The 135,305-nt window shown below is 54.3% G+C and overlaps 7 protein-coding genes across 14 annotated transcripts; 4 read left to right on the top strand and 3 right to left on the bottom strand.

Moving 5' to 3' along the window:
• Positions 1 to 2,264: 2,264 nt before the first annotated feature.
• On the bottom strand, positions 2,265 to 8,902 carry LOC104341581 (sestrin-3). 2 transcript variants are annotated; one of them, XM_086470611.1, is made up of 9 exons: positions 8,803 to 8,902; positions 5,609 to 5,812; positions 5,211 to 5,393; positions 4,836 to 5,072; positions 4,639 to 4,750; positions 4,258 to 4,394; positions 3,636 to 3,826; positions 3,177 to 3,321; positions 2,265 to 2,628 (listed from the first exon to the last, which is right to left on the bottom strand). In XM_086470611.1, exons 1-9 carry the CDS (start codon positions 8,866 to 8,868, stop codon positions 2,539 to 2,541), a joined length of 1,365 nt encoding a protein of 454 aa, XP_086326737.1. In that variant the 5' UTR covers positions 8,869 to 8,902; the 3' UTR covers positions 2,265 to 2,538. The 2 variants fall into 2 exon arrangements, with proteins under 2 accessions (XP_086326737.1, XP_086326738.1); XM_086470612.1 differs by having other exon boundaries at positions 4,258 to 4,376.
• A 2,246-nt stretch (positions 8,903 to 11,148) lies between these two features.
• On the bottom strand, positions 11,149 to 13,993 carry IL2RG (interleukin 2 receptor subunit gamma). Its single transcript, XM_009947054.2, has 7 exons — positions 13,903 to 13,993; positions 13,492 to 13,676; positions 13,191 to 13,333; positions 12,930 to 13,080; positions 12,373 to 12,481; positions 12,217 to 12,301; positions 11,149 to 12,112 (listed from the first exon to the last, which is right to left on the bottom strand). The coding sequence occupies exons 1-7, from the start codon at positions 13,959 to 13,961 to the stop codon at positions 11,915 to 11,917; spliced, it is 930 nt and encodes a 309-aa protein (XP_009945356.2). The 5' UTR covers positions 13,962 to 13,993; the 3' UTR covers positions 11,149 to 11,914.
• Positions 13,994 to 17,036: 3,043 nt separating this feature from the next.
• On the top strand, positions 17,037 to 53,907 carry MED12 (mediator complex subunit 12). 4 transcript variants are annotated; one of them, XM_086470245.1, is made up of 44 exons: positions 17,037 to 17,135; positions 17,509 to 17,613; positions 18,453 to 18,644; positions 20,379 to 20,538; positions 21,865 to 22,040; positions 22,318 to 22,428; positions 22,995 to 23,249; positions 25,466 to 25,612; positions 25,905 to 26,004; positions 26,457 to 26,593; positions 27,439 to 27,570; positions 27,953 to 28,079; positions 28,717 to 28,946; positions 29,381 to 29,461; positions 30,366 to 30,539; positions 30,815 to 30,959; positions 31,886 to 32,004; positions 32,156 to 32,299; positions 33,084 to 33,247; positions 33,500 to 33,631; positions 35,866 to 36,093; positions 36,287 to 36,431; positions 36,716 to 36,836; positions 37,523 to 37,624; positions 38,343 to 38,456; positions 38,739 to 38,902; positions 41,681 to 41,860; positions 42,048 to 42,119; positions 42,419 to 42,579; positions 42,660 to 42,821; positions 42,904 to 43,015; positions 43,267 to 43,356; positions 43,802 to 43,911; positions 44,395 to 44,530; positions 44,794 to 44,955; positions 45,492 to 45,869; positions 46,195 to 46,345; positions 46,550 to 46,755; positions 47,216 to 47,296; positions 47,536 to 47,753; positions 48,373 to 48,520; positions 51,233 to 51,409; positions 51,576 to 51,657; positions 53,468 to 53,907. In XM_086470245.1, exons 1-44 carry the CDS (start codon positions 17,037 to 17,039, stop codon positions 53,509 to 53,511), a joined length of 6,474 nt encoding a protein of 2,157 aa, XP_086326371.1. In that variant the 3' UTR covers positions 53,512 to 53,907. The 4 variants fall into 4 exon arrangements, with proteins under 4 accessions (XP_086326371.1, XP_086326370.1, XP_086326369.1 ...); XM_086470244.1 differs by having other exon boundaries at positions 51,227 to 51,409; XM_086470243.1 differs by having other exon boundaries at positions 51,224 to 51,409.
• A 23,834-nt stretch (positions 53,908 to 77,741) lies between these two features.
• NLGN3 (neuroligin 3) lies at positions 77,742 to 98,398 on the top strand. Of its 4 annotated transcripts, none has more exons than XM_086469669.1 (7): positions 77,742 to 78,219; positions 79,330 to 79,389; positions 86,458 to 86,517; positions 88,909 to 89,058; positions 90,777 to 90,962; positions 96,345 to 97,134; positions 97,561 to 98,398. In XM_086469669.1, the coding sequence occupies exons 1-7, from the start codon at positions 77,742 to 77,744 to the stop codon at positions 98,396 to 98,398; spliced, it is 2,562 nt and encodes an 853-aa protein (XP_086325795.1). The 4 variants fall into 4 exon arrangements, with proteins under 4 accessions (XP_086325795.1, XP_086325796.1, XP_086325797.1 ...); XM_086469672.1 differs by lacking the exons at positions 79,330 to 79,389; positions 86,458 to 86,517 and adding exons at positions 85,916 to 85,925; positions 87,604 to 87,641 and having other exon boundaries at positions 77,898 to 78,219; XM_086469670.1 differs by lacking the exon at positions 79,330 to 79,389.
• An 8,261-nt stretch (positions 98,399 to 106,659) lies between these two features.
• GJB1 (gap junction protein beta 1) lies at positions 106,660 to 107,499 on the top strand. Its single transcript, XM_009945957.2, has one exon. The coding sequence runs from the start codon at positions 106,660 to 106,662 to the stop codon at positions 107,497 to 107,499; it is 840 nt and encodes a 279-aa protein (XP_009944259.1).
• Positions 107,500 to 108,425: 926 nt separating this feature from the next.
• On the top strand, positions 108,426 to 109,322 carry LOC104342365 (gap junction alpha-3 protein). Its single transcript, XM_009945959.2, has one exon. It carries the CDS (start codon positions 108,426 to 108,428, stop codon positions 109,320 to 109,322), a length of 897 nt encoding a protein of 298 aa, XP_009944261.2.
• A 549-nt stretch (positions 109,323 to 109,871) lies between these two features.
• ZMYM3 (zinc finger MYM-type containing 3) lies at positions 109,872 to 133,846 on the bottom strand. Its single transcript, XM_086470364.1, has 24 exons — positions 132,964 to 133,846; positions 132,220 to 132,263; positions 131,748 to 131,820; positions 130,638 to 130,929; positions 130,025 to 130,202; positions 129,389 to 129,601; positions 128,649 to 128,799; positions 127,961 to 128,076; positions 124,316 to 124,402; positions 123,835 to 123,985; positions 123,080 to 123,252; positions 122,491 to 122,656; positions 118,650 to 118,708; positions 117,905 to 118,073; positions 117,214 to 117,329; positions 116,887 to 117,061; positions 116,174 to 116,320; positions 115,282 to 115,385; positions 113,782 to 113,950; positions 113,508 to 113,659; positions 112,936 to 113,050; positions 111,808 to 112,062; positions 111,603 to 111,720; positions 109,872 to 111,207 (listed from the first exon to the last, which is right to left on the bottom strand). The coding sequence occupies exons 1-24, from the start codon at positions 133,844 to 133,846 to the stop codon at positions 111,009 to 111,011; spliced, it is 4,305 nt and encodes a 1,434-aa protein (XP_086326490.1). The 3' UTR covers positions 109,872 to 111,008.
• Between the last annotated feature and the right edge of the window lie 1,459 nt (positions 133,847 to 135,305).

The following is a 135,305-nucleotide window of genomic DNA, read 5'->3' as shown; positions in this document are numbered from 1 at the left end:
CTGTGACCAGTGCTTGTTCTGCAAGCTGGAGCAAGCAGCAGCTGCCTCAGTTCTTGCAAGGCCAGTTCTTTCTGCACAAAAGGAGAGACGAGAAGCAAAAGGGAACCTGCTTTGTGTCTCCTGGGGACAGGCAGTCCCTTTGCCCCCAGCTGGCACTGTGCTGTCACTGCCTTCTCCCTTCTTTCTCCCCAGCAGCATGGGGTGATGGTGGGTGGTGAGGATACTGCTGCTGTCAGCATGCTGGGAGCCAGCCCCAGGCTGTATGGAGCTGCAGATGCACTGGTTGCTTCGGGAGTGGTGAGCCCTGCGGAGGACTGACTGCTGCTGCTCGTCCCAGCCCTGCAGAGTCAGGGCTACTTTTGCAGTGGCAGGGGAAAGGCTGGCAAGTAGCTAGTCAATCAGGGTGCTATGCCTGGTGCTGAGCAGGACACCCAGATGCCCCAGTCTGTGCCCAGCACTTGCTGGGGCTAAGTGATGGTACAGCAGTGCCTGTCCAGGTACTGTTGAGCCAAGCCTGGTGGCAGCTGTCCCAGCACCAGTCATGCTGGCCCTGGTGATGCTTTCCTGACAGCAACACTGACTCAGCCAGTACTGTCCAGTACCAGTTTGTCCTGCCATTTTACTGCCCAGGCACCAGCTTGGCCCAGTACAAGCTGGCCCAGCCCCAGCACAGGTTCCTCCAGACCATGCTACAGGGAGGGCACCTACAGCATGGCTAGGGAAAGAACTAGTCCTGGTTTCTGGCCTTGCTCACCAAGCACCAGCTTGTGAGTGTGATCAAAATGCTTCTTCCCCAGCTGCAGAAATCATCCACATCTCGCCCACCCGTGTCCAGGTACCTGGCAGGGAATAAGCCAGCTCCTTCCTCTGGCACCCTCCTCCTTGCCGGAACACTGCAGCCCTGGAAAACCTTCCCTCTTTTCCTGTTGAATGTGCAATGCTGTGAGAGTTGCTCATCTGATCATGGGAAGAGGACATAGCTGAGTTGAACAGGATGGGTCCAACCTCAGTGACAAGCTGCTGGCCCTAGACCAGAGCTGTAGGCACAGGATCCCACTGCAGCTGGGAACATTGGGTTTCCTGGAGCTATCTTGGGCCCATAGTCAGCCAGGCACTGCTGTCCTGCTTTCAGAGCAGCTGTGTAAGTTTGGATCCCCTTCCCAACATCTGGCAGAAATACAGCATGCATCCATGTCAAACATAATATATTTATAGCAAAAATAGGCTTTTTCTGTAGCTTCCACACACAAGGTTTTCTCTCCGTAAATTTACGCAGTAAACAGGTCGACTGAAGCAGCGTGCACTGGGCTGACTCAACAGCTGCCCTTGCTTCAGGCTCCCAGTTATCATGGGTGGCCTCATTCCCTTTCGTGGCTGCTCTCTGGAGCCTGTGCCGGATTCCTCGTACCTCCTCAGCCAGGGGTTGCTGCACAGACAGGGAGCAGCCCTGGGGCAGGGGACAGTGGTGGTGCATACTCCTGCCTGCTGGGCAGAGGGCAAGACTGGTGCACAGGCCACCTCTGTTCAAACAGGGACAGCCCAGGTTCCGAGAGAAGCTTCCTGTAGCTCACCTGTGTCAACTGCAGGCTCCTCCACCATGCTTTTAAGCAGCAAGCGACTGGGCACAGGACCTCAGCCCTCTCATGGTGCCAAGAAGACACATGCTATGTTAACTTAGGAAGTCTCCCTTGTTCCTCCTGTCCCTCTGTGGATGGGAGGCAGAGGAGGGGACTTTAGGGCAAGCTCCCTGAGGAGTCCCCTGCAGAAACCTCCGGAGCCTGAACACTGTCAGAGACCACCTCACCCCGCTGTCAGACAAGGCAGAGCACTAGGGCACCCTGCCAGCAAGAGCTTCACAGTTTGGAGTTCACCTGGGTCATTGCTTGTCCATCCCAGAGGGGTTTGGCACATAGACCGAAAGGGCAGGTCATGTAGGCAGCAAGCACACCCCTTCCCATCCCAGGCTGGGGAAGGGCCCTTGCTCAGAGCCAGCACTCCTCCCTGCCTGACCACGCAACTCAGGACATTGCAATGCACCTGCGAGCTGCCCGTGCTGTTCCCAAGCAAGATGCATCACCACAACGATGCCGGGCGCTAAAGGGTGGCTTTGCAAGCAGGGCAGCCGCTGCAGCACAGAGAAGGAAGACAGCTCTCCCCTCTGTCCTCCCTGCGGCAGCCAAGGGTCCTGTAGCACCCAGGCGAGGAGCTTTCTGCTCGTGGGGGAAGCATCCCTCTAAACTGGCCCCACTCCCCTCCTCCCTCCCTCTCCCCCCACATCTCTGGCAGTCCTCCTTGGACATGTTCAAGTCTTCAGCATCACACCGACATCTCAGCAGCATGGACTTGCCTCACAGTTTGGTAATTGCACGTAATGGGGCCACTCAGTGAGCCCCACAAGGGGGGGGTCAGGGGGAAAAGAACAAGACAGTCAAACTAAATTGAGTAATCCCTCGCCATCCATCCCAGTATGATGGGTCACGCATGAGTCCGGGAAGAGAGGATGCTGCCTGGCCCTGCCGCAGCACAGCTCCCCGCTGTCTAGGAGATCATGTACTGAGTGATGGCCTGCAATGCATACAGCAGCTCTGCCTGCATTCGGGCTTCCAGGATGAGCAGGTTCACATGGACCTAAGGGAGAAGCAAGAGAGGTTCAGGCAGCCACAGTGTGCTGCGGACAGTGGTGCAAGCAATCGCCCACCTGTGCTAGTGAGTCTTTTTGGCATGGGACAAAATGCCACCAATTTCTCCAGCACAGGCAGCTGCCCCTTCCCCCTCCTCCCAGTCCTGCAGGCTGTGGCTGCCTCCCAGAGGTGCGTGCTGGGGAGTCCCTGGCACATTTGGCACCAGTATGCTGGGCTGGCACCAGCATGGTCCCTGCCACCTACAGCAGCCACTCCTGCAAGTTATTGCTGGACCAAGGGCTTGCCTGGAGGCACTCACTGGTGGGTAATGGCCTTGAAGATCCCTGCACTGCCAGTGGCCCCTGTGCTCATCACACTTCAGGCAGCCCCATGCCACACTAAGCCCAACTCCTTACAAACAGCCAGTTGCCATTCCCTGCCCCCCACCCCACCTGCCTCAGACTGGTTTGGTGGCTCAAAGGTTTCCCGTACACCCCCTGAAGCACCCCAGCCTGCAGCCCCTGCCCACTCCCAGCCCCACTGCAGCTGTCCCACCTTTTCACTGTGCTTGAACTGCTTCCAGAACCTGTCAAATGTTTCTGAGTTTGTCTTCTCTGGGTAGCAGGTTACAGTTTTAATGTAAACTTTGAGCATTCGCTCCAGGAGCTGATTCACTTCTGCGTAGTCATAATCATCGTACCTGTGGGGAGCACAGGTGCGAGTCATGGCCAGCGCCATGTCCTTACAGAGCACCTAGCCTGTGGTCTGTGCAGAGCACGGCACAGCTGCAATGCAGGGGGACACACAGCAGCGGCCAACAACACTGAAGCCCTGTCCCCAAAACACCCTGCCCTAGCCAGAGAAGCTGAGCGTCTCTTCCCTGCCTGGCCTAACACCCAGGCAGGCGATTCACCTCTGTCTCTTTTCTAAGCCCATCTGCAAAACCGCCCGCGCGCCCTCCCCACCTGCCCGGGTCAGCTCAGTTTTCTCCCCTGGACCACGAGGTTTCCCTACCTAATGCCAAACATGCAGTGGATGTAGTTCCAGATGCCCCGCTTGAAGACTGAGGGTTCACAGCCCTGACGCTTGGCTATGGCACTGCTTTGCAGACCATCTACCATCCGAAACTTCTCATCCAGGAGATGCCCAATGTCAGAGTAGAGCCGGTTGACCAGTGAGAAGCCATGGTCTTCCCAGGAGTAATCCTGTTGAGCGTAGCAAAAGGCTTTTGCAACTGCAAAAAGCAGCCCAGAGCATGTTCCCAGCAAGAAGGGCTGGCGACCTCAGGATGCACCAGAATTCAATAGGTTTACTCTGTGGGCACCTCTGTCACAAACCGTAACATCCCTCATCAGGCAGCTTTTGAATGATTTAGACCCATGCCTCTGTGAGGGCACTGTGAAGAAATCAGCAGCCCTTGGGGACAGAAGTCAGTAGTCACCTCCCTCTCCCCAACCCTAGTGGGCCAGGTCCCCTTTCAGAGCTGAGCTTCCCTGCTTGGGCATTTTTCAAAAGCAGCTGCACCAGATCTGGGCTGCATGGGCACCCCCACGACCATCCACTCCCCACCAGGAGCGGGGAGGGGAGGAGAGGCGGCATCCCAGGGTGCTGCCTGCCAAGAGAGCAGGAACCTCACCTGGACTCTGAATACCTGCGTCTGAGCCTCGTCACGCCGGGCAAAGTCCTGGTATCCAAAGTCAGGGTCCTGCATGTAGCATGCGAGATTGGTGGCACCGGTGACTTCCCCATCAGTATCTGAGAGAGGGGAGAGCCCTGCGGACAGGTGAGAGTGATGCTCAGCTGCCCTGTTCCCAGCTGCAGCAGGCATTGAAAGCCAGGCCTTGCTGTGCCTCCTTGGGAGGCAACACTGCCTTCTCCCCTTCTCGACAGCATCCCAAGAGCCCCTTCTCAAACTGCACATCACGGAAAAATCTAAGTATAGACATGGGGGAGCAACACCCAGGTGTGCCATACAAACTCCCATCCTGCACACCCACCTCCATTCCCTGCCCCTCACCTTCCTCTCGGTCTTGCTGCAGCAGCCTCATCTCCTCCCTGCCCTCGGTCTCCATGTGGATCCGCTGCATGCGTTCCCGTAGGGAATCCAGCTCCATGCAGGAGTCCAGGGACTGCACAGATGTACGCTTGGTGGTGAGAGCAATGGTCCCAGCTGTGCCCCCCCGTCCCCCCATGGACCCATCCTCAGGGGCTCACCCGCTTGCGGTTGATGCGCAGCAGCTCCTGGCTGTAGCCATTGCCGGCAGCGGCTTCGCAGAAGCACTGGTTCCCGGGCGACAAGGGCTTCAGTGAGCCTCGGCCCCCTGGCCCCTCGTCCTGCTCGCAGCCACAGCCAAAGACAAAGCTGGCGAGCGCATGGCAGTGTGCCAGGAGGACAACAGCATGCACCAGCTCTGCCAGAGACCAGCTCCACTCACTGATTTTCAGCAGCTTCTGCAGGACACGGACAGACCAGCGATGCAACGTAGTCAGGTGGCTAAGGGGCTGGCACCCCCTGGGAATGCTGCTGTCCCCACTGCCGCCCTGGTCACTGGCTGATAGCACACCCCCCACACACCCACCCCCCCATACCTCAATGTGCTTCTTGGTGATGAGCCATGGTCGGTGTGCCAGGATCTTGTTGATCTCATTGAGCTTGCGGAGTTTGGGCGGGATGAAGTCGAGGCCACGCAGCCACTGGGGATCACCACCTGCCCGCAGGAACTGCAGCACGTGCAGGTTCACCAGGTACCGGCACTGGTGCCGGGCAGCTGCCTGCAAGAGCAGCACGTCAACATCCCTGTGCCATGCCTGCAGGGCAGGCATCCCAGGACCCTGCACCCACCCCTCACCCAACCTCCAGGACATCATGATTTTGGCCTCTGCAGAGAAGCCTGAAGCACAGGCTGTCTGGTGGAGGGAGAACCAGGAGCCTCGCAGGGCTGAGCAGAGCCCCCCCACCCCCTCCAGGAGCTCCCAGCGGGGCTTACCATGATGGCGATGTAGTGCCGACAGTCAAAGGGCAGCGGACCATCCATGTGCATCAGGTAGTGCTGCGTCTTAAGAAAGCTGTCGAGATACTGCGGGTGGTAGCCCATCTGCTGGGTCACTGCCTCCAGCCGCCCCCAGCTTGCCAGCACCTTCACAAAGAGGAACTGGGGACGCTCGGGGTCACTGCTGGACATCTTCACTACCTGCAGGAAACACGCTCTGCTTAGCTCTCCCTGGAGCAACCCACCCCAGCCAAGCCCAGGCTCTGCAAGGGGCTGGGATTGCCTCTCCCGGCTTGGAGCTCCCAGAGGGACACCATCAGGTCAGAAGCCACTGCAGAGAGCTCAGGCTGGGGAGCTGGGCAGAGCATTGCTCGGTGGGGTCACCGCTAGCAAAAGGACAGGCTGCAAGAAACACAGGCTGGTCTCTGCCTGGGAGAGGGTATGCCTGGCGAGCAAAGGGCAAACTAGGAGTGATGCTTCCTTGCAGCCTTAGAGGCAAATGCAAGGCTGAAGCAGGAGAAACATGACAGGTGAAAGACCTCCCAGAACAGAGCAGCCCATCAGCCCTACTTGCCATGCCCCTGCACTGCCAGTACTGAGCCCACCCTCCCAGCACTGGGACAGCAGAGAGAACTGTGGAGCCAGCTGAGCTGATGAGGTGCTCCCGGGCTCCTGCTCCAGCAAGCCGAGGAGCAAGCGATGTCCTGGCACCCACCACATGGCTGGGAGCACACAGAGGGGCTCAGAGGTCACCCCACACGCTGCCCAAGGAGACGGCATGGGAGCAGCTCGCACAGCGCATGGGTGCGTGGCACAGCAGGCACTGGGCACACCCACCAGTGAAAACATACACACGCAACTCAGTGAGGGGGGTCTGTACATCCCCAGAAGTGCCTGCCCCACCTGCGCGCCAGTGCCCCAGCTGAGCACAGCCCTGCACCACACCACCCCAGCCCCTCCCGAGAGCGTGGTGGGAGCTGAAGGCAGGGATGTGCAAAAGGCACCCGGGCAGCTGCTGTGCCTCAACGGCTCCGCTGCCACACCTCCCACCTGCCAACAGGGTCTGCACCCACCTCCCACCTGCACCAAGGCACAGGCGCAGCAGGTGCTAGTCCTGGTCATGGCTCCTCCTTGCACACAGGAGCCCAGGCAGCACCTTCAGATGCAGAGGGTGCACCTCCCATCCCCGGCTCGAACCAAAATCACCCCTGGGAACAATTGGCCCCACTGACACCGCAATCATCTTCCTCCCACTTGCCTCTCCGGTGAAGTCACACGAAGGCTGGTGACTGGGCCACGGCAACCATGATGGCATGGCAGCATACCAGAAGTATGTCTGCAAACCAGCCCTGCCCGACCATGTCTCTGGGTTGTCACTGCCAGCCAGGACATGCACACAGCCCTCAGAACCCCAACCAAGAGCCCTGATGCCATGTGCACCTTGCCTTGCCAGGAGCTATCTTGCCAGAGTGATACATCAGGCCTTAATTTCTGTGGCAGTTAGACTTGCTGCCACAAGGCGACCCAGAGGGTCAGGGCAGCAGTGGCGGGGACGGCAAAGCTGCAGGGCACAGAGCGGAGCACCCTGGGGTGAGGGGGAGGCAGAGTGGGGCCAAGCTGTGCAGCAGCACGGAGCAGTTGCATCAGCACAGGCAGCGCAAGAAGCAGCTCTGGCCATTTGCTACTGTCCTGCACTTCTGACAACACACCATTGCTCAGGTGTCAAGAGAGTTACTGGATGCCGCTTGAGAGCTTCCTCTTCACTTTTGGCCAAACAGGTCCAAAAAATTCCAAACCCCAAATTAAAATGGGGAGGGATGTAGAGCACCAGCTTCTCTGTCCCAAGGGAGAAGGCAAACCAGAAGTGACCTGCAAAAGTCCCCAGCAAGGTCCCTTTGCTCAGGGAAATGAGCTGCCCTGAGGAAACCCATGGGGCTACAGCCACCGGTCTTCTCCTGGTGGGCAGAGGTGGAGGAGCCGGGGTTCCTTCTGCTCCCCCCAGGGGGAAGGTGGTCCTCAGCGAGAAGCCGTATGACCAGCCCACAGCTCAGCCTCCGGGGCCTCTAGCTCTCCTCCCTCTGCTTGTCCAAGTGATGATGGAGCATGGGACCAGGCAGACATGGGTTGGGAGGGCAGGAGGAAAGTGCAGCGCAGCCCCCCACCTCGGCCCTTATCCTCCGGCTGGACTCTCCTGCCTGCTCCCCATGGCACCGGCTCAGCCCGGGGTCGCTCCTGCCGCCACCACCAGCTACGTCCCCCCGGCCTTGCCTCCTCAGCCTCCCGCACTGCCCCCGGTGGCATCTTCTTCACCCTCCCCGGCCATAACCCTCCTCCTCCCCTGCACTCACTCGCAGCCCTGGGCGGTGGGAGCAGCACTGCCTCCCCCACCGGGCGGGGATTCGTGTGTCCAAGCCCGCTGAACCCCAACAGGCACCCCAACCTTGTACCCACCGGCACCCCCAGCCCCTCCCTGGCCGGGCAGGTGCTGTCGGGGAACGATGCCCCGGCACTGCCCGGCCAGCCGTTCACATGTAAAGCAGACGGGCGGATGGAGGGGCCCAGCCGGTCCCGCGCCCCAGAGCAAGCCCAGGCAGCGCCGCCAGCCGGGCAAGACCCCGCGGCGTGACACTCCCCCCGCCCCGCCGGGGCTCTATCCCTCCGCGAGGCAAGACCGCGGCTCCGCCTGTCCCGGTGGCTCCGCCGGTGATGCTCGCTGGGGGTGCGGCCGCGGCGGACATCTATCGCTTGGCCCCCCGCCGCAGTTCCCGAGGGGAGGGGGCAAGTGCTAGTGCCCGCGGCAGGGTTTCCCACGGCGCTGCCGGGCCCGGCGCCGCGACCGGTAACCGGGGCCCCATTGTGCGAGCGGCGGCGGCAGCAGCGCCCCCGGTGCGCGGCGCGGGCAGTGCAGGCGGAGAGAGAAAAACAAGTTTGATTGGCAGTGATGGAGGCACGGCGCCTCCCGCATCCCGCACAAAGGGGATGGGGACAGCGCCGCCGCACCGGGACCGGTATCGGGCCGCCGGCCACCGCATCGGGAGAGCGCGGCCCCGCCGCCTCGCGCACGGCCGGCGGGCGGCAGGACTGCCCTGGCCTGCTGGTGCCGCAGCCGGGCCGCGCCGGTGGCGGCGAGCAGAGCAGGGCCGAGCTCGGTGCTCCGGTACGGGATACGGTGGCGGCGGGACGGGTCCTACCTGCCCGGGTAGCCGCTGGCACCGGCTTCCTCGGGGGTGCTCCACGCTCTGGGGACACACGATCATGGTGAGCCCGTGCCGTGCGCAGTACCGGTGACCAGCGCCGGTCCTGCCCGCCCCCTCCTGCCCCGTCCCGGCCGCCGGGCACAGCGGCAGCCCAAACCGCGGGGGGCGTACCCGCCTCTCCGCCTTCGCCAATCCCCGCCGCGAGTGGGTGGGGCCGCCGGCGCCGCGCCCCCAATCAGCCGCGAGGGAGCGGAAGGCCGGCGCACCACGTGGGCAGTGGTGGAAATTTACCCGTCCGTCAAGGGTGGAGGCCCCGCCCACTAGGCCAGGGGGCGGCCCGGGATGTGCCCGCCACTGGGGGGCGCTGCGGGAGCGGGGGAGGCCTGTCCCCTTGTCCCCCTGTCCTCATCCCCCATCTCGACTGCTGCCCGCCCGCCTGTCCCGGCCGGGCCCTGCCTGCCCCAGCGATGGCCACAACCGCGGGCAGTGGCGTGGTGGGAATGGCCCCAGCCTTTGTTGGGCCTCAGCTCTGCCCGTCCCGCTGGCCCTGCCCCACTCTGGAGGGTGAAGCTGCCTTGTGCCAGGTCGCCTCCGTCCCTGCTCTGCCTGGGCCTCACCCTGACGCCTTCCCCTGCGCAGAGAAGCTGTGGTGAGGAGGTGGAGGGGTGTGGGGACAACAGGATACGAGGATGTGGTCACAGGGACAGCAGGGAAGGGGGACAGGGCAGCAGGGCATGAGGCTGCCAGGGCGTGGGGACAGCAGGCATGAGGACTGGGACATGGACCATAAGAGTGATGAGGTGCGGCTAGGAGGCATGGGGACCAGACAGCAGGGCACAAAGGTGATGGACACGGGACAGCAGGCGTGGGACTGGGGCAGTGGTGCACGACGGTGATAGGCGCAGTGACAGAAGACGTGGGGACAGGACAGTGGGGCACAAGGGAGCAGGGCATGGGGACAGCAGGCATGGTGACAGGGCAGCTCCAGCTGTGAGCCACGTGCCCATGAGCTGTTGGAGGCTGCAGGGGTGGGAAGGTACCCTGGGCAGGGCTGGCCTGTGGCTGACAGTGTCCCCGCTGTCCCCAGGGCAGAGGTGGCCTTGGTGAAGGTGGACAAGGCCACACCAGTCACCCTGGGGGCCACTAGCAGCCCCTTACTGCTCCTTGGCCTTGCACCATGGAGGGCAGTGTCTCCGTGTCAGCCATTCTCTCCTCCAGCATTTTTGGGGTACCCCAGTCACTCCTGCCCACTGTGCCTCACCACCTGGTGCACTGCTGGGACCCCCAGGAACCAGGGGACTCCACTTGCCTGAACACCTACCAAGCGCTCCAAACTCCACCCTGCACACACAGTAGGTGCCACACACTTGGAGGAACTCGATGGCCCTCTCATTCAGGCTGGTCAACTGGAAGAGCAGCTTGGGGGCACCCAGCTCATCACACAGGTTGATGACATCTAGAAAAGCTGGAGGGGGGGTGTGGGCTGCTGACATGTCATCACGAGCCCACTGAGTCCTGTCTCGAGCGGGATGCCACGCAGGCTCCCCGTGGTAAGGGCACAGCGGTGAGCCAGGGACCCCGCACCTCACCGCTGTGCCCACACCACGGGGAGCCTGCGCGGCATCCCGCTCGAGACAGGACGAAGCACTGGTGCTGCTGCCGAGGCTTGGTGGTAGCTGCAGCCCTCAGCCAGGGCTCACCGCTGTTGGGGACCCCCAGGACCCTCCTCACGTAGGACAGCAGCCTCAGGGCAGAGCGTCTGGCATTGGCCAGAGAGCTTTGGTCATCTGCAGGGAGAGCGGCAGGGGCTGAGGGCAGCAGGCATTCCTGGCAGCAGCCACAGAGTCCAGAGGCTGGGCGCAGCGCCCAGCGAGGCCACGGTGTGTTCCCATATGCCCGGGGAGCTGGCACCTGTGGGATGGCCGGGAGCAGCCTCACCCCTGTGCTTGAGGTCAGTGAACATGCTGCCGCTGTGAGTGCGGGATGGTGGGCCCTGGTCCGTGGGGCTGGGGCGGTGGGACTGGACCTCGCCCTGTGGCGTTTGTGAGGCCAGAGGCAGGAGGGGCGCGGGGGTCCGCTGGCGCTTTCCCCAGACCCTGTGAAACAAGCCCAGCCAAGCCTCCAGCGCAGCGGAGCTTCATTGCAGTGGGAAACCCGGGGCGCAGGCGAAGGAGTGGCAAGGCCCTGGGGGGCTCAGACAGTGCCCCGGGGGCAGCAGCCCTTGGGGCTAGGGGTGACACAGTGGCTTGGGGTGTAAGCCGGCACAGGCAGGACACAGGAACAACCACAAAACCACGGTTGAAATGCAAAGAGTAAATTTATTTTTGCTACCTCCCCAACTAGAGGGTCCCCCAAGCAGCACCCAGGCAGAGGCACACAAGTGGGGCTGCAGGCACTGCTGAGCTCCATGCTCAAGGATCATGGAACCTGCTGGTTTTGCCTCTTTATCAGGGATTCATGCAGGTGTAGTTTACCACTGTGCTTTGATCTTTCCCACAGTAGGACAGCTTGGCCCCTCTGGCCCTTGGCATCCCTCAGCCCCATGTCCCTGTCCCAGCCGGTGGCTCCTGCCTGTTTGGCCGCAGCTCCCCCCTCACTGTGACATGTCCCTCGCTGCAGGGAGCAGGGGGCATGGCAACTCTGTGAGGGATCCTGTGTGCAGCAGGGCTCATGGTGGGATGTCACTCTGCCCTCCTGGGCACCCCAAGGACAGGACAGGTGCTGGCACACCATGCAGCATGCCCAGTCTGCTGCAACACATCCAGGGCAGCACCCAGTGCATGCGATGCATCACAGAGAGCACCCAGTGCAACAAGTAGTGCACCCAGGTGCTACATACTGCACCCCGTGCACCATTTAGGTGCACCCAGTGCGCTGTTTAGTGCACCCAGCACACCACGCTCACCTAGCACCCTGCAGTGCACCCAGCAGCCTGAGGTGCAGTACAGCCACTGTGTTGGGGGAGGACGAGTGAGGCCATGGCAGGAAGCAGGGCTGGGGGTCCCGGGCATTTGGCAGAGGCAGGGTGGGGGTGAGGAGCGAAGCCTGTGGGGCGGCAAGGCTTTGGGCAGTAGGGATGCAGAGGAGGCAGGAGTGCAGGAGTGTGTCACACTCCCATGTAGCTGTTCTTGTAGGGGCTGTGCTCGTGCGGGGCAGCCGGGGCAATCACCGACTGCAGGTGGTTGCTGCTTTCCCAGAGATGCTCGTAGCTGTCCTTGGGGGGCAGCTCACTCACATAGCAGATGCTCTCGCTGTAGTTGGGCTTGAAGCTCTCCACGACATCTTTGGGGACTCCAGCCCATTCCTCCAGGGAGAAAAGTGGGGTGAGAGGAGCCACCACCCAGCCCAGCGTGACCTTCATGGGGCAGGGGGGTGATCCTGGGGCAGGGCTGCCCACAGCCGCCTTACCTGGAAGTTGCCGTTGTGGGTGATGAAAAGCTCGTCGAAGTTCTTGCTGGGGTTGGGGATTCGGGGCATGAGGATGACCCACACCCTGTGCAGGAGAGATGTGTCACAGCGGAAGGGCCCCGGCAACGCTGCCCACCACCAGCCCCCCATGCTCACCTTTCCATGCGCACCAGCAGGACGACAAGGACCAGTAAGAGCAGGCAAGAGGCAATGGGGATCAAGACCGTGTGGATCCAGAACCAGTGCAGCTGTTCCTCCACCGTGCCTGGAAAGAGCCAGGGTGACATGGACACCCGGCCAGCACACCCTCATGGCAGTGGGGTGGGCATGCCAGTGGCCCTTTGTGGGTGGCCATGGCATCATCCACAGCAGGGCTTAGCTGCGAGCAGAGGATGGAGAAGGGGCCCATCCCCAAGCCTTGCCACACTGTCACCACAACTGGCTGGTGACCCTGTCCTGGACTGGCTGTGCCAGAGCAGCCCTGCAAAGCTAAGAAAGCCCTGGCAAAAGCCATCAGGTCCTACTGGTGGGGTGCGTTTGGCTTCCAGAAGTGCAAAGGACACAGGGGCCGATGCTGATGCCTGCACTGCAGGTGCCCAGGTGTGTCTTGCCCTACAGCTCAGGCCAGTTTTCCACTTGCTTGGCCACCCCTTGCCTGCTGAGCCCCACCATGCCCCAGACCATTCCATCCCGCCGCAGCCCCCAGGACCTACCCTTGCTGCCCCAGACCACAGGGACGCTCCACTCGCTCCAGAGCTGGGTGCTGCCACAGTACCTGTTGATCTTGCTGCGCACGTAGAAGGTGTAGTACTTCTCATAGTCTACGCTGGGTAAGGAGAAAATGTCTCCATTCACCCGGTGTTCCTGCAGAGAGATGTGGGCCATGCGATGAGAGCTGGTGCTGCTATGGAGGCTGGTGCATGGCTAGTCCCCAGGCACAACCATGGGGGTGCTGTGTCCGGGGGGGCTCTCACCGTCCAGCTGGTGTCCTTGTTGCTCTTGTACTTGACGGTGTGCTCCAGGCACTGGGTTTTGGGGTACGGGGAGGTCCAGGTCAGCTGCAGCTGGTTGCTGCTCATGTTGCGGATGGTCAGGTTGACAGGTGCCTCCGGTTTCACTGCAAGGCACAGGTGATGCCCAGTGAGTGCCCATCCCATACCCTGGTGGCCCTGCCACCAGCTGGGATGTGATGGGGCAGCCCTGGGGACCCACAGTTCTGCTCTTGCCCCACAGCAGCCCCACAGGGGAGAGTAGGTGCCCCTCACCGCTCCGTACCCAGGTCCTGCAGCTCCATGCGCTTGCTGGGGATCTCCAGGGTTCTGCCGCCAACGCTGGCGTTGACGCGGACACGGAAAGGCTGGAACTGGATGATCTCGCTCTGGTTGAAGTGGCAGCCGATGCTGATGCCCTGGTCCTGCAGGTAGTGCTTGCACTCCATCACGGGGGACCTGTTCTCATACCTGTGCCGCAGTGGGTTACCAGGGCTCCCCGAGACCCCACATGCCCCAGCCCTCCCTGGGACACCTCTCCCCAGCACATTCTGTCCCACTTGGCCCAGAGACAGAGCCTCCCCCACCCTGGGCTCGGGGAAGAGAAGCAGCCTGATGCTGGGACCAGTGATGCTGGCAGGAGCCTCCCGTGCTGGACACCCTGCTGTGGGGTGGGCCATGGGGCAGAGGCACCTACCAGTAGTAGAGGGAGTAGTTGGCCGTGAGCGTCTCTCTGCTGCCCCACGTGCAGGTCATGTACTCCTCGTTGAAGAGGACACACTCCACCCCTGCAAGGGACAGACGCGGCTGGGGACTGCTTTAATAAGCAGCTGTGCCAAGGCCCAGAGGTGCACCGGGGAGACACAGCACATGCTAGGGGCATGCACATCCTGCACACCCCTGACAGCCTTCCTCCGTGTGAGCCAAACAGGCCCTGCTCTTCCCAGCAGAGCTGTGGTGCAGTCTGCCTGCAATGCCGGGCCCTCACCACCTTGTTCGCACATGCTGTGCCAGTGATGCCCAGGCTGCTGGCAGACCGACATCTTCCTCCAAAGGACTGCTGGGCAAGCAGCTGTGCCGCCCGCATCTGCGCTGTTGGGTCCTCATGCTGTGGATGTGGTGTTTCACCCTGATTCCTCCATATGCTCCACTTAGTCACCCCATGGCTGCTGTTTGCAGCCCCTGGCACTGTGGGACAGGACAGAAACCCCTCCCTGCCAACCCATTTTCCTTGTCCCATGAGAAAATCCAGGATTTGTGCCCAATGTCTGTGTCCTGGCTAAATTAATCTTGCTGTTACCCTTTTGGGCACTTGCAGGTGCCCATGTGTCCCTGTGTCTGGGTGATGGGGGCTGTGCTTCTCACCACAGCCCCCTGCCACAGGGCGGGGGGCCGAAGACCGGTGGTTTGACCTCTGCAGGCAACACCGCCGAGCCCCGGGAGGCTGAGCAGCCACTCCAGGTGCCCACACCAGCTCCTCTGCCCCCTCCTTCCGCCACGCTGTGCCAGCCCTGGTCCTGCCCACACAGTCAGAGGCCACATCCTGGGCTGGCTGGGGGTTGCAGGGCCACCAGGGTGATGCTGCTCCTTGCACCTTGCACCGTGCCACAGTCCACTCTGGCAGCCACTGGCACAGCTCGTTGCGGGACAAACATTTCCGATGGACTGAGGCTCCTTGCAGAGCCCTTGCAAGTGCCAAACCAGCTGCTGGTGGCCGAGACCTGCCCTGGAGGCTCCCAGAAAATGTTTTTTTTTCCCCCTACAAATCAGGCAGTGGGACACCTGATCCCTTTCAAGGGCCAAACCCATCAGCCAGCACCGCGGGGGCAGGAGAAAGCCAGAGCCGGGCTTTCTTGGGTAGGAATATAACGTGATGGAGGAAATATGTGTTGTACTTTGGCTGTTTCTGCATGTGGAGATGGAGGGCACCTTCCTGGAAGCCCGGGAGGTCCAGGGATTCCAGAGGGGCTGTGTTTCCACATAAAGCTGGTGTTTTATTGACCGCCAGCCATGAAGTGGATTTTTTCTCGGAAAACAACAGCTGGGGTGAGGGTGCTGGGTGGAAAGCGGAGCCACTGTCTCCCATCCCCTGTCCCCTGCCTCTGTGTGTCACCGCTGACATGATCGGGACGGAAAGGGCGTCTGGCACATATCTGCTGGCTGCCGCCCTGCCCGGCTGATGCACAGGGCTGATAGGATCTGCACATCACATCCTGCTGCTGACCCCTGCCTCGGCCCGCCATGGGGACTCCCATGGCCAGGATCCCTCCTGGCAGTGCTGTGGGGCCAGTAGAGCCATGGGGCCAGGAGCTGTAGGGCCAGGAGTGCTGCAGGGCTGGTAGCCATGGGGCCAGTGGCGCCAGTGATGCTCCAGCGCCGGGGCAGGAGCAAGGACACCCAAAAGGGCTCCCTGGCACAGCCCGACTCTACCGGCAGCCCCGTTGCAAGGGGCCATGTACATGCCCAGGGGCTCTGGCACATCAGGGGATGGTGGGGGCTCTGGCACATGCCCCAACGGCTCGCCAGTCCACACAGCCCCACGTCCTGTCCTCCTCACCTGCCATCACCGAGGAGCCATATCCCCCAGCCTCACCACCCATAGGGCACCGCAGCCTCCCACCCCCCACACCATGTGCGCCCTTACCTGGGGAGCTCTGCGCAGCAGCAAGGTAGGGGCCCAGCCCACAGAGGAGGAGGAGGATGGGCATGAGGAAGGTGCTGGGCACTGCCATGGCGGCGTGAGCCGTGGAATGTGTGCGAGCAGCCCCCGCACACAGCCCTCCGTGCAGGGCAGCCAGCTTCCGCACCCGCGCTGCTTCCTGCCCCACAGCACCGCCCGCCGCCAAGGGGCCCACGCCACGTCACACCCCACGGGTCACACCGATGGGGACCGTGGCTCACTACCCCAGGGCCCCATGGTTCAGTCCAACGGGGTCCCACACCTCATCCCCCTGGGCCCCCCATGCTGCCTGCCCAGGCCTCACGGCTCACCCCCCCGGACCCCACCGCCTGCCTCCCCGGGACTCCCCTGGTTCATCCCGCCGTGTTCCCACAGCTCACCCCGCCGTGCCGCAGTGCCCACCCGCACAGGGCTGCCCCCCAGGAGCAGGGCCAGTGTGGGGTTCCCAACCACGGGTGCCCTGGGCTGGGTCCCTGAGAGCTGGGCAGAACTGGGAGTCACTGGGACAGTCCCGGGGGGCAGCTACGGGGAGCCGATCACAAAGAGGCTCACGGGGGTGGCTGCAGGGAGTTGGGGGCAGTTATGGGAGGTGGTGGCAGGGGATAGTGGTGGTGCCAGAGATGGGGGCAGCGATGGGGGGACAGCCACGGGCGCGGCGTTGGGGCAGTGACGAGGGGACGGCCACGGGCGCGGCGTTGGGGCTGTGGTCTCACTGACGGTGCCCGTGGGTCGGCCTCAGGGAGAGATGGGCCGGGCAGCGGGGGCAGCCGGGCGCGGTGGGCTGCGGGGCGTTCCTGGGGCAACGTTGGAGGCAGCCGGGGGGGGAGCAACGGGGGAAAACACGACGCCGGTCACGTGACCTGAGCCTGGCACACCGCCGGCGCAGCCCTTCCGCCAGGGGGCGCCGCCCCGTTCACCTTCGACGCTTTCCGCCTCCTTCGTCACGGGCTCGGGCTCCTCCCCGGCGGCGCTCGGGACTCTTCGTGCTTCCTTGTCCCGGCTTCGGGAAGCCCCGGCGCCCCTCGGCGGCGCCCGGGACAGCAGCGCCTCGCTCGGGCCTCTCCGGCGGCGCTCGGGCAGCCCCGGTGCAGTGCGCAGGCGCGGGCGGTCCTTGTTGTGGCTCGGCGCCCCTGCCCGCCGGCCGGTCCGGGATGGCGGCCTTCGGCGTCCTCAGCTACGAGCACCGCCCGCTCAAGCGTCCGCGCCTCGGCCCGCCCGACGTCTACCCGCAGGACCCCAAGCAGAAGGAGGTGCGGGGACACATGGGGTGCGGGTCCGCCGTACCGGGGCTGGCTATGAGGAGGCCCCGGGGGTGCGCTGGGAGTTCCCGGGGTGGAGGCAGGGAGCCCTGCGTCCCCATGGTGTCTGGGCGTGAGGGCTCCGTCTCGCCGGGCCTCCGGGTTGTGGGTGCGGGGCCTGGCCGAGCGTGCCGTGGTTCCTGTGTGTTAGCACTCGCCTGGGGTGCTGCCTTGCAGCGTGGGGCTGGGGGAGGCCGGGACCCGCTGGGCCCTCGCTTTGCTCCGTCCCAGCGCTGACTGAGCCGCCGTGGTGGGGACGGAGGCTGCGGGTGTTTGGCGTGGGGAGGGGCTTTGCCGGTCCCTGCTGATCGTCCTTCCACTGCAGGATGAGCTGACCGCTCTGAACGTCAAGCAAGGCTTCAATAACCAGCCGGCAGTCTCTGGGGACGAGCACGGCAGTGCCAAAAATGTTAATTTCAACCCAGCGAAGGTGAGAGCCGTTGGGACTGGCGGGGGAGGGGGGAGATTTGGCAGGGACTAGTGCCTGTACGGGCAGGCTGCTTGGTTCTGTACTGTCCTGGGTTGTAGTCCTTCCCTGTGTCCAGAGTCAGGTGACCCTTCCCTTTAGGATGGGTGTTTTAGGACCTAATCCTCTGCCCTGGTAGAATTGAAGTTCTGCATTCTTTTGGAACCGTGTCCCACCTCTAAGAAAGCAGGTTCTTGTCTTGCTCTGTATGTCTTATGGGCAGGTTTTTATCTGCAGTCTCTGTTAAACCAACATCTAGAATTCCTTATATTCTGCAATTAAAGCAGAAGACTAGGATACCAGAACTTGGAAACTTCTTCTTATTTGTTTGGTTACGTTATGGCCATAGTAGGACAGAAGTAAGATTCCTTGGAACATCTGGCAATTTAAACATGGGAGTTATACAATACGCTTTAACTCAATTTTTCCAGTCTTTAAAATCAAGACGTTAACTTCCTGTCCTCCCTGACAAGATGACTAGTAATGATATGGGATGGAAGGCAATCAATAAGCACGGTACATTTTTTTTTTTTTTCCCCTTGGCTGACGTTTGTCTGAGAAGCCTTCTGTCTGGTTTGACGAGTATTTATAGAGAGTTGTGTCCGTCTCAGCTTGAGTCCCTGCTTGGTTATTGTATGAGTTGTCTGGAAGCATTCCTCTTTGCAAGTATAACAAGGGCAGGTTTGGTTTCAAAAGTTGATACTGGTGAGACTTCTGGTAGGAATGATAAATGAGACTTTAAGCAGATAGAATAGATCTTTGACTTGTGAAATGGAACTTGTCCTTTTCTTCTTTTTTTCCAGATCAGTTCAAATTTTAGCAGTATTATTGCAGAAAAGCTGCGGTGCAATACACTGCCTGACACAGGAAGACGGAAACCCCAGGTGAATCAGAAGGATAACTTTTGGCTGGTGACAGCACGTTCTCAGAGTGCCATAAACAACTGGTTCACAGATCTGGCTGGAACTAAGCCCCTCACTCATCTTGCTAAGAAGGTATGTTACATGAGAGGCTGCCTGGCAGGGCAGAGCATTTGATCTATGCTTGTTTCTGAAGGGTTTGTATAGTAGAAGGTTTTTACTATTTGGAGAAGTTTCTTCTTTATGTCTCTTGAAGGCTTCAGCTTGAAAAGCGTATCCAGGCTTTATAGTGCGCTGACTATAGTCATCCCCACTCAAAAGAACCGGTCTCTTGTCTGTTCTTTGGAGGTTGTGTTCAGCTTTGCCTTTCAGCTTGTATGATATGACTGATTTATGTTAAGGTTCAGATGTTTTTCAGAAGAGCTGCCCCTATTGCCTTTGGTCTGTTGTTTAGATTAGGACTGTTCCTATTGTGGATGGTTTTTCAACTTCTCAAAAGTCATAGTGAGAATTACTGGAAATAATCAGCTGACTTCCCAGACTTCTGTTGAAGTGACACATGTTTCTGATTTTAAGCTGAGAAGAGTGTGTGTATTATAACTTGGTCTCTGCAAGGCTAGAGTGCCATGGTGTCCAGGGCTACATAGTATTGAATTCTGTACAGTATGAAAGAAGAAAGAAGGGGTTTGCTCTGCCATTTCATTGGGCCCAATAGCAAGGGGAGCTAACTCTCTGTCAGGGTGGACCTATAAACAAGGAACTCAGGAATCTAGTGTTCATTGTGGAAAAACGTATCTCCCAGTTGCGAAACGGTAGCAGAGCATGTAGTTTCAAAGCTGGAGTTTGTCTGGTCCTTGGTGTTTTGAGTCACTCTTGGAGGAAAATAAAGTAATCAGATTTTCCCAGAGTCTGTCTCTTTGTGAACTTAGTCCTTGTGTCCTTCTTTGCATGTTGGCTGTCAGTTTCCTGAGGTCATTGTGAAAGCTTGAACCGTTCAGGGGCTTCCCCAGTTTCCTGCAATGGTCTCTGTCAGTTTTCATGGACTTAGACATGAAAGCAGTGACTGTCAGTAGCCAAGTAGTCTCTGTGTCTTTGGAGCATTAGAGAATAATTGTGAAGAATGTAAGGAACATAGCAAGTAAGCGATTGAACTGTTGATAGTCCAGGAACTTTGAGATACCTGCCAAATGGACCTGTCCTCTGTGAATTTGTCTCGTTCCTCTGTGAACACACGCGTACTTTTGCTCTCTGTAGTATCCTGTGGAAATGAACCCCACAGCTGTACTTTTACCTGTAATGTGTTACTGCTTCCTGGTTTATAGATCTGCAGTCTGATGGTTTCACTGGTATCCTTCCATGTTGTATCTTGAATTTTTAGTCTTGGATTAATGAATTCCTTTCTACTATGGTATTCAGTTCCCTGTTTTTCACAGTCTTCTGTTGGCTATTCATGATATTACAAGACTTTTGTAACCACTCTGTTTTGTTTACAGAATCAAGAGTCCTATCTTCAGTCTGTATAGTAGGTACTCTGTGTTTCTGACTCAGTCCTTAGTCAGTACCTTTTGTGGTTGTTTGTATTCTCAAAGCTGTTTGAAGGATTCAGGGTGTGGATTTACAGTGATATAATTACGTTTTCTGTCTTTCAGTTTGTTTTGTTTCTGTTTATAATGAAATGCAGGTCTGGTACTGTTGCTTTCTGACCAGAGGTGAATTCTTGCAGTAGGGTTTTTGAGGTGCAGAGCAGCGCAGTACCTTTTAGCTTTTTACCTTTTTCACAACTTGCAGCACCTACAGCATGTGCAGTTACTTTGGAATTGTTCCTGTCTAAGTCCTTGGTTGCAGTTCTCCCTCTCAATTCTGCTGCAGGTGCCCATCTTTAGCAAGAAGGAAGAGGTCTTTGGTTATTTGGCGAAATACACTGTTCCAGTAATGAGAGCAGCCTGGCTTATCAAAATGACTTGTGCCTATTATGCTGCCATCACGGAAACAAAGGTGAAAAAGCGTCATGTCATTGATCCTTTCATTGGTAAGCACTTTGTGTGGAGCACTGGTTTTGTCCATCCCAGATGTTTCCTTCTCAGCCTGCTCATGAGCAGTAAGAGGTAGCCTGGAAATTCCTATAAACTTGTTTCCTGCCGATAAGTCCTACCGTTCTGATGTGCATAACTGTCTAAAACAACAGGGCCCACCTGTGAGGGTACACTGTTGAAAAACAAGTCTTAGCAGCCACAAATACTTCCTGAGAGCTTAACCTCTTCTTTCTCTGTGTTAAGTTCTACGTGTGCTCCTCTGCTGTGGGGTTTTTTTCTTACCCTACCAAGACTGTATAGTTTAGCAATGACTGATTAGCTTCTTCTCAAGTGGGTGAGTACATTTTCCAGAGAATTCTGGTATGTTACTTCCTGTTTACGTTTCCAATTTCATTAAGCCTTACTGGATCCCATATCTAGCATCCTTTTCGTTGTGGCCTGCTCCAGATTGCTGCAGTCTAGGAGAGCTCCCCTGACTGTTTTCTGGTTTGTATGGCTGTGACTACAGGACCTGACCACATTCCTTTGAAAAGCAGCATTAGCAGCAGAAGTACATGGATTTTTTTTTTTTCTTGTTTATCTTTGGTGTAAAAAAAAAAAAAAAAAATTAAATAAAATTTAAAAAATTACACAGGCTTCTTAGCTCTGTTTCTGGAGGTTGATTGGTTTGTTAGATATATTTATTCTGTTTACTTGCCTCTTCCTTTGTGTTTGTCCTGCTGCTGACCCTGTAAGTGTTGTTTGTTTCACATTTTTGCATGTTTTGCCATCTGCATTGTCCCAGAGGAGTGTAATTGAGCTGTCACTTTGTGTATTGAGTTTGTCTCCTATACAGTTAGGTTCTAGTAAAAACAATTGTTTTAATAATTCCTTGATCACAGCTTTACTCTGATACTGAAAGAAATTAAGAACAAGTTCAGAGTTGAAATGTTTCCAATGCTTTTGCTGTCTGCCAGATTATTAAGGATGTTGAACCAGGCTGGTCTAACGCTGCTTCCCGCTGGAAAGCCTCTTTCCTCCACCTGCTGATTCTAAACAACTGCAGTTGAGGAATCTTTCCCAGCTTGTCTTGTACAAAGTAACACTGCCCCCAAGTACAGAAGTTTTTCCTTGTGTTCCCTATTTCTGTGGATGCCTCTTCCTTCCTGCCACCCCTAGGCCACAGGCAAAGCTGATACTGTGGCATTTACTTTTCTTTCTTTGTCTTTCTGTCCTTTTCAAATGACAGGAACTTTTTTGTGTTTCCACCTGCGCACCAGCCTTGTTCTTTCCTGCTTCTGTTTACTACTGCACTTGTCGCTAACCTGTTTCCTTTTCTCCAGAATGGACGCAGATCATCACCAAGTACCTGTCAGAGCAGCTGCAGAAAATTGCGGAGTTCTATAGACAGCTCCCAGGGCAAGGCTGTGGTTCACCGTCTGGGCCAATGCCCCAAGAGGTGGAACAAGCTTTGAAGCAGTGGGACTACAATGAGAAACTAGCTATGTTCATGTTCCAGGTGAGGGACTGGAGGGGGCTGCTGGCTGGGTGCGTAGCAGAGGAGGGCTGGGGGAAGTGTATGCAAAGTGATTCACTTTTGCAGAATACTTGCTTTTTGTGAATAGACTGTTAGGGCTAGATGCAGTTTTGAGCTCCGTAGTAGAACAGGGGTGGTACAGAACTGTGCAAACTTCTAGAGTTATTTCCACTGTTAGAAAGCAGGCAGCTGCTCTGCCTTTCCTTAGTGGATGTTGCTTCAGCTTCTGTCCATTCGCTCTGCCTTTATCTGTGTGCAGGATGGCATGCTGGACCGGCATGAGTTCCTGACGTGGGTCCTTGAGTGTTTTGAGAAGATACGGTCAGGAGAAGATGAATTTCTGAAAATGCTCCTACCCCTGCTACTGCGGGTGAGAATTATGTACCCGTCTTTCTTCGGGAGAGTGCTGACTTTGGCTGTTGTCAGTCCCCTTCCTATTGCCTAAGGGATGATGAGCTATTTTGCACCGAGAACACTCAAGAATGTCCCTCTGAGTATCCTTCTTAGCTCATGCAAGGATACCTTTTTAGTCCTGCTCTCTTCTGTTTCTTTTTCCTTTACCATGTTTCCCTGCACTGGAGTTGGTAATCTCAACCAACGTCGTAGCTGTGATAGTTGGACTCATTTTGCACCACTACATGGAAACTACTTTTCTTTCTTTCTGTAGCAACAGGTTGAAGGCAGACCTTTGAAGCCCTGGGAAGTCTGGGTGTGGGTGCATTTTGATACATGAAGTCACTGCCACAGAGCATTTAAAGGGTTTTTCTGATGCTTAGTAGCTAGTGGGTGATAGATGATGCGAAGGAGCTCTCTGTAAAAAGGAACTGTCTCTACAAGGCAATGCCGCGCAGCATACTACTTTGGGAGGGTCAAGGGTTTCTTTTGTGTTGCTTGTAATGAGGACGTTTTTCCCCCCTCCCTCCCTCTTCCCTACAGTACTCTGGAGAGTTTGTGCAGTCAGCGTACTTGTCCAGACGTCTGGCCTACTTCTGCACCCGCAGGCTCACTATGCAGCTGGATGGTGCTGGTGGGCACCCACCCCACATCCTGTCTACTCAGACAGGGAATGCTCTTCCTTCAACTCCCACCCCTCAGCCAGCTGCAGGGAATCCTCCTCCCAGCCCTTTCAGCGACTTACTGCTGTGCCCCCAGCACCGGCCAGTGGTGTATGGGCTCAGCTGCATCCTCCAGGTAGGTTTGAGTAGTGGGGTCAACAGGGGCAGTTTATACTGTATGCCGTCACAGAAAAATCATTATAGTCTGAGTTAGCAACTTCCCAAGTACAGAAATATCAAAATGCCATATTCTGAAAAATGAAAATATCAAAATGACCGTCAAAATATGATTGTCAAAGGGTAGGTTTTTGCTGATGTGTTACAGGGCTTTTGTACCAGACGTCAGTGCTATAGCAGTGCCCTTGACTGACTTGCATTAAAAAAATTGGTTGGAATAGAGCCTTTTGCTCTGTTCACAGGTGCTTCAGATGGCTGCAAAAGCTTTGCAGAGAAAGAGGGTTATTTCATCTTGTGTACATCAGTAACAGATTGTCATTTAGGAAAGGAAATTATGTGAGAAATGAAAGAGTGGTTTGTAATTTTGTGAGCTCTTAAAAACAAACGCTTCATCAGAAAAACCCATACCCACAGAAACAAAAAAACCTGACAAACCAAACAACCAGTGCACACAAAACCCAACCCCTCCCACTTCTTTATGGAAGGATTTTAATGGTTTAGGCAACCGCTCTCCTCAGGAGTGGCAGCAAGCTATGAAAATGAATGACTTTAAACTCATAATCTTTATACTTGAAATTGGTTAAACCTTACTTTGTGGTAAAAGGGCAAGGTTGCTGACGCATTACTGATAGGTGTTTCAAGGGTAAATGCTGTTGTGTCACTGTAGGACTCGGTCCATGCTGGCCTTGTGTCAGAGGGAGACAGGTGAGTTCCGTTCAGTGTGTGTTCATGGTTGTGTTTTTCTCCTTCAAGAGGAGAGTGACTAGGTCAGGTAGGTCCCTGCAGGAGTGGAGATTGTCCCTTCCAGGAGAGGAAAGCACAGGATATTCCAGAGAATGCAGAATGGAGCAGGAGGTGGAGAGGAAGAGAGGACAGAGCTTGGGAACCTGCAGCTCAATGAGCCCTGACAGGATCAAGAAGCAGCCAGCCAGCTCTCAGGGTAGAAAGAAAATTCCTGGAGTATGGTTGACTAGGAGTAAGGATCTGTTCACAAGGGGTAAAGAGCAGTGTGGCAGTTGTAAATAACCCCATTGTATTCTTATTAAGTCTTTCTATGTCACTTGCAGTTAAAAAAGTTTAGGTTTTTTTTTTTTTTTCCAGTTTCTGTGTGATAAAACATGCCTTTTTAAATATAAAATCCTTTGTTTGGGGAGTTTACTTTAGGGAAAATACATGAACGCCTCAAAGATTTGGCTGATTTGGGATTTGAACACAACCTGCTTAAAAAGTTCAAATGAATTAATGATCATCTGATCTTTTTTAGTATGTCTCAGGATTCTTCTGATATAAAATCTACAGATCTTCTGATCTGCAGAGAGTAGATAAGGCTAAGGCAGAATAAGATCTAGTGGTTGGAAGTTGGAGCTGGGTAAAGTCATGCTGGTAATAAAAGCATTTTTAACAGTGTACATAATTAACCTTTGCACAAATGTTCTTGAGATATGATGGGTTCTTTGGTTTGAGTGTTTAAAACAGACGCCTTTGTCCATCTTAATGTCTGGCTCCTTCTGAGCCAGGAGCTGCAGCGTGTATCCTAGGATCATTCAGTTAAGTTTTGTTCATGTGGGTGTCTGCACAAGATCATAAAATCATCAAAATGTATATATATTAGTATTGTTATTATAATCATTATTATAATCATTACTATAATCATTCTTCTTATTATTAAATAATACAATATAAGCATAAGAGTTTGAGTCTGTTGATTGATGTTTCTTCTCACACTTTACAGTTGATGAGGGCTGTAAGTCACTAATGTAAATGCTGCTCCTGGACCACAAGGGGTGGATTGTGCATTGACAGTGAGAGTTGTAGAAAATAAGTTCTTTTTAGAAGCAGCAGGGAGCTCTGCAGCAACATGTTGCTGATTTTGGATAATGTGGAACTCTGGTGTCGGCTTCCTAAGCATACCTAGGGCAAGAAACTCAGTGCAGCAAAAATACTAGTTTACTCCTTTCTACTCTAGTATGGTCTTTAGCTCAAAGACTCTTTCAGAGCTTAGAACAAAAAAAACCCCATGTAGTAAATATGTATATATGTATTTACATAAATGTGTATACAGGAGGAGTGCCTGTGCAGTAGGACAAAGGAGTGGTTATTTCTGTAGAAAGTGATCTAACTTAATTGTTTTGACCTTGCTTTGCTCAATGATACTGACTTTTCTGTCTGTGGCAGAGTATAATTTTGTGTTGCCCGAGTGCCCTTGTGTGGCATTACTCATTGACTGACAGCAGGATAAAGACCGGCTCTCCACTAGACCACCTGCCTATAGCCCCATCCAACTTGCCCATGCCAGGAGGGAATTCAGCCTTTACACAGCAGGTGAGCAGCCTTCGAAGAAAGGGAGCTCTTGTGGTCAAGGATAATAGCTGTATCTTAGCTCTTTAAGGATTTTATTTTCGTGTTGTGTGATAAGCAGAGATGGAGGTGCTCTCTCACTCCCAAGGAATTAACTGCTCCCATTCTGCAATAAGCAAGACAGTGATATCCTTGGAAGATGGGCAAAATTTAACCTTGAGTAGAATTACTGTCATGCTCTTTGTTTTCTGATAATTTTGTACACAGGACTTCTAAGGCATCCTTTTATATATTTACATAAGTCCATTGCTTTTAGGTTCGGGCAAAGCTGCGTGAAATTGAGCAGCAGATAAAGGAACGTGGTCAGGCTGTGGAGGTTCGCTGGTCATTTGACAAGTGCCAGGAAACCACAGCAGGTAACTTGCTGTAGGGTAAAGTTTTTCTCCCCCTGTTCTATGTGTTACTCTGAGAAACTTCCTGTCTGGCTATTTTCTTTGATTTTTTTCTTATTTGCTCCATGGTGTTTACGGTCAGCAGTGAAGAAAACCCAAATGGTTCTCTTTCTTTCTAGTGCAAAATCTTGCATGGGTCTGTTTCTCCAGTTATAGGGGGAGTTTCTGTTACTGGAAGCTGGAAATGTGTACCAGAGAACTATGCTCTTGTATATGTACCATGTTCTGGTGCTTTCCCCTAACGTCTGCTGTTAGCTGCTGTGAGAGTCAAGGATACAAAGCTAGGTGGACCCTTGCCTGACTGGTACAGCTTTCCTTAGGCAGCCTTCCTGAGCAATGAGCTCACAGAAACTTTTCCTCCAGAGTCAGTTGTGCCAGTTTCCAGATACACATTTCTTTTTTCTGTTCTCTTCTAGGTTTCACTATTGGCCGTGTCTTGCACACTTTAGAAGTTCTGGACAGTCACAGCTTTGAAAGATCTGACTTCAGCAACTCTTTGGATTCCTTGTATAACAGGATATTTGGGCTGGGTCCAACCAAAGACAGTCATGAGGTGCCTTGAGACATTGCTGCTGGGCCCTGGTCTTGGACATGGCTATATTCTTGTTTATATTCCACAGTTACTGTTCTGTGTCTGCAGAGAGCTGACTAGGTAGTGGCCTTTAGCCAAGAGATGCGATCTCCGTTGAAAAGGATTTCGTGCAGCCTTAAGTTAGGGAGGTACTAAAGTGAGAATGGAAGGTCTGTGCTCTGGAAAGTCTACACGATCAAATGTGTATAAGCTTGAAAGACTCCACACAGCTAACTGAGGAGAGTGTCCTGATGGAAGATAGGAGTTTGGATAGCAGATTGATGATAAAGACATTTTATGTGTATGAGAGAAGTAAATGCTAGTTTTGTCAAATTCTGGGCTGGCAGCTGCTTCCTGGGAGTCTGGGAGCTCACAGTTCAAGTTCCTCTTAGCCTGGGAGGTGACATATTTATGATGTGTAGGACCACAGTGCAAGCAATACTGCATTGGTTCCTGGAAGTGAGCTGCAGGACTGGTGGTTTGCATACTTTGTATAATGCTGTCGAGAGGCTGTCTTTCACTCTGTGCTAAGATTAGCAGTCCGTAGATGTGCTGCTGGAAGAGAGATATTTTTCTGAAGCAAAGCCAGCCTGGAGATTTGTCAAAGGCTATGGATCACCTCATATTGCAAGGTGGAGTCAAAGCAGAGACAAAACGGGAGGGCTCTAGCTTGACATCTGTCCTCCATGTTAGGAAGAGGGGAATGTAGCAGTCCACAGGCTGTGCGCTACTAGAAGTATACTCACTGTTATACCCAACCTGAGGCCTTAGGACTGCTCAGCTCTTCTGTTTGGTTCAGGTTCTCACTGTAGTGCTTATCTCAACAGATCTCCCCAGACGACGATGCGGTGGTGGCCTTGCTGTGTGAGTGGGCTGTCAGCTATAAACGCTCTGGACGCCACAGAGCTATGGTTGTGGCCAAACTCCTGGAGAAGCGTCAAGCAGAGATAGAGGCTGAGGTACGGCCTTATTCCTGGAAGGCTAGGAGTGGTAAAGGAGAGCAGAGGTTGCCTAACTGTGGTTTACTGACTATTACACTGAAAGGCAAAGACTGATCAGTACAATGCCTCTTAACACTGATGCTGTTAATTATGGCATTTGCTCCATCTAACCCGAAGTAGGTCGTAAGTGAGCCTGTGGGATGGTGTGTATCCCATTGCTTGCATACGTTTGAAAACGGGTGATTGCAGTGCAAAAGAACTGGCATGCTTGGAGACTATGAAGTAGCTTACAGAAACCTGTGTGGTGGCTTTCCATAAGTGCAAGATAAGAAAATTCTCTCAAAGACTTCTTTTTTGGGGTTTATGGATAGTGAGTTGGTACTTTTTTCTGTTTCTGTAGAGATGTGGGGACTCTGAAGTCGTGGATGAGAAGGGTTCCATCTCCTCAGGCTCTCTCTCAGCAGCCAGTGCTCCTATCTTTCAGGATGTCCTTATGCAGTTCCTTGACACTCAAGCTCCTATGCTAAGTATGGAATAAAAGATTTTGCTCTCCCAGTTTCTAGCTTTCCCTCTCCTGCAAACTTTGAATTTGTGTGCTATTCTCTTGTGTGTAGGTCTTGGATGTACCTAAATTCTCTCTCTGGCTTCCTTGTGATCCAGAGCATACCTTGGAGGGGGAGGGAAAGCAGCCTGGAGGGCCGGATGACAGAAAGATAATGCAGAAGCGCTTCTGTTAACAGAGCATTGGCCACGAATAAATGAGTATAGCCTAATTGGGAATTAATTCAGGCTGAGAACTAGAGGGAGGTTTCTAACTAGTAAGTGACAAAGCTCTGGAATAGTCTCTCAGTGGAAGTACTGCAGACAGATTAAGGGGGACAGGCTACAGCTCTGGGTGATGCAGGAAACTGTAAACTCAGGAATAGCACTTCCAGGCTAAAGCCCAATGCCTTTGGTCTGTGATACTAACTGGAGAGCTTTTGACTTAGTTGACGCCTGTTGAAACTGGGCTTTCTGCTTTTAGTCCCTGCTATAATCTCAGAACTGTCACTTACTATGTTGAGATCTCTGGGAACACTTTCTCTAGCCCTAGCTTAGGTGGCTGGAGTTGCTCAGAATGTTACAGAATTCTGATAGCCGTGACTGTGTGTGCTGTCCTTTCAGCTGATCCTGGGAAGGAAAATGAGAAGGTGGAGTTCTTTAACCTGGTGCTGCTGTTCTGTGAGTTAATCCGACATGATGTCTTCTCTCACAACATCTACATGTGCACACTCATCTCCCGGGGTGATCTTGCCATGGATTCTCATGGGCCTCGCCCACCCTCACCCTTCGATGACCCTGCTGAGGAGCACGACAGGAAGGAGACAGAGGGAAACAGTGGCATCAAGCTAGAGGTGAGGGCGCAAGCGCCATGTCCCTCCTGTACGTGTCTCTGTGTTGTGTTTGTCCATTTTTACCAGCTTTGCAGCCTCTTTGTATTACCTGCTGGAGGATGTACCAGTGACTCAGGCTTCTCCCTCCTCCAACCTATTTCCTTAGCATTTCAGTTTCAAAAGTAGAAGGCTATGTTCAAAGTGGCTGGAAAGGGCCTGCAGAATGTAAAGGGGTAGATAGGAAAATTTTGCGCTGCTCAGAGCAGAGCAGTGTACCATGAGGTGCTGTTGAGGCCTGTCCATGATGATTGCAATGTATTAGGCTCCAACTTGCCAGGCACCATGGGTGTATTGCTGTCACTGTCCAACATGGACATTGAGTGTCCATGTAGTAAACAAATACTCTTGTTCCCTGGTGCATCACTGAGATGTAAAGCTGCTCTGTCTATTCCCAGGACACAGGTCTCTCTGAGCCCATGGACATCGACCATAACTCCAGTATGCTCTTCGATGACATGGAGAAGACAGACTTTTCGGTATGTTCCTGCATTTTCTATGTGCTACTCAGTAAGCAGGTCAGTATGTTGTAGTGGGACCTGGGACAGCACATGCCTCACTTTTGTGTGAGTACTCTCTCTCTACTCTAGCACCAGTATGCTGGAAGTGGCTGTGTTGTAAGGCAGCTGACACTGTAAAAAGGTCGATATAACCTGTTTATGCAGGTCGGGATCCATCAGAGTAGGGTGAGTCCTGGTGATTCCTGGGATCTCTTACACTCTGACTGATGCCAGCCTGGTGTTTGGGCAGGGCAGGAAGTGGGCTGCTTGGAGGTGGATGGGAAACGGATGACCATGATAGCATCAGGAGACTGGGAGTGACTTGTTACTGTTGGCAGCAGTTTTCTTGATCATCTGGGAGAAGACACAGGTCTGCTGTCATTGTACTTTGTGGCCTTCGGGACTTCAGTTTTACAGTTCTTCATGATTTTTGCGGGCATAGTTCATGGTTGCAGAACGCTTTGAAGCAGTAATAAAAATAATTTGTGGTGGTTGAAAAATCCTTGAGTACATATGTTCCTTCAGCCACTTCAGACCTTTCAAGGTACATGTTAGGCAAGTGTGATGTGCAGAGCTATGTGGCTTTCCCACGGCTTTCCCAGGATCCTTGCTTGTTCATGGAGGTGGTTCTTCCCAAAATTCTAAGTCATGGTTATTTATTTCCTATTGATTTTAACTCAGTACGCAGCATGGACTAGAAGCAAAAATGGGAATAGTGTCTTAGCACATTCGCTTGGTCGTTGCCCTGAGATCTGGATGTTACTCCAACGCTCCCTCTTCCTGATTCTTTTTAGGCCTGAGCGGATGTACCTACCTTCAGCAGTCTTCACTGTTGCATGACCATGTTCCCTAACTACCTTTTCTTGTTCTTATGTCTCCCTAGATGTTTTCTCCTCCGATGCATTGCGAATCTAAAGCCAGCCCTTCCCCTGAGAAACCGGATCCTGAAAAGGAAGCAAAGCCTCTGCTGAAGGATAAGTCTGTGGAAGGAATGCTAGCATCCCTGTATGACCAGCCTCGGCACATCCAGTATGCAACACACTTTCCTATTCCTCAGGTATGAGATCTGCTCATAACCGCTCCCCTGTTGCTGCCTTGTGCTCTGGTCATGAGGCCGCTGTATTTCCCTGTGGTACTGCTGTGGGTGGGTAAGGAGCAGTTGTGCTTTCCCGTACTGCTGCAGGAGGTGGTCTACTTAAGATGTTACCTTTCTCTCCCAGAGCAGCTTCTGAGATGAAGCTTTCCTTTACCTTTAAGAGATCCAGATGTGAAGCAAGATTAAAGCATTCGGCCTCATAGTTGCTAATGCAGTGGTCTCTTTTGGTTCCCTAGGAGGAGTCATGCAGTCACGAGTGTAACCAACGATTGGTAGTTCTTTTTGGGGTTGGAAAACAACGGGACGATGCTCGGCATACGATCAAGAAAATAACCAAAGACATTCTAAAAGTCTTAAACAGAAAGAGCACTGCAGAGACTGGTTAGTAAAGCTTGAGCCACTCCTTTCTGAATTAGGAGTGACTTTCCAGTTGGCTGGCTCCTTTGTCTGGAGTCTCACAGTGAGAGGATTTTATATAATCTGCAGTGCCTGGTAAGCTCTGTGGAATGGTGCTCTGTTCCTGAATATACTAACCAGCAAGTAACATGATTCGTTTCCTGCTGGCAGTATCTGTTTAACTGAACTTTTCTTTAGAAGAGGATTAAGTCATATCAGGTTCAGAGTGAGACCCTGGCCAAAACTTTGGCTTTTCAAATTTTATTTTCTTTAGTTCTTGCATTTAGATCCTTGCACAAGAAGCAAAGAGGACTTTGCTTACGTGTATTTGGCCAAGACCTTGATTAAATGTAGCATGCCATTATGCTTGTGGCACATGCTTAATGCATAGGATGGGAAATTTGGACAGCTGTGTCAAAATCAACAGAAAGCCTCTGACTTCCATCAGCTGAGAATCTGGCTACAATTTTTTTTCTCTTAGTCTGATTCCTGAAAGGCAACTTTAAATGTGATAGAAAGATGATTCATTAAAAGATGGGGTGCTCTGACGAAGAAATTTTGAGGCTGAATGTCTCCAATCCGGAACATCTGTTTCTCATCAGGGAATCAGTGTACCTCTAAACCAAGAGAGAAAGTATTTTCCCCCTCCAAGGAGTACCTTCCCTTGGGATAAACTAGATGTTAACCCTACTGTCGTTCTCAGGTTAGGAATTCCTTCCTCAGCAGTTTATTGTTTTGAATTTGAGATGGTCCCTGTGAGCTTAAGGTCTGGGACTCAGGCTTTTTGGCTATGCTGCATAGCAGGGGCTGGTCATGCTGAGGGACTGGAAGGTGCTGATGGCTGATGTCTAGTCCTCCTCTGATGAGGAAGGTAGCCTAATACTGTTTTGTGTTCCTCCCAACTTTGGTAGGTGGAGAGGAAGGCCAGAAGAGGAAAAAGAGCAAGCCGGAAGCGTTCCCAACAGCTGAAGATATCTTTGCAAAGTTCCAGCACCTTTCTCATTTTGATCAGCACCAAGTCACATCTCAGGTATGAAACTTCCAAGACTGCTGCTGTTCTTGGGACCCTGACTGTGTCCCTTTGCATTACTGAGAGCAGCTTCCTGGAGGGAAAGGGAGGTGGGCCTGCTGAGGGACTTCGGGAAGGGCAGCTAGTACTGTGTGTCGTCTTGCACTCGCAGGTATCTCGCAATGTCTTGGAACAGATCACCAGCTTTGCCTTGGGAATGTCGTACCACTTGCCTTTGGTACAGCACGTGCAGTTCATATTTGACTTGATGGAGTATTCACTCAATATCAGTGGTCTTATTGACTTTGCCATCCAGGTAAGCACAGTGCTCAAACACTTCCTGGGGAGGGGCTCATCAGCCTGAAAGGCAGAAGATCTGTGCTGCAATAGTTGGGCTGTTCCTGGGATCATCGGTGACCCACTGACCTGTGTCATGAAAGTGGTCAGATTAGGTGGTCATTGTGGTGCTCCTGGCCTGCAGCTGTTAGGAATAGGTTGTTTGTGGCAGGTAGTCTTACATGTTCTGTTCTGAGGATTATTCTTCCAGAGGCTTCAGGGTGTCTCCGGAGGACTTACATTGCATCTCTGTTCCTGGCTGCAGCAAGGCCTTGTTCTGAGTGAGAAGGGGATCATCTGTCTCTGGCAGCTCTCCCACCTCACTCCTCTGGAAGGATCCTTGGCACATGTCAGCACAGGCTGCCTTCTGGATCCTGATAAAATCCTGTTGCTGTTTCTGCAGCCTGTGCTGGGTGTCTCTTGAAGCCTTGCTATGGTTGCTGATGGAATTGCGCCTGTTAGCCTTAAAAAGGAAGCCGAGTGAGATTTATGCAGGACAGAATTACCAAAAAAGCTGCCTGCTACTGTCTATGGTCATACCCAATTACCCTCTGATACCCAAGCACTGACAGCCCCTGCCTGAGTGAGACATCGTGCATAAGTATGGGGTGCCAGCTGTTCTAGGGGTACATTTCTAGGCAGAAAGTGCCTGCCAGTTGCTTTGCTGGCAGGTCCTGTAGGCTGTGAGTGTGGTGTGCCTGCTCCACTTCTGACCATACCTTACCCCCATGGCTGTTGAAGGGTTTTTCTGTCATTGAGTGCAGTTGCTGAATGAACTGAGTGTGGTGGAGGCAGAACTGCTGTTGAAATCCTCCGACCTTGTTGGCAGCTACACCACCAGTTTGTGCCTGTGCATCGTGGCTGTGCTGCGGCACTACCACTCCTGCCTCATATTGAACCAGGACCAGATGGCTCAGGTCTTCGAAGGGTAAGGGAATCTTCCCTTCACTGTGTGGAAGGAAGCAACGTATCTTCTTGGGGCTTGTAAGGGATATTTTTGTGTCCTTCCTAAAAGGCAGCAACTTTGTGCCTGAGGGTTCAGATTGCAGAATTTGCAGGGGACGGGATGTATTACCCAGAGAGCGCTGTTGCTGTAAGCTCAGGAAGAGATCTATGTAATGAGCTTATTCCTTCAGATTTCCTTTTCATGTTGCTGCAGCATTTTTTTGTCTCTATACAGTCTGTGTGGGGTGGTGAAACATGGCATGAACCGCTCGGATGGCTCCTCAGCAGAGCGCTGTATCCTGGCCTATCTCTACGACCTGTATACCTCCTGCAGTCACCTCAAAAGTAAATTTGGGGAGCTTTTTAGGTGAGTCTGAGGCAGGTGGGATGCAGTTGATATTGACCAGTGTAGTACCTTAGCTTAAGCTTTGCTTGCAATCTTGTTCGGTGGAATTGTCCCTGAGATCCTCTCAAATGAAGTCTTGAGTGTAGTGTCTGTTTTACAGGCAGTAATGACCCAGTGTATAATCTTGACTCTTATATCCTCAAGTTTACTTTTGGTAAACTGCCTTCAGTAGTCCTCTGTACTTTCGCAGGTCTGCTCTTACCCAAGTCCTAGAGGATAGGTCCGTTCTTGCCAAACTGTGATGACTGAGCAGTTCATCCTAAAGGTTGTTCTCTGCTTGTGCTCAGCTCCTTAATAATCCTTGGACTGCTGCTGAACCTGCTCTGCCTGGTTCTGAGTTTGTTCTTGTGCTACTTTGCACACCTTATCCTTGTTCTGCCAGCTCTAGCTCTTCGGGTTCTGCTCTGCTGATGTTGCCCCCAGGTTTTGTCCCATGGGCTTAGTTTGTGGCCTTCTGCCCTTTGCAGTTCTTCTTTTGGGAACTGTCCCCCCACCAGCTTCCTGTGGAGCTCCTTACTTAACAACCCAGAGATGGCGTCCACAGATCTCCGTGGCTTTTTGCTTATGTGATCCTGTGAAGGGCTAATGCTCCTGACAGCCCTGTTGCCCAGTACAGTGCTTCGCTTTGTCTTCTTTTGCAGCCACTGCTCCCTATTAGTGTTTCCAGTGCAGGCGTGCCATAGGGATGTCTAACCCTCAGTGTTACCCCCCTTTGATGGACTGTTAAAGAGTGGCTTGTGTCTTGGTGTCCTGGCTGCTGAGAGCCTTTTAAGTCTCTCTCTGGACTGAATTCAGAGCAAGAGTGAGCGCTGTGGTCACAGGTATATTGGAGTTCTTTGAAGGAGACATCACATATACAGAAATGAGAAACCTGGTATTAGTCTGTTGAATATGAATATGAATTCCCATAAGCTGTTCAGCAAGGCTTTAAAGTAAATGGCCACAGATAAAAGGGAAACCTCTGGCAGGCAAACAATATGTTAGAGATGGAGACAAGGAGTGGGAAGGAGTTTGTATTTCGAGGGTGGTCCCTCAGTAGGACTCTGCTAGTGCTTGTGCTGTTCTACGCATTGGATGTTGTATGAGTGGTGATACCAAAACTTTTCATCTAACTATTATTCAGTGTATAACAGCAGAAGTTGGCTGCCGATTGTTGTAGTATGGTGCAGTGATGGTGACAAACTGGCAGGTGAAGTTTAGTATTGTTAAACATAAAACAATACACATAGGATTGCCCTTGTTCCCTTCTAAACTCTGTGTAGTGATGGATATATACTACAGGTTGGATAAAGGATCTTTGAGCTGTAGCAGATACATAATTGAAAATGTCATCATAGCATTCAGTAACAGTCAAAAAGCAAATGGAATGTTTGTAGAGGAGTGGAGAACAGACCAGAGAGCATCCTTAGGCCACAATTTAAGTCACGATACAACTGTGCCTTGTGGTTTGGAGCAAGCATCCAAAAAGCATGTAGTGGAGTTAGGCCCAAAGGATGGTGTGTGGAGGTTTGGAATGACTGACTTACGAGGAACTGAATCTCTTCCCCACAGAGGAGACTGAGGAGGAACGGTAGAAGTTTGTGAAGTTCTGGTTGATACGGAAAATAAACTGAATGTTCATTATGTCTTACAATACAAGCACAAGAAGGAATTAATAGAAAATAGCAAATGGCAGATTCAGAATGAAAGAATAAATTTCATAATTCTCATCATTAACATGGAACTCATTCCATGTTGTGAACATCAAAGATCTACTGGATTCAAAAAGTAGGTGGACAAATTTGTGGGAGGAAAATCTCTTGAGGAGAACATTATCTTTAGCTCTGTAAATCTGTGAGCCCTAGGTGCAGCAGAGTGGGGAAGGATGCTGGAGCAGTTTGCCATGTGCCTGCTGTGCTCTTAAACTCCTCTCTGGGCCTCAACTGTTCTGACACCAAAGGCTGAGATAGGTGTTACCCCGATCTGACGTGGAATAGCTATTCCCATGCTGCATTCACTGAGCCCATGGGTGCTTCCACAACAGAGCAGCAGCTTCAGTCTTTTGGGATAGTCTTTGTTGGTACACAGTGTTCTTGAGTTTCCACATATTCTTGCACAGGGAGGGCTTGTCTTGCACAGGATTGCTTTGCTTATCAGAGTTCAGTGGAAGCGTAGGGGTTTTTGTGCTCCTAATCTCTCTTTGCTGTCCTGTTCAGTGACTTCTGCTCCAAGGTGAAGAACACAATCTACTGCAATGTTGAGCCATCTGACTCCAACATGCTGTGGGAACCAGAGTTCATGATTGACACTATTGAAAATCCATCTGCACATAACTTTACATACACCAACCTGGGCAAGAGCCTTAATGAAAACCCAGCCAACCGCTACAGTTTTGTCTGTAATGCACTTATGCATGTATGTGTGGGACATCATGATCCAGACAGGTAAGAGGCAGAACTTTTATGGTTCTACTGAGATAATAAAATGTTAGATGAGGGTTAGAAAATCAGTTGCCATTGCGTGGCTGTCTTGGGTGTGAGGAAGGAGCCAAGGCTGGAGTCCCTTAGAGAATCACTGGCCTGATGGCATGCATGATTAGACAAGTTGACCTGCTTTTTTCATTGTTTGTTTTAACAGGGTGAACGACATTGCTATCCTGTGTGCTGAGCTAACTGGCTACTGCAAGTCTCTAAGCGCCGAGTGGCTGGGTGTGCTCAAAGCTTTGTGCTGTTCCTCCAATAATGGGACCTGTGGCTTCAATGATCTCCTCTGCAATGTTGATGCAAGTGCAAACATTCAAAAGGGGAAAAGGAATTGAAACAGGAGTGGAGGGATCCGTTGGGAGAAGGCAGAAATGAACAAGGGATGGAAGCTTTGTCTTCTGAGGACAGGGGAAAGGCTTTGAATTCTGGGGCTACCTTTTGGTGTTTGTTGCAGCCTGGGCTGATCATGGACATTGACCTGGGGTTATGGGCCCTTCTAGCCCCCACCTTCTAGGCAAGCTGAGGAATTGCTGACAGAGGGAATGAGGCTGTTGTGATCACCGGCTGATCTCCTCTCTTCCAGGTCAGTGACTTATCTTTCCATGATTCCTTGGCCACCTTTGTTGCCATTCTCATTGCCCGGCAGTGCTTGCTGCTGGAGGACCTGATTCGCTGTGCTGCTATCCCCTCACTCCTCAATGCTGGTAAGTGCATCCCTGCAGAAGGCTGGTCTTGGTCTCTGTTCTGGCCCAAAGGCCTGTGCTTGGTGGACACTTTGTGAACCTCATAGTTGTGAAACATGCCTCCAATACTTCTTTCATAGTATGGTACTTAAGAATTGAACACTTTGCTTTAGAGAGTTTCTGACCTTTTGGTTTCTATCAAAAACTGGTTGTGCTAAGGTTTTTCGGTGTTTTGCTCTCTGGAGTTTGTGTACAAGATGAAATAAACACCAAGAGATGTTATCAGCCACACCATTTGACCAGTGTACTCAGCTCTGAACTCCAGCAGTACACCTCCCGCTGCTGATGTGATTCAGCTTAATATTTTGACTGGAGCAGCCAGCTGACCAGTTGGGCCTACAGTGCCTAGGTTACTCTGCTGTCAGCCCTCCTAGCTTTGCTCTGGGGATTGCAGCATCCAGGCTCGTGACAGGGTGAAGTTGTGAAGATGGAGCAAGCAGAATGCAGTGCATGTCACTGGGGATAATACTGATGGATTTGCTCACTTGCATGTTAATTGCCGCACATGTTTCATATTTGTGAATAGAACAAGGCTGCTGCAGCCTTGCAACCGGCTGCTCCAGGGCAGTGCACTGTGAATAGCTTTTGGATTGAGAGTCAGCTGTCCTGGTGCTTAAGAAATCTCAGTTGACTGTTTCTTTACACAGCCTGCAGTGAACAGGACTCAGAACCAGGAGCACGTCTGACCTGCCGGATTTTACTCCATCTATTTAAGACTCCACAGCTGAACCCATGCCAGCAAGATGGCAGTAAGTGAATGAAAGTAGAGCCTTTCTTTATTGTGAAAGTACCGAGGCTCTTGCACCCCAAGAAAAGAGATACTGGACCCTCTGGTTAGAGTTCATGACCTGCTTGCTTTGAATAAAGCAGGCGAAGCCTGATAGACTGCTTTCTGCAGAGGACAAAGAACAATATCCTTCCATTTATGTCACTCTATGGTAGTCAGGCATGTTGGGGAGGAGGCCCTTGGAGGCAGGAAACCAGCCAGTAGAGGTGGCCTTGCTGTCACTAAGCCATTAGAGTAGTGATTGCTTGGGTTTTTCATGTCTTGAGCTTTGTATAGTCTCTTAAGTTGGTGCCAGAAGCTGCTATTTTACAGCACTCCCTTTTTGTCTGATGATGGAAACGGTCCAGGAAGCTCTGTTCTTGGCTCCTCGTCAGTATCCTGATGGCTCAGATCTCTAAACCCAGCCTGTATTCTAGGTTAGGGTGCTGTTGAAGCTTGGAGTTTGTGACACAGGCACTGCTCCCCACTTGGATTTCATGGTTCAGTTGTCACAGCATGATTGGCACTATGCTTCATGAAAGTTAATTAAATTGACCCTGTGTTACAGTTGGGAAAAGGACTAGCCTCAGGATTCTCTAAGCTGGATTCTGTGGTACTGGCTGGCACATAATTTAGGCAGCTCTGGAGCTTGCACCTTTCTCTCTTGCTGGATGTTGGTCTTCCCATTGTCCTCTTTGCAGACAAACCCACAGTGGGAATCCGCTCTTCCTGTGACCGTCACTTACTGGCAGCTTCCCAGAATCGTATTGTGGATGGAGCGGTCTTTGCAGTGCTGAAGGCTGTCTTTGTTCTGGGTGTGTACCTGTGTTAGCCTGAAATGTAAGAATTTTTTTGGGGGGGTGGGAGAAGAGGACTGTATTGCATGTGTTGGCTGTACAGAAGGCCAAAGGAAATCTGTTTTGGTGGATATGTGGCTTGTCTGAACCCCTTTGGGTGAGCTGTAAATGTGCTTCATATCTCTTAGCTGCAGAGAGATTGCTGATTGCAGATAGAGTTTACAAAAGCTCAGGATGTTTTGTGGGTCAGGCTTTGGAGTTAACATTGATGATGAAGTGACACTTGTGCTTTTGTTATAGGAGATGCAGAACTGAAAGGCTCTGGCTTTTCCCACCCTGGAGGTGTTGATGATCTCATGGATGATGAGCTGGGCACCAGGAAGGCCAGTGGTCGGGTAGTAACTGTAGAAACAGCTAGCTTGGATATTTATGCCAAGTATGTACTAAGGAGTATATGTCAACAGGTGAGTGTCCCATCTCTAGGCTTGTCCATACCCCTTCTGCGGACATGATGGACAACTTACCCGCAGATTAGGTTTGTCAGGCGTTTCTCTGAAAGATCAGTAAAGAACTTGCGATGGTTCTGCCACGTGATGGCGCTAAGGATTGCTCACCATTAGCAGAAAAGAGAGGCAAACAGTTGTCAAGAATTAGATGTTGCAGTATGCAAGGACTGCACATCCCCTTTGCTTTGGCAACAGCACGGGGCTCTTGTCCAAGGAGGGGAGTGCTGGGAGTGGTTTGCTGAGATCTGTGCTGGAGGCAAAGAAGATAAGCGTGAGAAAGACAGCTTGTTGAAGTGATAAATGGTGCCTTTCAGAAGGCAGCTTAAGTGTTGCTTGCAGCTAGGCTGTTAATGTATCCCTGGGCTTTGCAGTGCCCTGTTTAGTTAATTAAAGGAACAACAACAAAAAATCTTCTGCTTAGCCTAATCTGACGGTACCAGTATTTTTGTTCCTTTGTGGAAAAGTGACGTTGAGGAGCTGAAAGCTGGCTAATAAGGTACTTAGTTGCAGAGTGGAGTGGCTGTTACCACTACTATATGAAAATGAGTGTTGAAGGGTGTCCTTGACCTTGGTTGCAAATTTATTCTGTTAACAGGAAAGATGCAGAATTCCAATTTGAAACCTGTATTCTGCATTACTATATGCATAAACCCATTAGTGGTGTGTTGTCCTCATGCTTTGTGATGCTATTGTTTATTAATGGGCTCACTATCTAGCAACGTTACCAGCCTACCGAAGAAGAATTGGAGCCACCTATTTATGAGCATGAATTCAACATTCTTGGTGTTACTGAAACCTGACTGTAGCACTGGCAGAAATAGATATTCCCTTTCTGGTCCCAGTCTACACAGGAAGGACTCACAGTAGGTAGAAAGTGTGTGTACAGGAGGGAGTAGCAGTATCAGGTACGCATACCAGCTGTTGGCAGCACTGGTTGTGAGCATTCTAGCAGACAGCAGTGAGCACCACCAATTTGTGCCAGTTCTCCTGCAGGGTTCCTGCAGCTGTTAAAGGCTGGTAAAATGATGTGTTTAATATTAGCACCTGCAATGTGAGTGGTGGATGCTGCAGAGCTCACCCTATCAATTCTGAAATGTCTATAGAATACTGTAGAACACAGTCGGCTGTGACTTCTCAGACTCAGAAAACGTTGCATCTCATATTCAGGTGTATATATTATAGTGGAATTCATCATAGAGCTGTGATAAACCACGACGGGAACCAAAAGGTAGGCTTGAGTCAAAGGTGCTAACCTGAATCTGGTGATTGGGTTGGTGGAGTTGTCCAGAGTGCTTGGAAAACATGTTCATAATGCTCTCATGCGAAGACCCGGATGAGAAGCTCTGTTTCAGTAATATGAAGCCTGCAAATGTGGGTATTTTGTAAAGAAATGTTGCAGAGAGAGAGAGGCTAGAGGTCCTTCAAGGCTGAAGATAGTAGTTGAGTTCATACTTATTTGTGCGATTACACCAATAAAGTAGATCAGAGGCAAAGTCTGAATTCTTGTGGGAAGCTGAGTAAGAGACAAAAAGGATCTTCCCAAGGATATGCGTGTTACATATGTGAGGAAGAGAAGTTTCAAGAGATTATGATGTAGCAACACTGAAGGGGAGAAATGCAATAGGCATGGGAGAAATCACCAGATCATGTGTATTGGCAAAGTGGAAACTTCATCTAGGCTGTGATTTCACAAGGATTTCAAACTAGAGATTTAGCCTTTCCAATCTTTGTGTTCTACTTGGTGCTTAGAGTGCTGTCTGCTGCTGAGAGGCACTGTTCCCAGCTTTCTAGGCTTAGTACCAGCACTTGTGCTTCATGAACTGGATCCTCATCTCTTCTCCTCTGGTTGTCACTTCTCAGTGGAAGAATTCTCTGATCAGGCTTGCTCTGCAGCTGCAGAAGTGCTTATATAGCAGTCCTTTGTAGATTTTTAAATTAATGAATTTGCCTAATGGATTTTCAGTATGAAAAAATCCTGCAGTAACAAAAGCTGCAGGTTAATTGTAAGTCGTGCGAAGTACCTACCTCGTGTTTGTTTTGGAAACTTCTGCCTTTATTATTGTCATACATTTAGGGACCACCAACTGAAATTGAGAGGCTGACAATAATAGTTTTCTGTCTATCTTCTCGTCACAATTTGTGACTTTATAAATGGCTTGCATCCAGTCAATTGTTTCTCTTTCAAGGGGTTTGAGAAGTATAGTCACTGTTTTTTACTAAGGATGGTAGTATGTTTTCCGTTGCTACTTGAGAATTAAGGGATGTGCTTTTTCCTGAGACATGTTCTAGTTCAGCCTGAGCTGCAGCTCTGAATTATTTAGTTTAGGACAGCTCCAGGGCTTTGTTGTGCAGGAAATAGACCAAATAATTTTAAGTGATCCCTTCTGATCTTTTGAGCCCAAGCAGCAGTGTTGATGGAGCCTGGGCATGGCAGTGACTGTGTACTGTTAAATCATACCAATATTTTATCAAAAAAAACAGTGGCTACTGTGTTTCACCACTGCTGACTTGTTGAAGTTGATGTTTCCTCTGTTGTGGTTGCTGTGCTGTGCCTGACACCTGCTGAATCAGAATAATACAGTTCACGAAGAGAAATGTTTATCAGGCATAACTGCGTACTAATAAGTTTTTTCTGAGTTTGCCGTGTTCCCTGCATCTCTCTGAGATTGAAAGCAGGGGTGCTGATTTGGAATCAGACATCGATTTGACTGTGCTGTCTTTGCCTTCATCTTGCAGGAGTGGGTAGGTGAACGATGTCTGAAGTCCCTCTGTGAAGACAGCAATGACTTGCAGGATCCTGTCCTGAGCAGCACACAGGCCCAGAGGCTGATGCAGCTGATTTGTTATCCACACCGGTTGCTGGACAATGAGGAAGGAGAAAATCCTCAACGGCAGAGGATTAAACGCATCTTACAGGTGCAAGCTCCTGGCAGAATCTAAGAGTATCCTAGCAATTGCCTAACGTAGCATTAGAGTGGGGTTGTCCAAAATGCACCCCTCTGAGGTGTCTGACACTCATTATCATGGGAGCTGAGAGTGTGGGTTCATGTAGTTTGAACTGAGATAAGGACTCGTATGAAGTATGTGTGTGTGTGTGTTGTAGAATCTGGACCAGTGGACCATGAGGCAGTCTTCGCTGGAGCTGCAGCTCATGATTAAGCAGACTGCAAACAATGTGAGTTTCTGCTCAGAGGGGCTGTACGGGGATGCGCGTTGCCAGTGTTGAAGTGGCTTCTTGTGAGGTGGAGCACAGGTGGCCTGGCAGAAGTGGTAATAGGGAAAAAGTAAGCAGAGAGGGAGTTAGGCCTGTGAAAGCCAAGCAGGAGAAGGACGTGGTGAGTCTGAAACCTGAAGAGTAGCAGCCATGGGGAAGTTGTCAAACTGGGTTTGTACTGAGTTGTGTTGAAATGTGCAAGCCTTGTGAGTGGGTGCTCTCAGAGAAGGACCTGGCTGTCTTTTCTTCCCTATCTCCAGGAGATGAACTCCTTGTTAGAAAATATAGCCAAGGCCACCATTGAGGTATTCCAGCAGTCAGCAGAGACCAGCTCTTCTAGCTCTGCTGGCAATGGAGTCAACAATGTCAGTAACTCAGCAAGTGCTACACCTGCCAGCAACAAATCCAAACCCATCCTCAGGTAGGTGTAGTCCCAGCATGCAGCTGCCTGTTAGATGAGTCTTGGATTGCAAGCTGCTTTTCTCTCCTTTGGTGTCACAGCTCCCTGGAGAGATCAGGAGTGTGGCTGGTGGCCCCTCTGATTGCCAAGCTTCCAACATCAGTGCAAGGCCATGTGCTGAAAGCTGCTGGAGAAGAACTGGAGAAAGGACAGCATCTGGGATCATCATCCCGCAAAGAGAGGGACCGCCAGAAGCAGAAGAGGTGAGTCCTGGGGGAAGGGCAGGCCATGCTTGCTGTGTTGATCCCCCAGCCTAGCAGTATAGCTCCATCTCTGTCTCTGCAGCATGTCCCTCCTGAGTCAGCAGCCGTTTCTGTCACTGGTGCTAACATGCTTGAAAGGACAGGATGAGCAGCGGGAAGGCCTCCTCACCTCTCTGTACAGTCAGGTCCAGCAGGTAGGTGGCTTGCTTCTCCCCTCACTTTCCTCAAGGGCTCACTCCTCCAGTAGGCAGGCTGTTGGGCATGCCCATGAGGATGTTCTCTGTCTGATTATATGCTCAATACGGCAAAGGTCTTACCCTGGTTGGTACAGGGTGCTTGAGTTGACCATCTCTGAGTCACTGGACAGCGGGCAGTACAAGCTGCTCTCTACAAACTTCAGCATGTTACAGGTTGTGAGCTCTGTCCTCTCTTCTAAATTTCTTAGATTGTTACAAACTGGCGGGAAGATCAGTACCAAGATGACTGCAAAGCCAAACAGCTGATGCATGAGGCCCTGAAACTACGGCTGAATTTGGTAAGCAGTTGCAGTAAAAGAGCTTAACCGTATAGGGTGAAGATCTGTCTGCTGTCTGCCTTTTTTCCTTTTTTTTGGAACACGCACACACTGGAGGGGCTATATATGTCCTGAGACAAGGAAGTAGGAGAGGCGCTTGTGCTGCTTCTAGGTGTTGAGCCCCGAGTAGGATAGTGTGCATGGAAAAAGTCGCTTGCTCTATTTCGCCAGGATGAAATCCACAGCCTTGGTCTCTGTTTTGGAGGTGTATCTTCCCATTTCAATGCTTTTGCAGTCCACAGCACTACTACTTGCATCTGAGGTTTGTGCTGCTGACTTCAGGCTCCTTCAGCTCAGTAGGAGCTGCTGTAGCACAGGAGTTGCTCTGGTTTAGGCTGCTTTCTCACTTTTAAATCTTAATGTTTCTTCATGGTGTCCTTGTGACTAAACTACTTTTCTCTGCCAGGTGGGGGGAATGTTTGACACAGTTCAACGCAGTACACAGCAGACGACTGAATGGGCTGTGCTTCTACTGGACATCATCAGCAGTGGCACCGTGGACATGCAGTCAAACAAGTAACTTTCTGGCTGACTTCTGATCTGTACACTTGCCAAGGCAGGCAGTCGTTAGCATGGCCCCTTTTCTTATGTGAGCTAGCTGTCTCTAGACAATGTCAGAAGTACTGTGACGGCCGAAAGAGACTTCGGAGTAATAGCAGGCTACAACCTAGGTCCTAGTATCCAAGTGCACTCTGACATATCCAGAGCAAACTTGGCTTTCCAGATGCAGAGAGATAAGCAGGGAAGAGCTGAGTCTGGATCTGCTTTTTGGAGAAGCTGAATGGGTAGGCAGGAGGCAGGTCTTAATCTGTGAGACTGCACTTTACTCAAGTGTGAACACCCTGTGGTGTATAAGCAAAAGGAGGATGAGTGTGGGAGGCTAGTCAAAATACCGCTTGGCACTTCTGACTGTAGGCAGTACTCTCAGCAGGCTAGTAATGCTAACAATGTTTGGTGTTGCTATGATGGCAACTTTAACCTTTCTGCTCTGACCAACAGTGAGCTCTTCACCACTGTGTTGGACATGTTGAGTGTTCTCATCAACGGCACCCTGGCTGCTGACATGTCCAGCATTTCTCAGGGCAGCATGGAGGAGAACAAGCGGGCATACATGAATCTTGTCAAGAAACTCAGGGTGAGGGACACCAGACCCTGTATGGGGACCAGTGTGTGCTGTGTCGTGATTGTCCAACTATGCAGATTTGTACTGCATAGTATGAATGGTACTTGTCCTGTTGCTGCTGTTTTAGATGGAGCAGTGAGGGTGGCTCTGATGTTTCTTTAGGACTGAAGGGTGAGAGGGAATGTGGGGATGGAGGTTAACATCAGAAAAGGCACAGGTGGGCTTTGGATGATTTTTCCTGAGTAATTCTTCAAGTCTCTATTTCACTTGTGCAGAAGGAGCTAGGGGACCGGCAATCTGACAGCCTGGAGAAGGTGCGACAGCTACTGCCACTTCCCAAGCAAACCCGAGATGTCATCACCTGTGAACCTCAGGGATCCCTCATTGACACCAAAGGCAATAAAATAGCTGGATTTGACTCCATCTTCAAGAAGGAGGTAAGTGAAGCTTTTTTGTCTGCATTATAGCTCCTGAGTGCAGGTGTCACCTTGTCCTCTGATGCCTTGAGTCTATGCATCTTGGGAGGCACCTGTATGCAGCACCTTGTTGCCTGCCGAGCTTGAAGTGGTTGGCTGCATGCAGACAAGCTGGCACATAACCATGTCCAAAAAGGGCAAAGCTGGGGTTAATGCTTGGCAATACATGCTGCTATGGCCTGAGAAGTTAGTTAAACTGGTTTTGTACTTATGGCTATATAAAGCATAAAGAGAAACCCGTAATCCCTGTCACGTGAGTTACTGGGAAGTGCCAGTGTGCAGAAGACTGGCAGAGATGGGATGAAGGACACTAGCGGTTGTTATTGAAGGCCTTTAGAAATTACTGCTTTGCCACGTGGAGGAGCAGGGACTGCTAGTAAGGGCTCAGGCTGTTTACAGGCACATGTCGAGTAGAGCCTGAGGAAAGCATAGAGTCTCCTGTACCCTCATAGGAGAAATAATAAGAACTCCAAGTCCCTATCTCTTTTGCTTTAAAGGGTTTGCAGGTCTCTACAAAGCAGAAGATTTCCCCTTGGGATCTGTTTGAGGGCTTAAAGCACTCAGCCCCCCTCTCCTGGGGATGGTTTGGGACGGTCCGGGTGGATCGCAAGGTGTCTAGGTTTGAGGAGCAGCAGAGGCTTCTTCTGTACCACACGCACTTGAAACCCAAGCCTCGCAGTTACTACCTGGAGCCATTGCCGCTGCCCCCTGAAGAGGAAGAGCCTCCTACACCTGTGGCTTTGGAACCAGAGAAGAAAGCTGCAGAACCAGCTAAGGCTGATAAAACAAGCTCAAATCCTGCTGCTTCTACTGAAGAACGCAAGAAGAAACAGAGCAAAACCAAGAAACGCAACCAATCTGCCAGCAAAACTGAGGTAATTGACTACCCAATGGTTATGGACCTCCCGTGTCCACCGCTTCTAGTCACAGAGGATCCTTTGAGTCTTTATGAGGACCCTGAGAGTGGTGTAATGGTGAAGATGGGATATGTTTCCTTTCAGATGGGAGTGCTGGAGCTCTGCCGTGCTCTTTCCAGCCTGGGGCAGGGCAAACGTTTTCTTAATCCCTGATGGGAGGGAAGGAGGCTGCTCAGCTCAGATAGATACCTTCCTCCTATGAACTTTGCAGCTCTTTCATACTTTTCATCCATTCATGAATTCTCGCTGCAAATTGATCTCTCTTACTCCTTTGTTTTTGCAGGATTTTGTGTTGGGCCCTAGCCGAGGTGTTTCATATGGGGTTAGTATGCCTACAGATCTCCTGCATCACCAGTCAGGAGGCACTATGTCAAGGCTGGCATATGGGCAATCACCAGTGGGTCTCTATGCCCAGAATCAGCCTCTTCCAGCAGGTAGGTGCACAGGAGACGTGAGCATATTGCACCTATTGGGAGCCTCTTGTAAGAATCCCTTCTGTGAGATGGCCCTATGCAGGTCCCTGCACTTTCCCCTTTTTGCCTGTCGTGTGTCTAAATGCAGTGGTGAACAGTCATTCTGGAGCTACAAGGTTCAGCAATAGCATGTAACTAGTCATTGTGTTTCTCTTACTCTTGCAGGTGGCCCTCGCCTGGATACATCCTACAGGCCTGTACGCATGCCACTGGGGAAACTTGTTCAGAGTCGTCCTCCCTATAGTGGTGTGCTGCCTCCAGGGATGGGGAGCATGATGGGCCTTGACCCCTCCTACAAGCCAGCAGTGTACAGACAGCAGGCTCCAGTGTCCCAAGGACAGATACTGAGGCAGCAGCTTCAAGCAAAGTTGGTAAGTCAGAGCTTTGCTCTTGGCGGACCCCACAGTACATTAAGCTCAAGATGTTTGCTGGGGCTATCCCTTTGAGCCAGAACTCTACAACCCTGTCTCTGTTTCTGTCCTGGAAAGACGCCTCTTGTGTCTATTCCTCTGGTGCAGCACTGTGTTTTCAACCCACCTTGTGGACCCACATGACTAGCAGTTGCTGGAGACTGTCAGTGAGGTGCACTGGGGCAGCTGTGGCTGTCAGGCAGTGAGAGGGGCACATCCTTGCTGTGGGATGGTAGGGATATTGGTGGTCTATCCCACACTGGGGCGAGGCAGAAGTCATTAGCATCTGCATGCTGTGCAGAAGCCTCATAGGTTTAGCAGTGAAGCTACTTGTCTGGTTTGGTGGGAGCTGCCAAGAAGAGAGGAATGGCGTCCTGCCCTTTGGAGATGTTGAAAAAAGTGTTTCTCTGTTGCCTTCCAGCAGGGCCAAGGCATAATGGGACAGCAGCCCGTGCGCCAGATGGCTCCAACCCCATCCTATGGAGCACTGCAACCCTCCCAGGTAAGTAGCAGTGACTGCAGGTAAGACTGGAGTCTGGCTCCAGCACAGGGCAGCATCTTGGTTTCTGCTGCTAAATCCTGAAATCTCTTGGCTCTTCTCACTCCTCGTTTGCTGGGCAGTATGAATCTGAATCCCAGAGAGGAGCAGCCTTGTGACATATTTACAGGAGGCTGATGTCCTGTTCCAAATTCTCTTGTACCTTACCCCATGACTGATGAAGGCTTTTTGTTTCATTTTAGGGTTACACACCTTACGTCTCTCACATAGGGCTTCAGCAGCACCCATCCCAGTCAGGCACGATGGTACCTCCTACCTATTCTGGCCAGCCCTATCAGAATTCCCACCCTAGCTCTAATCCTGCCTTGGTGGATCCTGTTAGACAGATGCAGCAGAGACCAAGTGGCTACGTGCATCAGCAGGCCCCTGGCTATGGGCACACCTTGGGCAACACACAGAGGTACCTCCCACCCTGCTGGATGCTAATAAGCTGTATTTCATCAGGACTTCCCTGCTCTGCCGAGACAACCCTAACAGCAATCTGTGAAAAGCTGGCTCTCCGTGCTGTGTTATACAGCATCTGAGTCCTTCGCACTGTCGGGGGAACATCTTTATCCAGCTTTCAGTCCGGGAAGAAACAGAAGACAGGATGAAATTCAGAGATGCTAGTTGCAGGCAGGAGCCAGTGTTTTACCCATTGCCATCCAGAAAAAGATGGAATTGTGAAGTGTGAGGAAAAATTACCTGGGAAAGTGATAGTTTTGGTTTTAAATCTAACCAGCAGATCACCATCAAAGGGCTAGATCTGGGATTTCTGCAGCTCCTGAGCAGGCATGAATCCAGGAGGGAAACTGTGCAAACAGTGGGCCAAGGACTGTTACTTAGTGCTTCTAGAAAAGCCGGTTGGATGAAACCGTTGAGAGGCCCTCGTGTCCCTTACCTTTCTGCAGAGAGGCAGCATGGATTGCAAGGGGCTGTTTGGGCTCTCTGTCTTGTTGATGGCAGAAGTTGCGTTTGGATTAAAGAAGCTGCCTGCCCATGAATCTTTTATTCCATGAGCTTGTCCTTTTCTCCTGCAGGTTTCCTCACCAGTCGATCCAGCAGGCCCCCATGATGAGTGGGATGAACCATTTGGGTCCACAAGGAGTCTCTTCAGGAATTCGACCCAGCCAGATACTGCCTGACCAGCAGCAGCAGTACCTGAGGCAGCAGCAGCAGATGCTGAGGGTGAGTGATTGCTGACAGGAGGAAGGCTGCTGGAGCTGGAGGAGGCTTGCCCAGCTCTCCTGACCTTTGTGTCAGCAACACTCCGCCCTGCCCCTCTGTGCCAGGAAGGATGTCAGCTCTGTTGGGGGCTGACTTTAATAATTTGCTAAGCAGTTCTCCCTTAGAGCTGGCCACTCCTGATGGAGCCATCTGCTGCGCTACCTTTTGCCAGTCACCCAGCATGAGCTAAAGGGAAGTTAGGAGCAGTAATGGTCTGCTTAGTCCTCTGTGGCCTTCATCCCACTTCTTCCTGCTCCAGCAGAGCCCATGAGATCGTGCAGAAAGTAGCTGTCTTAGAAGTGTTACAGGAGCTAGAAGCAAAGTGAAAGTCCCTCTGCTCACACAAGAGCAGGTAGAGTTGTTCCATGCAAGATCATTTTTAGGGCCTTGTCTGCATTTTCACAAGATCAAAACAAGCATCAGTTGCAATTTCCAATGGTGGGAAACATGGTGTGAATCAGTCCACGTACTCCACATCTAACAGCGAATGGTGAAAAACTGATCCAGAGTGAGCTGTTAGACCCGACTCTCTAGGTTCAAAGAAGTGCACAGGCATGTGTCAACAGACATGAGTGTTCCATGGATTTGCGTTATGGTCTTATGAGTATTAATTACTTACATGATATACAGATATGAATACATTTATTAGAGTTACAGAACTGTATTAAATTGACAGAGAAACACAGAAATAGTTTGGGTTAATTGGTGAATTGCATACCTTATGACAAGGCCTAGCAAACCTGTAGGATATGAGGAGGCTTTACATGGCATGGAGTGCTGAGGCTTTGTGTTCTGAGTGAGACAGTGTTTCCTGCAGAGAGCTGCAGTCAGCAGTATTTGAGAATTGCTGCCTTGCACTGGACAAGAGACTGCCTGTAGCATGGTCAGCAGCTTTTATCCTTTTGATGAGTAGCACCCTCTGACTATTCACTTGGTTTCTTTTAGCATTCTCCATCACTCATATTTAGAAAAAGAACATGCCTCAGACAAATTGGTAGCACTTCTCCTAGCTCAGTAACTTCATGTATACCTTCAGCTTTTAGCCGACATTGCTTGGTTACTTAAAAAAAGGTGGAGTGCCCAAAATCTCCCCTTTTCCTGTGACTTCTGCTGCATTATCAGAGGCATACCAGATGCAGAACAGATTCCTGGTGCTTGAGTTGACTTGTCATGATGCAGTGGCTTGTAGAAAGGACAGATGGCCTTTTGGTTTGTCTTGGGTGGCTTGGTAGTCAGCTGTTGCAAGAAGGTAGGACACAAAATAGGGAGGGGTGTCCTGGCTCATTTAGTCAGTCATCTATCTGCTTTCTTGTGTATCCTGCTCATAGCATCCATTTCAAGAACCTAAGTGGCCAAACTAGTTTAAGATGGAAGTTAGGAGGCTGTTCTATAAACTTACTCCCTTTGGTCTGAATCCTTGATCCAAGCCTCAATGTGTTTGTGACTGGTTCTTGTATCCAGTTACTGTCCACTGTGTCCTGTTGTTTACTGGCTCCTCTTTCTCTCTGATGTTTACCCAATGTATTCCTAGGGAGCACTTGCAGCTCCCGTTGGTCGGGTGTTTCTAACCTCCTCATAAAATACTGTCCCTTCTGATTGTATTTTTGTCTGTTTTCTGAGTCTGTTCAAGGTCTGAACCTTACCCTTTTGAGCCAGTGATTGGAACTGTACCTAGCATCACCATGTTGGTTTTTTATGATGGTGTTAGTAGTTTTCTATTTCTGGTAGACATTCTTCTGTTGATCTAGAGAGTTCAAAGCTACATTGGCAGATCGGAGAAATGTCTGAAAATGAGGAGAAATGAAAAAACCTTGAGATTTGTGGGTATATTTTGACTCAAAGTTCAACACGCTGAGTATTCTCATCTTAACTAATTCTGTCAACATCTAGGTTGGAGCACTGCATCCAGTTTTATCTGCATCCTTTTACTGAAGTGCAACGCCTGCTTGTGTGAATCAAAGAGAAGGGCAGCGAGATAGATCTAAGAGTTGGGGAATGTGGCTGATAAGGAAAGGCTGAAATAGCTGGGCATCAGGTTAGAGGGACAGACGAGAGATAAGTCTCCAAGTTTTTTGTCTTCAAAAAAAGCCAACAAATACTTAACTGGTCTTGTCCCTTGGCTGTAGGACAAGAAATGGTCTTAAATTATAACATAGGGTAGAGATTAGGAAAACTCCAGGAGTGGGAGTGACCTGGAGGGGATTGCATAGGGAGGTTGTAGGAGCTCTGTTGCTACCTCTGGAAGAACTTTGAGAACAGGTCAGGCAAGTAGTCGGTGAAGTCAGGATTGCTGATCTCAACCAGGAGGCAAGAGATGAACCAGCCAATGTCTTGAGGTAGCTCTTAGTTGTTTTCTATTCTTGTATCTTGTTTGCTCCTCGTCATTTCCCAGCTGATCTGTAGACTCGTAGTTCTCTTCGTGCCGTCTGTTGATATATCATCTTGCAGAATTTTGTTACTGTCCCTGTATTTCTTGCCATTTCTCAGCCCAGGGCAGTGTCCTGGTGAAATTTGGGTGATTTAGGTACCTGTAAGGAAAATGGTGTAAGAGGGTATGTTATTGCATGGCATGTCCTTCCTCCTTCAGGCCTTTCTGTGCCCTGTTGCTGTGTGCATTGCCCAGACAGTTCCCTGATGGTCCTTTCTCTTTTGTCTTTGCAGCAGCAGCAGCAGCAGCAACAACAGCAACAACAGCAGCAGCAGCAACAACAGCAGCAGCAGCAGCAGCCGCCACAGCCACCGCAGCCACAGCCACAGCAGCAACCCCAGGTCTCCACAGTGCCTCAGCCACAGGCGCAGGGCCAGCCCCCAGGGCTGGGCATGCAGGCTCTTCCCCCTCAGCAGCCCATTGTGAGTGTTCCCTTGGAGGCAGAGGGACATGATAGTCCAGCACAAATCCAACAGTGCTCCACCTGCATCCCCCACTTTCTCCCTCCCCTGCGCTTCCCAGGGCTTGTGCAAATGCTGAGGCTGCCAGCCAGGTGGTGTGGCTATAACTACATTTCTCTCTTTGCAGTTCCAGCGCCAGGGCCTTCAGCAGACACAGCAGCAGCAGCAAACAGCTGCTCTGGTTCGACAGCTTCAGCAGCAGCTTTCCAGTAAGCCTCAGTGTTCTTCCTTCTGTCCCTACTCTCCTCCCCACCATTTTCTCTTGCAGGTGCTCTGGTGTAGAGAAGCAAGGCCAAGCCAGACTGTCTGTCTGAGGCCGTAAATGATGCTGGCAGGGAGGTGGCATCAGGCCTTAAAGCTCCTGGCCCAAGGGGGCACAGCAGCAGGGCAGGCAGTGCTTGCCAGCTTGTGAGCAACCTTGCAGCCTGCCTTCCTTCCGCTGCCTGCAGAGGGATGAGAGAGCTGAGCCTTTGTAGGGGCTGCCATGCAGCTTTCCTGAAAGGATCCAGCCTGCAGCTTTAAAGCCTTCAGAGGTACTTCCCCTGCTGCAGATGACCTCTGAGGGGCACAGGGAGGATGTAGTCCTGGGGCACTCACTTGGTTGATGACCCAGAGATACTCTATTCGAGTTGTAATCAGGACAAGACTTCTTGGAGGCAGGGAGGGTACTCTGGGAAATGCCCAGAAATGGACTGCACAGGTTTTTTGCAGTGCATTAAGTGTGAGGCTGTGCTAGATGTAATAACATGTGGAGTGGTGACTTGGAAATTGTCCTTATACTTGTTCCCTGATAGAAAATTCTTAGTCCTTGTGATCAAAAAAATCTCCTCAAACCAGAAGTTTTAACATGCTAAGTTTCCCACTAGCCTGAGTCACAAACCACAAGTCTGTGCAAGGATCCCAGCCAGGACGTTCAAGTCCTTCCATGTAGGAAGACTTCATATAAGAATCTGAATATAGCAGAATAGCCATATTTTTGTATCTTGTCTGTACAGCAAATGGAGCTGTCTTTTATATGGAACAGATGCGTGGGTCCAATGCAACCATGTGTCAGCCTGTAGCTTCCATGCTCCCTCATTGGGTTTGCAACAGTTCCACCAGGAACCATCTGGAGTTCTTCTTTGTAGTGTCTGGGACTGAGTGGAAAGCAGGACATAAACCAAGCCTGTAGGAGGGGGACAAGAATACTTTGGGCCCAAGACAGGCTGTGTTAGGAGGCTCCACGGAATCCCTGAATGTGCTATGATCCAGCAGAGTTGAGAAGGAGAGCAGGCTAGCCAGGTTACACTGGTCTCCTTTTACTTAGTCTGACTTAAGCTCAAACATGCTGATGGGTTTTTAGGAAAAAACTACTGAATTTTATTAATCAGACAGTACCCAAGTATACTGTGAGCACTGTACATCACAAAACATCAGTCCCAGCAGTTTGGAAGTTGATGACGTTCTTGAATACAACTTTACCATGTTTCCTGCCCTTTTTGTGCCACCTGGAAGTTATTTGGGCATGTCCTTCATTTGTGGTGAGATACTGACAGGGAGCCAGGATCGTTGTTTCTGAAACCTTCACTAACTGGTTTCTGGGCATGCCTCAGGACGAGTGCTTGACACTAGCTGTCTGAGCGGCTTGTATGGGTGCAGGTGTTGTGGAATCTTATAGGGCCGGTTTTCTTTCAAAATCAGGAATAATTCATCCATAAACTCATCCTCCCAGCTAGCTGCCACCTTTCAGGGCTTTGTTATGGTGCACCAATTCCACCATGAGGAATGGAGAGATCTCCTCTGGAGGAGCTTCAGCATTGAGACTGGCACATACCTATCTCTTCCTCAAAGAATGTGGGGTACTGAGTGTGCTTCTGCCTAAAGGCTCATTCAAATGAGCAGAGCAGGGAGTGCCAGGAAGGCTGTGTTTTCCTTCTCACAGCCTGTGACACACTCATACTGCGCTGGGCATGTGGGGAGAGGGATCTCCTTTTCTGAACCAGATCTTGTGACTGTCTAACTCTGTCTTGACCTCAACAGATACACAGACACAGCAGAACAACAACCCGTTTGGACGCTACTGATCTGTGAACTTCAGCCTGATCCAGAAGGGAGACATCGCTGTCTACTGGGTACAGCCTCTTCAGCCTGACTGACCCACAAGCTGGGGCTGCCTCCAACCTCTGTCCTTGGGTGTGCCCCTAGTGCTGCTGCCGTCTATCTCACAAGGAGATGCCGGGAGGATGGTTTTATTGTACAGAGAAAGTGTTTTTACTATCCAATTTCTACAAACGTTTATGGAGATCCCTTGTGGCTGATAGTTTCCCTTGCAACTTTGGTTTCAGTTTTTACTCAGTTTTTAGTATTTTTGTTAAAATAATGATTAAGACATTGTAAAATTTTCTACTTTATTTATACCAGATGAACCCTGTACTGCAGACATTATCAGATCAATACAGAGAGCTTACTTTGCAAAAGCAGTGTGTATTCAGCCTGCCTTTCCTCCTCAGCGCTCCTCGCAGTACAGCCCAGCAGCACCTCTAAACATGGTCTTTATCTCTTTCTCAGTAGAATTAGTATCTGCCTTTTCAGCTTTTGTGAACGGCTAAACAATTTGGTTTGGGAAAGAAAGCCCCCCTTCCCTGTTTGTTTCCTAAGCTGATGTTCACATGCTTGCAAGGCTTTGTGCAAGCTTTGTAGGATTTGTATGTTGATTAAGAGCTTTACTAGTAGTCTGAGACATGTTCCACCAGGACAGAGGTATAAAGCAAAGAGGGAGTTGTATTACAGGGTAATTCCGAGCATAACATGCTCAGCTTCCCAGCCACAGCAGTTGCTCAAGCTGGTAGCTCTGCAGTCTAGGAGGAGCTGCAGCCCAAGTGCACTCACAACACTACTTCTCATTGCAGCGCCGTTTTGCTGATAAGCACCAAGGCTCCTCTTGCTCACTCCTTCCTGACAGCCACAGTGCTTTCTCGGGCTTGCAACAGGCATTCTCAACTTTTGACCTGGCTAATGCAGCCTGCTGGTATGGAGTCTCATCTCTGTCTGTAGCAGCCTGCTTTAGCTTAATGCTCTCTATTCCTGCTGTCTGTTGAACCTGGAAATTGCCATCACCAGCATCTTTCTTCTCTCTTTGGTTCTTCCTCAGCAATTTGTTTGTGGATCATTTGACCTGTGGTCCCTCTGGTAGTTTTTCTTGACCAATGTCTGCCTTCTGTCCCATCCATGTGGGATAGGGTGAGACTTGCAGGGACTCATGAAGGAGCTGCACTTGATCTTAATCTAAGGGCAAATAAACATAGCAAGAAGGCAAGCTTAGGGAGTGGAGAGGTGGGAGGGTGTTGGGCTCTAGTCCTCCGCTGTGCTTGGACTACAGGGAAGGATGTCAGTGACCCAGGGCAGTGCCCCATGTGCTGGCTAAGTGCCTGTGTCTGCTGCCCCAAGAACTGGGGCTGAGCCCTTTCCTCCCCAGGAGCAGGTGCGTGGCCACTTTCGGGGGGGACAGCTGTGTGGACTGCCTGGCCCTGCACCCAACCTGGGCCCTGCTCATCCCCAAACTCCACGGCCCGTGCCCCTGTGCCAGGCTCCTGCCATGTTGTTGCAGGTAGGTTGGAAGGTGTTACTGGCCTCATGGAGATGGGCTCCCTTGTTGATGAGGGCAGATGGGTGTGCAGGGCTGCTTCCTCTGTGCGTCTCTGCTTGTCCCCTTCCATGAGAGTCAGGCTGGGGAGCAGCTTTGGGCTGGCCGTTAGGTTCCCCTGTCCCCTCCTGCCCCAGGGGAGGCCTAGTGCCAGGGGCTCTGCTTGCCCGCAGCCTGTGCTGGGTGACCCTAGAGGTGGAAGACCTGCTCATGGCCATGGCTGTGCCATCTGCCTCCTGCTCTCAGGGATCCGTGGCTGGGGCAGGAGGAGAGCTATGCTCCCCCTTATCCTGCCTGGGGTGGGGGCAGGGACTGCATTGGGGCCATCAGAGCCACAGCCTGGGGGAGCTGGGTGACGTCTCTGGGCAGAATAAGCCCTTCTTCCAGGCATGTGTGGCCATGGCTGGCAGACCTCTCTGCCGGCCCTGGGAAGCAGCTGAGCTTCTTGGATGCTGTCTTCTGCATCGCTGGCGAACCTGAGGTGGGAGGAGGGCAGCTCTCGGCAGCAGCTGGAGTGGGATGGCAGAAGGCAGCACAGCCATAGGCAGGGGTGCAGTACGATGCCACTTGCATGGCAGCTGTGACAGGGCTGCAGCAGCAGAGCATGGAGTTGGGTGCTGACCTCCTGCTTTGTGCCCTCAGGGCCCCAGGCATCTGGTGAAAGCCCCAGGGACCACCCTGCCTCCCTGGGGGAAACTGGACAGCTTGTCCCTCCCTGAGGCCAGGTGCCTGCTGCCAGGGGACCCTGCTTTATTGCATGGCCCAGCAACTGGGCTGCCCCTGCTTTTTTCTTTCCACGAAAGGCTTCCTGCAGCTGTGCCAGCTGCTGGCAGGCCAGGGCTGTGTGGGATGAGCAGGATGCCAGAGGTTCATTGTGGTGACAGACCCAGGGCTGCCAGTGTCCAAGGTGCCACAAGACTCCCTGGCTCCCCAGAGGTTTCCAGTGGGTGCAGGAGGCTGTGGGGACAGGTGGAGCCTGGGGCAAGACCTGGTCACAGCATGGGCTATGTTTGGGGAGCTGCCTTCTGCCCAGCCTGGCTCTGTGCCTTCCAGCCGCTGCTGCTGTGCTGCACATTAGCACTGAGCTGCGGTGGTTTTAAGCAGGTCTGACAGCTTCCAGCCCTTCTGCTCCTTCTCCGAGCTTTGGCTAAATGCTTCTTGTGACAGAGCCCAAGGTGACCAGGGGGATTTTATTACATGCTGCCCATTGAGCAACGCACGCAGATGCTCCTCTGTGGCCACCAGTGTGGGGTGCGTTGTGTGTGTTTGATGCTGGGCTGCCTGGGGCTGGGGGCCAGCCCCAAGAGGTGCCTGGGCAGGGTCCATGGGTGGCACATGCAGGCAATGCTACACAGTGTGTACCCAGCATGTGGGGAGAAGCCCAATGTTGCACAATGCTTGGCAGGGTCGGGTGATGGGTGGACAAGAGTAGGTCATGTCCCATGCACCACCCTACCTAGGAGCCTGGCACAGGTGGTCCCCATGGACCTGGGCAAAGGCAGCTTATCAGGCACCATTGGAAGTGCTGTTGTGGTTGTGCAAGAAAGTCAATCGCTGCCCACTCAAGCAGCTGAAGCTGGGAGCGGAGCAGCTCCACAAGTCCCCGACTCCCTGTGCAATGCTAGTGGTGGGGAGAGTGGGCCACAAGGCACCACCCCAGCTGTGCACCATGACCCCATCCTGTGCTGGTTTTGCTGGGCAGCAGGACATGGGGAACCATGCCAGGAGCCCTGCCTGCTGTGGGGCAGCCCAGCACTGGTCCAAGAGCCCCTTCATGATGTTTCTCAGGGCTGATGAACCCTGATGGGCACGGGGCAGGGTTGTGCATCTGTCCCCTGGGGCGCTGGACCGTGTTGTCTGCTCAAGGGCATAGGGGGTGGCAGTGTGCAGCTCACCCTTGTGTATAAGAGGCCAGCAACAAAATCAGTCAGGCTGCTGACAACCAGTGAGCAGTTCCTTGGAGAGGGAGTGGGGCAGGACAGGCAGGAAAGCTCCAACCTGCTCTACAGTGGCAGTCGGAAGGTGCTGGGGCAGGTGAAGCTCAATCTGTGTCAGAGTGAGGGGATCTCCCTGTGGCTGCACATCCACTGACTCAGTGCGCGTGCTGGTGGCGTGCAGGAAAGCCAAAATAAATGCCTGCCCTTCGCATGCTGCCCCATGAACATCTTAAATGGGAAGCAGTGGCTGATCTGCAGAGCCTGGGTAGGATCTGGGTTGCAGCTCTGGGAGCGGAAGGGAGGCAAAGCCCAGCTCCCCTTGCCCGCATTGGAAAGCGTGGAGGTGTCTGCTGGTAACTGCGCGTCCTCCTCTTCGATCAGGCATTGCAGCTGATGCTGCCTTGACTATGGCAGAGAGATGCAGAGACCAGACACATCCATCAGGACCCAAATCCATGCCCTGTTTCAATTGTTTTCTATGATCCCGTCAGACAGGACTGAAACAGAGAGGTAGCCGCGCCATGGGCAGAGGCAGGCTGGAGAGGCAGGTCTTGCCAGAAGGCCTTGCGCAGGAGAAGATATCCCCATGCTGGAAAGGGGCACGCCAGGAGGAAAAGGGAATGACAGAGGTGCTGGGCCTTGCTGCATGATGCTGTTGGGGCCTACGGGGCTGTGGCAGCTGAGCCTGCAGCCCGGTGCATGGCAGGGGGTGGACGGGTGGCAGGGCTGCGCCTGGGCCCAGGGCTGAGACTGGGATGGAGCAACCCGTACTGGTACCTGGTGAATCCTCCCTGGACCAGCCTGGCGCTGTGGAGCAGCAGAAGAGGCAGAGGCTGCTCCCCTGGCCAGGGGGAAAGATGCCGGGGCTGGAGGGCATGGGATGCTCCAGCTGCTGTGGGATGTGCCGGGGCAGCACAGCCCAGGGCTATGCAGGGGGGTGGAGGGGGACACATAAAGAGTGGCTGGGGCAGACACAGGGTGCAGTGGGGCAGGAGTCTGGATGCCCAGGACTGGCAGGGATGCCTAGGGCGGCGCAGGGATGCCCGGGGCAGTGCGTGGATGCCCCCACAGACGGGGTCATTTGCTGGGGCAGCGCGGGGTGCCCTAGGGTATACAGGTGTCCCGGTCGGGACAGTGGGGGTCGGCCTCCGCCCCCCACCCCGGGGCCGGTAGCCGGGCAGCGCCGGTGCCGTGCACAGGGCAGCGTTCCAGGGGCCGTGAGGGTGACACCGCGGGTGCGGTCAGTGCCGGTAGCCGGCGGGCGCGTTACCGGACTGCGCGGTGCCCGCCGGGTGCGACACCCCGTCGGTGCAGTACCCGGGGCGGTGCAGATGCTGGGGCATGCGGTACCGGGCCCGGCAAGCGCAGCGGCGGGGCCGTGCGGTACCCGATCGGTGCGGTACAGGTGCTGGTACCGGGCGGCGGTGCCGGCGGCGGCAGCGAAGGGGTGCTGCGGTCCGGCCCCTCCCCCGCCCGCCCCCGCCGTGCACGCGCCGCGCGCTCCCGGTGCGGGGTCGGGCCGGACTGAGGGGAGCGCGGGGCGCGGAGCAGCCGCTGCCGCCACCGGTATGGCCCAGCCGCGCCACCGCCCTCGACGGTGAGTGCGCCCCGCCCCGCCCGGCCCGGCCTGGCCCGGCCCGCGGTGGCTCTTGCTGGGGAGGGCGGCCGGGCGAGACCGGCCCGGCCTCACGGCGCGGGGCTGGGGCCGGCCGCCGCGGCGTGATGGGGCTCCCGGGGCGGGGGGTGGCCGCGGGCTGGTCCCGGTCTCGGGGTAGGGCGTTCGGGGCCGGGCCGGGCACCAGGGCGGGGCGCCGCGACGGTTAACGGGTGGGGCCGAGCGCGGTGACGGCGGGTAACGGCGGGGGTTAACGGGGCCGGATGAGCGGCCGCGGCGAGCCTGCGGGTTGCCATGGCGACGCGCTGAAAGGGGGATTGTGTGCCCGCCTCAGCTGCGCGGCCCCCGCCTGCATCCCCGGCCCGGGGCCGCTCGGTTGGCCCGGTTCCGCTCGGCTCAGTCCGTCGGGCCCAGCCCGGAGCGGCGAGGAGAGGCTGCCCCGGCTCGGACGCTCCCGCCCCAGGGATTGGGATCCTCCCCGGGGCTGTGGGGGTGGGGCTGGGGCTGGGGGTGCCCGTGCAGGCGGTGTCGGTTATTTGGGGTGCAAGGGTGCGCCCGGTGCTGCCCCGCACGGGGCTGCTGGCGTGAGCATCCCCGGGTCAAGGGCAGGCAGGAGATCCCCTTGGCTCGGTTTATTTGGCATAGGATGGGGAATGACATTAGTCATCGGGCTCCCAGAGTGGAAGGGCATTCCCAGTCTCTCTTCTGGGCAGGGAGCCGGGTTGGAGGCAGGCTTGGTGTCAAACAGGGGCTCTGTCGTGCTGGCTGTGCTTGTCCCTGAGTGGGGTGGTGGGTCAGGCACATGGGGCAGGGGTTCCCAGTGGCTCCACCGACACGTTCTGTGGCTGGAGTTGGCGCGGTTTGCCCGAGCTTGGCTCTGTTGCGCTCGAAGCCACAGAGCAGGACAGGCATGGTGCATGATGGTTAGCGCCTGGGTCTGCCTGCATCTGGTGCTGTCAGTAGTGAGGAAGAGGAGGAGCGATGAGGTTTGAGGCCTTTGGCCAGCCAGTCTCTTTCTGGACCTCACCCTCCCAAATGGTGACACCTCCCAGTGCCTCTGCTGGCAGCCCTTCCCAAGGCCACAGACCTCCCACAGAGAGGCGGCTCTGGCATGAAGTCCCCGTGACACTGGGATTTTCCTTCTGTCCTTCAGGGGTGCCTTGTCCAATGCTGCTGCCAGCTCGGCCCCAGGCAACAGCAGAGGGGCTGGAGGTGCCCCCACGGCTGGGCACACCTGGGTGCAGCGGGAGATCTGACACAGCCAGCTCCTCCCCACAAGCCCCTGCACTTTGTGTCAGCCTGGTAGTACCTTCCTTCCTCTGGAAATCAGGGTGCATTGTGGAATCACAGGCATCTGCCAGCTGGGTGGGGGTGGATGTGTCCCTAGAGAGGGAGCTGCATGTCGCAGAGGGGTCACTCTTGGCTCTGGGAAATGCATGTGCCATCATTTCTCCCTGCTCTGCACCAAAGCACCCGTGCCACCCCCTGGCGCAGGGCTGAGTGCCTTGAGGTCCCCTCCCCGTCGGAGCAGACCTCTCCCTGCTCCACATGCTGCAGGTGACCACCACCAGAGTTGGTGTCTGCAAAACGGTTAAAGGCTGACATTTAGAGGTCACACTTTTAGCATTGTGCATGTGTTTGCTTCATTTGCATTTGCAGTTAGCCCAGCTCGAGGCTTTGCCATTCGCATGTGCAGTTGCCATGGTTACATGTGCAGTCGGAATGTGGAGTTTAGTTGGACACCTGCAAACATGCAGCTCTCAACCTCTGGAGCACCAGGGCATGAGCAAAAGCTGCCAAGATGCAGGGCAGCCCCTGGACCTGGGTGTGCGGGGCCCTGTGTAGTGGTGTGCTGAGGAAATGGAGTTGCAGTGCCCATCTTGGCAGGGTCTGCATACTGCTGCCTTGCACAGCCTCGAACTGCCTGTAATCAACATGCAATGTGCATCTGGGGCAGTGTTGGTGGAGAGGAAGGTTGAGCCCATTCCAAGGCTGTTGCCCTGGACCTTACCTCTGGGTCTGTCTCCTTCTGAGACCGTGTGTAGAGGCTCTTCTCCCAAAGAGCTGGAGTGAAGGTGCTTGAGAGTATGGCCATGAGGGCAGGCAGAGCCTGGGAGTCATGAGCAGAGTTGTCGTGCAGGCTGGCAGCGCCTTGCCTGTGGGCAGGGGCCTGCCAAGTCTTCAGAATTGGCAGAGCACTGTGCCAAGGCTCCAGCTGTGGTGGCTGCATCTCTCCTGGCTCTCTGTGGGGTCTGCTCTGAGTGTTCAGGTCCAACACATACAGGGACCTGGTCCAGGTGCCTTTTGACCAGGATCACACTGAATCTGCAAGTGAGAAGAAGGAGGTAGCGACTGCCAGAATCCTCTGGCAGGTCCATGTTGGCCTTGTCTTTCTGTCAAGAGAGGAGGAGTTTTAGGGCAGTAGGTATAGAAGGGACCTTGAGGTCATCAAGTCTCTAAGCTCAATCTAAACCATTCCTGAGTAGCATCAGCTCAGCCAGCTCCTAAACCTCCCCAACCACAGCAGTTCTGCTGCCTCCCAAGCAGTTTGCTGCCATCTTCCTGTATCGTTCCTGCTAGGAACCTTCCACGCAGCAGGTGGGGGAGAAGGGAAGCCCTGTTGGCTGTCCAGGAGCAACTGTGGCCTCAGACAGACTGGTGCAGGGTGTCCGTGCTGCACCGGTGGCATCTGGAGAAATCCAGTAACAGGAGGAGGGTGGAAGGATGGTGGGAAGCAGTGGGGATGGGGACATGGAGCATGTGTCTGGGCACGAGCTGTGGAGGACACACAGAAGAACCTGTGAGATCTCACAGCAGAGCACAGAGCAGCTGAGTATCTGCTATCCTGGGGCTGCATACCAAGTGCAGATGGATGGGGCAGGGACAGCTTGGCTCTGTCCTTAGGGCTTTCCATGCCACTGGGATAGAATAGTTGTTTGCTCCCTGTGGGATCCCAGACAGAGATTTCTTCCCTGATGGTCTGTGGTTATCGACTGCCACTGACAGAGCGTTTCGGAAGATTATTCTTTATCAGTGTCTGGCATGTGTACCTGCATCCACAGCCACAGCCAGGGACATGTGCACGTCTTGGGTCAGCATGGAGGGGAGGGGGTCACAGGCAGCTGGCAGGGGCACATCAGCAGAAGGAGGCAGCGTGGATCCTGGTACCAGGATGCTCGAGGAGAGCTGGGTTTGAGGACTGCGGCAGGGCTGAGTGGTGCTGCACGGTGGACTAAATGCTCCAGTGGTCTCCTAATGTGATGCTCCCTGGAGCTGGGGGCAGGGAGAAGGCTGTGACCAGCGCTGTGTGCTGCTGGCCTCAGCAGGATTCTGGAATGGGTGTGAGGGGAATGAATAAAAGGTCCTGCAATTGCTAGAACTGGCAGTTTGAACCCACATCATTCAGACCCTGAAGTGAGTCTGACTGAGGGGAAATGGGGATGAAGCAGGAGCGGTGGCAAGACAGGGGGGCTTCTGGCTGGAGCTGCTAGGTCCTGCCTGGTGTGTGTGGCTCCTGGAAGTTTTCCCTGGTTAGGAGGATATGTGCTGTTTGTTTGGAGGCTTGTCTGGGCTCAGTAGCAGCATGGTATTGCAGTCCATGATGAAACCTGTGTTCCTGCTTAGTCTTGCAGTTATGCATGGAAACTCTGCCCTTGCAATATCCTCCTTTTGCCATGTTGTCTGTCTGGCAGCAGGGCAGGAACATGGCATGGCAGGGGGGTGGGGGTGGGGGGTGGGATGTCTGTGAGCAACGCTCTGCTGGGGAGTCCTGTTTGGGCTGAGAATACCTTGGCAAGGAGCTCAGGGGATTGTTGGTAAAGCAGCCTTGTTCCTGACACTGCAAAATGCAGAACAGTGGAGTAACATCTGTTACTTTCAAACTGCATCTCCATGTGAGCACATCCGGCGAGGTGCCTGGCAAGCAGAGCCGAACCTTTGCCTTGCCTAGTGGCCAGATGCTCTGGCCATGCCAGCAGAGCAGGTGGCAAAGTTTAGGAAAGGTTGCAGAGAGAGTGTGTTACAGGGCTCATACTGTGCATGAGCCTTGTTTGGGTCTGGGCTGCTGGGGCTCTCTGAGGGTGAGGATGATTGGCAAAGGCTGGCCAGAAGGTCTTTTGAGGTGGGCTTTGGGAGGGGGCTGCTGGGAATGCCCTTTGGCATGGTGATCAGGGACTGCAGGGACTTTGCCTTCATCAAGCATCCGTTAGTTGCTACTCTAAAGGAATGGGAGAAGAAGCCCATGTCTGCAGCATGGCCAAAGTGTCTTCACGCCACTCACCATGGAGGCGGCCATGTCCATCTCCTGGTGCCAGCACCCAGTGCTAAAGGAGATGTGGAGGCGAGTTGGTGAGTTTGGCTGTCTTCACGTCTTTCCTCTACCCTTACATGACTCCAGGCACCACTGAGCAACTTGAGGGCTTGTGGGACAGTGATGCAGGAGAAGGGGGCAGGGGTTGCTCTGTGTCTCTATCTCTAGATGTGCCCAGGGTTGCCCAGGAGAGATGTGTGAGTGTTGAAATCATTGTGGAGTCAAATGCCTGGAAGTTGCAGCAGGAATGGTCAGAGGTCTGATGGCCTCTGTGCAAAAGATGACTAAATAAGGCCAGGTTCTTCAGACTGGAAAAGAAACAACAGAAGACAGTTAAGATATGTCTACAGGAGGCCAGGAGAGAAGAGACAGAGGTTAACTGTTGTTTCTTTCTGTGCAAGTACAAGGTCACATCAAATGAAGCTAGAAGGAGGTGCCAAACAGGAGGAGGGGCATTGCCTCTTGCAGATGTGCTGTCAAACCGCAGAAAACCTCAGAACAAGGTGTCGTGAACTGCAAAACCTTACATTGGTTCCAGGAGAAATGGGATGAATTCAAGCAGGACAAGAGGTTCCCCCAGAACCAATAAGTACACTGAGATCCACCCCTGACTTGGGGAGCTGCTGAGCTGCAAATTGCTCATGCTTCTGACTAGTTGCAAGAAAGTACATGGGGCAAGGTGGTCCCTTGGTCTGAGCTGCTACTTTCACAAAGTTGTGCCTACCAGTGAGATTGGAGCCAGGAGGGAGCACTGGGCTTTGGTAAAGAAGGATGGATTTATCCCCATCCAGCTTTATGTTGCTTTACTTGCTACAGGGTGACAGATGCCTGCTCAGTCCTTGCTGAGAGCGCAGGATGCTCTTCCCCATGTGATGGAGGTGCAGCTGGTGGGAGGTGGGACCTGTGCTAAGCACCGATCCTACGCCTCAGCATCACAGGATCCTTTGCTGGAGACTTCTGATGGATGTTGGTCCACTGAACAGTTGCTAATTCGATTGAAAAATGGATGTCAGTATCCCTTCCCCCTCTGTTATCTGGCAGTTCTGCTTCTTCTGGTTCCCTGGACATGGGGCATCTGCCCAACATGCTGGCAGCAGAGCTGGAGTCTCGTCCTGGAGTTGTCCCAGTTCCCTGGTACTCGCTGCACATGGTGGGCATTGTGGGATCACCTGGGAACTGATCTTCATCTCCACCTCCTCCAGTCCCCTGGCTCTGCCAGTTCTCACAGGCATCAGGAAACATTAGTCTCAGTTTTGTTCCTAGTTTTATGCCCAAATGGGAAGTCTCACGTCCTGCTACCAGTGAGAGTCCAGCTCAGCCTTACCTTGGCATACATGGGGTGCCAGAAGTCTGTCCCCCTGCTCCTCAAGCAGTGCAGAGACATGCAAGGACAGCAGGGAGACATGAGGCTCAGCTTGGAAGAGGTTTGCTTCTTATGGGAGAAGTAGGTTTGAAAGGAGGATGCAGGGATGAGCTGGAGATCTAGTGGTCCCCAGTGGGCTTTGGGTGGCGGGCAGCAGGATGAGGGCAAGCAAGGCTGAAGTTCGTGAAGAGGAACTGCTTCCCATCCTCACAACTTCCAGGAGGACCCGGTCTGCAAGCGCTGAGTGAAGTATTCAGCCAGCACAGCGGCATCCTTGCAACCACACAACTGAAATCTGCCCTTGGCTAGCAGCTGTAAGGGGACAGATCCTGTGCCTCGAGACAGAAATGATCTCTGTTTCTGTCTCAATGCCTTTTTGGTTTCTGTGCTGCTGGGCTCTCTTGATGAGGATCTGGGGTTGCAGACTTGGGCAGGGAGCTGCTGTACTTTGATGCTCACGACCTTAAGAGGAGCCAAGTGGTTACCTGCTCTTTGTAACAAAATCCTCCTCCTGTGTCTGTCTGGAGCGATGCTTCGAGCCTTCTTGGCACTGGGGGTTGCCTTTCCTTGGCACTGCTGGTCCTCGTAGCCTGCTTCTATGTCATGCTTCATCCTGGTCTGCTCCCTCTGGAGAGACAGGGCATCCCCAGGCTGCCTGATTTGCTCCGGTCCAGCTTATTTCTTAACATTAGGCAGCCTTTACAGTAAAACACATTAAAGGATTTTTTTGCCAGAGGTTTTAGGCTTTCTGCTTTTTTGTGCTTGAAGATAGAAAATATGGGAGGAGAAAGCTACAAGGGAAAATAGAAAATACATTTTGGATTAAATTTGAACAGGCCTCCTTCCTAGCTGCTGGCTTGCCTGGCCTCCGGTCCTTAGCAAGCCCTGGTTGCGTGAGCAAGAGTCAGACTTTGCGGAGCTGCCCTGGCTGCAGGCTGATCCTCCAGCCTGGGGGGTTTTCATGGTCTTCTGCCTGGTCACACCAGGTTTGGTTTCGTTTTGGGAATGTGAGTGGCTGATGGCTCTTGCCGAGGACAGGCTTCCCTGCTTGATGAAGCTGCTCGTCTTAGTTGAGTAGAGGCTGTTGTGGGCTTGGGCTGGACAGTCTAAATATTTGAGGTCCTTCCAAGGTGACTGACGCTGCATGTGTTCAGGCTGCCAGCTATACGTAGGACCTGTGACTGTGGCAATCTCTGGCCATGACACCTATATGAACTCTTTAGGTTTCTTACTGGGGCAAGTGGCAAATTTGTGCATTTCCAGAGTTCCTGGGAAAGCCTTTAGGGTTTCTGGGGAAACCAGTAACTCTGGGATGGCCTTTTATCTTCCTCAGCGGCTGACAGGCATTTTTGGATGCCATGCCATGCTGCGCCAGCAGCATGTGTGGGTGGCCGTTGTGCCAGGGGCCCCAGGACTCCCCTCGCCCTGGTGCTGCCCTGAGTGTGGAGGGCACCGCCAGCACCATGGCAGCTCTGCCACGAGCTGATGCTGGCTGTGCAGGGTTGGCAGCTTTGCCCAGGAGCTCCTCCACAGCTACCAGCCATTATCCTCAGTGCTGGCACTCGGTGATGGGGTGGGGTAAGGGGTAAGACAGATGGGGGGGGGGGGGGGGGGGGGAGGGTGGCTCCTCCAGCACCTGTGCCTTGTTCTGGAGCATGCAAGTGTGAAATTCAATTTGTAGATAAGCTGTAGCTGGTGAGGAACACAGGCCACAGCGTCTGTTGGAGCCAGGCGGTGTCTGGGAGCAGCATGGCCGGCATGCACAGCATGTCCTGCCTGCCAGCTCTTGTGGAGGCTGACGTCACCTCGGAGGAGCAGTGGCTGCTGCAGGACGTGGCTGCTTGACGCTGTGTCATGTTGGCTCTGGATATGCAGCCCCAGCTGCTGGCAGGAGTCCTGCCGAGAGGTGCTGCCCTGGGTCTGGTCCCGCCTGCCCTGTAGAGGCGAGGGCCCTGGTGCTTTCTGCCACCAGCAGCTTGCAAGCTGGGCTGCGGGGAGCACAGGTGTTGTAGACAGAGGAGTTCGTGGTGCTTCCAGCAGCGATGGCATTTTCCAACCTCCGCATTCAGACCTTCCCTTCCTGACGTTTCCAGTGTGTCCTGCTTGCTGATGGGAGCAGAGGAAACGAACATTGTAACGTTGGCAAATGCAGCTTGCACTGGCCCATGCTCTGTCCTCCATGTGCATTGCTACCAGCAGTCACAACTCCCTTCCTTCTGCCCCAGTCCAGAGCTTTCTGGGTCTCCCTCCTCTGAGCGCTTTGCAGAGAGCAGCCCTCTGTTGCAGAAGAAGAGACCAGTGCTGTGAGGAGGGCAGCATGGTCACCCAGGCCAGCCATGGCACAGCTGAGACTGAGCAGTGCCCTGGTTCTCAGTGGTGGCTGCCACCAGGGCCAGCTGTGTTCCCAGGCAAGCCACAGTGTCACGGAGCAGTGGGTCACTGCTGATGCCATCAAGCCTGGAAGGTGCACCAGCATGGTGATGCCGGGATGATCAGCCTGTCTAGGTGTTCCTTGCTGGCCAGAGAAAGTGCTGCTCTCCTGACCCCGCTTGACACTTGCAATATGGGCAGAAAATCATGTCTGGTCTTTGGTCAGGGCCACTGGCACTAACACACAACGCAGCAGCTTGTGGCAGGTGGGATGGGCAGGTGGGATGTGCTGAGACACTCACCTCTCCAAGTAGGGTGATGGGTGGCAGTTCTGCTGGGATGTCTCTCCAGCACAGGATGGGACCTACAGCTCTCCTAGTTGTGGGAAACGAGGGGCCATGGGGTGGCACAGCCCCACATCTCGGGCTCTGGGTGCCTGGGTCTGTGCAGGGCCTGCCCGGTGTTTCACCTGGAAGTAGGGACTCTTGTTACAAGGTGTAGGTAGTGTGGACAGTGAAGGTGATGGTAGCTTAAACATCTCCTGAAACAGCTTTCCTGAGCATTGCCACCAAGGACCCTGCAGTGAGGAAATTACTTGGTGCTGGACTGCAATGCTTGGGCTTTCTAGCACTGTGAGGGAGCATGCATGGCCCTGCTGCCTGCATTGTGACCCTGGAGGGCTGGCTCTGTCAGGATGGCCCACACCCCACTTTGCACAGGGTTTTGCCATCTCCCTAGACCCGCTCTGCTTCAAAGACCTGGTGGCTGGGTTGGTGTCCCATGGTACAAGCTAGGGTGGTAACAGGTGATGCAAAAAGATGGTGCTTGTACACTGCCAGATAACTTGTAACCTTATCTCTGCGCAGGAAAACTGATTAATTATGTGGTGTTTCAGCTTCTGTGGAAAGGTTAGTTCCTGCTTGTCTCCAACTGTTTTCCTCGTCTTTGTTCTTTGCTCTGTGTTTCATTACCTTTAGCCTGGATCATGACCTGGTTTACAATTCTGCCCTGCAAAACTTTGCTCAGCTGATGCAGAACAGTGGGCAGTGATGTCAGGCAGATATAGGTGGTTGGGGCAGGTGTCGGTAAAGGAAACAATCCTTTATCAGCTCTGCTACTGAAATCAGAGGTTCTTACAGCCACAGTCTGGATTACAACCTGTGATTAAGTGGTTTTGACTTCCTGCTTTGAGTCAGTAAAAATGAAACATTGACAACTTATTCTGCATTTAGCTGTTCCCATTCAAAGTACTCTTGCCCACCCTCTCTAGTCCCATTTGCAGGAAGTCTGTATTTTAAGCTGCAGTGGGTTCCTCTCTGACCAGCCCACCTCCTTACATTTATAGAACCTCCTCCAGTCCATGCTAGTCCATGGAAAGCATTGGTTGCGCATGCACTCAGCCTGCCTGCAGGCACCGATGTTTTCTCAGCTTTCCTTGGAGCGTGTGCAAGACATCTTGACCCCTTATTAGCACAGGTGGTGGTCTGGGTAGGACAGGACTTTGTGCAAATTGCCTGTGGCCTGGTCGGTTGGAGGGGGTCCGTGCCCTTTGCATGGCTGTGTGCCCAGAAAGGAGCTTGAGGGACTGGGGTATGAGAGAGTTTTGGGGAAGGATGTTCCATCAGCAGCTGGGTTTCATACTTGCTGCTTAGTTTGGGGCATTTCAGAAATGGAGGTGTCATTGCATTGAGCCAGCCTCTTTGGGTCACTGAAGTCTTCTTTCTCTATTAAATTTCAAACCTGCTTTTGCTAACATACAAAATACAAATGTGTTTGAACTTAGAGTTTCGGAAGCTTGTTGCTCCGAAAAGAGCCTTGTGCCTGTGTAATTGCTCCCTGACATGGTTCAGTCATAATGATCCATGTTAACTTAAAAACCGGGGGCCCTGCGAGCCATGGTAGTCTCTGATGTGGTTGTTTGGGAGAGGACTTAGGAGCCATTACTCTGGCAGATGTGAGGGGGATGGTGATGAGCAGCTGGGATAATGTCAACACGCGGCTCACTGAAGCTGGAGAAGGAAGTGAGGGAATGCGTCTTGTGCAGATAGCTCTCTCTTTGCTGGGTGAGATTTGCACTCCAGTCTCTAGCTGCGGAGTGTTGATCTCAGATTTGTGAGTGAGCTTATATTGCCTTAAAGTAGGTCCCTGGTGTTTGTTTGTGATGTGTTGGAGAGCGAGTGAGCTGTCTTGGCCTGAACTTTGTGCTGGTGCCAAGGGCTTGCTGAAAGCAGATTGTCTGTCAGTTTGCTCCTGAATAGATGTCTGGAAATTCCAGGGTTCTACGGATGCACTTTTGCATTGTCAGTCACTCCAGTGAGCTCTGGAGTAATTCTGCTGTTTACAAAGTGCTGTTTCCTCTAGAATAGAGTAGAATGGAATATTTCAGTTGGAAGTGGCCTACAGCAATCGTCTAGTCCAACTGCCTGACCACAAGTTAAAGCATGTAATTACAGGCATTGTCCAAATGCCTCTCAAACACTGACAGGCTTGGGGCATCAACCACCTCTCTAGGAAGCCTGTTACAGTGTTTGACCACCCTCTCGGTAAAAAAATGCTTCGTAATGTCGACTCTAAACCTCCCCTGCACAGCTTTGCACCTTTCCCACGTGCCCTATCACTGGACACCAGGGAGAAGAGATCGGCACCTCCGTCTCCTCAGGGAACTGTAGAGAACCATGAGGTCACCCCGTGACGTCTAGGTGATGCGGCGTCTGCTTGGCGGATAGCCTCGCACGTCCCGCCTCCCCTCGAGCTGCCAGCCAAACGGCCCGCTGGAGCCCGAGCGCTTTTCCTGCGAGTCCCCCGTGCCTGGCAGCCGACCGGAGCTGCGGGGCTGCGCCGCGGCTCTGCGCGGGAAGAACCGCCCCTTCTCCGGGGCGGGAGGGGTGGCGGGCGCGGCGCGGCGCGGTGCTGAAGGGACAGCTCCCGGCCGGCCCCGGGGGCGGTGGCGGGGACGCGCCGGTTACACCTCCGCTGCCCGGGGGTCGGAGCGGGCGGGGACCGACGTGGCGGCAGGCCTGGGGGCGCTGGGCAGCCTGCACCTCCCCCCCCCCCCCCCCCCCCCCGCGTCCTTCGGGGAACGGCACGCAGCACTGCCCCGTGGTTGTGGGCCTTGCCAGGCCGGAGCAGGCGCGTTCGGGCCGGGATAGGGGGATGCCGCATCCAGCTGTTTCGGCGTGTGCGGCAACCCCATCCATCGCAGGGGCTTCTGGAGTCTCCTCCGCGGCTCTTTCATCTTTCAGGCTGGGTCAGGCTCTCTTCTTTTTCTGCCAGTTGTTCTGGCTGGGGAGCGAGCACGTGTATACCCACACGAAGGCCAGGGCAGTGTGTTTGCTGTTTAGACAGTGGTTCTCATTAACCTCTGCCCCTGCAGGGAAGCATTTGTAAATGGAAATTGTGCAAGCAGCAAGGTGAGGGAGAGAAAAGCTGCTGCTGTTTCTTCATGCTGGGGTCAGGGAAGCCGTAACATGAAATAATCCAGATTATTTCTAGCCAGAACGTGGCACTAAATGGCCTACTTCCAACAGCTATTCCCTGAGCCACGTGGGAGCCCAGCAGCCCACCAAGAGGCTGCAGCCACTGCTCTCTTCACAGCCAGAAGTCTGTCCCAGCAGGGCCCCTTGCTCACACAGCAGCTGCTGGCTGTGCCACATGGCCCTGCCTCAGCTTCCTGCCAGACTTCTGGGAAGCACTGAGCGGGAAGGTTAGTTGAAATCTAGACCACCTCAAGCTGAGCATGTAGCCCACTCCAAAAGAGCCCAGGCTTTCAAGCATGGTTGTCCTTGGGTCCTCTATGCAGGCCACCCTCTACTTGCATCAACAGTATTGGGTGCTGACCCCAGCACCATCCCTGCTGCAGTGCTGTCCTTCAGCAGCATCACCAGTCTCAGCTCAGTGACACTGAGAAACCTGGATTTTTGGAGCTTTCAATGCTAAACAGGAGTTGGAAGTGAGCCAGGATATCTCACCTTCTGGGTAGTGTGCCTTCTGGAGCCGGGCATTGAACAGTGTGCTGGCATTCAACACCAAAAAAATGTCTGGAAAGGCTGAAGTGTCGACAAGGGAAAGGTCTGCTTTGCCCCTGGTGTCCTTCGCAAGACAGGCTTGAGTCCTTCATGAAGGACTCTTTAAAGGCCATGTAGCAACCGGGGACAGGCCATATTGCAACAGGAGGCCATTGGCACAACAACAGAAATGGCACTTGAAATTGTCTGTTTCTAGGGATTTTGGGTAACATTCTTCTGTTCTGAATGAGAGCTCTCGAGGATCTTGGCACGTGTCTGAGAGTTGTCAAAGAGCTTCTGTCCCACATATGTTCTTGCAGCACTGAGGAACTTAACTGACACTTCTCACGTGGTCTTTCATCCTCTCCCCAGGGCAAAGGATATGCAGTGGAGTGTCTCATAGGCTTCTGACATTCAGGTTGCTTTAAATATTGGTGGGTAGAAGTTAGGAAAGGCAAGACACAAGGGTGTATCTTGCACCTGAAGAAAATGAGGATGAGGTTTGTGACTGTTTTTCGTTCTGTCCCATCGGAGTGACTGTGGTGCCTAGACATCGGAGGTGCTGCAGACGTGCCTCTAGGAAGAGAGTGAGATGGGCAACACTGGCCTCTGGTGTGTGTGCAGAGTGGAGAACAGACATGATGGGCTCCACCATGCTGGGAAGCTTCCTAAGTGTTCTTTCTGTCAGTGTCCTAAATGCTGAAGGCTTCGTGGCCAAGCCGGCTGTAGTTTGCCCACATGGTGGCAAATGCTGAATGAATGAGGGCAGGGACAGAGCTGCCAGCCAGGGTTGGTGAGAAGTGTAGGAGACTGGGCTGGAGGGGGTGCTGAGGGGTCACTTTGTCCACCCATCTGCCATGTTGCATCCTTTGCAGATATGCATGGGACGCTTTACATTTCCCTGGTGTACACTTGACTCTCTTTTCTTAATATGAATGTGTCTCCTACCTGGTATGAAGTTCAATGTCAGACTGTCCTGATTTTTTTTTGTGATGGACTTTACATGTTAAGAAACTGCATCCTCAGGCTTGTCTTGTCTAGACTAGCTTTTGTCCAAGGCTTTTTGGTGGTCTTGCTGCTCTCCTGTGGCCTCTCTCCATTGGTTCAAATCTCTCGGTGAATGAACTGGTTCTCTGGAGGAGGACAGTATAATTACTTGATGTGCCTTTATGAGCTGAAAGGAGAGCAGAGTAATTACTTCACGTGTCGTTATAAGCTGGCCTTTCACACATCCTACCGTATTTGCCTTTTTTTGCAGCAATGACATGCTGGCTCACATTCAATTTGTACTCCCCTGTAGCCCTTATGACCCTTCTGGCAGAAACACTGCTGTCTTTTCTTCCATGATCTGTTTGTGCAGTTTTTTACCTCCCAATGACTTACAGCCCTGCCCATCATCTCTCAGCCCTTTCCCCAGTCTGTCAAGAGCATGTCAAATTCCCATCCTGGCCTCCAAAGAGCTGTGTGTCATGTGCAGATTTTAAAACATACTCTATTCTGTCATTTAGGTCATTCATGGAAAAGCAGAGCAGTAGCAACAGCAGGACAGACCATTCTGAAACCCTGCTTGTCCCCTTTCAGTGTATTGGCAAGCTACTGGTAACCATCTATTACTGTGCACTAGCTCTGTGATGGACCTGAAGTCCTGGGAATTGCTCCCACAGTGCTGTGGGACCAGGAAACATCTGCCTGTGGCATGGATGGGTAACCTGGGGTGGGTCAGAAGGACCCACTGGGCACAATTCATAGCATGTAACCACCAACTTTGCTCTGTAGTATTATCCTCAAGCATCAACCCAGGCCACAAGCATCAGAGGGTGCAAGCTGAGACCTGCTGGCAGAGTGATGCTCTTCAGGAGCTGCCAGGACACACAGACACAAGCATGTCAGTCCAGTTGTGCTTCAGCTTCTGCACTCCTCAGCGTTTCCTATGGGGTTTCTGCAGCATTGCAGGCCAGGTGGGATGAGACTGGGGGTTGGTGGAAGCCAGGGTCACTGCCCGGTGGAGAAGAGCAGCTGGCAGGGTGGGGAGCACATCTGGCAGGTGCTGCTGTCTGAGAGCTGAGCATCAGCCTGAGGTCCCCGAGCACAGGCTAGTGGAAAGGTTTGGAGCTCACTCACTCTGGGGAAGACGAGGCAGAGGTTTCTCATGCTGGTTGCCAGCTGCATGTCAGTGCTGGGGTGCGTGGGCTGGCCCACATGAAACACCATGATACAACAGGGTCAGATGGTGAGAAGAGCTGCACAAGGCAGAGTGGCTGGAGGGTGCAATGGGACATCCCATCCACTTGCTGTTGGGAAGATATCATCCACCTGTGCCAGTCGGGTGGTTTGAGGTCCCAGTCTGTCCTGGCTCTTGACCACACGGGACACAGAGCCACAGCATCAACATGAGGAGCTTGGGGTTGGGTCAGTCTGAGCGCTCAAGGGCAGGAGGCTGGACCCCGATGAAGGGTCCAATATGAGGGCAGGCTGCCTGCTAGCATCTCTCCAGCTGCCCTCCAGGTAAGGTGTGTTTCTGGCTCATCTGGCTGGTGTTGAGACGCCTGACTGTGCACCTGCGAGGGAGGCTTCCAGAGGATCCCACCCAGCCAGGTTTCCATGGAGAGCATCTCCTTGTCGAGGAGGGAGCTGTCTGGCAGACAGTATGGCTGTGGAAATACCGATGGAGCATTTGTTTTCCAAAGCACATGAATAACATCCCTAACAGCTAGCAGCCTCCCTTCCTCCACTTGCCCCACTAGCAGTCTGGCAGAGCGCCCTGGGGTGCCTGTGGTGTCTTTGTCCCCCTGGCTCCTTGCTGTGCGCTTGTCTGAACATCCCCAGTTTGGCCGTATATGCCCAGCCCGGCCCAGTTTCACTTCCAGTTGGCAGGCGTAGCTCCTCCTGGTGCAGCCCTGCAGGGAGGCAGCAGCTGTCTTTGCTGGGGGACGCATTTGGCTTTGCTGCTGGAGGGAAGAACAGGAGTGCTGTAGGTGGCAAAACTGGAGAAGTTTTGCTCTTACCTCCCGTAGGATGTGCTTTCCTGAATGAAATGTCCTTTGTTGGATCTCCCAGTTATTTTGCATGCTTTGAAAGACCAAGGAGAAGCTTAAGAGCTGTTGAGGCAGCAGGCAGCGATGCAAGGCATATGCAACAGCCCTCGGTGAAGGGGGCTGAGCTCGGGTTTTCGTGGCAGTCTGTCAATATTAAATTAAGGCTAAATTCCCATCCTAAATGTTATGTTAACATGAAGTTACAGCAGAAAGCACAGAGCACAGAACAGCAATATGAGGGTATAAGATGTGCTACAGGGGTATTGTAATCATCCCAAATGAGGCATTTGAAACCCAGGGAATTTCAGATTTAGGGTTTGCATTGGGTTTTCGGTTTGTAATTTAAAATCAAACTAAACACGGGAAGGCTTAGGAGCATGTTGCTGAGATTGTTTGGGTGCTTTTATTCTGTGCTGCAGGGACACAGGCAGATGAAGGGGAAAAAAGTCTTAATAAAATTGTAGAACCAAATGTGGAATTACAAATGTTAAAATACCATGATCTGGATTTGAGTGTTAAGGCATTGTGGCTCTCCAGGGTAACATTAGGGCTGCTGGGTCTTGACCGTGCATCTCCATATCTGGATATACTTGGCTATCGCTAACGTAATTCACCTCTGTGCCTGATGCTTTATAAAACTCATAATTGGAGACAGTTGCAAGCCCTGTAGCATCATTTTATTTATGTTAAGGACATGTACTTGGACCTTGAATTCTATCTTAGCTTATGGTTTTTGTCTTCAGATTTCCATGGGTTTTAAAAGCTATTAAAAGAACCATAGATGAGATTAAACAAAACCCAAAGGAATATCATCATAACATAATTTTGAGGAGGTGTAGCAAGAAGCTGATTTTTGGCTATGTTTTGTAAAAAGAGATTCCTCATTGTGCCAGGACAAGGTGGTTACACTGGGTGTGTAACCACTCCACAAAGTGGATGGTGAATTCAGCCCTAATTTTGCAGTGACTGGTGTGCACAGCCCAGCCAGGCAGCTGCAGGCTACAGAGTGGCGCTGCCTGGTGCTGTGAAACTGCTTGGCTGGAGGAGCTGGTGGAGCAGCAGTGCCCACAGCAGCGTGCAGCTGCAGCCCCAAGGAAGCTCTTGAGTCGGGAAGTCAGCTGGTAAGCCACCACTGGCAGGGCTGTGGTGTTTCTGCAGAGGGAAAACAATGACAGGTTGGTTGAAGTGGCTCTGCAGGGAGTTGTGGGCACTATCATAAAGACTGGAAGCTGCCTGTAGCTTCCAGTCATACAAATTAGATATGACAGTCATTAATAATGTGGCTTTATCCTAACCCATGGTACCCAAAGGAACCTGAGCAGAAGATTTGCACTAGGCAGTTTGCCTTCCGGCAATGTCAGGCAGAGTGGTGGGTCTGAAGCACCTTCGAGATCCCACTTGGACATGCAATTTTGGAGAGTCCTGGGCTGTCATTGCACCCCTGGGATGTTGCTTTTAGGCAAAGGTCAGTTCTCTGCTGAAGGAGGAGCATTGCTGCAAGGAGTATTAGATGAATGATGGTTTTCTTCTGGAGCCAGAGGCAGAGCTGGGCAGCTGAGGCAAGTGCTGCAGAGTCAGCTCCAGCGGTGGTGGGGCAGAGCAGAGCTCGGGATCTCTGGGTACCTCATCTGTATTTCTGTCCCTTGATACCCCTTATGTTTCTTAGGCTTTGGCAGCTATTCAGGGGACAACGCAGCAGTGTCATGCTCCCATCGGGTGTGTTTCTGTCAGTGCCTGGTGAGGCAGGAGGAGGTGGAGGGGAATGATGTGCAGAGGTGATGGGGGTCAGGGATAGAACAGGATCAGCTCTGGTCATGATAGCTCAGCCCTCAGGTCGTCCCTGTGCTGTGGATGGGGAAGTAGGCATGACGTTTTTACCCCATCATTTGTACCACCCTCCTTGTCTGGCATTAGCTGCAGTCCCTCTGTGGGCTCTGGAAACGTGCCTGCATGCCCAGCCCTACGAGGCCTCGCTGCTCGGGTGGGCTGGATGCAGTAACATGATTTTCTGGGCTGAGTGTTTCTTATTATGCCTGTCGTACCCTATTTCTGAGCCTGCTGTGTTCCCTGGGCATATCAGGAGGGCAGGCACAGAACGGGCCTACTTCCTTAATGACCAACAGCAAATTCCCTGCACATGTGCCGTGCAGATTTGAGATGCCCTCTGTGGTTTGTGGTTTGGGTTTTTTTTTTTTTCTTTCCTGTGGATTTTCCTTGTTGGATGAGGTGTTCTCCATTCGTGGAGTCCCTGCCCAGCTGAGTCTCCACCATCCACCGGAGCCACGTACTCCCATCTGCATACAGCCCTTATTTTGTGCTCCAATAATTCCAAGTCAACTCTGCTCCCCTCTGAGCTTGGGAGAGATTTACTGGGTGGGCATGTAAGGATGCTCTGGGGCAAAACAGAGGTGTCCTGCCACTGCTGCCATCTCTCCCAGGGTAAGGACTTGTGGCTGAGACACAATAAGCATCCTCTGACCCACCACCAAGCAATGATTTTCAGTCAGGACTGGGCTGCAAAGATGCCAAGGTGTGGAGCCAGCCTCCGGCTGATGCTGCTCGCGCCTGGTCGGGGTGAGGGCAAGCACTAGTGGAGCACAGCCTCCACAGCTCCCCTTGTCCAGGTCCCCCGGGAGCAGCGGTGCTGGTGCTGGTGCTGGTGATGGGAGGCGGGGGGGCCACTTACATAAGCCCTGAATGCGGCAGGCAGTGCAGGGAGGTGAAGGGCAGAGCACTGAAAATCCACACAGCCTCTGCCAGCAAGGGCTCCCTGGCAAAGGAGCTCTGCTCGCCGACATACATCTGCAGGTCCCCATCTGCAGTCTCTGCCTGCCCTGCCTGCCTGCAGCTCCCTCCCTTCCCCACAGACCCCACAGGGGGCTGCCACATCTGCTCTCCCCACTGTCGACAGCCTGGCATGGGGATGTGGAAGCAGAACTCTGCCTCTCTGGAGCTTGCTCGGGTGGCCGGGAGGCAGCCAGGACAGGGAGGGGTTGGCAGGGAGGCTGCAGTGCCAGCACAGGGGCACGCTGCCCAGAAGCACTCTGGCTGTTCCTGTCCTGCCTGCCCAGCACACAGGTTGTGCCTGGGGTCTTACCGCTTCGGCCAGCGGCCTGTGGAGGGAGAAAGCTGGCTTGAGACCATGTGGGCAGGTGAGGTGGGTGTCTGAGTAGGACATATGAGCCTAATTTTCTGGTGTGTGAGGGGGGGTGGTGGCACCCAGAGAGGGAGGTGATGCTGGGATGGAGCTGAGGTGAGGAGCACAGACTGCCGGCATGGGCGTGCAGGTGGCTTCAGCTCAGCCAGGAGGGGAGAGATGCCAGTGGGCTCTTGTGCAGAGACCATTCTGGACAGCAGTGGTGCCTGACAGGTTCCTTGTGGGAGGGATGGTGCCAGGGAAGTGGCATTGTCCTTCTTATCTTGGAACGCATAATCTACTGCTGATACACTCCTGCAGCGTGAAGCAAGGGTGCCATGCTGCTGCCCAGGGTGGCTGTGGGGCTCACCCAGCCAGGGCAGGGACAGGGCTGACCCCCGAGTGCTGGGGACAGGCTGTGCAGGCATGGACATATGCAGTCAGGGTGTCTGCACATGCTCTACTTGTGCTGTCCACGCTTGCCTACTCCCAGAGCCACCTGCCTAGGCAGTGGCAGAGCCAACAAGCACCCATGGGTGGGAGGGTCTGTGCAGGGATTCTGGCTCCTTCTGCACTGCAGCTCTTTGACTCTTCCCACAGCAAGTCTGCTGTTAATTCCCTCCATCTCTCCACAGTATCAACCGTCCCCTCCGGGCTGGGCCATTGGCAGGTGGGCAGCAGCAGGCAGCTGGCAGGCTGTGAGGAGCAGTGGCACATCTCCCTGTGTCCGTGCTCCTGACTCACTCAGAAGAAGGTGTGGCTGGGCTGCGCGCTCCTGACTCCCGGCTCTCCTGCTCCGTGTGTTCCTGGTGGGCAAATCAGAGGCTTGGTATGATGGGGAAGCCCTGAGTCCTCACCCCAGGAGCTTCAGGCCTGGATGTTGGTGCTGCTTCTCCCGGACGATGTGGCTGACACTCTGGAGAAGCCCTCTCTTGCCCCCTGTTCTCCAAGTGCCTGAGGTGGTGGCTGGCTGGGACCTACATCTCACCCTCTGGGTCCTGAGCTTCGCCTCCGTGGTTGTGCAGATGGAGGGCCAGGTCTACTCGCCAACTGTCAACACGCACTATGGGAAGTTACGGGGGGTGCGTGTGCCACTGCCCAGCGAGATCCTGGGGCCCGTGGACCAGTACCTGGGGGTGCCTTACGCCGCGCCCCCCATCGGGGAGAAGAGGTTCATGCCCCCCGAGCCACCACCATCCTGGTCAGGCATCAGGAATGCTACCCACTTCTCGCCGGTCTGCCCCCAGAACATCCACAATGCCGTTCCTGAGATCATGCTGCCCATCTGGTTTACCTCCAATTTGGATATCGTGGCCACGTACATCCAGGATCCCAACGAGGACTGTCTGTACCTCAACATCTACATCCCCACGGAGGATGGTGAGTCCCCACCAGGGTGCCCGCAGGAGCGGGGGGAGGGGGGTGCGTGCTCCGCCCCACCCCAGCAGTGGTTGGTCTCACCTGGGTGTTGTGTTTGGAGCATGTGGTTGTGGACCCTGCAGCATGCTGTCTGTTTGTGGAAAGCTTTCTCTGGCCACGCAGCTCGCCCTCTTGCCCTCAGCTATCTCTTGCCCTCTCTGTCTCCCATGCTCCTGCTCCTCCACACCTCCCGGTCCCCCCCCTCCACCTCCATGGCATCGTCACGGGTTCCTTTCTTGTGTTGCTAAATCTGAATCCGACTCTCTGATCACAGATCCACAGAGCGACAAGCTGGTTTGTGCTCCCCAGGCGCCGAGTGCCAGGTTCTGTCTTGAGTTGGTTCGGGTTCGTCCTTCCTCCCCCCTTCTCACCCTCCCCAGGTCCATGCGCTAGTTGTGGGCGTGGGCTGCAGCTGCAGCTGGGAGGAACACTCTCTGCCTCTCCCTGGGGAGATGCTCCGGCAAGGAAGGGACCGCAGAGCCCTTTTCCGGGCCCTGGTTTGGAGAGGAAGTTGGGGGCACCAGCAGGTGTATTGCTTGGCTGCCCCCCGTTTGCCAGCGGGATGGCAGCAGAGCGATGAGCCTGGGGTGCTGGGGACCCATGGGGCATGGTCCTGTTGGGGTGAGGCTGGGCAGTGCTGGGTGCCTCCTTGTCTAACCTTTTCCTTTGTAGGGGATCCCACCTGAACTGTAAGTAGAGGGCAGAGGAGGCAGCGCCTGCCCAAGCGCCTGCCCCAGCCTCACCGCAACAGGAGCCCCCGGGGATTTTCAGTGGGTTGGAAGGGACCCGCAGCGGGTCTGCTGTGCACGGTGGAGCAGCCTGGTGGGCCAGTGGCTTCTCCTAGGCCAGCTGGCTCCACTTCTCTGTCCCTGGGGCCCTTGGCCACGGGATGCATCGTGCCTTCCTTCCTGCCCAGCACGGCTGGCCCAGAGTTTTCCTCCCACGGCGATGCTCCCTCCCCACCTCCCGCGGTCCCAGGGGCGGCGGGAGGGCGGCAGTGTGATTGTGATTGCATGCCCACTCCCGCCAGTGAGCCTCCTGTTATTTTGTAGTCTTTTATTCATTTTACAGTAAAACGGATTTCCAAGGAATGCACCCGAAAGCCCAACAAGAAAATATGTAGGAAAGGAGGTATGTAGCAAGCCGACCGGCAGAGAGGCACAGAGAGGAAAGAGAGAGAGAGTGAGAGAGTGAGAGGGTGCCTGGCCAGCCCCTGGCCTGTAGCATGCTCCTCCGGCACCTCTCTGTGCTGCCACCCAGATCCGGGCCCTCTGAGCAGACCACCCTGTCACCCCCCCACTTCCCTCTTGGAGGAGCTCTGTGGATGCTCCATCCACCTCCACTCCCCATCCGGGGGAGCTGGGACCGGTGCTGGCTGGGAGCACAGGTCTGGGGTCAGGTCAGGGGAGGATGTTCTTGTTGCTCCAGGCCTTTCAGAACAGCTTCTCCTGGGCTGAGCCCACACTCCCGCCTTCATCCCACTGGCAATAGCAGCCTCCCAGCCCCTGGGTATGAGGGGGAGCCTCTGATGGCATGTAGCATGTAAATGCACCCATCCCTTAGGGGTGCATCTCCCGTTGGGGGTGTACTGACCTGCTCAGGGAAGCACCTGTGTGATAGGGGACTGCAGCCCATCCTGGGCTGAGCTCTTTCCCCATCATTTTGTATCCAAAGCTTCGCTATTAAAGGCATGAAACCTCTCCTGGCTATGAAAATGCTGCCATATTCTGCCTCAGCCCATGGTCCCACCAAGGCTGCTCCCCACTGCTCACATCCCCATGCCTCTGCCAGCCCTGCCAGTGAGGATCTACTCTCCACCCCCTGGCACACCATCCTTCCTGAGCCTCAGCTGCCTCATGGGCGGACAAGCACCTCCAGTTCAGACACATCTCCGCTTTGCCTTGCCTCCATCCCCAGGGCCACACAGGGCTCATCCTTCTGCACTTTGGGGCAAGGAGGGGCAGTGCAGCCCCCCTTGCCCCAAAGTGATCCTGTGTTCCTGGCCAGTGCCAAGGACCAAGGAGTGGAGACATGCAAATAGGAGCTGGCTCGGCCCATTGCCAGACACGATGCTTTGCTCGTCTCACCGCATGGCCCCCTTGCAGGCAGGGAAAGCCCTGGCTGCTCTGTGTATCCTAAAGTTGGATGTGTGGGTGGTTGGGCAGCCAAGCTCTTCTGAAAGGCTCAGTGCAAGGATAGGGTGTCTGGTGGGTAGGGGCTGCCATCCTGGGCAGCAGTGGGGTCCCTGCGTCCTGGCCTCCGCCTCCCTGTGCCCCTGGGGTTGGCAGAGCTGGCGCAGCTGGGCTTGGAGGCTTGGGGAGCGCTTTCCTTCCAGCCATTTCCCCCAGTTCTGTTGTTGGGTTTCTTTGCTTTGCTTTTCCTGTTGCTGTCCTGGCTATTCACACGCCATCTCTCTGACTGCCAAGGCTGCCCCTGAAAGGGCTGGCACATTAGGGAGTCTCCACACGCTGCCTCCGGAGCTGGCTGTGCCAGCGATCGCCAGTCACTTCAAAGCACTTCCTCTCCCGGCCCTCCCACTGGCTGCTGGGGCTGGTGGACCCCTGCCACCCCCAGCCCTACAGCCAGCGCCAGGGAAGCAGGATCCGGGTTATGGCTGGAGAAGGGGGACAACATAAGGCACAGCAAAACACCCTGGGTGTGCCAGTCTCCTGGTTTTCCCTGCCTGCCGGCTCTGCTCACGGGCAGGGTTTCTTTGCAGCCCATCTGCGGTTGCCTCTGGTCACCCCCCAGGGAGCTGGTGTGCCTTCTGCCCCCAGTGGGCTCTTCTAACTCATGGACTAGCAGATCCTCAGTGCCGGCCATTTGGGCATCTAGACGTAATGTGCTGGGAATATAAGGACCTAGACACTGGCTCTGCCCTTCAGCTCCAGCCACGGCTCTGGTGGCTATTGACTCAAATTAATTGAGTCACTTGTGATGAGACACGGAAGCTCCACTGCCCCTTGTCATGTATCCTGGGTTGGTAATGTTAGTAATGAGATGAAGATAATGTACCTGCAGTGCTGATTTCCTCAGACTGTGTGTCATCTGAACATTGGTTCATTCTGGAATATTATTATTATTTCTAAGGCCACATACAAGCAGTGAATAAACTCTCCTCTTGCAGAGCAGGCACCTGTGCAGTATTTTGGTGGTTCAAAATATGTCAGCTCACACCTTACTGGAGTTTTCATGATTTCTGGCACCTCTAAGCTCAGTGTATTTCATAGCAGCCAAAAGACTGAGAATTTATCATAATTTATCCCTGGGACAGAAAAACATCCTGTTTCACTGCCCAGTTGCCCACAATAATTTCCTATATGGAAATTTCCTACATGCTAATCTCTTCCATACATATTGGGCCCTTCTCTGGGAGCAAAGCAGGGCAGCAGTGCTTTGAGAATAATTAGCCGTGCATGGTGCTGAGGGAGCTGACGGTGCTGAGGGAGCTGACAGTGCTGAGGCCCAGGTTTTGCTGTGAAAATAACACTGCACACCCAAAGAGCATGTATGCACACACACGGTACAGTACCTATGTGCAAAATGCAGTTCTATCCTCTGCTTTGTTTTGCCAACACTTCCAGCCCGTGCTTGGCTGTGACAGATGCTGGAATGCTTTCCCCTGCCCTCCACCACCAGCCTGGGCAAGCCTTGCTGCAGGGCATGAGGAGGTGGGTGTCATCTTTGGAGGGGAAAAGTGTGGCTGCCCTGCACATAGCAGCCCTCCCCGCTTTTTAGTAGCGACTGCCCTAATCTCTCTGGCTGGGGCTGTGCAGAGTCCACGATGCTGTGGAGACAAACGTGCCAGTCCAATGTCTTGCTCTGCTGCTTGAGGGTGGCTGGGGCTCCCAGCAGCTCCTGGGCTTGGGATGTGCTTCAGCTGCTCTGTGGGAAAAGCATTGTGGCTTCTCTGCTGCTCTCCAAGAAGCAAATTTGTTCAAGTACCAGCTGAGGCTTCCCTACAGCTGAGTGACTTCTGCAGTGCTCCATTGCTGGAAGGTTTCTCGCCATCCTCCTGCGAAGCCTGCTACTTTGGAGGGCTAGCTGGGAGCAGACCACTGCCCTGGTGCTCCACTTCCACGCCGGGGAGAGATTTGCAAAGGTGAGCGTAGGTGTTTGTGCTGGTGGAGGCAGCAGAGCGTGAGAAGATGCAGTGCTTTTATGGACTCTGCTCAAGGATGGAGATAGCTTCTTTGCGTCACCCAGGGACAGGGGGAGGCAGGGCAGCACCAAGGTGTGCTGCAGTCCTGGAGCAAGGACTGATGGCTGGAGGGGCCACATGGCACAGGTCCCAGGGGAGCTGCCCCTGCCCGTGGGGTTGTGCAACAGCAGGTTCAACAGCTGTCATCAGTCCTGGTCCCATTCCTTGTAGCTCCTGGAGAAGCACCTGGGCCTGTGTGGCTACCAGCATGCGTGCCTCTGAGTGCATGTGGCCATCAGACAAGGCGGAAGCACTGCTGTTGGCTTCTGCTCCCTGTGGCATCGCGGTTATTCTGTGGGAGTGGGTGCCCTGGGGAGCTTGCACTGAGGAGAGAATGCTGGGGCTGCCCATGGCCACCCTGAGCGGACATTTTGATCTGGAAAAGGTGTCAGCTCAGGCTCCTGCTCTTCTCTTAATCACACCATGCTGAGTGCAAAAGCTCCAAGGATCGAGGTTCCTTGCCCTCCTTTATCTCTGTTTGCACTGGTGTCAGTGCTATTGGCATGGTTTACTTAAGATAGCATAAATCTGGCATGGATGCCCCTGTTTCAGGGAAAGTGATTTTATTTTTTACTCAACTTGAGCTTAAATCTTCCTAGAGCCTTTAGATAAGAGCATATGCATCCTTCCTATCGGCCTGAACAATGTCACTTCAGTCAGCTTAAAGTGAAGCGGCACAATAAGCATTCACACTGGGTTAGCGGAGGGAGTTTTTGATGGATAAGGAGAGTAAGAGTCATGAGTCCTTGTCGTTTTTCCAGCTGTGAATCCACAAGCTTAAACCTATCCCCTGAGAGGAGGTGCTGCGGGGCTCTGCATGGTGGCTTTTGCCAGTGCAGAGGAAGATCTGGTATGGGTGTCCTTGAACATGGCAATAACTGGCGGAGGGAGGTAATGGAGCAAATTGCAACGGATGGGTGAGGGAAGTGAAGCTGTAATTGCTCTCATGAGCTGTGGGGCATCAGTGGGTTGTCGTGGAGATGAACAACATAGAGGCAAAAAGCCCACTTGGTTGTAGCAGCCTCTGTTCACCGTAACCCCAGCCACCCTGGCACCTTCCTGCCTGCTGATGGGGAAGGCTTGTGCTTTACATCTGCCATGCACATGTGTCACTGCTGTTCCCCTTCCCCCTGGCCTGCATTATTCCACTCCTGCTTTGCTTAGCTTCCCAGCGCTTCTTTCTACTGTGCCTTCTGCAGTGTGTGATGCTCAGGTTGCTTTAGACTTCTCCCAGCCATCCCTAAGCTCCGGGGTGGTGGTCTCCAGCCGGATCCCTCCCTGCTCAGACAGGACAGTTGCTTAGATCACAGGGATGTTGTCCACTGCCCTCTCTTAGAGCCTGACAGCTCTTCATAGCCCATTCCTCCATCCTTATCTGCATGGAGACCTTTGTCCCTTGCAGGAGACTGGGCTGGAGGTTCTGCAGTCTGGCCAGTCCTGGGGCTTTAACAGCACCAGGGCCCTCAGCAGTGGAAAGGGATCTCCAGCTGCCTGTGATTGGCTTCCAGCTCTGAAGCACAGTGCAGATGAAGGCTCTCTGCCTATGGTCTTCATGAGAGAAAAATCCCTATCCCTGAGCAGTACCAAGGAGGTTGGCACATAGCACAAGTTAGCAAATATTGCATGAGTACTTTGTCATTTAAGTGCTTTCTGGGCTTGCAGCTCTTCCTAATGACGATGCAGTAGGTCAAACTTGCAGCCTCCTGCAAATAGGCTGGGCACCCGCACATGCCCAGCTGAGCGTGCAGCTGGTGGGTGGGCTGGGGAGGGAGTGCCAGGGAAGGACACAGGAGGAAGAGGGGATGCTGGGGCTAGGGTGCTGGGGTGAGAGGTGGCAGGGATGGGGGTGGCATTGAGTGAAAACAGGATAATGATGTGAGGAGCTCAGGGGATGGCTGGGTGGCAAAGCAGGAGGAGGCAGGACTGGGGTATAGAGGGGGTAGGTCAGGAGGTGAACTCCAAGTCGGAGAAAATAAGGACAGCTCTTGAGGCAGACAGAGACAGACCTGGGCAGGAGCAGCTCTAACTCACCTCTTTTGGCAGTGTTTCTCACCTGCTCTTAAACACCTCCCCAGGCCACCTCTTCCAGTGCTTTCCTGTCCTTTGTGCCAGGAGGGTTTTCTTCTTGTCCAGCTTCAACCTGTCTCATGTAGCTCCGGGGCTGCTTGTGCTCTGTGCAGCAGAGAGGGAGTTGCTTTTCCACCTCATCACCTCGCACTGGCCTTTCATATGTTGGGATGCTGCTGTAGCTCCCATCACTCCTCTGCTCCCAGGTTTCGTGTGACTCAGCCTCTTGCAAACTTTTCTCACCTGCTGGATTTTTCTAGACTTCTGGTCATTGCTGCTCTGGACTTTCTCCAGCAGATCATGGCTGCTTAAGATGTTGTGCAAGCCTCTTGCCCTGATGGAGCTGCCCCAAGGCTGTTTCAGACCTCTCACTCCCCCATCACAAATTCCTTTTAAATTAAAATCCTGCCGCCCTCCATGCTGCCACCCATGTCACCTGCAGAATCCCACTCACAGACTGGCAGTGAGAACGATGCCCCGATTTTGTCTTCCCAGCCAGTTTCATGCTCATCTCATCATAGCTTCATCCAGCTGCAGGGCTGCCCCTTGCTTGTAGGAGCGTTGCTAGAGGCTATGCAAAACCCTTGCTGCGGTGGCAATGGGGCCGGTTGGTGATGGCAGCAGAGCCCCAGGATCAGCTGGGTGCCTGGCAGGACCTTAGAGCCCTGCAAATCTGGGGGAGGTCATGGACAGAACGGGCACAGCACAGGCAGTCCTGCACGGGGAAAATCCTGCTGTCACCTGTGAGGTCACCATCACCCAGGGAACTTTTTTGGTGCAGGTATTAGGGAACAAAGGACTGCAGGCACTGGCCTGCAGCTGTAAGGGGATAAGGAGAACACAGCCTCTTCCTGACATTCGGGGCTGCAGGGCACAGTGATGGCACCACTTGGTTTTGTGCCCACAAGGGCATGCAGCCCTTTGCAGCCACAGGGCCACGGTACAGGTCTGCACTGCGTCTGCTCCCCACCAGGCCACAGGCCATCTCTCCTGGCTCACGCTGGCTGCTTGCAGCTCAGGCAGCACTGCGCTTCGTGCACACCATCCACAACAGCATTCCACAGCGCCGGGCTGGGGCTGCTGGCCTAGCTTGTGCCCTGGCACTGCAGATTTGCTGAGGGTCATGTGACACTGGAAGGCATTTGGGACGTTACAGAAACCAATGTTTTTAGAGTTCTGCCTTGGTCAGGGCAAGCTCATTGTTGCCTTTGCAATCTTTGGTGAACCGTGCAAGTAGTCTTTTAAGAAGGGAATTGGTAGAGGATGGAGGCGAGCAGTGCAGGGAAGCACACATCACGATGGCTCCCTGCAGCGTGCAGTGGCAGTCTCCTGCTGTGGCACTGGTATTTTGTGGCTGTAGCCATGCCACCGCACGGGGGTGATGGGCAGGACCCATCACGTGGGCTTTGCTTGTGGCAGGGGACGGTTGTCCCTGTGGCAGCAGAGCTGGGAGCAGGGTGCCTGCTCACACCTGGGCGGTAGGAGAGGGAGCCTTGCCCCCGCACAGGGAGCCGACGGTGTGCGAGCAGGCAGGGGCCAGGCTGGGGTGCAGGAGGATCAGTGAGTGCTTTGAGAGGCTGATCCACCACCAGCACTGATGCTGCCCCAGGCCCACTCTCCTCCTCCCTGCCGCCCCAGCGCTCCCCGGGGAGGATCTGGGAAGGGATCCAGGTGAAGTGGCATCCTGGCACAGCTCCCAGGGCAGTCCTGCCCATACCCTGCGCCGCCCTGGCTCTGGGAGAGGTGCAGTGTGAGTAGCCAGCAGTGCTGTGGGGCGCAGGCCTGGCCCCACCGTCTCTGCTATCATGCTATTTTTGAATTCTCTTTTATTTTTTGTTTTGGTTTTTTGTTTTGGTTTGGTGGTTTTTTTTGTTTGTTTGTTTTTCCTTTCATTTTCCTTTTTGTTCTGTCTCCTCGTGTTTGGTCCCTAGGAGCCAGCGCTAAGAAACAGGGCGAGGACTTAGCGGATAATGACGGTGATGAAGACGAAGGTATTTCTGTGCTCGAGGCTGCCACTGCATGACACGCAAAGCAACTCAGTTTGCCCGCCATCCGCTGCCATCCCCAGGGAGCCCTGTGTGTGTCTCTCTGCCGTGCGGGGCAGCTGCACGGGGCCGGGGGCAGGCTGGCTGGCTGTGCAGGGCACCCAGGCCCTTCCCCTCCTCAGGATACGGGGGGAAGCTCGAGGGGATTTTTTTGCTTTCGAAGTTTGCTCCCACTCTGTTTGAGCAAGGGCAGGGAGGAAGCATGGCAGCTTGGGAGAAGAGGAGCCCTCGGGTACCCGGGCCCATTTCACCCCAAGCCTGGTCACATCCCACCTCCAGCCTCATCCCTCCACAGAGTCGGTGACATGCAGCTGGGAGCTAGTAACCTCCCCCTCCACCCTTGCCCGTCGCAGGGTGACTGTGCCAACAGCTTGGCACCCTTGGCACCTGCAGGGCACCTGCCTGTGCTCAGGAGACCCAAGGTCTGACCGGACATGGTTTCTGTTAACTTCTGTCCTTCACCACCCAACACAAGTGAGATCTTGCTTGCAACCAGATTATCAGCACCAGCCAAAGCAGAGCGAGTGGGCTTTCAAGCAGATGTGATTCTAGATGTATGCCAGGACTAAACAAGCTGCAGAATAAGCTATTTTTAGTAAAACGGTGGTGTTCATCTGCAGGTTACGGAGTCGGTGCGTTTGGCTGCAGGGATGTGAAGAGGGGCAGGAGGAAGGGTCGGTCAGGGTGCAGCCCTAGCATGCCAAGGGCAGTAAAACCTCATGGTGTGCAGGAGTCCCAGGGCAGCTTGAGCATGGCCTGGCAGGTGGTGTTTAGGATCTGGGAAACAGATTAAAAGATTTTGCTTGGCAGTACCAAAACCCTGTTGTTTTCTCCCACTAACCTGTGCCCCAGGATCTCTTGTACCAGGGCATAAACTGGCATTCAGCCTAAGTGACTTCACTGTGCTAAATCCCTGCACGCTAAAATGCTCTGCAGCAATTAGGAGCTGTTTATTCCCTGGTACGTTGCCACACTTTGCTGCCATTCTGCTGCAAGGATGTCCCTTTGTGTGCCCGTGGGAGCTTGTGGCAGGGAGGAAAGGGCACATGCCCTGCTGCCCCCTGCAATGGGCAAGCTGCCGGGAGGAGTGGACATGGGCAGGGGTTAGGTGGGTGTGAGGGAACATGTCCACCCCAGCTGGGCATCCCCACTGAGTTGGTCCCCGGGAGTCCCAGCCCCATGAGGGCTGGCTGCCAGGATGGCATGGTGCACCGATGAGGGAGGCAGGCAGGGAGCAGCAGCTGGCCAGGGCAGCCAAGGCCAAGCAGCTCCAGCAGGTGATGCCAGCCCACCTAAGCAAGGTGCTGGGAGCTGTTGAGCATGAGGGAGGGCAAAGGCCATCAGCACTGGCTCACCATCCCAGGAAAGGGCTGGGCACCACAGGAATGTGGGACCTGGCACCATCTCCATGATAGGCGCAACCACCTCGTCTGTGTAATGTGGGTGAGATGTACCAGGAGCCAAGCATGGGTGTTCTTCCCTCACACCTGCATTTGTCTCCATGAGGGATCCCAGGCCAGTGGGGCAGAAGGGGCAGGACATCCCCTGGACAGGGCCAGTCGAGAGAGGGAGCATGGCTGCTCTCTGTCCCCTAGGCTCCTGCAGTCCTTCCTCCCTGGTCCTCAGGGTCCCATTCCCCATCCTCACTCCATGCCTCATGCCCTGTCCTCATCCGGATGCGGTGCTCACCTCCCTGACATGCGCACAGTGTCTGCCTCATCACCATGTCTATGTCTGGGCACTGGGGTGCCATGGGTTCATATCTGGGCAGCCGGCAGTTTTCTGCCTTCCCAGGGGGTAGGAAGTGGGGGCAGGAGAGTCAGACGTTGGAGCACCCACCAGAGTCCCCCGCCTTACAGGTCCTGCACACCCCCATCCCTGCCCCTCCTGCAATGCCAGCTTCTGGGATTCACAGAGCTGAGGGCTTGGGTCCAGCCAAAGATGGGACATGGGACTGCATCCCAGAACTGGACTCTGCAACTCCCACCTGGAATGAAGATGCCACTGGTCTGGCTCTTGCATGCAGCCAGAGCCTGGCTCTGGGGAAGAGCAGCTGGGTTCAGCCAGCATCTTTCCCGCATGTGCTGAGACCCCTGAGGGGACAGCAGTGTGGGGGTGGTGCAGCAGCTGTCACCACTCAGAGAGGGGCTGGTGGGGTTGGTTCAGTGGTAGTCGGCTTTGGAGGTCCACACTGTGTCCCCCAGGAGAGCTCTGGGTTTGGCTCCTAAGACCCCTCCTGGTCCTGGCAGCTGGCATTGCCCTTGTCCTTGGTCTGCCTATCAGGCAGGGTGCTGTGGCCGTCAGCGGGGTCCTGTGTTTAACCACCTCTCCTTCCAGACATCCGGGACAGCGGGGCCAAGCCAGTGATGGTGTATATCCATGGTGGCTCGTACATGGAGGGCACGGGGAACATGATAGACGGCAGCGTTCTGGCCAGCTACGGGAACGTGATTGTCATCACCCTGAACTACCGCGTTGGAGTGCTTGGTATGGGCTGGCCAGCGTGGGCTGTGCCGCCAGCACAGCTGGGCAGCGGGACTAGCCCCCAGGGCCAACTGGGCTTGAACCAGACAGGAAGGGGGCAGTGGGGGATGTGGGGCCTGGCAGGATGGGGGCTGCACTGCAAGCGCTGCCCCTGCCCTCTGCCCTGGCCACCAAGCAGGGTGCCACGTGGCAGTGCCCCCAGCAGGCAGTTGCAGCATCGTCTGGCTCCTGGCACCGTCTCCTCCAGGCTCATTTACACAACCTGGCTCAGCTGAAAGCAAATATTGGTCTGTAGTTAAATAAATAATAAATGTGTTTACCCAGCATCTCCTCCTGAGAGGGTTCGGAGCAGTGAGCTGCCAGCAGGTACTGCCTGCCTGCCCCTGGGGACCTAGACACTCTCCCTCCCTGGGCACAGACTGCCTCCAAGCTGGTTGAGCTGCTGGGACCCCTGTAGATGCCCACTGTGGCCAGGCTGTCTGCAGAGCGGGTCACCGAAGGGTGTCAGGTGCTGTATAGAGGAGGGTCGCAGTCCCATTTTCACAAGCACTGGTGACCTAAAGAGGCAAAATGGGGACAGAGGGTCAAAAGGCAGTGTGGTCCCGTCTGCTGCAGCAGAAACCCCTGGGGACACAGGAGACTTCCCTGGAGCATCACTGCTGCCTCACTTAGCAGCAGGGATAAAAAGGGGTGTGGAAGTTTGGGGAGAGCTCCTTCCCATCCAAGCTGCTGGCACAGCCAGCTCTCTTCCTAGCCATCCAGCCTGGCAAGTCACTTTCCCCAGGCAGCTGGGCTCCCAGCCAGTACCTGGGGCAGCACATCTCTCTGACAGCCTCCAGACCCCATAGTCTTTTGGGGAAGATGACAGTTACCTGGTAGAAAATGGGCTTTTCAGTAAAAAAAAAGACTTTTAAAGACCTTTCAATATTAAGATGGATAGGTACAAATCTAGGAGACATAAGTCACAATATGAAATAAGACTTAAATGATGCCATCGTCATCTCCACTGAAGTGCTGCAGAGCGCCTGGCCAGAGCACCTCCAGTGCTGGAGCAGCAGTGGCGCTGCTCCCTGCCTGCTGGGAATTACCTGCCTGGATTTTTACCTCAGGACCATGGTTTTGGCTTCCTGCTTTGAGTCAAAGCAAACGAAAGTCTGATAGCTTATCGTGGGTGTTCCCTTTGGTATTGAAAGTATTTCTCAGCATCTTCCTCACTGAGAGCCTTTGTATTTTAAGCTGCAGTTGGTTCCTTTCTGCCCAGACCACCTCTGTCCATTTATAGAGCCTCCTCCAGGCCATGCTAGTCCGTGGAAAGCATTGGCTGTGCACACAGTGAGCCTGCCTGTAGCCACAAGTGCTTTCTTGGCTTTCCTTGGAGCATGCGTGAGACGTCTTGACGCATTATTAGCACAGGTGGTGGTCTGGGTAGGACAGGCTTTGTGCCTATCACCCTGTCACTGCTTGCAGTTGACTGGACAGGATCCCGGGGGCTTGCAGCTGCACTCACAGCCTTTTGCCCCTCTGTGCCATGCAGAGGGTGGCTGAAGCTTGGTGGTGTCTCTGCTGCAGCTTAGTGCTCACAGGACACTCTTGATAGTGGGGTGTCATGTTGGGGTGGGACAGGGTCCCACAGAAGCTCCCCTAGGCCTGGGGAAGGGGGGGTGGGAGGTCAGGACATCCCCTGCTTTCTCATCCCTAACTGGGTTCCCCTTGGCCCTCAGGGTTCCTGAGCACGGGAGACCAGGCTGCCAAGGGCAATTACGGGCTGCTGGACCAGATACAGGCGCTGCGCTGGGTCAGTGAGAACATCGCCTTCTTCGGGGGAGATCCCTTGCGGATCACTGTCTTCGGCTCTGGCATCGGTGCCTCCTGCGTCAGCCTGCTCACCCTCTCCCACCACTCTGAAGGTAGGTGCCAGATGTCCCTGAGGATGCTGCCGCTGAGCACCCTGCTGCCGCTGCTAACCCAGGGAAGGGAGCCTGCCTGGGTACCGCTGGCCACCCTAGCAAAGTCAGGGCTGCTTTTTAATTAGTGACTCGTTGAGAGCCTGACCCAGGGCCAGGAAGCAAAGCCTTCTAATTGTGGGCAGGGAGAGGCCAGTGGCAGAGCACGTGGGAGCCAGGGATGGAGCTGGTGCTCCCAGCGTGCAGGGCTGCAGCCCAGGGCCAGCACCTGAGCGTGGGGAGAGGTGGTGCCCTGCCCAGGCACCCAGGATCACCCACATGCAGATGTGGAGAGAGTGTAGGGCATCAGGCAGGGCACCGGGAGCATAGAACTCAGTGCTAGGAAAGGCATTCATACTGGAATAGAAGGGAAATCAGACCCGAGCCTGGGGAAGAATGACGGATCCCATCTTACAAGACTGGGAGAGCTGGAAGTGCTGCGACTAGCAAAACACTGGTGGAGGTGATATGATTGATATCTGTAAATATAGCAGAGTGTTTACTCTAGATAAAGAAAGGAATTATTTGCACTAAAAGATTGTGTTGGCATAAGAGCAAATGCATGTAAACCACCTGCAAAGACACTTAAATTGAACATGGCAGGGGAAAAAAATTAACCATGGGAGTAGAGGTGTTCTCAATAAAGTTCCTAAAGGAAATTGCAGGAGCAAAGTCTGAACTGGACATGGTCCACAGGGGACCAGCCTGCCAGGGACTTGGTCACAGGGGCTTTATATGATGCAGCCCTCCCTCTTCCTGTGCTGTGTCCTCAAGCGTGTTGCAGGGAAGAAGGGAACACATGTGGACATGGGCATGATCTGCACCTCAGAGACATGCATAAAGATGCACTTGAAGCCATTTCAAAGAGCTGCAGCCCTGCTCAACAGCCTGGGAGCTGCACAGGAACAAAGGAGACCTTCAGAACTTCAGCAGGGCCGATGGCATGGCAGAGGGTGTATGAGAGGAGTCTGCCACTGGCCAGGCTGCTGGCAAAGCTGAGCAGCCTTCCTCTGGCCCTGGGATCTGTCAATGGACTGATTGCCCCAATATTGAAAGTAATGTTCTCAGCCCAGGCTGCTGCGAAGGTGGCTGCACCAGCACCAGCTTCATGGTATGCTTGGTAGAATTCAATGTGGAAGTTTACAGGTGCTGTGGGCAGCACGAGGCTGGTGTTAGCTGTGGTGAGAGGTGGCAGAGCCTGAGCTCATGGTGGGGAGTAAAGGGCGGCGCCCTGCTGAGCCCAGACCTTGTTCAAAGGCAAGCTCGAAACAGCTCTCTTCCAGATTTCTCCAGCTGCCTTTTTGGTTAAGCTTGCCTGATTCTGTCAGATCGCTTGCCCTGTGGTGAGCCCACCCGCCATGCAGAGACCCATCACCATGCTGGGCCTCACTTCCCACTGATGGCTTTCCCAGGGACAAGAGTGTGGCTGACAGGCTGTCCGCACCTCTGCACCCATCCCTGACGCCCATCAGGGTGCCCAGCAGTTGCAGCTGGCTGCCAGCCTCTCCTTGGACGGGCCAGCAAAACCGAAGTGGAGAGGCTGAGAGATACTGCCATGGCCCATCACTGCATCACACTCACACATGTTTGAGTAAAGCAGGGAGAAACAAAAAGGCATGTAAAGCTGAAGTGATCCAGCCCTGGCAACATGTATGGAGCTGCTGTTGCCCACTTGGGACACACCTGTTCTGGGTAAGCCCCTTTCCCTGCCGCCCCAGGGTGCTCAGGACACCTGTGCTCAGTCTGTGCTCCTGTGTGAGCGTGCAGTGCCTGAAGTCATCCCCTCTGTCATCCTGCTCCCCCCGTGCAAGCTCCTGAGGCTGTTGCCCCATACTCTTCAGGTGACTCGGACAAATATTAATGTGTATTAGACTCTAATAAGCTTAAGAACATGGAAAATGTGAGTTATACCTACAAGAGCGGCTGACAATGTTGCAATGCCAAAGCAGGGCAGGACCAGGGCTGCCCTCGCCACTTTTGGAGCTCCTGGGGTAGGATTCCCAGCTACCCAGAGCCATGCGGAGCACGCATCAGCTCTCTAGCTCACAGGAGGAGATGCTTTTGACAGCTAAAGCCAGAGGATGCTTTGTTTGTGTTAGATGGTTAATTGAGCAGTGTGTAGGAAAGGAGCATGGGTAGATCTTTGCAGACTAGTTTCTGATCAGCAGGCAGGGCAGGGGATGCTCTGTGGCTGCAGGGGTGCATGCGGGGCCATGCCATCCCTGTGTGGATACTTGGGGCTCTGCGTGTCCTCCTGCCCTTGCACAGGCACCCTGGGCAGCATGGCACAGGAGTGGGGAGTCTTCTACAGTCTGAAAGCTCCTGCAGAAAGAAAAAGGGATTTCTCTGCCCATACTGAGTATGAAAGGCCAGAGAGGGGACGCTGGATGTAAGGCATTTGCGATGCTTCTTAGGGTGCTCCTGTCCACCACAGGAGTGCCTGGGAGGCAGGCAGGGAGATGCTCTTGGTCCAGGAGTCTCCTCTGGGATTGAGTGCTTCTGGCAGGGCAGCCCCAAGGCTGCAGATTTGGTTTTGTGGCCAGATGGTGACACCTCTTTGGAAGCAGGACCATGTGCTTGACTGCCTGGGTGACCCCAACCAGTTGTATGGGCCCAGGATGGAGGGAGTAGCACGGAGAGAGGCTGGGGACAGATTGGAGGGGCTGCTCCCTACCTTTCCAGCCATGAAAAATACTGTTGTGCCAATATAGCACCTTTCAGGTGACACTAGGCTTTCTGCCACTAAACCCTGCACCTATGTGCCACGTCCTTTGCTGTCCCATCCAGCCCCAATGCTTGCAGTGTGGTCCCCTCTGCATCGCAGTGGTACTGGGTGCCTGGCACCCTCGCTGCGGTGGCAGGGGAGCTGCTGCTGGCTGTAAATGCTATGAGGTGGGAGGGGAGTACTCGGTGCTGCAGCCAATATCTCATCAAAGCAAATGGCCATAAAATTACCTCAAAAAAAACCGTGTGCCAGAGCACCCATCTCCCCAGAGACAGGGCAGCCAGCTCTGGAGCTTGGTCTCGGAGCTGTGTTAAGATGCAGCCTGCAGACCAGGCGGGTTTGTTTTTATCACATCAAAATAAAACTCATAGTGATCAAGAGCTATTAATGAAGCTGCTAATTTGTGCCTGCTCTGCCAGGCACTGTGAGAGGCAGACACTGGAGGCTGGTGCAGTGCATGCTGTATCTGGCTGCCAGGGAGACTCACGGCTCCCCTGCCAGCCTCAGACCTTGTAGGCGGGTGGATTCCTCACTAGAGACCTAAGTGCTGCTTCTCTCCTCAGCCGGCCATGCCAGGGCAGGAGCAGACACTGCTGGGCAAACCACTTCTGCTTCCTTTGCCGCATCTCCTGCTCCATGGAGGCTGCTGCCCTTCACTGCCAGCTCCAGGGATGCTCAGACCTCACCTGGACAAAGTGCCCAGAACCCTGCTTTGAGCAGGGCGTAGCCCAGACAATCCCAGAGGTGTTTCCAGTCTCAGCTACTGTGCAAAGTGAAGGGGAAGTCAGGAGCTGGTGGCAGCCTGCAGCACCAGGCACTCTCCAGCAGAGCCCTGGTCCCACCGCTTGGCTCCACTGTGCCATGGCAGCCAGCTCTGAAGGATGCGGGGTGTGTCGGGACCCTCACCTCAGAGAGGAACAGGCAGGGAAGGCAGAGCTGCATCTTCCTGCCTGGGCCCCAGCAGGCTGGAGGGCTCTGGGGTGATCCGCAGGGTGGTGATGCCTCTCTGGGGTGCTTGTCAGGCTTCAGCTGGGTGCTGGCATGGAGGGGGAGGACAAGGCAGGTCTGGGCTCTCACAGACTCCTGGGTCCTCCTGGGACCTGGCCATGCAGAAACGCAGCGAAGGGGCTTCACCAGGGATGTGACTAGCTGTTGGTGACACCAGCCGCCCGTGCTTCCCCAGGCAGGGGTGGGCAGTGGCAGAGCCCAGCCCAGTGGGTCAGTCCAGGAAGTGATGCTGCTGCAGGGCAGGGAGTAATAGGTGCTGTTGGGTCGGCATCTCCTGGGAGCCAGGGAACCCCCGTCCTGGCTCTTTGGCACTGGATGATGGTGCAGAGCAAGGAAACCCATGGCCAGTCTCCAGCCTGTAGGCTGGGTACGGCTTTCTAGGGCACTGGGAGCTGACAGAGCTTGTGACTTCTCTTTGTGCCAGCGCATGGGACTGTACGTCAGGTACTTGTCAGAGCAAGGACTGTGCATGCAGACAAGAGCTATGGACATGGCAGCCGGGAGCCAGCAGCCTCTGAACACTTCTGCTGTGGGAAGGTGCATGCTGCCCTGCAGAGCGGCACAGCCTTGGCTGCACAGGGGGTCTCACACAGGCACTCCACATTTCAGGGGGCCAGGGGCAGCCCCGTGGTGACCACACTGCTGCACCAGCAGCATTCGGGGACCGCCTGAGACAGTCCCTGGTATCAATTGAGTGCTGGGGTCTGGCAAGGGCGCAGGCAGCACTTGGGGTGCAGGAAAGAGCTGGCTGGAGAGCAGGGACCTCAGGGTGCACCCTGAGCCCGGCTGCCTTTGGTCGCCCTGGAGGCTCCTCTTCCTCACAGCCCTTTGTATTCTGAGCACAAGCGCCATTGACAAGGGACTGGAGCGCAGCCATGCATTCCTCTGCCTGGGCCAGGGCCTTTGTGGCCCCGTTTTCCAGGGCGAAAGTCCACTCCCTCTGTGTTCCTAGTGGCAGAAAGGCCCTCTTTGTGCAGCTGGCAGCATGCTTCTGCAGGGCCGGATTGGCACCAAGCAGCCCCAGCTGGGCAGGAAGCGGCAGGGAGGGGGTGAGGGGGAACCTGACAAAGCGGTGGGGTGGGACATGCAGGGTTAAGTGTCCCCGACCAGGCATTAACCCTCCTGCTGCTGCTCAGTGAAGCAGGTGCCACCCTGGGCTGCAGGAGGGCACTGAGCCAGGGGCAGCGTGTGCCCCTTGTACACTCAGGCAATATGTCCTTGGGGGTGGCTGGGACAACACAGGCTGCTCAACAAGGTCAGGCTGTGATGCAACCACGGCCCCTCTCCTCCCTGCATCAGGACAGAGGGATGCCAGGCCATCCCCTGCAATGGGCTCCTCCAGGAGCACAGCAGTCCTTAGTTGCTGTCAGGAGCACCTACTGCATGCCCAGCTGTGGCCACCCTCATGGTGGCCCTGAGCTGAGCCCCCTGTGTCTGGCTTAGTGGGCAGCACAGCCTGGGTCAATACCAGGCACCAGCTGGAGCTCTGGGTCCTTGCTGGGGTCCAAGGGCATTGATGCCTTCTCCACACTGCATCCTGCACTGCAGCGCTGTGGTGTTGGAATGACACTCACCCCACTGTGAGCTTCCTCCACTCCTTGCATGTCCTGCAGGTCTCTTCCAGAGAGCCATCATCCAGAGCGGCTCCGCGCTCTCCAGCTGGGCGGTGAACTATCAGCCTGTGAAGTACACCAGCATGCTGGCTGACAAGGTGGGCTGCAATGTTCTGGACACAGTGGATATGGTGGACTGCCTGCGGCAGAAGAGTGCCAAGGAGCTGGTGGAGCAAGACATCCAGCCAGCTCGCTACCACGTGGCCTTTGGGCCGGTCATTGATGGGGATGTGATCCCGGATGACCCAGAGATCCTGATGGAGCAGGGCGAGTTCCTCAACTATGATATCATGCTGGGAGTCAACCAGGGTGAGGGGCTGAAGTTCGTGGAAGGCGTAGTAGACCCCGAGGATGGCGTCTCAGGCAGTGACTTTGACTACTCAGTCTCCAACTTTGTAGACAACCTGTACGGCTACCCTGAGGGCAAGGACACCTTGCGGGAGACCATCAAGTTCATGTACACAGACTGGGCTGACAGGGACAACCCCGAGACACGTCGCAAGACTCTGGTGGCCCTCTTCACTGACCACCAGTGGGTAGAGCCGTCGGTGGTGACAGCTGACCTGCACGCCCGCTATGGCTCCCCCACTTACTTCTACGCCTTCTACCACCACTGCCAGAGCCTGATGAAGCCTGCGTGGTCTGATGCGGCCCACGGGGACGAGGTGCCTTACGTGTTTGGGATCCCCATGATTGGCCCCACAGACCTCTTTCCCTGCAACTTCTCCAAGAATGACGTCATGCTCAGCGCTGTGGTGATGACCTACTGGACCAACTTTGCCAAGACAGGGTGAGTGGGGATGGGTGCTGTGCCTGGGAGGTCTGCACTCACTGCAGCTGCACAACTTGGGACTGTGCTGTGGTTGTGGGGTGTCATGCCTGGTGTGGGATACTGTGCGCCCCCGTGCCCAGAGGTTCATGTGCTGCACCTTCACTGGGGTCAAGGTATCAACCACACAGCAAGAAGCTGAGTGTGGCCAGCCCCTGGGACAGGACCCGGCCAAGTGCAGGGGTGGGGAGGTTGGTTGGCCGGGGTTATCATGAGTGAGACTTGACCCGGGGTTAGTGTGCTGCCCAGCCATGCAGGACCTCTTGCCAGCCCACCCTGTTCCACCATTGCCAAAGGTCCCTCCAGCCTTCATCTCTGCATCCAGCTCTCCCTCCTTGCCTCTCCAGCTTTTCCTGGTGCTAGCTCTGTTTTGCTTGCGTTTCTCAGGGATCCCAACAAGCCTGTCCCCCAGGACACCAAGTTCATCCACACCAAGGCCAACCGGTTTGAGGAGGTGGCCTGGTCCAAGTACAACCCTCGCGACCAGCTGTACCTGCACATTGGGCTGAAGCCACGGGTACGTGACCACTACCGGGCCACCAAGGTGGCTTTCTGGAAGCACCTGGTCCCCCACCTCTACAACCTGCACGATATGTTCCACTACACCTCCACCACCACCAAAGTGCCACCGCCTGACACCACGCAGCACTCCCACATCACCCGCCGGCCCAATGGCAAGATCTGGACCACCAAGCGCCCTGCCATCTCACCTGCCTACAACAGTGAGAATGGGAAGGAGAAGTGGAGCCCGGAGCAGGAGGCAGGCACTCTGCTTGAGAGCCCCCGTGATTACTCCACCGAGCTGAGCGTCACTATCGCTGTGGGAGCCTCCCTCCTCTTCCTCAATGTGCTGGCCTTTGCCGCCCTCTACTACCGCAAGGACAAACGCCGGCAGGACACACACCGGCAGCCCAGCCCGCAGCGTGGTGCCACCAATGACATCGCCCATGCACCCGATGAGGAGATGCCCTCCTTGCAGGTGAGCCAGGGGCACCATGAGTGCGAGGCCGTGCCGCCCCACGACGCCCTGCGCCTGGCTGCTCTACCCGACTACACCCTCACCTTGCGCCGCTCTCCGGACGACATCCCGCTCATGACCCCCAACACCATCACCATGATCCCTAACTCACTGGTGGGGCTGCAGACCCTGCACCCCTACAACACCTTCACCGCTGGCTTCAACAGCACAGGTCTCCCGCACTCACACTCCACCACCAGAGTATAGCTACTCGCCCCCAGCGCACACGCATGCACGCACGCACACGCACGCAGCAGACACTGGCAGAGGGACCTGCGGGGCTGATGGAGCCCCCGGACAGAGGGGCAGCTCCCATGGACCGTGCAGCACCGAGCCCGGAGACCTGCGGGGTCCCAGCGCAACCAGAAGCCCCGCTCTCCCCCTGGCGCTTTCTTTTGTTCCTATCTAACTTTTGAGAAGTGCTTTGACTCTCCTGGCTCCCGGCCGGAGGGCCTTGCAGGTTGCCCCGGGGCACTGGTGGGTTGCAGGGGGAACGTGGCATAGCCCCTGCACCCATACACCGGTACAGGCGGGCAGGGGGAACCTGCTGGCAGTGACCACGGGGCTCCCCACACCAGGACTGCGCCTCCCCGCGGGGTGATCGCATCCCCAGCGCTGCGCCCGCTGAGCACCCCGAGACTGACCAGAACCGACCAGACTGACCAGGGTGGGGCGTCCCTCCTGGCTGGTGCCCGGGCATCCCCAGGCAGCTTGGCATCTGGAGTGCCCTGGAAAAGGCTCCTTCACTGTGTCAAGAAGTGGCCCCAGGCCATGGTGCTATAGGCAGAGGAAGTGGGCGGGGTCCGGGGACTCGGTGCTGGGTGCGGGCACTGGGGCCAGTGCTGGGGCTCAGTGATCCTGGGAGCGGGGCCCCAGGCTGGAGACTTGGCACCTCTGCCCCTCTTTGCGCTGCAGAGGATCTCTTTTGTGTCAGTCGTTTCTCTTTGCAGAGACGTTTTTTAAGCAGATCTTTAGTTCTTTACACACTAACGGAGTTGCCGCGTTTTGTCCTTTGTAAAGATTTTAAAACCAAGTGTTCTTGATATAAAATAAAAAGCCAGTTAGAAGCCAGCGTGTGCGCGAGATGCTGGCCCCCCACGGGCCCCGCCTGCCGTGGGCAGGCACCAGGCAGGGCACTGCCTCCTGTGCTGTGGGGCCATGCTCTTTTGTATTTTTTATATTCTCCCTCCGCTGTTGCCGGTGCCCACATATCTCAGCCAAATAGCCTACCTGACGGCCTGCCCTCGAGCACCCCCAGCCCCGGCCCACCCTGCTGTCACCACCGGCCAGTGCCACCCACCGCCCCGCGTGGGCATCACCCGCTGTGAGCACTGTCTGCCCACCCCCATCAACCCAGGGCATCCCCTTGGCACCAGGTCTCAGTGCTCCTCACCCTGCCCTGCTCCCGCATCCCATGTCCCTTCACCACTGCCCCGGGGCTGTGCTGTGCCCTCCCTGCCTGCGCTGCTGCCTGAAAGCAGAGCCAGCAGTCTGCAGCCTGCAGCAGGGGTGGGCAGCTCTGTGGGGCTGGCAGGAGCAGGGTGAGCCACGCACCAGCAGTGACTCTGTCTCCCACCTTGCTCCCACTGGGGCCTTTCCTCTGTCGCAGGGTGACCTCAGCTCTGGCATCTGGGGCATGCGGTCGGGATAGACACCTGGGCAGGGGCTGCTTGAGCAGAGCCCCTGGGCGTGATGCAGCCTGCATGGGGCTGGGAGCAGCCACTGTGGGGCTAGGGCACCCACTGGGCTGGTGGTGGCCACTGAACCGCACACAGCTGCAGGTAGCGAGGCACAAGGCAAAGGGGGCTTTCGTGCAGCCAGGCGTGCAGAAGGGGCTGCCCGGGAACTCACACGGCACACACCAGTCTCAGCCCCCCACGGTGAGCGCTGGCACCCGGGGCCTGGGGATGCAGGAGGAAGGGACAGATACTTGTGGGGATGCCATACCTCGTCCCTGACACCATACCTCGTCCCTGTGCAAGACGGTCCGGCTGGCAGACGCTGCCCACGCTGGCGGCCGTGACGCACCGGTGCCGGCTGGCCCTACTGCCTAGAGCCAGCGCACCCCAGCCCTGCACTCTGTCCCAGCCCCCACCCCCAAGCAAGGGCTGAGGGTGAGGATGCTCGTTGGAGAATGTATTTATACCCTGTCACCCGCGCAGAGTAACAAATTCCAAATAAAACAGACGTGATATTTTTAATAGTGGTGTGTCTCGCCTCTTCTTGGAGCATGCAGGGGCTGGGGACTCCCAGGCTGGGTGGGGTGCCCTGTGCTGGCTCAGAGCCACCCTGGCCATGGCTGTGCCTGCTGACAGATGGTCAGGAGGGTCCCTGTGTCCCTGGCACCCACACTGCAGAGGCAGCAGCAGGACCCCAGTATCACCCCACTGGGTCAGGATGCTGGACCCCCAGCGGAGCACACACGCAAGCCAGCACCATGGGACCCATGATTGCCAACACCAGGTGCCACAGTGGGGGGGGTGGTCCCTGCATGCCCCAGCCCTGCTGCCCCCACCCCCAGCACTGGGATCCCATGTGGGACCTCATCTGCCCCACAGCTCCCTCCCACCAAGCTTCTGCACCCACTCCTCTACTCCCTGCCCCTGTCTTTCCCAGCCCAGCTCCCCTCCCCCTGCTCGCCGACCAGAAAAGCTGCTGTTTTCATTTCTTTTTAATGTAATTTCAACTGGAGTTGCCATGGAAACCAGGCATGGGGCCTGAATCGGCTCCAGGCAGCATGCAGGCAGTGGAGCCAGGGACGAGGCCCCAAGCCAGGGGGCCCGAGGGGCAAGTGGGCGACAGGTGGGGGGGCTGGGGGGTGGGTCTGTAGGGGGCTCTGCTCTGCTCTCCCGGGGACGCCTTGCAGCTGCAGTGACACTGGCACATGTCACCCTACTCAGCACCGTGCTCCAGTCCCTGTGCCGGACTCCCCATGGCCCTCAGTGCTGCCCAATGTGGGGGTCGTGCAGCCCCCTCCCAGCCTGTGCCCTGTGTCCTGGAGCTGCAGCACACAGCAGGCACTGTGGGCATGGCCTGGAGGCACCAGCCCCGGATGGCAGCAGGCCTCTCACCATGGGACACATTGAGAGGGTGGGGAAGGTGCTGAAGGCAGGCAGTGTGCCATGCTGTGCTGTGCCATGCTGTGCCACCAAGGGTAGGGATGCTGCGGAGTGCCTGGGATGGGTAGCAGCAGAACCAAGCGTGATGGGACTCTGATGGGCTGATGGGACTCCCGCCCAGGGCACAGGGCTGCCTTCCCCCAGGCTTTTCCATGCCGAGGGGCAGAGCTGCTCCCTGTAGGCTCAGTTCTGCGGGTTTGGGGATAGCTGCCCACCCTGAATTCTGACCCCACAGTCCCATTCAGCACTGCCCCAACCGCTGGCCCCTCTGGTCTGACCCACCTGGCAGCCCCAGGACCATAGGCCCAGGGCCCTCCTTTGCAGCCGTCAGATGCCCCTGTTTAGTGACCGGCTGCAAGAGGAACCAAGATGAAAAACCTACACCAGACAGCGGGGCTGGGTTTCCATGGAAATGCCAGTGCTCCACAGCACAGCTCCAACAGCAGCTACCTCGCCATGGTGCAAGCAGTGGGACCAGCCCTGCCCAGCAGCCAGTGGCCCATCCTGGTGACACCAGCGTCACTGCCAGCTGCCCATGGTGCCTAGTGCCCTTTTGAAGGGGAGATGCCTTTCTGCTCCTGAATAGGGGCTTGCCCTGCCCTTCTGTCTCCCCTCCTCATCCTTTCATGGCCCCAGCTGCCTGCTGTCCCCATGTGCCAGCACAGCCACCCCACCTAGGACTCCAAGGGCAAGCTGGTGACAAATGACACATTGTTATTATGCTACTGCCTTTGCAAAACTCCCGAGCTTGCCATCTGTCCAGGGTGTCCTGGACCATCAGCACCATTTCTTTGGAGACCTGGCAAAGCCCAGGGGACACTGTGTTGCGGAGGGTATGCGCAGTTAACAGCTGTGTGGCGATTGTGGGACATCCTCAGCTTCAGGGGACGTGTTTAGGGCTCCTGGCAAAGAGAAGCGCAAGGCCACTGAACCGCAAAGGTGTCCCTGGCACGGGGGAGGGGATGTGTGACCTGTGATTGGCCCCTGCCTGCTCCAGGAGCCACAGCCAGCAGGAGGGCAGGGATGCTGCTCTGCACAGCAGCATCGCTGGGACATTGTCCTGGTCCCTGTGCCCCTGATGCACCCAGGACACAGGACAGTAAACCTGCAGGTGGGCAGGACAAGCTGTTATGCCGTGCACTGCAACCCCGTCTGCCCTGTGCTGCAGTGGAACAAATTTCTGTGTTCACCCGCTGCCAATGCCCTTCCCAGCAGAGCTGACTGGATCCAGGGACGCCTGTGCTGCTGTCGGACTAATACTGGAAGCTCCGTGTCCCCTGTGCTGCAGAGGCCATCCAGGCCGGCTTTGAGGCTAAGCCATGCATGGGGCCACCCCTGCCTGGGGCAGAACAGCAGGGGAAAGTGGGCTCTGAGAGCCTGCTCTGCAGCACCCTTTTCTTCCTAGCAGTGGAGGTGTTTCAATGATGGCTGGAGGTTGATTTCCTCCATTGTACCAACGCAGACTGTGAGGACTCTGACCTCTGCAAGGTGCCAGCAGCTGCGTCACCCTTGTCCTGCCATCCGGATGTTGGCTCAGCCCTGTCCATCTCATCAGCTTGTCTGCGTTCGACAGGCCCACGTCCTTGAGTTCTTCGCTGCAACTCCAAACACCAAATCAACCTCACAATTAACGTCATTAACAAAGAGCCCATTTCTGGTCCACATGGTCACGGACAGGGCAGTTTTCTGAGCAATGGAGGCAGCGCCGGACACGGCTGCTTTGAGCAGCCTGGTTTTGACCGCTTTTGCACAACAGTTTTGCCTACTGCAAACAGGCAGCGGTGCCTGGAGGCCGGGCACAGAGCTCAGCGGCAGACTCGGGCGGGCCACGGTGCTGCCCGCCCATCCCCGGGGCTCCTGGTCCTCCCATCACCTCCCGGTGAGGACACCGGGCGGGCACCGGCCTGGACAGCAACTCCACGGGTTCCTCCTCCCTCTTTCCTGTTGGTTGTTTTTTTCCTCAGTTTTATTATAATTTTATGTGGATCCCCACGCGTTGAGCCCCCCCCCCCCCCCCCCCCCGGGTGCTGCCGCGGGCGGGTGCGTCCCCGCCGCCCCCAGGCCCGGCCCGCCCCGCAGCGCCACCTGCTGTCGCGGCCGGGAGCAGCCGCACAGCGGGCAGCGACCGCCACCCCCGCCCCGCACTGCCCCACTGCCCCCGGGCTGCCTCCTAGAGCCCTCCAGTGCCCCCCAGCCTGGCTCCCAGTGCCCCACCCCAGCCTGGCTCTTGCAGCCACCCCCATGCTTCGCCCCACTTAGCTCAGCCCACAAAGCCCCCAGCGCCCACCAGCCTGCCTCCCCCGGGACCCCCCAGTGCCTGCCCCACCCAGCCTGGCCCCACTTGTCCATGCTGTCCTCCTAGTCTGCCCTCCGACACCCCTAGTGCCCCTCCTCCTCCTGCCCCACCCGCACCCCGCTCCGGGCAGGGTCCCCCCCGGTCCCGCGGCGAGGCCCAGGCCCCGGGTTCGCGGCCAGGGCGGTGCCGGCGGCTGCGGCCGCTCCCGCTCGCCGCCGGGCGCTGCTGACTCAGCCGGCGCCTTATCGTGGGCCGAGATTGCGGCCCCGGCCGGCCCTACCCGCCCCGCACCACCGGCGATCCCCGGCGCCTCGCTGCCCACCACCCCCACCATGCTGCGGGGAGACACCCCCCCCCCCCCCCCCCCCCGTCGATCCCCGCCTCCCCACAGTGCCACCCTGCTATCCTCATGCGGGGGACAGTAGCACCGCTGCCATCCTCATGCAGGGGATGGTGTGTGGGGTCCTGCGGCCCACGCTAGGGCCCCAAAAAGCGGGGCCGTGTCCCAGCGTGCTGCAGCGCCATGCAGGGTCCCGGGCGGCGGGACCTTGGTGTGGGCCGTTAGCTGGGTTAATCGTTGACAGGCTGTTTGCCTTTTCCGGCTGCACTTCTACACCTTAAATCTGCGTGTTGGTGGCTCCCGAGGGACCAGGCAGCAGCCTGCAGCAGCAGATCGAGGTGCTCTGGGTGCTGGGAGTGCCCAGAGCAGTCCCCTGGGACGGAGAGCGGAGCCCTGCTATGGTGCATGTGGCCAGCTTGCAGGGGATGGTGGTGGAGAGGATGCTCGCAGCAGTGGAGCACAGCCAGGGGGACCACAGAGCTCCCACGGGGACCATCCTAGGGGGCTGCCCTGCCTCGGTGCTGCAGTAGCCCCTGGGCTGTCCCTGGGGAGTGCTTGGCCATGGTGGTGGGTGCCTTGGTGGTGTCAGCACAGGCTGGACACACCTGCAGTGTTTACTTGGCAGGGAACAAGTCCTGGAAGGAGAGAGGCTGTTTGGGAGGGGGTGGGTGACGTGCTGGAGGGCAGTATAAAGTCCAGGGTGCTGCGCTGGAGGCCGAGGCCGCTGTGCTCCCCGAGAGCTCTGCCTGTCCCGGTGCTGAGGTGAGAGCCTGGTGGGCACGACACTGCTGTGGGGGGTAGCCCCATGTCCCCCAGCTGGGGCCATTAGGGGGTCCAGGGTGGGGGGCTGCAGAAGGGCTTGGCCATGGGCCAGGGAGGGCAGAGCTGGGGTGCTGGGCCCCATGGGGGAAAGCGAGGTGAGGAGCAGAGCATGACCTGGGCACTAGCTGCCCTCACTGTGGCTTCACTGGAGGGTCTTTTTCCACCACTGTTCGGGCAGCTCCAGGCACTCGCACCCTGGGCTGAGGGGTGGAAGTGGCATTTGGGATGGCATTGTTGCCTCACCACCCTGCAGGTCCCCAGCTGATAGGTTTTACTGGATGTGCTGCTCCCCACCTGTGGCTGGGGCAAAACCCGAGGGACATGGCACCATCCCAGTGGGGACTGGGGCACAGAGTGATGGTGTGGCTGGGACACCAGCCCTGAGGGACATGGGCACAGGGGGGGCTGCAAGCACAGAGGCTGTTGCCCCACCAGTGTGTCCAAGCAGCAGAGTAGTGCCAGTAGCCCCTGTCCCAGGAGGGCAGTGCAGCTCTCTTGGCACATGGCTCCAAGCACTGAGCACAGCCCCCGTTAGCGCACAGCCAGCGTCAGCCTGGTGGACTCTTTCCCATGTCCCCAGCTGGACGGGGCATGCGCAGGGCAGCCCCAGTGCTCTGACAGCCATCACTGCTGGCACCCCCTGACAGCAGAGCCTCAAGAGCATGGCAGGACCCATGAGGGCTGTAACCAGCTCACCCTGCCACACGGGTCCTCACAGACTGCTCAGTGCCATGCTGAGGAGCAGCCAGACCCCAGCACCGGTCACGGTGCCCCGTGCTCTCCATGTGGGATGGGCATGCAGCCGAGCTCTGCCCGGCAGGACCTGTGCCCCTTGCATCACCAGGCTGGACAGCCACCCAGGGTGCCTGAGGGTCCCCTCCCCGGGATGAGCAAGGAGCACCTCGCAGCCGGCAGTGGGGAGGGGTCTGCGGTGGGTTCGGGGCGAGGCGAGAGCGGGTGCGGGGCTGGGCAGCGGGAATGCAGCACACAGGCACTTTGTTTGGCTGGGGTGGGCGGAAGTCAGGGCGTTGGATCTGAATGCTAAAGTGTGTTGTTCAGGGGCCAATAAAGGCCCCATTGTATGTAAATAGTTTATAAAGCAGCATATGACTTCCAGAGCAGGGCAGTGGAGGATAAAGACGAGGGCAGGCGGAGCAGAGCTCTCCTGCAGGAGACATGAGACCTTAGAGGGGCCATTGGGGGCAGCTCGCGACGACCCTTCCTCACCGGCAGGTATGCACCGCCACTCCAGGGGCAGACAGAGGGAAGGTCCCAGCCCCCAGCATTGTGCTCGGGGTGAGAAGCAGCTCCCAGGGCTGCTCCATTCTGGTGGGTGGCCTCAGCAGGGTGGGGGTCTATGTTTGGGGTGCAGGGTCACCCCATGCTCCCCAGGCAGGGACAGCTCTAGGAGGGTGGCAATGCATGACTGCACGGGGAGGTTCCCCCAGCTCAGGGCTCCCCAGCCCCACTCCTGCAGTGCTGGTGCAGAGGAGTCCGTGGAGCTCCTTGGGTCCATCCCTAGCCAGAGAGCTCAGCACCAGGTGCAGACCAGGGGTCCCTGTGGAGGTGTAGGGGCTTCACCTCCATCTTCTGCGGCACCCGTGGGTCAGGATCCCTGCACCAGTGTGGGTGGTAGGGAAAGAGCAGCTGGCACTGCAGGGCCAACTGGTGTCCTGCCTGCTCTGGCCAAAACTGCTGCCCTGAGCCATGTCAGTGGCAGGAGCCACGCTGCCATCCTGAGGTCCATCTGCTAGGGCTGCGGCAGCCAGTTGCTCCTGGGTCCCCCCTGGGGCTGCTGCCACCAAGGCCGGGATGTGGTGGCTCTCAGCCAGGTGCCCTTCCCACTCCTAACACCATCTCTTGCTGCTTGCTCCTGCAGACGTGAGGAACGATGAACTGGGCTGGCCTCTACACGGTGCTAAGTGGGGTGAACCGCCACTCCACTGCCATCGGGCGCATCTGGCTCTCTGTCATCTTCATATTCCGGATAATGGTGCTGGTGGTGGCAGCTGAGAGTGTGTGGGGGGACGAGAAATCCGCTTTCACCTGCAACACCCAGCAGCCTGGCTGCAACAGCGTCTGCTATGACCACTTCTTCCCCATCTCCCACATCCGTCTGTGGGCCCTGCAGCTCATCCTTGTCACCACGCCGGCCCTCCTTGTGGCCATGCACGTGGCCTACCAGCAGCACCAGGAGAAGAAGCTGCTGGTGCTGACGGGGCACGCGGACCCCAAGCACATGGAAGAGGTGAAGAAGCACAAGATGCGTATAGCGGGTTCACTGTGGTGGACATATGTCTGCAGTGTGGTCTTCAGGCTACTATTTGAGGCTGTGTTCATGTACATCTTCTACATGCTCTACCCGGGCTACCAAATGGTGCGGCTGGTCAAGTGCGAGGCTTACCCCTGCCCCAACACTGTCGACTGCTTCATCTCCCGGCCCACTGAGAAGACCATCTTCACTGTCTTCATGCTGGTCACTTCCAGCATCTGCATTGTCCTCAACATGGCAGAGCTGGTCTACCTGGTGGTGCGGGCCTGTGCCCGCCGAGGCCAGCACAACTCCAACCCCCCGTCAGGGAAGGGGTCCTTCTACGGGCACAAGCTCTCCTCCGAGTACAAGCAGAATGAGATTAACCAGCTGCTGACGGAGCAGGATGGCTCCCTCAAGGACATGCTGCGCCGCAACCCTGGGCTGCAGGAGAAGGGCGACCGCTGCTCTGCCTGCTAGGGCCAGCACCTCGCGGGCCCTAGCCCTTGCCCCTGCCCCACGGCCGTGTTGTCCCTGTCCCATGGATAGCACCCTCAGGCACCGGTCCGGCCCTCCCAGACAGCCAGGAGGGCATCGCGGGCCATTAAACCTCCATTCTCAGGTGCTGCCTCCCTCTTTTCTGCTCCGGCTGGGACGTGCTGGGGGCTGGGGTGCCAGTGTGGGGTGCCCACTTCTGCACCCTAGTCCAGGTGGGTGCCACCAGGGACCATGGGGGCTGCAGTGCCTGGGCTGGGGCTGTGGCCACGGTGCCCTGGAAGCTGGCATACAGGAGCAGTGACCCCTGGGTGGCATTGAGCAGCATCCAAGGGCTCACGCTCCCCCAGCATCAGCCCCTGCAGCCCCGAATATATTTAGAAAAGTACCCAGACCAAAAATAGAGGGAAAAAGTTTCCCCAGTGGCTGTTTCATCTGCCAGTCACAACGAAAGCCAATGGGGCATGCAGCTGCCTCATGCCCTAATAACCCCATGCCTGCCATCGGGTGGACAGACAGAGCTGGACAGACCTGTCTGCACTCTGCTGAGGAGCTGGGAACCAGCCAGGAAGGGGCCTCGCAACTTCCCGCCGAGGGGAGCCAACTGCGCAGGAGCACCAGGCTCTGCCTCACGCGCCCACCAACGGTGAGGGGTCCCCATGCCAGATCGCCATCGCGCTGTCCCTGTGCTCCCAGAGTGGCGGGGCTGCTTTCTGCCGGAGGTCTTTGCTCCCACTGCCATCCCCACGACAGGTTAGGGGGTCCCATGGGATGCAGGGTGGGGACGCTCCAGGGGCAGCCCCAGGTTGGGTCCCTGCACGCACGCCCAAGGGATGGGGTGGCAGTTTGGCGGGTTGTGGGATGGCTGTGTCTGGAGGGCGGCTGTCTTGCAGGGCTCCGCGGTGTGTGCCATGGGGGACTGGAGCCTGCTGGGGCGGCTGCTGGAAAGCGCCCAGGAGCACTCCACAGTGGTGGGGAAGGTCTGGCTCACCGTCCTCTTTGTCTTCCGCATCCTGGTGCTGGGGGCGGCTGCTGAGCGGGTCTGGGGTGACGAGCTGTCTGGCTTCTCCTGCGACACGCAGCAGCCTGGCTGCCAGAACGCCTGCTATGACAGCACCTTCCCCATCTCCCACCTCCGCTTCTGGGTCCTGCAGATCATCTTCGTCTCTACCCCCAGCCTTGTGTACTTGGGCCACATCCTGCACCTGGTGCATCTAGAAGAGAAGGCGCAGCAGCAAGCAGCGGCACGGGCCAGCAGCGGGGCCAGGCGGCAGCGCCCCAGGCAGCCTCGGCTCCCTGTGAGGGACATGCGGGGATGGGTCTACATGCGGGGGGCCATCCTGAGGACATACATCTGCAATGTTGTCTTCAAAGCTCTCTTGGAAGTGGGCTTCATTGTGGGCCAGTATGCCTTGTATGGGTTCCAGCTGAAGCCCCTCTACACTTGCAGCCGCTGGCCCTGCCCCAACACTGTCAACTGCTACATCTCCCGGCCCACTGAGAAGACCATCTTCATCCTTTTCATGCTGGCGGTGGCCTGCGTGTCCCTGCTGCTCAACCTGGTGGAGATCTACCACCTGGGTCTCACCAAGTGCCGGCAGGAGCCAGGCTCCAAGTCCTACACCCTGCCCAGTTCTGGTGGCCCTGCAGGGCCCCACAGCATCCGTGTCACCCTGCCCAGCAGTGGCAGCCCTGTGACTGCTGGCAAACCCCCCCATGTCTTGGCACCCCTGGGGAAGGCAAGTACCTGGCTGGGGGTGGCCAGTGGGTCCCATGGGAAGGCACGAGTGGCAGACCTGGCAGTGTGAATGTGGCCTGCTGGGATGCTCAGGGATGGGTGGTGCACAGGCAGCCACAGCTGTGGTTCTTTCTCTGGGTCCTGCCAGGCTTGTGGCATGGACCCCAAAGCCAGCATGACAGATGTGCACAGCTCCAGGGACACAGCTCAGCCACTCCCTGCTCTCCTGGGAGCAGCATGGCTGAGAGTAGGGCCAGGCTGTGTCAGAGGCCTGTCAGCCCTGGGGGAGCAAATAAACACCCACTGCACCTCATTCGACTCCTGCTCTACCCACTGGCACCGCGGCATCACTCTCAGGCTGGTCCATCCTCTGGACACACTGCATGGCCAGGGTAGGGCCACCGCTGGGTTGGTCTGCAGCCCTACAGGCTAGGGACGGGCAGGCAGAAGCAGGGCAGAGAGAGGCCGGGCATGCCAGGCCAACAGCAGTGGGCCAGGCAAGGTAAGAAGAACAGGCAGGCAGGGATGGACAGGAGCAAGGTGCACAACAGCAGTGGGACACTGGCCCTGTTCTCCTGCAGTGCCCACCCTGCCCAGGGGTGAAAAGCAGGGGCTGCAAAAAGTTTTCCACATCTTTATTTGAAATGAATGGTTTCCAGAGACACAGGGTCAGTCCTACCACCCTGGCATCACTACAACAAGACTGGTGAGCAGCTCACTCTCCACATGAACACAGAGAACAGATGGCCCTGGGGCAAGGGCCCAGAACAATATATACAGGCTCAACGGGAGATCCATGTACAGCTCAAGAAAACCAACCAGAACACGAGGGGCAGGAAGCAGCAGGAAGTGCCATAGCCAGAGCCAGGCTCACCCTGGGCAGGGCGCTGGCACCCCGCTGCTTTAGGAGGGAGGGGGAGGCCAGGCAGAGCTCCTTGCTTCTGCCAGCACCTGCCCAAGCCCCCAGCAGGAGGGGAGGGACCCACTGATGGCACCTTGCACTAAGGAGAGGGGTTACGCCAGGATGGGAGACAGTGGGGAGAGGGGGGCAGCGCTGGCACAGACCTGTCTCCCTGTTTTCTGCAGACAAAATTGAGGGAGGCATCCTCATGGCAAGGCCAGGTCTCTGCCCTCACATTCCAGTGCCAGCTCCCTCCACTCCCTGAGGCCAGCCCAAACCTCTCCCAGCCCTCTGGGAACAAGAATCCCCCCGACCCAACAGCTCTCAGGATGCTGCTGGTCCTTCCCCACTGGCTTGAAAACACCATCCTACTACAGCAGCAGAGCTACTGTTCCTGCTGTGTGACCTGCAGCCTCTTGAGTGGATGCTAAAGGAAGAGGGGAATTAAAAGCCTCGGGACCACTGGTCCTAGACAGCCACTCTGCCGTATTGTGCGGTTCCTGCCCCGGGGGCAGAGGGAGAGGGGGTGTGTGTCAGGGCTGGGGGTAGGCGGGGACAGGAGCAGGCAAGGGAAGCTGCCCTGGGGGCTCTGCCACCCCTGTGCTGTAGTGACTGGGCCCGGGGAAGATAGCTCACCCAGCAGCCATGACAAGAGGCAGGGCTGAGTACGCAGGCCACGTATGTAGGAGATGCCTGTAACAAGCAGGATGGGATGTTCAGGTCCAGTAATGATGAACAGACAGCACTGCCGAAGCACCATCCCCTCCCACGCTGCACAGCCCCTGCCCTGCAGTGGGAGGCAGGGAGATGAGGTGTCCAGGGCTGCAGTGCAGCCAGCCTGGCAGCACCTCACTCTTAGTCCATGTCATCCTCCAGGCCACCGAGCCGACTGTGCTCCTCATAGATCTCCCTCACAGCCAGAATGCGGTTCAGCATGCTCTCCAGTGTGCTCCGGTCCATGGGGATGACTGAGTACCAGAGTGGGGACTCGGCAATGCACGATCGTTCAGGCTGTAGGTAGAAGACGTCGTTGCGGTTCCGCAGACTCTCGGGACTGTAGAGAGAGAGGAAGGCGAGCCCTGGAATATCAGCTCCAGAGGCTCAGAAAGCCTGGCTGGCCCTCATGGTTATGGGCAGCTCAAGGCTTGTCACAGCCTCTCATCCTTTGGCAGAACAAGGACACAAACTGAGTCTGCAGCTCCCTGCTCAGGACCAGAGCTGCCAACCAGGCAAGCACACATACTGCACAATCCTGCCGGTCTGGAGTAGTGGAAGGGGCCAGAGAGAAGCATTCTCTCAACCATAGTCTATACAAGCAGTGCAGACCCTGGGCAAGGCTTCACACTCAAGTACAAATGTTTGGAGAGCAGCAGCCACTCTATGGCATCCCACCAAAACTGAGAGGTGGCCCCAAAATGTCCCATGCCCCTCCTCCAGAGAAAGTCTCACCATTTGGAGAGATAAAACTCATAGAACTTGACTGGGCATCGGAGTGGGTTCATCCTGTTCTCCCGCTGCTCCAGCATCGGTACCTCCTCCTCACGCTTCCGCTTTCCAGAGCTGCTATCTGCAGAGGGGGAGAGAGCAGGATCACAGCTGGGAACTGATGGGGGAGGCAGGGGGAGGGACAGAGAGATGCTCTGTCAGACCCTACCTCGGCCTTTCTTCTGCTTGGCAGGAGCATAGTATCGGATGCTCACCACCTTTGTCATGCCACGGGCCGTGGTACACTTGCGGGACTGGCGCACCACATTGGTGAAGGAGAGCTGCATATGCTCCTCCGCTGTCTGCAGCCCGAAGAACTTGGTGTTGAAGAACATGAGGGTGTTGAGGAGCACAAAGGGTGAGTAAACGCCCAGCTGCTTGCACTCCCAGAGGTGCTCCTCCTCCACACGTGAGAAAACCATGTCTGCAACGCAGAGGAAGAACCAGGTCACATCAACAGTGGCCTTGTGGCAATCCCTTCACCCTGCCCAGGCAAGCTCACTGCAAAAGACTGATGCTTCACAACATGCCTTTCCCATGAGGGAAAGCTGGGATACTGGCTCTGCCCAATGATGAGCCACCCCAGCGCACAGCCAGACCACAGGCCAGAACCCAAATCAATCCTAACCACTTATCCCTATAGATGGCCACAAAATGAACTCCAGGTCAGTGCTCCACCACACTCAGCGTGAGACGAAGGAAAAGCAGGACGCAGGACAGACATGGCCAGCTCCTGTCTAGACACACAGGTCTGAAGCCAAATGCCTCTGCCTGGGACAGCCAATACACAGAGGTGAGGTTGGATCCGTGAACTAACCACTGACAAGACACAGCAGAGAAGGCAGCCTAAATCCCAGCATCATGAAAAGCCTCTGCAGAGCTCAAGTCAGTCCACTCACAAGGCAGCAGCATAGCAACCCTGGCCAACTCAGCACAGTGTGTAGGGCTCACCCATGTGCTAGGAACACAAAGGCATGGGCCAGTGTGCCTCCTGGCTTGGTATCCTCTTTGCCAAAGGGTGGAGACATCACTGTGAAGTGTTGTAAAGATTCAAACAGCCCCAGGACACAAAGCAGCTGTGCTTTGCTGCCAGCTACCCTAACTCTAGGCAACAGAAGCTGCTGAGGCGTAAACCAGGCTGGCTCCACTGCCAGTATGGGTCAGTATGACCCCAAGACACAGTGGGGGTGCCTATGTGTTGCCTATGCCAAGGAAGAGGGTTGAGGCTGGGAGAGCACAATCAGATTGGAGGATCCAAGGCTAGAAGCACGAACTGGGTACATGTGGTGACACATACTATTTGGTAAGATTGTGGGTTGCCAGCCGCTCAGGGACTTGTTCAGCTCCTGCACGAAGGTCAGGTAGTAAAGGTCTGTAAATATATTCACCATACGATTGTTCTCGAGCAGGTACTAGAAAGGACAGAACACACAGTCAAGAGAGACACTGCAGCACCTGGAATGCAAACCTTCCCCAGAAAGCCCAGGGCATGCATGCAGAGCACCCCTCCTTATAGAACCAGAGCTGCAGGGCAGGCTCCTAAAACCAGCCACTTCTGAGAGCTGTGAGGAAAAACCCAGGGCATGACAAAACAGATTTGGTGCTGAAGAAGGAATTGAATTTGGGGAGATCTCCCAGCCCTCCTCAAGATGTGCAAGAAGGGTGAAAGGCTGGGGAATAGCTGCCACCCTACCCACTGGGCTTGGGAACAAAGACTGAACCAGGTGGGCTGGGGTGAAGCACTGAAGGACAGTCCAGTGAGTCTCCTTGGGTCCCCAGAAGGCAGAATAAAGGGTACAAGCTCCCTTCACCAGATCTGACCCTCAGGTCTGGCTGTGGAGGACTTGAGGGCAGCAAGCTCCCTCTCACCTGCTGGATGCCAAGGCAGAGGTAATAGATGCTATCTGGTTCGTAGCGCTCCCCATTGGGTCGTGTTATCTCCTTGACAAACTGGGCCAGGCCGTAGTTGAGCTCAGCTGCTGTGCAGGCCAAGATGTCTTCCTTGATCCTCATGGGCTTGGCTATGGAGACAAGCATAGCAGCCTCAGACAAGAGCCTGCAAGGCCAGAAGCACCTCAGCACCCTGGGTCCCAGCTTCTGGGAGGTTTCCTGCCACTCCACCCCATCCAGACAGGGCACTTACGGCCAAAGCGGAGCTCCTCTCCCTTGCTGGTTTCTCCCCCTGCATACTTGGCTTGCACCCAGGACTTCCAGGCATTCACACCATATGAGTAGTTCAGCACCGTGCAGCTGGGCTGGCTGCTCATTGAGTCCCGGGAACAACTTTCAGAAAGCACCAGACGCTTCTGTCCCTGCAGAGAGGTGTACTGTGAGACTGGGCACCTATCTGGGACAGATGCAAGAGTCCTGGCCATCCCTCAGACCTGCTAACTGCCAGCTCCCTCCCAGTGCGCCTGTGCCCATGCCAGCAGGCATCCTTCTGCTGACAGCCAAGCCAACAAGGCCCATTAGTTATGATGACCACAGGCAGGAAAGAGGCCAGCTCTCACATGACCTGTACCATTCAAAGCTCCTCCAGAGTGACAGACAAGTATTTTCACTCAAGGAGTGGCCCACAGGCCAGGCATGCCCTGAAAGGAGAGGGCACAACCTCCCCAGCACATCAAAGCCTTCGACACGCTTCACCTTGTACGTCCCAGATGGCAGCTCCCACTCCAAACCCAAAGAGCTTTAAGCAGGCAGTTGTGAAGGACAGTCTATTTTTCTTACCTTAAACAACCCGTTTTGCACATTTTATGTATGTGTCTTGAACAAACCTGTTTCACAGTGCAAGCTTTATGTATTAGCCCTAAAAACCAGCCTGCTTTGCAGTACAGCCTGCTCCAGGGAGGGAACAAGCCCTGCGAAGGTGGAGCAGTGCTCCCTCCTCGGAGATAAGAGGGTGGAGCAGTGTTCTCCCTTCAGAAACTTTAGTTGGGGCGATTGATAAAAGGGACTTCAGTTGGAGCAGCTACCCAACCTCCCCTATCCAAACAGACAAACCCTGCAGAAGAGGGGTGTTTCTGTACCTAGGGAGGGCCACTCCCTCATCTACAGGTGTACACTGGACTTGAGGAAGTCCACTGTCTTATTTATAGTGGACAGAACCCCCTTGGAACCCCCAAAATCTTGCATGCTGCGCCTGCATCCTAATTAGCATGGAAAGCGAGAAGAGGAGGGGATAATGTGAACAGGACTCATGAGTATTAATGGAAAGGGACAATAAAAATATCAATAATCAAGACACAGGTGTGCACCCACCCCCAAAGAACCAAAGATCAGACTGGACCAGCGAGATGTTGCTGGACCCCAGGAGTGGTGACATCTCTTTCTCTTTCTTTCTTTCTTTTTCTTTCTTTCTTTTTACTCTTTTTTTCTTCTCATTATTAGATAGAATTAGGGAAAAGCATACTTTTATACAATCTGTGAAACATTACCTTTATCCCATCTATGAAATGTTACTATTAAAGTCCATTATTGCTGCCAATCTACTGACCAAAGAGGGTTATTAACTCACTACCTTCGCTGAGCAAAGGGTCTCTGCTGTGCAGAGGAAAACCCCTTTTAAGGGAGGATACAAAGGATTCACCTACCCTGACACCCACCGAGTGGGACGGGACAGCAGTACCCACGGAGAGCTCACCTTTCGGACAGCACGAGGCATATCTTGCTCTGTGGACACATCATCCGGTCCCACCAACCCACAGTCAAAGAGGAAGTCCACACTGGGGTTGATGTCTAGAGGGTCTGAAAAGAAACACAGGCAGAAGGACTCAGTTGAGGCTTCTCATTCTCTCCCCTGTGCTAGCCTGGTTCTTACAGCAAGATGAAGAGTGAACACACGGCCCAGCACTTCACAACCTCCACCACTGGCTGGCATGAACAAGCCACAGCCCAACAAAGAAAATGCATCTCTGGCAGATGATGCTAAGCTTTCTCAGACTAATGAGAGCCCCACATTCTCCCCTCTGACAGTTTTTTGGTTTTTAAACCTGAGGAACACTCCTCATCCTCTTGTGCCCGGCCAGCACTGGAGACAGCCTGGCAGAGGCACCCCAGTTCTCCTTTGCTGCTAGCACCCTGCCTCAGCACTGCTGTGTTCCTTCAGGCCTCTGCCTCTTCTTCCACCTTCTGCCTACTAATGGTCACTCAGCAATTCTGCCCTCTCCCAGGACGTCACGCCCTCTCTCTTGCCTTGCTGGATCCTCTGGAATCATCATCCAGAAGCACATCAGCGGTGCTGTCCTGCTCTTTGTGCTGTTTCTCATTCCCCCTTCTCTGCAGACCTGTGTTCACAACTGGTCAGTCAGTCTAGACAAACACACACTCCTTCAAATGTGGTGGTCTCCTCACCCCTGCTGTGAGCAGTCATCTGCAAGACTCTCAGTTCCTGGCCTCAAGCCTGGTCAGTCAGAGGGCATGGGGAGGTAAGTTCACACAGCTCTTAACGCTGCTGGCAATGGTCAGCCAAGGGCAGTGGGAGGACCCTGCTGCAGCATGAGCAGCCCTGCCTGCCTGCTTCACCCAGCTCTTACTCTTAGGAAAGTCAGCCTCCAGGTCCTGGCCCGGCTCATCGAGGACATTTGCCATCTTGACAGCCATAGCCAACACATCGTCCCGTGCTGGTCCAAACAGATCACAGTCCTCCAGGAGACCCTCTGCACTCTGGTTACTCACGAGATCTGCAATGCAAAAGCAGATAATAAACCAAATTCTCAAGAAAGTCTTTTGCCTGTTTTCTCTGTGATAATGGAAAACGTCACAGGAAAACTAAGGCAGGCTCCCTGTAGCACAGTCTTGTGCTCAGAGTAGCCCCACAACACCTGCACTACCCAGCTTTTCCTGAACAGCAAGGCATTGGACATTTGTCCTCTCCCCAGCCACAGTCCTAGTCACTGGGGCTTGAGGAACGCAGGCCCCAAGTAAAAAGATCTGCGAGGTCAGGACTGCTAGTCTTCTGGCTGGGAAGCTGCTTTAGGCAGCCTGAACAGCCACCTGAATAAACTAACAGTGCTACACATGTGCCACAAGACTGGCACCCTGAAAAGGACAGTGGCAGACACTGGTCTCTGCTGCAGCTCTTCCCCCTCCTTATACTTCCTCAGTGGAAGTTGAGGACTTGCTCTTCCCGCCTCCCTTTCCAAAGGCTTTGAGAGAGCTGTGAGCCAGGCAGATGCTCTAGCTCCAAGAGCCAGCAAAACCACATGATCCCAGCTGTTAGGCCAGACCAAGCCATGGCAGAACCTACCGCACAGGTCCGAGGAGGCCTTGTCCAGTTCCTCAGCCTCTGCAATCATCTCAGCCATGGCCAAGATGTCAGCCTCCAGGGGATTGGAGGGGATCTTCACCTTCAGCTCCTCAATGGTCTCCACAATCTTATCTGTGCTCTCCAGTGTGGTGGGCAGGAACATTGGCACAGGCACCTGTTGACAGCAGCACACCAGGCAGAAAACTGACACTCAGGTGACTAACGTAAAAGCAGAGGCAGAAGAGGACAAACAGAGAAGCAGGAAGTCTGCAGCAAGGGAGGATCGAGACAGTAAGAGAACACAAGCAGGTGGAGTGTATTGCTTACCGGGACAGGCATGGAGAAAGGCACAGGTACTTTCTGGCAGTACATATGCATAGGCACAGGCACGAAGATTGGGACGGGGATTGGCAACACAATCACCTGGGGCTTCCAGTCAGCCTCTGACAAGAGCAAAAGTATGTCAGTGAGCTTGCCCCCACCAGCTCCTCCACCCAGCCCTGCTGCGCACTGCCATGCCCCCCAGCCATCCAGCACCAGTGGCCCTTTCAGCCGCCAGCTTCTGTCGCTCACAGGCAGACCTGGACCAGCAGCAAGCCAAACAGCCCTGCAACAAGAGGCTTGCCTTAGCCAGATGTGCAAGCCCTGCTCATATGTTGCCCTGCTGAGAGGTCTAGTTGCCTTGCATATGCTGGAGACCATGCACACATGCCCAACAGGAGCTACACAGTGGACCCTGCTCAGCTGACAGCCCCTCAAGCAAGCTGACGATCTCCAGAGGAACAGGAGTTGTCGCACAAGAGATGGATCATGCTGCAGTACTCTGTCTCTCCTTTTGCTGCTGATGGAAATGGGCTCCCTAGCTCCAGCCCTGCTGTATGTGCCCTGCACTGCCCTGAGACTCCTCAGCTGCTCTGTGCAGCATTTCAAGCTGGATTCACATTTAGTCTGGAGCAGGGACACGCCAATCGTCTTTCCAAAACACCTCTGTAATCCTGCAGTTATGTCATTTTCCTACCTGTCTGACATCCTTTGGACTTCATTTCTATCTTGCAGGAAACACCCCGGTTCTGCATCAGTGGTTTACACATGGCAGCTTTGTTTTTCCGAGGGGTGGCTGGAACTGGAGTGGGCAGGGGAGGTGGTGCAGCGGAAGACATCTGAGCTGAGGAAGTCTTTGCCGACAGCTGAGGAAACGCAGAAAGCAGAAGACTGGTGTCCACCTAAAGCAGCACCACCTCTTCCCAACCACGGGTACAGCTGAAGAGACTCCCAAAGCACCTCCTGGAGCCTGACAGTCCCCAACACACACACACATGCAGACGCTTCCATGGTCAGACCCAGCCAAAGGACCACCAAGCTGCTCCTGGCAGGCAGCAAGCCTGTGCAACATCTGTGCAGCAGATAGCATGGAGTCTGGCACTGGTTGCTCCTGCCCCATGGGGCAGCAGGGAACACAGCGGGACAGTGACTATACCTAGGCACAGGGCAGCACTGTGCAAAGAGAAGTCAGTGCCACAGTGGCAAGCTGTTCTGGAGCCCATCATCAATTTCTGGGGAATGGTTATTCTTCCCCCTTGCAGGAGATATGCTGATGCTGCCCTCCCCAGCAGCTCTTATCAGCTCCTGCCACCCAGACATCTTAAAATGTATTGGTTGTAGAAGAACGACATCTCCCCGAGCAATGGCAGATCTGTACACTCTCTGGGAACAGCCCCTTCATGCTATCTTGCAAACTCCTACCTCCAACAGGCTAAGCTCACCATGTTAGTCTCTGCCTTCTGTGGGGAAGGGGCAGGTGGTTTTGGCTCTGAAGTCTGACCTGTAAGAGAAAGCAACAACTTTTAAGTTCAAGGGCTCCTGGGCTAACAGGTCCCACTGCTGGGACTGGAGGTGGCAGCAGCCAGAGGGCAAGGATAGGCTCCCCAGAAACTGCTCCTGGCCACTGCAGGAACAGTTAATGTTTCCACAATCTCTAACCCTGGAAGCTCAGAAGACACCACAACTCCAAAATCAAGTCATTCCCATGTCATTTTGTGCTCCCTTGCAGTCCACCCCATCCCCATCACAGTAGGTCAGGAGAAATCCTAGCCCCTTGTAGAGAGAGGAATCCAGGGCTCTATTCCCAGCTCTGCCTATTGGCTTGCTGTACCGAGCCATGGCCCCTCCCTGTGCCTCCATCTCCCTGCTACAAATATCTTGGCAAAGTGCTTCGAGATCTCTAGGAAGAAGGAAGAAAGTGACAGAGGTAGTAGTAGCATTAGAGATATCCCAGAAAGCAGAGATAAAGCTTTGACCCAGCCCTAGGGATGCAGTCCATTCCCCTAAAGAAAGAGGGGATCACCTGCAGGTAAAAGGAGCATGTGGCAGACACTAGTCTCAGGTGGTGACATATCATCCTGGCTTGGATGATAATTCCATCCCATTTGCTCTGCAGAAAACCTGCACCTATCTCAAAGGCTGATGAGTTAAAAAAAGCACCTTCATCCAAGTCTCCCGTAAGCCCTGGTTACCCATGTGAGTGGGAAAAAGAACTGCCTTCTACAGCAATGACTGACTGTGGGCTGTGCATGAAGCAGACACCTGCAAGGAAAGCAGCAGGTCTTAGCACCCAAAGGGAGTGGCGGGTCCATCTGCACCTGCTACATACAGATAGGTTCTCCAGGAATGACGCAGACTCCTAAAGGTCCAACGCATGGGCTTTTGCACTGCTCAGATTTCCTCTGTCCCAAGGAAACACAGGATAGCTGTCGACCAATGGGGGGCCCAACAGGGTCCACTTGCTGACCACTACAGGGGGATGGGTAAGTTCCAGTTGGAGGAAGCTCCCTAGCCTGCAGCTGAGCATTCAGCCATAGGATTTGCAACTGTCTCAATGGGTCCAAGAACTCCCCCTGACCAGCCCGAAGCGGATGGGCAGCAGGTCTAGGTAGGAGACATCAATGGTTTCAATGAGAAAAGACAAGCTATGGAGTATGAGCAGAGTTTTTGCTGCAGCAGAATCAAAACCAAAGTTGACTGCCCCACAGGCCAATGACTTAGGACTAAGGGAAACAAGATCCTCCTGCCACAAAGCTCCGTGTGTTATATGTCTAGGCTTCCAGGAAAACTGCAGCTTATTCTTTACTCTCATTGCAACACCAGCAAGAAGCTGTCAAGGCATTGTCTGCACCAACTGTGACTTTCGGCCCTCTATCCTCTCCAGCTGGATGGACCCATGCAGAGCCAGCCCCCCTTGGAAGTCTTTGGGCACAGTTTTGTGGCAGAAGCTCCTCAATCCCTCATTACACAGACTGTTCCCAGCAAAAGAATGGCCACTTTTATCGTCAGCAAGCACTCTCAGGATCACCAGGTTGGCAGCAGCCACTGGGTCATAGGAATTAATGGTTTTAGGCAACCACTGGCTGCAAGAGAAGAAGCGAGCAGGCAGCAGTTCTGTCCAAGATGGGTCTGAAATCTAGGTAGTCCCTTGTGAGCTGGCAACACAGGTGCCAGGTCCACAGGAGACCCTGGCTGGACCAGGCAGAAGCTGTTCCTCACTATGCGCTGACAAGCTGCTCCTCCTGAAATCCCCTGCACCGCATGCTGGGCTGGAAAGCTCTCTGTGTAAGCACACAGCAGGCCCTGGCTCCAGCATCCTTCTTTTGTAAGCTGAGCAATATCCCACAGTCCCAGGACAAGAATGTCCACAGCTATCCCACCACTGGCAGGGGATGGGTGTAGAACACACAGAGGGCCCAGTGCCACCAGCAGCATTCACCAAGCATAGCAGCTGCTGGGGCAGCCTGGAGCTTGTGCTCAGCCAAGCACTCACCACTGCTGACAGGCTTTTCCTTGGCTGCCCTTGGAGTCCTCTGCCTCACAGGGCGCACAGAGAGGCAGCTGTGGCACGTTGAAGGGTGATGCCCCACGTGCCAAACAGCAGTTCTTGGGAGCCTCCAGAGACGTGGTGGAGGGGGGCGCTCAGACTCTCATGGTTGTTGACGGTGGAGAAGGTACTTCTCAGTCTTGTGGTCCATGGCTCCAAGGTGACAGTGGCCAAATGGCGTGAAACATGCTTCCCTCTGCAGGCAGAGCTTGCTCGCTGTGCCCATGTCCTAAAAGCAGTGTTACTGGTTCCTCACAAGCGAAATGCCTTGAAAGCAGAGGACAAATGGAACAGCACGGCCAGCGCCATGGAATCACTTGGTGAGCTACAGGAAGCAGCAAGTTTAACACCTCTTCCTCCCCTGGGCAGCAGGACAGTCTATGCCCCATCAAGCAGACTCCCCCTGGGCATCCCCGTGCCAGCAGAAACCAACAGCTCCTTGTGCAGGTCACTCCAGTGTGCTGCCACTTCAGCTGTTGCCTCACATGGCCTTTTACGGAGCATGGCTCTTGGAAGGCAGGGTGGGATTCCCCTGGCTGGGGGAACCTGCTGCTTCTGGCAGAGCAGCTCTGCTTTGGTGTCTAAGCAGCACTGACATCCAGGGATTCCCCTGTCTTGCAATCAGCCCACTGCTGTCAGGAGAGGAACCAGGAAGAGTCTGGAGATGGAGGACAAGGTCTCTCACAGAAAGGTCCTTGTTTTGGTTTCCCCTCCTTGGTGCACCCAAGTCAGGGTTTTACACCTCATGAAATCCCAGGGTGGGCAGCAAAGCCCTGAGCCTGCGATGCAGGTATCTGTTGTAGCTTGATGCACTGGAGCGACTCCCACCATAAACTGCAGGCATTTTAACTAGATCACACAGATTACATGGAAGATCATGGCCTATGAAAGACCAAGCAGAGTAAGACTATGGAAGTGTCTGAGGGCCGAGTGATGTCTTGTCACTGTCACTACGAGCACCTTCCATCCTGAGGGACCCCAAAGCACTTTGCAATCTTCCGTAAGCAACTGGCTCAAGTTAATGACAGGAAATGGGGCAACAGGCAGTGAAAATCTCCTCTCCAGCTGGAACTCCACAGATGCAGAATAGGGTTATCCAGGACATGGGGTTGACAACTCCCCAAAGCTGCAGCGATCTTTGATAAGTGGTAGGACTCCAATTTACCATCACAAGACAGAGTGCCTCCAGCAGCTCAGCACTCCCTCAAGATCGTTCTAGGTTCAGCTCTGGCTGAGGAGAGCCCACCTACAGCATCACCAGCACCACTTCCTGCAGCACCCTGCATCTTCCTTGAATGTTTCCCATCCAAGCACTGACCTGGCCCAATCCTGATTAGCTTATGAGATCTGAGAAGGTCACAGCTCGGAGGTGGTGTGGGGCTGCAGGTGGCTTATCATGCCAAACCACACTGTTCCCTAACCCTGTAAATCGAGCTCTCCGCTGGCAGCACGAGGACGTTAAATCCCTGAGTATCCTCACTAAGAGTGTGAGCTACAGGCAGCACGCTGGCACCAGCTCCTCCTGTCTGGGCCCTGTGTGTCATAGAACCATAGATGTTAGAGATGTAGAAGCCCCATTAGGTCCCACTCCGTCCTTTCCCCCCCAAGGGCCAGTGCAGGATTGTTCCCTAGCGTCTCATCCAGTCCCGGGCAGGAAGCTTCCACCCCTCACTGTTCAGTCTTCCCTGTGTCTCTCGGACTGAGCTATGCAGGTCCCCTCCCTCCCTCCTACTCACTGTTCAGCAGGCTCTCGGGCCCCTTCTGCGTGTCCAGGTTGGGCTGGTTCTGTTGATTGTAAAATCGCAGCAGACACTGCTGGTTGCAGAAGTGTTTGATTTGCCCCCGCCAGTGGATGGTTTCCAGCAGCTTCCCCTGACGCTTGCAGGCATGGCACCGAGCTGCCTAAAGCCCGCATCAGCAGAAGAGAAACAACGAGTAACTAACCACACCCCCTCCGAGTGCAACACAACTCTCCAGTGAAAGGTGCACATAGCAAGGTGCTGTGAGCTTCCCCACAGCAGTGCCCTGCCAGTGCCAGCCAGGGACTCCAGCGGTGCGAACTTCTCACAGCAGCACTAGCCGCGGATCCAGCACTGTGAGCTTCCTCAGTGCAGTGCTCTGGCAGGATCAGCTGGGGACTCCAGCTACGTGAGCTTCCCCGTAGCAGTGTCCCGTCATTGCCAGGCAGGACTCCAGCAGTGCCAGTTTCTCCGCAGCAGTGCCAGTCAGACTCCAGCAGTGCGAACTTCCTCAGTGCAATGCCCACTTATCTGGGTGCCGTGCCCACCACAGCACTTAGCACAAGCTGCCAGTGCCAATACTGACCTTGAAGTACCAGAGCAAGTATTTGCTTTTGCAGTCTTCACTACAGAAGTCCCAGGTGCTGCCCTCCAGCTGCTCGGTGACCGCCCGCTGGCAGGTCTGAGAACAGTAGGTGCAGGTGATGCAGCACAGGCCCAGGTTCTTGGTGAAATCCTGTTTGTAAAGAAGCACACACCCTGCGGAGAAACAATAGGAGTGAAACCTTCCCAGGATGAACTGGGGGGCCTCCCTGACCCAAACATAACCAGAATCCAGGTCTGCGGAGACAACAGAGCACACGCAACACACTGTAGGGAACAATCCAGCACTGGCCCCTGGGGCTGGGATAAGATGGGACCTCATGGGGACTTGCCATCTCTCACCTCCATGCTTCTAGGAAGAGTCTGACTCCAACCTCCTGTGTGCAGGAACCCAGCAGGCAGGGCAAGGCCAGGTCAGGCCAGCCCAGACGCAAGAGCGTAGAAGTGCATGATGACAGGAGGAGCGGAGCTGCCACCTGCTGTCTCCCCAGCCCCCAGAGAGAGAAAAGCTGTGAGAAAGCCCTCCCCAAGGACACAATGAACGGTAAAGATCTTGCCCTAGGGCCTGGCTGGACAGCAAGCCATCCCCACAACAGTCCTCCCTTCACTGCATGGCAAGGCTCTCGCCCCAGGGCCTGGCTAAGAAAGTCTCCCCTCTGTTCCTCTCCATGCTCTCTTCTCCTCCCCCAGCATGGGCTGGCATGGGGGCTCTGCCTCTCCTGTGATTTCCCCAAGTACCTTCGCTGCAGAAGTTCTTCTCCACTCCAGAGAAGCGGATCTTCTCATGCAGCAGCTTCTCCTGCTTGCAGTGCTCACACTGAGACACCACGCCACGCAGCCGCTTGAAGTCCTCACAGCAGTCCTTGCAACAGAACTGATACACCTTGTCCTGCCAAAGAGACCGCCACCAGGTCAGCCAGGTTGGCAGGAGGTCCCCACACTTCTTGGGGAAGCAAGAGCAAGACTATGGGGCTGAGCCAAGTCCCCAGCAATCCTGGCACAGTGTTTAGCAGAAGTGGTTTCCTCCTGCCCTTCTGACATCCTACGGAACATCAGGAGCACAGCACTCAGTGCACGGTCTCCAGGCACATCTCTGCAGCTAAGGCATTCAGAGCACTGCTGCAGAAGAAGCTCTGCTTTGAGCAGGGAGAGGAAGGAGCCCTGCGGTCCTCACCGGGGTTGGCATCTGCCTCAACGTCCCCCTGGGAAAAGTCCTCACCTGCCAGTCCAGGATCTCCGGCTTCCCACTGAAAAGATTGTGGCAGTAATGGCAGTTGAGGTGGATCCCACCTTCCGGGCTGGTGCGCTGCAGGAGATACGAGACAGCTCATGGAGAGGGAATCACGCAGAGGTCAGCAAGCAACTGCTTTGCACTGCCACCACCTCCTGCCTCCTCCACCATTCACAGCAGTCCGTCTGCCCCCTTGCTGCCACTGTCAGTGACTCACAGTCAGTCCATCAGATCATGTCTCAAGCTCATGGAGAGCAGATTCTTGAGCAATTTCACTTTGCTTCCAGTGTACTGGGTCCAGGTCTTCACAGGATGGCAAGCTTTCAAGCTGCCACCCCTCTGGATTTGAAAACATTAAGAGATGGGGGCTCTGCTACCTCTTCTGAGAATTTCTCTAAAAGATCTTGAAGCACAGGTGCCTGGTTTCTATTTTCAAGGTAATGCAACTTCAGAATTCAAGCAGCCATTCCCATCTCACCTTCCTCTGCTAAACAGACATTTAGCACTTGGCATCTTGTCCACAAGGATATATTCATTAATAAAGTCATCCTCCTGGGTTTCTTTCTGATAACCTCAAATAAAGCGCTCTGTGAGTGCCTCAGCACACACATTTTTCAAGCCCAAATTATTCTGTCTTTTTTCAGCATACTTCCAATTTTTCTTCAACATTAAAAATAAACTGGACATCGGATGAACATCCTTCCTATCTGCAACATTCTGGGTAGTTCTTTTGCTCCCTAGCCCCCAAACTCTAACTCCCTGTTCCTTTGCTCGTACTTGCAATAACTTAATCTTCCCCTCTGTGGCTGTAAACTAGATGCTCATACTGAATGTCTTATCTGCTCTAACCCCAGGGTCTTTTAAAAGTCTTTACTTTCACAGGACTTACATCCCCACACTACTTGAAAACGGCTGATACAGGTCTTGCACTGTGAACTATCTGAACTGTGTTTAAGCACACAGTAGGAAGAACCAGTCTTGTCAAGTAATCCAACTGCTTTGCTTTCTGTGACTGCCCTGACCTCATCATGAGTTAACACTTCACCAGTTTTTGTTTCATCTGCAAAATTTTATCACGCTTACTTTAACTTTATTGCCAGATGACTGATGAAGATGTTGAACTCCTTGGGCTTAATACTGATCCCAAAGAAGCCATCTTGAAACACTCTCTTCAGTGTTATTTCTTTCTTTCTTTGACAAGTGTGTTCTGAGGTCTGCCAGCAAGACAGTTCCTAATCCAGGCTATGCATGGGTTTACTCATACATTACAGCGCTGATTTTACATGGCAATAATTCAAGTTATGTGAACTACGTGAACTCCCTGGTGACTGGAAAAAGGGAAACATTGCACACATTTTGAAAAAAAGGTAGAAAGGAGGACCCTAGGAACTACTGACCTGTCAGCCTCACCTCTGTGCCTGGGAAGATCATGGAACAGGTCCTCCTAGAAGATATGCTAAGGCACATGGAGGACAGGGAGGCGATTTGAGACAGCCAGCATGGCTTCACCAAGGGCAAGTCTTGCCTGACTGACCTAGTTGTCTTCTATCATGGAGTGACTACATCCGTGGACAAGGAAAGAGCTACAGATGTCATCTATCTGGCTTTCTGTAAGGCCTTTGACACGATCCCCCACAACATCCTTCTCTTTAAGAGATACAGATTTGGTGGATGGACTGTTCAGTGGGTGAGGAATTGGCTGGATGGTCACATCCAGAGGGTAGTTGTCAATGGCTCAATGTCCAGATGGAGACCGGTGACCAGTGGCATTCCTCAGGAGTCCATGAGGGGATTAAGAATATTCAACCAGTGCTGTTTAATATCTTCATCAATGACACAGACAGTGGGATCAAGTGCACCCTCAGCAAGTTTGCAGATGACACCAAGCTGAGTGGTGCAGTTGACAAACCTCAGGGACAGGATGCCATCAAGAGGGACCTGGACAAGCTCGAGAAGTGGGCCCATGTGAACCTCATGAGGTTCAACAAGGCCAAGTGCAGGGTCCTGCATCTTGGTCAGGGCTAGCCCTAGTATCAATGCAGGATGGGGGATGAAGGGATTAAGAGCAGTCCTGCAGAGAACAACTTGTGGGTACTGGTGGATGAAAAGCCAGACATCAGCTGACAATGTGCACTTGCAGCCCAGAAAGCCAACCATATCCTGGGCTGCCCAAAAAGAAGCAAGGCCAGCAGGTTGAGGGAGGTGTTTCTGCCCCTCTACTCTGCTCTTGTGAGACCCTCCACCTGGAGTACTGTGTCCAGCTCTGGAGTCCTCAGCACAGGAAAGACATGGACCTGTTAGAGCAGGTTCAGAGGAGGGCCACTAAGATGATCAGAGGACTGGAGCACCTCTCCTATGAAGACAGGCTAAGAGAGTTGGGGTTGCTCAGCCTGAAGAAAAGGCAGCTCCGGGGAGACTTTAATGCAGCCTTTCAATGCTTAAAGGGGGCTTATAAGAAAGACGGGGACAAACTTTTAGGAGGGCCTATTGCTATAGGACAGGGGGTAATGGTTTTAAACTAAAAGAGGGTAGATTTAGACTAGATACAAGGAAGAAATTTTTTACAATGAGGGTGGTGAAACACTGGAACAGACTGCCCAGAGAGGTGGTGGATGCCCCATCCCTGGAAACATTCAAGGTCAGGCTGGATGGGGCATCGAGCAACCTGATCTAGCTGAAGATGTCCCTGCTCATTGCAGGGCACTGGACTAGATGACCTTTAAAGGTCCCTTCCAACTCAAACTATTCTATGATTCAAGTTTTATGAAGTATACGACTGTAAAAACTCTACAGCTACCCTACCAACACCATTTGTCATCTCAGCGAAGGATTATAGCAAGGATTTATTAAAAACAAAACAAAACACCCCAAACACAAACACACACACACAAAAGCAAACACAAAACACAAGAAAAAAACAAACCCCAAACCTAAATGCTGCAACTGCCAGGAACTAACTCTCTATCTCTAGATTCTTTAAGTTTTCTCAGTTGCCCAAGGCATGTCCTGGCCTAAGTTTCACAGGTCTTCCTGGCTGTTGCTTTGTTCTTTGACAACTGTACAAAATTAATATTCTTCCAGTTGCTTTTGAATACCACAAACATTTCACATATGCTGAAACTTAACATCAGAAGATTAAAAACCACCAGTCAAGCCTCTGAGGATTATTAAGCATGCGGTAACCAGGCCTACTAGTTGCAAATTTTTAGACAACATATCCAAAAAGATTTATGTCCCTTGGTGATGCCTGGCTCAGAGGGCAGCTAAGCCCCTTTCCACCCCACTAGCAGGTGCCCATTGTGCTTTGCTAGCTTACTTGTTGTGCTTTTGCCTGTGCCCCTGTAAGGCCACTACATCCCAAACCACTCATGCAGCACAGCTCGGCACTGTACACCCGCTGGGCATAACCTGACAGGCAGGAGTGAATTAGAGCCTCCCTTATCCCAACAGGTGAAGAGGGAGATAGGGCCAAGACCGAGTTACTGGCAACTACAGTCACTGCAACTCTTGTGCTCCAGCAAAGACTTTCTTATGGACCCTCCTTGAGGAGCTTGAGGAAGGTGGAGCCTCTGCTAAGTGTGAAAGAAGGCATGAGCTCTATGGCCCAGCCCAGCACGAAGGATATTTCAGTACCTGGAATTTGGTCCAGCAGCTGGGGCTGCAGAACTGGTAGACAACCCGGTCTGTCTTGTTGTAATAGCAGGGTTCAGATAAACTCTTTCTGCAGAAGCTGCATGGTCTAGGGGGACCTGATGAAACAGACAGGAATTGGTGAGGGCGGCAGCACAGGACGTGGGACTGGATTCTGAGGATGGCATGCAAGCTACTCACTCATCCTCAGTCTGTCAAGCTATTATCAAAAAGGAAGGGACAAGAACACCAGGAAACTAAGAGCACCAGATTCTGCTAGGACAGAAATATATTAAACACAGATAGAAAGCAGAGTGGTTCTAGAAAGTGACCTTGTCTCTACAGGAATCTGGACAAAACAGGCTGCAATACTTGCATCAGAGACCATACCCATTCCTGGACACCCTAGTACTCTGTATAATGGAAAGGGCAGTGCCAGCAGAGTACAGCACTACAGCTGCCTCCAGCATTCTCAAGAATAGCAATGTACACTACCCCTCGGTATTAAGATGTCTACATGCTGCAAGGGACCCTCCTTATCCAAATCTCCTTCCATTTTTCTCAGTGGACTCCTCCCAAGGCAAGCAACATGCCTTCTTTCCAGTCCCATCCACAAGCAATAAATAAATAGTACCAAGGAACAAGTTAAGAGTAGAGAGGTGACTGATTCCTTGTATGTAGGTGCTCTTACCAACCAAGCCTGACTGTTTCACTTTGTGGGAGGTGGTGCAGCAAATGGAGCAGAACAGGCCCATCTTGCCACTGCGATCCACATTGGGCAGCATGTCGAAGTTCTTGCACAGTGTCTTGCACCACATGCACGGGTAGACCCGAGTATTCTTCTGCAAACACAGAGCAGAACAGAGCTGCAAGGGAGACCATCATAGCTGGTGAGGTCTGACCCTCATATCCCACCCCACTACTGTATCCACCACAGGGCAGCTATCATGCAGGGAACACCTGATGTCAGAGCCAGGCTCATAGGCTACAGGTTCAGGTGGTGGCAGCAAAAAAGCTGCCTTCAGCATCTCACCTTCCCATTTCAAGGGTACCCTTGCAGGAGCACAGAGTTTGGCAATCCCATCAAGACAGTAAAGTGAAGTCTGTTCAGGCCACAGAGGAATATACCCAGCCAAGCTTTGGGGAGACATCCAAAAGAAGCCAGCCCACGCTAACTGCATGTAAGTGTCGCTGCACAGTCCAGCTTATTGAGTGCCTGACCCATGCTCAGGTCCAAGACGGGCCCCATGCAGAATAAATTCTGTTTGCCTGCTTCAAAGTTTCTCCACAGCAATCTCTTAAATGTTTTGTCAGCAATAAAATTCAAGGTGATTCAAGTCACCTGCTATTGCATAAAGTCCCCTGTGCCACACCAAGCAAAGGAGCTGTGGGCCCAGAGACCCCACACCCCACGCAGCTGACTCCACACACCTTCTTGTAACTGTTGAGACAGGCTGAGTTGCAAAAGCGTTTTTGCTGGCCTTCATGGAAGAGGTACTCCAGCGGCAAGCCCTTGTTGTAGATGTAAAGTCCGCAGTTGTCACAGCAGTTGGTTTTCAGCCCCTTGGTGGCCCGAAACTTGGTGAAGCAGGTGTCGCTGCAAATGCGGTGAACCACGTTTCCATTGCTGACCTCATGCTGGATCTGCAGAGACATCATTGCTGTCACTGCCCCAAACCACCACGTGCCTCCTTCCAAGCACTACTGCTACGGCCCTTGCAATAACGCTGTTACACTAAAACTCAGGCAAGTGCCATACTGGAAGCAGATGTGGACTCAGGCTGGCCTCCCTAGCCAAAAGTCAGCAGAGCAATTGGGAGGGCGGAGTGGCAGGAAGCAACAAGCCTCAGTGCGGAGAGAAGCAGAAGCCTTATTCTTTCTGCTGCAATAAGGGCTGGTTCACAATAACAAGGAAGGATCTGGGAGTGAGCCCAAGCCAGCTCAGGGACTGAGGCCTCACACCACAGGCAAACCTGGCAAATGCCCCATGATGGTCTCAGGCAGGGCTAAGCGCTGCAGTCACAAGCACCTCATCTGGGACATGGGAAGGACAAGGGATTTGCTTACCTCGCCAGGTCTGTGGCAGACACTGCAGCGGCTGGTGTCTGAGGCATCTGCAGACTGAGGTACTGGTCTGTGCTGCTGGGCCTCGTAGAGGGAGAGGCAGACAGAGGTGCAGAACTCATGGAAAGAGCCACCTGAACCAATCTGGGCAACCACAGAGTCCTTGGTGTTCCAGATCTCCCTAAGGATCAGGAGGGGATGTGTTAGTGCAGGGACACACCAGTCCTGCCACGAAGAGACAGGATGGCACACTGCAATGCACAGGACTTTCTGGTGTCCCAAAAGGGTGGCAATAACTGTCTCATAGCAGCTTCTGTCCCAGCCCAGAGGGGTGGTGCCTGAAGACATAGCATGTGGGAAGTTGTTTTGAGAGGAGGCTGGGATATGGGGCATTGTGACTGGGGACAAGCAGGGAAAGGCAGTAATGTGAAGAGGGTGTAGGGAGCATGGGTTATGCCGTGTGTGAAGGAAGACATAGGGCAGCAGTGGGCAGGAGTGATGCGAGTGAATGGGAAGCATGAGGGTCACAGGGATGGGGACTGGCAGGTAGGGCTGTGGGGCACGTGAATGGGGTCTCAAGCATGGGAGCATTGAGGAAAAGGGAACGAACACACACTTTTTACAGAAGGTGCATATCTTCTTGCCAGGTGGTTTTTTTGAGAAAGTGGTGAGACAGGAGCTGGAGCAGAAGAGCTGAGGGAGCCCTTTACGCTGGTAGGCAGTCTGGCCCTTCTGCAGTGGCGTCCGGCAGTTGGCACAAGTCATCTTGGTGACAGTAGAGCGGGCAGCTCGCTGAGCCATCTGAGTGCGTAAAGACATGCGAGTTGAGCGTCGGGTACGAAAAGGAACAAAATCCTCGTCATTGGGATCATCCACCATTGCATCAGAGTCTTCATCAGAGACCGGAACTGCAAAGCAGCAGAGAAAGATGCACAGACATTTCCATTAGGAACTGAGAAACCTCTGCCACGAGACACATGCTGGGGCTTTCTGGGGTCACCTTTCTGGAGTCTCTCTACATGCTTCGTACCTGTCTGGGTGGAATGATAATGGGACCCTTAAAAGATACTCTGTTGGAATTGGAGATGAGTCAGGAGGTCTTTAAGCAAACTGGGCTTAAGTACAATTCCTCTCTAGGAAGTCATAATTTGCCAAGGTTGAGCAAAAGCCCGAAGTGTGAACATTTACAGCACAAAACCCTCCAAAAACTCATAGACCTTAAAGGGAACAAGCTGGATCACTAGCCTCCAGCACAGGCTCCACAGGCAGGCAATGAAGGAGCAACACACAAGTACTAGGGAATGGCAGGGTGACAACATCTCAAAGAACAGAGACTTCATGTACTTCTGCAGGGAAATCCCCAAAATGCAACCTTCCTTTGGGCAGCAGGCTGCCATAGAGACAAAGGAAGAAAGTTCCCGGCTGAGGAGATGGAAGACTGATTTCCTGTGAAGAACTCCAGTTTCATCCCACTACTTGGTGCTTGGTGTCCACACACCACTGTAAAAATACTACAAGCCTCCCTTCAACCTAGGTGCCCTGAGAAAGCAAGGCAAGTACCCCAGGATGAAGACTCATGGGGTGAAGGGCCATCCTATGTAAGAGGAAAGTCTGCACAGAACCTCCAGAGTTCTCGCCATACTCATACCATGAATAACCTGCCCACAATGGGCCTGGGCCCTGCTCACCGACTGAAAACAGGCACTGTTCAGCCCTAGTTACTCACTGCTTTCAGAGGAGTTCACAGTTTCAGGCCTGGCAGTTTCTGATCTTCTGGCTCGTTCACTTCTTTTCTGCTCCTAGAAGACATACAGAAAATACTTAGACTAACCATCTGCTAGGACAACTATGGATAAATATCCCAGATCATGGTGGACTTCCAACTTCTGGGATTTGCCTTCCCAATATCTAGGCTGAAAACAGATAAAATTCTATGGATACCTGACCAGACCTGGCAAGATGGGGGAGACAGAGAGTAGGCTTACGAGAATGATGTTCCAGCTAGGGGTAGCAGAGACATGCTGAAGCCACATTACAGCACAGTGGTAGTGCACAGGGATCACTCTGCTACAGGAGACATGCAAACTCCATCCCAAGGGGTGATGAGACAGCCAGTGTCCCTCACGGGAGCTTGACAGCAGCCAGCCAGCCACCCTCTATGCTCCTGTAGCATATGTACTTGACAGCATTCTCCTCACCTTCTCAGGTGGCAGCTCACTTCCCTTCCCAGACAGGTCTTCTCCTGTAACAGAAGCACAGAAGAAGCTTGCATCTAACATCTTGTGTTTCTCCAACAGAAGAGGCCAGGTGTTCTTCAAATGCAGCCACCCTTTAAGTCAGTCTGCACATGAAGCCTCAGACGGCCCTGGCTAACAAGCACAGTTCTGTTGGTGATCAGATACAGGAAAGCTCCTAAACCTATCACCCATGAATCCAAACACGCAGCTTGGGAGGAGTCCTGGAAGGGGGAGACCTCCCTGCATGAGGGAGGCATGCTGGGCAGTTGCCTCCAACTGCTTCTGACTATGACTGAGCACCTCCTAAGGAGGGCCAGCCTGGACAGAGGGACTGACTATTGGAAACACCTTCTGGTGACCCCTCAGTTCCAGCAAAGACACCAGTGACGAAGAGTGTGAGCTAAGCTGATGCACAGCTGCAGCTTTATCAGGGAAGTTCCTAGCTGACACAGCACTGAAAATCAAAGTTAAAGCTATGAAAGCCAGAGCAAGAGCTTTTGTGCACCAAAGGGGCAGCCTCCAGAGCAAAATTTCATTGAAGCAAGACTCTTTCCCCAAATCTAGCCCATCAGTAGTGCTGACAATTTCCATAGCAAGGGACAACGGGAAAAGCTGGAGCATGAAATAGACTCCAACTTCAGCAATGTGTAGCAGGATGACCTCCTGAGCAAAACGAAGCCAAGTTCTGCAGAGATAACAACCTACCTGCTGGTGGTGAGGCTTCCCGTGCTTTCAGTACACTACTTTCTTTAAGTGAGTAGTTCCCACTATCATCGCCTTCCTCTGCCTGGTTTTCCCCAGTGGGCTCAGGGGGTAAAGCTGCAGTACTGTTGTCCAGGCCCAGTTCCACCTCTGCTTCCCCTGCCAGCCCTTCCCTCTGCATGGGTGAGCTTTTCCTTGGTGCCTTCAACCTCGTCTTCTTTGTCTGTTTAAGACTGAGTTGTGGGGGATCCATTGGCAAACTTGAGGACTGTGCTGTGATTTCTTCCGCGGCTGGGATATTGCTGAGGTCTCCGGAGTCAGGAACATGCTGTCGGGGCAATTCAGGGGCATTGTCATCAGACAGCACAGGAACAGCAGCAGCACTATCTTCCTTTAGGTCTCCAGAATCATTTTTTGGTGCATTTTCCCCTTCTTTCCATGTTTCTGGAACAAGGGCTTCTCTAGAGAGGGCAGAGGAGTCCGCCAGTCCATCCTCCACATCCTGGGAAGGATGTGCCTTATACAGGCCATCCAGACCCTCTGATTTATCTAGCTCCATCAAGTCAGCAGTTTTATCCAAGTTATCTAAGACATCAGATTTCTCCAGGATATCCAAGACACTAGGTTTATCTAGAATGAGGTCATTTGATTTGTTTAGTTCAGACAGGCTGTCTGCTTTCACTAGAAGGTCCAAGTCCCCATCTGCAGTCATCTGCTTGGATTGACCCCAGTCAGGAGGCTGAAGAACTGAAACTTCCTGGGTAGAAGCTGTTTGGGAGCCCAGAAGATCTTCCCCAAACTCCATGTCAGCAGGGAGATCACCAATAAGCGGTTTGTCAGGCAAGGACAGAGGGTCCAAAGATCCCGAAAATTCACTGGAATCCATTTAGACGGCAACTGGAAATGAGAGAGAGACTTGCAAATTAATGAAAAGTAGTCTAACACAGTGCCTTAATTGTGTTCTGAACACTGCTGGAGTAAAACAAGGCCCAGTAATACTGCTTGCCATAACCAGGATACTAGCAGGTCAGTCACATCTACTCATGAGGTTACAGAGCTCCAAAGACAAACAGCAGCAGTGGGATGCAGCAGTTAGGTATAGCAGACCTTTCTACAGCCTCCATGCACTTCACCACAGCACGGCAAACAGACTTTCTTATGCTAAATGACACAGTGGGGTATCAGAAATGACTTAAGCACCAATTCAGGAGGCTTCATGCAACTGTTCTGTGGTGTGTAACACCCACTTCCCTGCCTTCCTGTCTATCTCACCAGACCCAAATAATCTGGTCTGTCCTTTCTCCTGATCTGTTCTCATGGAGCTAACACATCTCTTATTTTTAAAATATCTTTTATCTTAAACATAGAGGCAGAAAGAACTCCTTTACAGCTCCGTAGCCTGAGCCTTGAACAAGATATAGGATAACAAGATACATTAATTTTAATTTTGTCAGAGGACATATATAAAACATGTTATAGTATAACTACAGCCACAGCATAGCCCCATGTGGGCTAATATTTGGACACAGAACAATTGGAAAAGCTTAAGTTAGAACTAGGAGAAATTCTGGAGAGTGCCAAGAAGAAAGGTGGTAAAGCCCATGATGTTAAAAGCAGTCATAAGAGGAACAACAAGTAGCAAAGTAGACACAAGCATGCAATGTGGAGTCAGGAAAAAAGACCAGTGTGACTTTGCAGGGTACAGACAGCACACTCTCACAGGAAGATGTGATGCTGACTGCTAACATCAGAGGGACAGAGTTACAGCCCAGCTCCTCACAGCTGATGTCATAAGACATAAAGGGCAAGACTGAGATGAGTGTTTATACCAATATTGGCTAAAAATTAATTATACCCCCATAAAGAGGTAATGGTTGACAGACCTGAAAAGGGAAAGGGAGAAGGAGCTGGAGTCTACAAGGAGGGAGGCAGAGTAAGACTTGAAGTAGCATCACATCCCCAAAGCAGGCTGTAAGTAGACACTACAAGATAAGAACCAGAATCAAAAGACGTGGCACTAACCCGTTAGGGTTAACCTATTAGAGTCATTATAATTCTAAATTTGGCACTGTTTTAAGCCCTGAAGCAGAAGATTCAGTATTCCTGCCTATTTGGGCTTACTATGGGCGTAACTCGTCTATATCAATGAAGTAGGAAGCCTGAAATAATTTCAGTGGTGATGGCTGATTAATTCTTTCTTTATGTCCTTCCCTGTGAAGGATAATCAAGCCTCACTCACAAATGGTTTACTCACAACCAAATGGGACATATTTGAACAGAGAATGTACACAGCTTCTGAAACTCATTTAAGCACGAGTTTAGGGAACCAGACCCTACAGCTGGAG

This window comes from Leptosomus discolor, chromosome 9 (genome assembly GCF_034619465.1).
Source record: "Leptosomus discolor isolate bLepDis1 chromosome 9, bLepDis1.hap2, whole genome shotgun sequence".
NCBI lineage: Eukaryota > Metazoa > Chordata > Aves > Leptosomiformes > Leptosomidae > Leptosomus > Leptosomus discolor.
Note: the sequence above shows the minus strand (reverse complement) of the source record. Positions and strands in the feature narration are given on the sequence as shown.

Coding starts and splice junctions, on each gene's coding strand:
- LOC104342365 (XM_009945959.2), top strand. CDS start 108,426: ATGGGGGACTGGAGCCTGCTGGGGCGGCTGCTGGAAAGCGCCCAGGAG.
- IL2RG (XM_009947054.2), bottom strand. CDS start 13,961: ATGACCTGCACGTGGGGCAGCAGAGAGACGCTCACGGCCAACTACTCC. Junction 13,677..13,902: donor AACTACTCCCTCTACTACTG/GTAGGTGCCTCT, acceptor ACTGCGGCACAG/GTATGAGAACAGGTCCCCCG. Junction 13,081..13,190: donor ACAAGGACACCAGCTGGACG/GTGAGAGCCCCC, acceptor ATCTCTCTGCAG/GAACACCGGGTGAATGGAGA.
- LOC104341581 (XM_086470611.1), bottom strand. CDS start 8,868: ATGATCGTGTGTCCCCAGAGCGTGGAGCACCCCCGAGGAAGCCGGTGC. Junction 3,827..4,257: donor CGCAGGTATTCAGAGTCCAG/GTGAGGTTCCTG, acceptor TACGCTCAACAG/GATTACTCCTGGGAAGACCA. Junction 2,629..3,176: donor AGTTCAAGCACAGTGAAAAG/GTGGGACAGCTG, acceptor CTTCTCCCTTAG/GTCCATGTGAACCTGCTCAT.
- NLGN3 (XM_086469669.1), top strand. CDS start 77,742: ATGTGGCTGACACTCTGGAGAAGCCCTCTCTTGCCCCCTGTTCTCCAA. Junction 89,059..90,776: donor CTACCGCGTTGGAGTGCTTG/GTATGGGCTGGC, acceptor CTTGGCCCTCAG/GGTTCCTGAGCACGGGAGAC. Junction 90,963..96,344: donor CCTCTCCCACCACTCTGAAG/GTAGGTGCCAGA, acceptor CATGTCCTGCAG/GTCTCTTCCAGAGAGCCATC.
- ZMYM3 (XM_086470364.1), bottom strand. CDS start 133,846: ATGGATTCCAGTGAATTTTCGGGATCTTTGGACCCTCTGTCCTTGCCT. Junction 132,264..132,963: donor GGAAGCCTCACCACCAGCAG/GTAGGTTGTTAT, acceptor CTTCTGTTACAG/GAGAAGACCTGTCTGGGAAG. Junction 128,800..129,388: donor GTCTCAACAGTTACAAGAAG/GTGTGTGGAGTC, acceptor CTGTGTTTGCAG/AAGAATACTCGGGTCTACCC.
- MED12 (XM_086470242.1), top strand. CDS start 17,037: ATGGCGGCCTTCGGCGTCCTCAGCTACGAGCACCGCCCGCTCAAGCGT. Junction 27,571..27,952: donor AAGCAGAGATAGAGGCTGAG/GTACGGCCTTAT, acceptor CTGTTTCTGTAG/AGATGTGGGGACTCTGAAGT. Junction 33,248..33,499: donor ATGGCTCAGGTCTTCGAAGG/GTAAGGGAATCT, acceptor GTCTCTATACAG/TCTGTGTGGGGTGGTGAAAC.
- GJB1 (XM_009945957.2), top strand. CDS start 106,660: ATGAACTGGGCTGGCCTCTACACGGTGCTAAGTGGGGTGAACCGCCAC.